This window comes from Oncorhynchus mykiss, chromosome 6, assembly GCF_057628025.1.
Source record: "Oncorhynchus mykiss isolate SJ-2025 chromosome 6, ASM5762802v1, whole genome shotgun sequence".
Taxonomy (NCBI): Eukaryota; Metazoa; Chordata; class Actinopteri; order Salmoniformes; family Salmonidae; genus Oncorhynchus; species Oncorhynchus mykiss.
In genome coordinates, this window is record NC_143027.1 from 81,932,004 (window position 1) to 82,068,132 (window position 136,129).

At 44.2% G+C, this 136,129-nt stretch overlaps 4 protein-coding genes and 1 long non-coding RNA gene across 12 annotated transcripts; 3 read left to right on the forward strand and 2 right to left on the reverse strand.

The window, feature by feature from the left end:
* Nucleotides 1-6,071: 6,071 nt before the first annotated feature.
* LOC110526975 (ADAMTS-like protein 5) lies at nucleotides 6,072-71,681 on the forward strand. 6 transcript variants are annotated; one of them, XM_090239080.1, is made up of 13 exons: nucleotides 6,072-7,463; nucleotides 35,803-35,878; nucleotides 41,915-42,075; nucleotides 42,930-42,990; nucleotides 44,253-44,372; nucleotides 44,829-44,956; nucleotides 50,563-50,683; nucleotides 59,570-59,656; nucleotides 61,142-61,305; nucleotides 63,214-63,415; nucleotides 67,024-67,164; nucleotides 68,734-68,805; nucleotides 69,167-71,681. In XM_090239080.1, the coding sequence occupies exons 3-13, from the start codon at nucleotides 41,992-41,994 to the stop codon at nucleotides 69,508-69,510; spliced, it is 1,524 nt and encodes a 507-aa protein (XP_090095206.1). In that variant the 5' UTR covers nucleotides 6,072-7,463; nucleotides 35,803-35,878; nucleotides 41,915-41,991; the 3' UTR covers nucleotides 69,511-71,681. The 6 variants fall into 6 exon arrangements, with proteins under 6 accessions (XP_090095206.1, XP_090095207.1, XP_090095205.1 ...); XM_090239081.1 differs by having other exon boundaries at nucleotides 44,253-44,362; XM_090239079.1 differs by having other exon boundaries at nucleotides 44,253-44,358.
* An 898-nt stretch (nucleotides 71,682-72,579) lies between these two features.
* On the reverse strand, nucleotides 72,580-121,527 carry LOC110506162 (serine incorporator 4-like). Of its 3 annotated transcripts, none has more exons than XM_090239087.1 (12): nucleotides 121,212-121,527; nucleotides 107,277-107,444; nucleotides 104,491-104,669; nucleotides 101,747-101,826; nucleotides 99,642-99,735; nucleotides 91,399-91,610; nucleotides 90,717-90,812; nucleotides 77,636-77,762; nucleotides 77,110-77,182; nucleotides 76,670-76,709; nucleotides 75,946-76,096; nucleotides 72,580-75,010 (listed from the first exon to the last, which is right to left on the reverse strand). In XM_090239087.1, the coding sequence occupies exons 1-12, from the start codon at nucleotides 121,236-121,238 to the stop codon at nucleotides 74,797-74,799; spliced, it is 1,461 nt and encodes a 486-aa protein (XP_090095213.1). In that variant the 5' UTR covers nucleotides 121,239-121,527; the 3' UTR covers nucleotides 72,580-74,796. The 3 variants fall into 3 exon arrangements, with proteins under 3 accessions (XP_090095213.1, XP_090095212.1, XP_090095214.1); XM_090239086.1 differs by lacking the exon at nucleotides 121,212-121,527 and adding an exon at nucleotides 113,744-114,299; XM_090239088.1 differs by lacking the exon at nucleotides 121,212-121,527 and adding an exon at nucleotides 113,744-114,299 and having other exon boundaries at nucleotides 74,946-75,010; nucleotides 76,053-76,096.
* Nucleotides 74,803-78,642, forward strand: LOC149983126 (uncharacterized). The gene is made up of 3 exons (XR_016496900.1): nucleotides 74,803-75,114; nucleotides 76,685-76,764; nucleotides 77,621-78,642. It is a non-coding gene; the product is annotated as an uncharacterized LOC149983126 (long non-coding RNA).
* A 1,409-nt stretch (nucleotides 121,528-122,936) lies between the features above and the next one.
* LOC110526669 (huntingtin-interacting protein K) lies at nucleotides 122,937-124,436 on the forward strand. Its single transcript, XM_021607808.3, has 4 exons — nucleotides 122,937-123,279; nucleotides 123,670-123,725; nucleotides 123,815-123,866; nucleotides 124,117-124,436. The coding sequence occupies exons 1-4, from the start codon at nucleotides 123,118-123,120 to the stop codon at nucleotides 124,210-124,212; spliced, it is 366 nt and encodes a 121-aa protein (XP_021463483.1). The 5' UTR covers nucleotides 122,937-123,117; the 3' UTR covers nucleotides 124,213-124,436.
* Nucleotides 124,437-124,440: 4 nt separating this feature from the next.
* LOC110526668 (microfibrillar-associated protein 1) lies at nucleotides 124,441-128,753 on the reverse strand. Its single transcript, XM_021607807.3, has 8 exons — nucleotides 128,493-128,753; nucleotides 127,921-128,137; nucleotides 127,479-127,623; nucleotides 127,092-127,285; nucleotides 126,461-126,730; nucleotides 125,743-125,902; nucleotides 125,316-125,405; nucleotides 124,441-124,940 (listed from the first exon to the last, which is right to left on the reverse strand). The coding sequence occupies exons 1-8, from the start codon at nucleotides 128,572-128,574 to the stop codon at nucleotides 124,761-124,763; spliced, it is 1,338 nt and encodes a 445-aa protein (XP_021463482.2). The 5' UTR covers nucleotides 128,575-128,753; the 3' UTR covers nucleotides 124,441-124,760.
* Between the last annotated feature and the right edge of the window lie 7,376 nt (nucleotides 128,754-136,129).

The following is a 136,129-nucleotide window of genomic DNA, read 5'->3' on the forward strand; positions in this document are numbered from 1 at the left end:
CCAGGGCTCTTAGGGCCCTGGTCAAAATAGGGTGCCATTTGGGACGCAGACAGAGACTTGGATCACACTGAAGTCCCAGCTATGTTGTTGACTGCTGTAGTGCGCCTGAGACAGAAATAGCCTTATATCCTAACCACCACACTAGGATAAGCAGTTAAAGGAGAAGTTCACTTGTAATTACCAAATCAAACTCAAATCAACCCATTTTTTGGTTTGGCATTACTTAAAGGTAATTTGCATGCACCTACCAATCCCATAGATGTTTCACTAGCAGTGGATTAAGGTATCTGAAGGTTGCAGTGGTTGCGTAAAGAGAACCGAACAATGGTTTACAGTATTTCCTGGCCCATAGACTACAGTTAGGTTGAGGAATCATCTTACATTAAGTTGTAAGATAGTGAACTTCCCCTTTAACTACTCCATTGTATTCCCTGAAATGAAGAACTATCAAACCTCTCATGTTCTAAATCGGTTTTGATCCTTGATATTGTGTGAACCAGTTGTTGTGTTTCTCAAGACCGGTGTGGTGTTCTGGTTTTCTGTTTCATGCTATTATTTGGTGCCAAGGGGCTGGGGAATTCTTCCTCTGGTTCTACAGCAGTCACATCTGCTGGTATGACCAGAACGAACAGCTAATGTCCTTGTTTATCAAAGTGATTTTCCAATGCTTTTGATTGAATCAATGTTGAGTTGTTAAGTACGGGGTGGCAGGTAGCCTAGCGGTTAGAGCGTTGGGCCAGAAACCAAAACTTTGCTGGTTGAAATACCCGAGTCAACAAGGTGAAAAATCTGTCGGTGCCCTTGAGCAAGGGGACGCCGTACTACTATGGCTAACCCTGTAAAACAGCACGTCACCTATCCGGTCGATGTGACAATAAAACATATTTATATACTGTTTATAGACCTGCTTACAGACAGTCTCCTGTGAAGGCATGTCCACTGCTGTAATTGCATATACTGTAGAAACGTGTATATATACACTGTACATTGAGAACAGCTGCTCTTTCCATGACATAGACTGACCAGGTGAATCCAGGTGAAAGCTATGATCCCTTATTGATGTCACTTGTTAAATCCACTTCAGTCAGTGTAGATGAAGGGGAGGAGACAGGTTAAAGAAGGATTTTTAAGCCTTGAGACATGGATTGTTCATCTGTGCCATTCAGAGGGTGAATGGACAAGACAAAATATTTAAGTGCCTTTGAATGGGGTATGATAGTAGGTGCCAGGTGCACCGGTTTGAGTCAAGAACTGCACTGCTGCTGGGTTTTTCACACTCAACAGTTTCCTGTGTGTATCAATGGTCCACCACCCAAAGAACATCCAGCCAACTTGACACAACTGTAGGAAGCATTGGAGTCAACATGGGTCACCAGGCCTCCCGGGTGGCGCAGTGGTCTAAGGTGCCACCAGAGACTCTGGATTCGAGCCCAGGCTCTGTCACAGCCGGTCGCGACCGGGAGGCCTATAGGGTGGCGCACAATTGGCCCAGCGTTGTCCGGGTTAGGGAGGGTTTGGCCGGGAGGATATCCTTGTCTCATCGCGCACTAGCGCCTCCTGTGGCGGGCCGGGCGCAGTGCATGCTGACCAGGTCGCCAGGTGAACGGTGTTTCCTCCGACACATTGGTGCGGCTGTTTTCCGGGTTGGATGTGCATTGTGTCAAGAAGCAGCGCGGCTTGTTTGGGTTGTGTTTCGGAGGACGCATGGCTCTCAACCTTCGCCTCTCCAGAGTCCATACGGGAGTTGTAGCGATGAGACAAGACTGTATCTACCAATTGGATTCCACGAAATTGGGGAGAAAAAAGGTGTCACCATTCCTGTGGAACATTTTTGACAACTTGTAGTGTCCATGCCCCAACGAATTGAGGTTGCGCTGACGGCAAGTGGGGGGGTGCAACTCAATATTAGGAAGGTGTTCTTAATGTTTTGTCCGCTGTACGCACGCACGCACGCACACACGCACTGTTAGCCAGGTCATGTGTCGAAGCCTTTTCTCATACTCACTCACTCACTCACCGTGGCTCACCCCACTGGGCACAGATGGCAACTCAATGTCTAAATTCATTGAAATGACATGGAAACAACATTGATTCAACCAGTGTGTGCCCAGTGGGATGCTATGCTTGGAACATAGCAAGTGTCATCCACATGTCTCTATGCGGTACTAAATCAGTTTAGTGCTGCCCTTAGAAGCTGTCCGCCGATTGGTGCTTCAGACACACAGGTACACGCACACACTCTTATGTAACGATGTGCACCCAAACTAATGATTACTGTCCACACTTGGCTGTCAGTAGAATGATAATCAGACAGTGCTATCCATCTCTCTGGTCAATGTTAATATCGCAGACTATCCTAAACAAGGACATGAATATGGGGAACGTATGGGACTGCCATGGAAAATCTCCCTGCGAGACAGGACACGTCCATAGATGCCAGGGAGACGACTCAGCTAATTATTATTATTCAGCAGAATCCCTCCATGCTGTTGGAGCTGCAAGACCAACGTTGTGTCATTAGGCACCGAACTTAAGAAAATGTACTGAAACGGGGAGGGACTACCTGGCCTTGTCTAGTAAGAAATGCTGGCTGTTGCTGTGTTCTTTTATGGTTGTCCTAAATTGTTATTGTAATCATCTGTTTCATAACGGCTACCATGGGTATAAAGTCGACATTCTGTACATGGAGAGGCTGCACAGCTAATCTCACCTTTGGTACACATTTGTAGTGAATGTCATGTCTATAGATTTTCCCCTCTTTGTTGTGATCTCCCATAGCTATTCTCTACAGTGCCTGATTTACCCTGTCCCTCAGTGTCCTAGTAGATACAGGTTATGTCTAGCAAGGCCATGCTAAACAACATAACAGTGGGATAGTTGACATTTCTAACCAGGGGTGCTTGGTTTCACTTGACTATAAAAGGAAATGGAAAACAGAATGGAAGCATGCAGGTGAATGGTGTAGGTTAGGGTAAGGTTAAGATTAGGCACGCTAGTGAGTGTAACACACACTAAGAGGATGTTGGCTCCACAGTCACACTCCTGTAGACTACTACACGGTCTACTGATCCAAGTTGTCTGTGTGATTCAAGACTGAGTTAGCCTGCTGAGCTAAAGTCTAAGAAGCATTGGGAGCTGAATCTTCAGGTCTCTGCATGGTTACTCATCGCAGGAGCCTATTTTAGCTTCAAGAACCACCTCTGTCACACTTGTAATTGGGTCTGCAGAATCTTACTGGATTCCATTGATGACATGACAGCAATTAACTAGAGGTGCATTCATGAATTAACTCTGGCTGTCTACTCTGATGTCAGAGCACTCTCGCTTAAGTGTGCCAGAGCACAGAATAATAACTGATGAATTTATGAACGAGCAACACCCATTGAATATGACCGGTGTCAGCAAACATCGGCAAAACAACTGAATTAAATTGTTGCCAGCAGCACAGTTAGTCACCAACGCTCTAGATAAAATGAACACTGCCTAACCAGCTCTGCTAGGGCGAGTAAAACGGTCAGTGGGGCGTTCTCTCATTTGTGTCTGGAAGTAGCTAGCAAGCTAGCCAACTTTAGCCAGTTAGCTTGGGTGCTGACAAAACACTGATTTTACGAACTCCCAGAGCGCACTCGAACACACCCTATGTAATTGCAAAATGTATTTAAAGAATTGCATTGACAGTCAAGATCACACAGCTAGGCCTGAGACTGCATTCCATTGGGATCATCTTTTGGCGTGGTTAGACTGTTTTGCTCTGTTATGGCTGCATAGCTACCGATGGTAGCTCAAGGTCACTGTCTAAAGGTTGTGTTCATTAGACACCAAACGGATGAAAACAGATTTAAACAGGGAGGCATTACCTGTTCTGTTTCAGTTGAAAAATGTGTTAGAACGCTTCCCGTTGTGTGCCCTAATGAACACACCCTTAGTTTTTCCGCTTTAGTAATAGATTAGAGCGTTGTGTGGTTCGTGCAGATAGCTCTCTGTAGGTTTGGGTCAGGGTGAGGCCGTGTTGTTTCTTGATGATATCTTTGTCATGGAGATTGTTCAAACTTCAGTCCTGGGAAGGACATGCAGGGGTGAAAGTGCTGTAGGAAATTACAGATTATCATCCCTGCTTTGTCCTGACTTGTCAAATGTCACTGTGACATTGTGCACATTTTCAAATCCTATGAGTGATTGGCCGATTTCACAAAATGTTTTACTTTCGAAAGTACACATAGCAGCAGGAGATGCCTTAGGCGTAAATTACACCCAGGCCAGAAATAGGAGAGAAGCCCAGATGATTTCCCAGAGAGAGAGAGACATGAAATGAATGAGCTATAGGTGTCTTGACTTGCAGATTAAGATAATGTTCAAGTCCCGGAGGTGTCAGACAGGCAGCACTGAGCTGCTGAGAGGAGAGCAGAGCAGAGGACTGAGGAGGAGGAAAGGGTTGAAGAGGGGAGACACTGGACACTGGGTGTGTGATGAGACCTATGGGAAGGAGGTGTGTGATGAGGCCTATGGGGAGGACGTGTATGATGAGGCCTATGGGGAGGAGGTGTGTGATGAGGCCTATGGGGAGGAGGTGTGTGATGAGGCCTATGGGAAGGAGGTGTGTGATGAGACCTATGGGGAGGAGGTGTGTGATGAGGCCTATGTGGAGGAGGTGTGTGATGTGGCCTATGGGGAGGAGGTGTGTGATGAGGCCTATGGGGAGGAGGTGTGTGATGAGGCCTATGGGGAGGAGGTGTGTGATGAGGCCTATGGGGAGGAGGTGTGTGATGAGGCCTATGGGGAGAGACAGGCAGTCTGGGATTCATTGTCAGAGAGACGGATCACACGTGTTCCCCATGTTCTTTTCTCCTATCACTTTTTTACTGGACATTGGTACAACCGCATGGCAAAAATAGGATACTTTCACTAATAGCCAAAGAGATCATTTAAGTGTCATAGGCCTTTATGCAATATAGGTTCAAAGAGCAAAACGTTTGAAAGGCAGCTTGTAGCCATGTAACCTACAGGTCAAGAAGAATGCAGAGCAGAACTTTTGTGTCTGACAGCTACAGTAGCCTGCCACAGACAATATACACAGTAGGCTTGCTACAGGTAACTGTCAGAATAAAGGAAACACCAACATAAAGTGTCTTCATAGGCTGAGCTCACAGGACAGCTTCAAAGAGGGGTCTCAAATGAGTATATGGGGTTTAAAGGGTGGGTGTGTGTCTCAGTCACCAGATCTCAACCCAATTGAACACTTAAGGGAGATTCTGGATCAGTGCCTGAGACAGCGTTTTACATCACCATCAACAAAAGGAAGGAATTTAGAAATTTTGGAAGAATGATGTCACATCCCTCCAATAGAGTTCCAGACACTTGTATGATCAATTTGGCATCATTCTTCCACAAGAAATTCCTTCATTTTGTTGTTTTGTTGATGGTGATGTAAAACGCTGTCTCAGGCACTGATCCAGAATCTCCCATAAGTGTTTAATTGGGTTGAGATCTGGTGACTGAGACACACACACACACACACACACTTTAAAGCCCCTATACTCCTTTGAGACCCCTCTTTCAAAGTCACTGAGATCTCTTCTTCTAAGCGCTTAGAAAAAAGGTTATCTACAACCTAGAAGGGTTGTCCCCATTGAGGAACCCTTTGAAGAAACCCTTTGGGCTCCAGGTAGGACCCCTTTGGGCTCCAGGTAGGACCCCTTTGGGCTCCAGGTAGGACCCTTTGGGCTCCAGGTAGAACCCCTTTGGGCTCCAGGTAGGACCCCTTTGGGCTCCAGGTAGGACCCTTTCCACAGGAGGTTCTACATGGAAGCCAAAGGGGATATCCTATGGCGACAGCCGAAGAACCCTTTTGGAAATCTTTTTCTAAGAGTGCAGCCATGGTAGGCACAACAATGGGCAACTGGGCATTTTTATACATGACCCTAAGCATGTTGTTAATTGCTTAATTAACTCATGAACCACATCTGTGTGAAAGCATCTGCTTTCAATATACTTTGCATCCCTCATTTACTCAAGTGTTTCCTTTATTTTGACAGTTATGTGTACATAACGCAGTCCCCAACTCTAATCATTTCAGACACAGAGACTAAAATAGCAGATCCTTCGATTCCTGTTTTTTTTGTTTTTTTTTGCGGGGCTACTGAGCGACAGCACTCTCGATTGGACGCGCTGAGTGAAAGGGGGAGTGTTTACTACATTTTCAATGGAATGCAGCATAGGGGAGCGGGCCTCAGGTGTAGGCAGCGTGCTGAAGCGATAACTGGATACGCTCAGATATGAGAGAAGCTTTTTTTTCCGGCGAGTTTCTTTTTTGACAAGCTGATCCCTATTGGTGAACTATAACTAAAGGGTGGTTGTCGCTTGCGGGGTTATTATTATGTATTAATTGACAGCGTTCTATTCTATCTGAAAAGGCTTGCGTGTGTAAGATATTCACAAAAGGACTGGGCCCTAAACAACTTGTTTCAATTGAGAGAGAGAGGGACAGGGCTACCTACCTGTCCTGTTGGTTGCTGGTAGCGGCGTATCAGAAGGATATTATTTTCCGGCTGCAAGTGGAACAGACGTTGACTCATGAAGAATACAGAGGAGTAACCTAGTCATACATTTTCTTAGCATATCTATTTGTTCGTAATGCTCCACCAACATGTAAGAGCTCGTTCAAAAAAAAGATGCTTAAATGGGAAAAAAACACAATTATCCTTGTATTTTTCACAATATTGATTTTGTGCGCATGTGAAAATAGACAACGGCAGGCTAAATCGAACGTTCATGCCATTTTAAGAGCATATGCCTACTGTTCTTATATTAGCCTACCGTTGCTAAATTGCCTGAATTGTAAACCAAATTTGTCAGATTGCAATCATATTCTTGCCAGTAGTTTAGCCTATGCTTTCTGTACACTAATCTAGCAATCGGGTGTGCGATCACCTGCGCTATTGGCACCATTCCAATGATAAACCATTGCGTTTTCCAATGTTATCCGCAGAAAAGTTATCGCTGAGATAAGGACATAATACAAATGTCATTTAATCCTGCACGGCCAGGCGCAGAGCGCAGTGTGTGTCCTGTGACATTGCACCTGAATGTCTACTTGGCGAGAGAGATGAGTTTTGCCTCGTCTTCCAAAAGAGATTCGTCACGCCTTTCGCAGGAAGAACATGGAATAGAACTGGATATATTTGGAACTCGTTGGATAGCCAAACGTTCTAAGCTTGAATGAAAGAGACCACAAGTTAATTAATTATCTGGTTATGGTATTTCAACAAATTATGAATTTCAACTAAATTTGAGCTTAAATTCGTGAACGTTCCCTTGGACTCCACTGACTCCGGATGCCCAACAAACCAATTGACTGAGCTGAAACTGCTTGGATCAGGATGCAAGCGTAAAATTGCACCTGACATCGAATGCAACACAGCTGATCACATTTGACAAGGACCTACTATGTCAACATTACCAACCAGGTAAGATGCAGGTGTATGGTTATAAACGCAGGTGTATGGTTATAAACGCAGGTGTATGGTTATAAACACAGTTTAACATTTGATATAGCCTACAAGTTTACGTACAAGTGCAGCGTATATGCTGAAGTAGCCTATGTTTATGCTGAAGTATATGTTTATGACGTTGTACATTTTAAAAATATGACGTTGTACATACCTCTGATAAAGTTACCATTAATCCACACAGCCTAATTGTTATAGTGAAAGAAAGGGGAGTATTTAGTGGCCCATATCAAGTGATTTTAAGTTGATTTAGGAACTTGGCAAACTCACACCTAGTCGATTATTGCTGTAATCCGAGAGGTGTGTGTGTGTGTGTGTGTGTGTGTGTGTGTGTGTGTGTGTGCGCGCGCTACACCAGTTGTTCCCAAACTTTTTATAGTCCCATACCCCTTCAAACATTCAACCTCCAGCTTTGTACCCCCTCTAGCACCAGGGTCTTTGTTCTCTCAAATGTTGTTTTTTGCCATCATTGTAAGCCTGCCACACACACTATATGATACATTTATTAACTTCTTATGGCTGCATGGGCAGTATTGAGTAGCTTGGATGCCCAGAGGTGCCCAGAGTAAACGGCCTGCTCCTCAGTCCTAGTTGCTAATATATGCATATTATTATTAGCATTGGAGAGAAAACACACTGAAGTTTATAAAACTGTTTGAATGATGTCTGTGAGTAGAACAGAACTCACATGGCAGGCAAAAAACCTGAGAAGAAATCCAAACAGGAAGTGGGAAATCTGAGGTTGGTTGATTTTCAACCCAGCCCCTATTGAATACACAGTGGGATATTGGTTATGTTGCACTTCCTAAGGCTTCCACTAGATGTCAAGCGTCTTTAGAAACTTGAATGATGCTTCTACTGTGATGTGGAGCCGGATGGGAGCTGTTTGAGTCAGTGGTCTGGCAGAGAGCCAGATCCTGGTCACATGCATTTCACATGATAGCGACTTGCGTTCCATGGCTTTTCTACAGACATAGGAATTCTCCGGTTGGAACGTTATTGAAGATTTATGATAACAACATCCTAAAGATTGATTCTATACTAAGTTTGACAAGTTTCTTCGACCTGTAATATAACTTTTTGAAGTTTTCGTTCGGCTGGACCTGCACGAGCGTTTGGATTTGTGTACTAAACGTGCTAACAAAAGTAGCTACTTGGACATAAATAATGGACATTATCGAACAAAACAAACATTTATTGTGGAACTAGGATTCCTGGGAGTGCATTCTGATGAAAATCATCAAAGGTAAGGGAATATTTATTATGTTATTTCTGATTTCTGTTGACTCCAACATGGCGGATATTTTTTTTTTTTTTCTGAGCGCCGTCTCAGATTATTGCATGGTTTGCTTTTTCCGTAAAGTTAAAAAAAAAATCTGACACAGCGGTTGCATTAACTTCTTGACGCACCCATCCCGTTAGCGAGATCATTTTAGTCAACATCCGCTGAATTGCAGAGCGCCAAATTAAAATTAAATAACTAAAAATATTTAATTTTCATGAAATCACAAGTGCAATATAGCAAAACACAGCTTAGCTTGTTGTTAATCCACCTGGCATGTCAGATTTCAAAAAAGCTTTTCGGTGAAAGCATACCAAGCATTTATGTAAGGACATCTCTCTCAGCAGACAAAACATTACAAACAGCTAGCAGCAAAGTAGATTGGTCACGAAAGTCAGAAAAGCAATAAAATGAATGGCTTACCTTTGATGATCTTCGGATGTTTGCACTCACGAGACTCCCAGTTACACCATAAATGTTCCTTTTGTTCCATAAAGATTATTTTATATCCAAAATACCTCCATTTGGTTGGCGCATTATGTTCAGAAATCCACAGGCTCGAGCGGTCACGACGGGGCAGACGAAAATTCCAAATAGTATGCGTAAAGTTCGTAGAAACGTCAAACGTTTTTTAGAATCAATCCTCAGGTTGTTTTTACAATATATAATCGATAATTTTTCAACCAGACAGTAGCTTCTTCAATATGAGAGAGAGAGAGAAAATGTCTGTCCACTCTGTTGGCGCATGCAAAGCGCTGCTGGCACCCAGCCATCCACTGACGCGATCTGATCTTTCTTGCTCATTTTTCAGAATAAAAGCCTGAAACTATGTCTAAAGACTATTCACACCATGTGGAAGCCATAGAAAAAGGAATGTGGTTCATATCCCTTTAAATGGAGGGAAGGCATGCAATGGAACAGGGAGTTTTCAAAATAGAAGCCACTTCCTGGTTGGATTTTCCTCAGTTTTTCTCCTGCAATATCAGTTCTGTTAAACTCACAGACAATATTTTGACAGTTTTGGAAACTTTAGTGTGTTTTCTATCCTAATCTGACAATTACATGCATATTCTGGGCCTGAGAAATAGGCAGTTTCATTTGGGTACGTTTTTCATCCAAACATCAAAATACTGCACCCTTCCATACTTCCATGTCTAACAATTGTATTTATCAACATCTTAAAATGAGTATTTCTGTAAAATGACGTGGCTCTCTGCAATATCACCGGGTGTTTTTGGAACTAGTGAACAATGTACACTGATATTTTTTTAAATATAAATATGAACTTTATCAAACAAAACATACATGTATTGTGTTACATGAAGTCCTATGAGTGTCATCTGATGAAGATCATCAAAGGTTAGTGATTAATTTGATCTCTATTTGTGCTTTTTGTGACTCCTCTCTTTGGCTGGAAAATGGCTGAATTTTTCGGTGAGTTGGTGGTGACCTAACATAATCGTTTGTGGTGCTTTCGCTGTAAAGCCTATTTGAAATCGGACACTGTGGTGGGATTAACAACAAGATTACCTTTAAAACGGTATAAAATACATGTATGTTTGAGGAATTGTAATTTTAATTATTATTAGGAATTTTAATTTCTGTTGTTTTGAATTTGGGGCCACTCCACTTTCACTGGCTGTTGTCATATCGATCCCGTTAACGGGATTGCAGCCCTAAGAAGTTTTAAATATAAGAATGAGTGTGAGTTTGTCACAACCCGGCTTGTGGGAAGTGACGACGAGCTCTCAGGGCACAAATAATCAATAATTGTGCTCTTTATTTAGCCATCTTACATATAAAACCTTATTTGTTCATCTGTGAATAACTCACCACAGGTTAATGAGAAGGGTGTGCTTGAAAGGATGCACATAACTCTGCAATGTTAGGTTGTATTGGAGAGAGTCTGTCTTAAATAATTTTCCATACAGTCTGTGTCTGTATTTAGCTTTCATGCTAGTGAGGGCCGAGAATCCACTCTCACATAGATACGTGGTTGCAAAGGGCATCAGTGTCTTAACAGCTCGATTTGCCAAGGCAGGATACTCTGAGTGCAGCCCAATCCAGAAATCTGACGTTGGTTCTGATTTAAATAAAATTTTCACAGAACCGCTAGTTGCAGTTTTGATGACGCTCTCTTGTTCAGATATCGGTAAGTGGACTGGAGGCAGGGCAGGAAAGGGGTAACGAATCCAGATTTTTGTCATTCGTGTCGGGAAAGTACCTGCGTAATTGCGCACCCAACTCACTCAGCTGCTTCGCTATATCACATTTGACATTGTCCGTAAGCTTGAGTTCATTTGCACACAAAAAATTATACAATGATGGAAAGACCTGTGTGTTGTCCTTGTTAATGCAGACAGAGAAGAGATCCAACTTCTTAATCAGCCTCAATTTTGTCCCGCACATTGAATATAGTTGCGGAGAGTCCCTGTAATCCTAGATTCAGATCATTCAGGTGAGAAAAAACATCACCCAGACAGGCCAGTCGTGTGAGAAACTCGTCATCATGCAACAAGTCAGACAAGTGAAAATTATGGTCAGTAAAAACTTTAAGCTTGTTTCTCAATTGTAAAAAACGTGTCAATACTTTGCCCCTTGATAACCAGCGCACTTCTGTATGTTGTAAAAGCGTTACATGTTCGCTGCCCCACCATTTTCACTGTAGTGTCCAAAATGTCTTTCAAGCTGTCAGGCATTCCCTTGGCAGCAAGAGCCTCCCGGTGGATGCTGCAGTGTACCTAATTGGCGTCGGGAGTAACTGCTTGCACGGGCATTACCACTCCACTATGTCTCCCTGTCATGGATTTTGCGCCATCAGTACAGACACCAACATAAGCAGCAGCTGCGTTTGGCTACATATGGACCGTTATTGGAATTCCCACGAGAGAGTAACGGTTAATGTGATTGGATGTTAATTATTTGACTAGGCTACCTGTATTTTACATTTATTTTTGGCAGTGAAACGAGGCTACTCAGGTAAGAAAAAAACCTCACCCAAATGTATAGACCCATTGGAAAATATAAATGGACTGTTGGAAAATGTGAATAACATTTTTATTTGGCGTACCCCTGAAGGCATTGCGCGTACCACAGTTTGGGAATACCTGGTCTACACCAAGGGATGGTCGGTGATAAATTCCAGTGGCAGTTTGTCTCCTGTGTGACTGTGTAGCCTACTATAAAAATATATAATGGCGTTAGTGTATTAAAGCATCCATGTCTGATTTATCAAATTTAACTATGAAGGTGCTGTGTGATTTGTATATGAGTATATTAAGATTATTTAGAGAACACATGATCTTTTCAACAATAAACAACTGTAAGATTACCTGTGATGTACATGGTATGTCCTTGAATGGAGGTTGGCTAACACTTAAAAAATGCTATTATTAGGTCTAGTGACTACACATTATGATAAACAAGTGAAAGTTTGGTCTTGAACGCCCTGACAAACATACAGCGTGTGTGTGTACGTGCTTTTGTTTGCTGTGTGTGTGTGTAACAGTCCCTGTCAGAGTATGATGCAGATACAGTCAGGCATACTCATCAAGAGTGGAGTGAAGTAGCTTTACTAGTCTGAGGTAATCCCCATTCATATACTGAGAGACTGCAGCAGCATGGCTTGTATAGAAGCCCCTGGCTGTGCATTCCTCTCATCCGGCTCCATTACCTTTATCTCCAAATGTCAGAGGCTATAAATATCCCATCATGGCAGTTCTACAGAACCGCCCCACTAGAATAAGGGGAGTCTCATGGCAGTTCTACAGAACCGCCCCACTAGAATAAGGGGAGTCTTATCATGGCTGTTCTACAGAACCGCCCCACTAGAATAAGGGGAGTCTTATCATGGCTGTTCTACAGAACCGCCCCACTAGAATAAGGGGAGTCTTATCATGGCTGTTCTACAGAACCGCCCCACTAGAATAAGGGGAGTCTCATCATGGCTGTTCTACAGAACCGCCCCACTAGAATAAGGGGAGTCTTATCATGGCTGTTCTACAGAACCGCCCCACTAGAATAAGGGGAGTCTCATGGCTGTTCTACAGAACCGCCCCACTAGAATATTTAATATTTTATTTTCCTGAAGAGTTGAAGTATCATCTATTGTTCCTAGATATTGTATGTTATTCATGGAAGAAGATATTCCTGGGGGGAAATGAGAATCAGAACATCTGGGTGTGCTTTGGGATTTTAGACCTAATGAAGCACTTTTTGACTAAACAAGTGCAGTTTTTATATTAAAAGCACACATAAAATAGCGACTCTTCTCGACTTAATGGACGACATGAGCTTCCTCAGGATCAACCTATGATGTTTCCTTTACAGGTCTGTAGTCTGTCAAATTGGCTAATGTGAGATCAGGTTGAATACTCGGGACATGAGAGGGATATGTCTTTCTCCCAGATCCGTCTCTTAAGGAATGTTTGTTTGGGAGCGAGACAGCTCAATGTACTATGGCACGCTGCTCAAATCCCTCCGGAATGAGTTTCCTAATTAAAGCGACAGTTTCAGAATGTCGATGTCGTCACTCGAGATCTCTTCCCCCGGGGGTGGAATTTCTATCGCTTGGCGATGGGCATGTATGTTTATGCATGAAGCAGCGTGTAATTGATACTTTAATGAAGGTCATGGATAAGCAGGTCTCATCCTTGATGGTGTAAAGTAGGTTCGGATCAATGTTCGCGTGTTTGAAACCTGAAGACGTGTGTCTGCTCCAAGCTCAGGGGCTCCGTGCGCAGGAGACCCGGATACACGGAAGCCAAACCGGCTGCGCGCGTGCGCCATCGTGCATACATTTATTTTGTCCCCCTACACCAAACGCGATCACAACACGCAGGTTACAATATCAAAACAAACTCTGAACCAGTTACAGTAATTTGGGGACAGGTCGAAAAGCATTAAACATGTATGGTAATTTGTCCTATTTAGCTAACATGCTGTTGCTAGCTAATTTGTCCTGGGATATAAACATTGAGTTGTTATTTTACCTGAAATGCACAAGGTCCTATAGTCCGACAATTAATCCACACATAGTTTCTAGTCATCTCTCCTCCTTCCATGCTTTTTCATAATTGATATTATATGGTGATGGCATCTATACTTTCATAGTATTACCACGACAACTGGCTAAACAGTTTGTCTTTCAATCACCTGCTTCTATAAACCAATGAGGAGATGGGAGAGGCAGGACTTGCAGCGCGATCTGCGTCAGAAATAGAAAGAAGTTCTATTTTATCCCTTGGCATCGCAGACAATTGTTGGCGCGCGCGGGCAGTGTGGGTGCAATAATTGAATAACATGGATTTCTAAATACATTTTGCATGTAAGGCCATCGGCATACTGGGATTGTGTCAGAATTTCAGATGAATCAAATGTTCTTTCAATGGGAGTTGCCGGATAAATGAAAATGGATGATTGTCTGACAAAAAAACGCACAAACTATGTCTTTTGACTGATTAAACTCTTGATTTGTGTTGTACTTTTGACAGTTTCATAGTTGTTCAGGAGTCTGTGTGGCAGTAGCCTTAGTACTCTGGTCGGTCACACTGTGATATAGCCCCTTCTGTTTTAAACTTTTGACACTATTAAGCAGAGCCATGCCGAGCTGTACTGTGCTGGCCTGGTTATGTACCCACCATAGTTGCTGGAAGTGAAACCTCGCTGGAAATAACAACAATGTGAAAAGAACATACAGTATCTGAGCCGGCACAGTGGACTGTCGCTTTGGGTAAGCACAACTATACCTTGTATTTGTGTGCGGTTGGGATATACTAATGATTCAAATAATGTGGATGGATCCTCATTGAGTGACAGTGGAGTGTCGCAGAGTACACTGTCAGATAAGACTTTACAGGTCAATAGTCACGTCAGGAATGCTATGACTATGATAGTTCAGTTGTTTGTCTATATTAATGTCACCTTGCACTTTCTCCCCCAATCACATGTTTGTGTGTTTGCTGGTATTCCATTGTACTCTGGTCCCAGATCTGTTTGTGCTGTCTCTCAACTTCTATCATCATATGATTTGGCATGAATGATGACCACACAGATGTAGGATCTTAATTTTAACAATCTGTCGCAGGAGAACTGTAGAACTTGTTGTGTATTTGAGGCTTAATAGACAACAGATGTTTCTAATTCCCTCTATGAAATGTCAGACTTTATTTTTCATTACGAAAAATGTATCAGCCCCTACAAAAATGGCCATGAATTATCATTCACATTTCCTGTTGCTACAGGATTATTTTCCTGCTGTAGGATACTGGTTAAAATTAAGAGCCTACAACATTAGGAGTTAGCTACAGTGGGGAGAACAAGTATTTGACACACTGCCGATTTTGCAGGTTTTCCCTACTTACAAAGCATGTAGAGGTCTAATTTTTATCATAGGTACACTTCAACTATGAGAAACGGAATCTAAAACAAAAATCCAGAAAATCACATTGTATGATTTTTAAGTAATTCATTTGCATTTTATTGCATGACATAAGTATTTGATACATCAGAAAAGCAGAACTTAATATTTGGTACATAAACCTTTGTTTGGAATTAGAGATCATACGTTTCCTGTAGTTCTTGACCAGGTTTGCACACACTGCAGCAGGGATTTTGGCCCACTCCTCCATACAGACCTTCTCCAGATCCTTCAGGTTTCGGTGCTGTCGCTGGGCAATACAGACTTTCAGCTCCCGCCAAAGATTTTCTATTGGGTTCAGGTCTGGAGACTAGCTAGGCCACTCCAGGACCTTGAGATGCTTCTTACGGAGCCACTCCTTAGTTGCCCTGGCTGTGTGTTTCGGGTCGTTGTCTTGCTGGAAGACCCAGCTCTTACTGGGGGAAGGAGGTTGTTGGCCAAGATCTCGCGATACATGGCCCCATCAATCCTCCCCTCAATACGGTGAAGTCGTCCTGTCCCCTTTGCAGAAAAGCATCCCCAAAGAATGATGTTTCCACCGCCATGCTTCACGGTTGGGATGGTGTTCTTGGGGTTGTACTCATCCTTCTTCTTCCTCCAAACACGGCGAGTGGAGTTTAGACCAAAAAGCTCTATTTTTGTCTCATCAGACCACATGACCTTCTCCCATTCCTCCTCTGGATCATTCAGATGGTCATTGGCAAACTTCAGACGGGCCTGGACATGCGCCGGCTTGAGCAGGGGGACCTTGCGTGCGCTGCAGGATTTTAATCCATGACGGCGTAGTGTGTTACTAATGGTTTTCTTTGAGACTGTAGTCCCAGCTCTCTTCAGGTCATTGACCAGGTCCTGCCGTGTAGTTCTGGGCTGATCCCTCACCTTCCTCATGATCATTGATGCCCCACGAGGTGAGATCTTGCATGGAGCCCCAGACCGAGGGTGATTGACCGTCATCTTGAACTTCTTCCATTTTCTAATAATTGCGCCAACAGTTGTTGCCTTCTCACCAACCTGCTTGCCTATTGTCCTGTAGCCCATCCCAGCCTTGTGCATGTCTACAATTTTATCCCCGATGTCCTTACACAGCTCTCTGGTCTTGGCCATTGTGGAGAGGTTGGAGACTGTTTGATTGAGTGTGTGGACAGGTGTCTTTTATACAGGTAACAAGTTCAAACAGGTGCAGATAATACAGGTAATGAGTGGAGAACAAAGAAAAACTAACAGGTCTGTGAGAGCTGGAATTCTTACTGGTTGGTAGGTGATCAAATACTTATGTCATCCAATAAAATGCAAATGAATTACTTAAAAATGATACAATATGATTTTCTGGATTTTTGTTTTAGATTCCGTCTCTCACAGTTGAAGTGTACCTATGATAAAACATTACAGACCTCTACATGCTTTGTAAGTAGGAAAACCTGCAATATCGGCAGTGTATCAAATACTTGTTCTCCCCACTGTATACAGCACAAACAGACCTGGGACACTCCAAAATCTCTAGCCACTTTAATAATAAAAAAATGGATGTAATAAATGTATCACTAGTCACTTTAAACAATGCCACTTTATATAATGTTTACATACCCTACATTACTCGTCTCATATGTATGTACTGTACTCTACTATCTACTCCATCTTGCTTATGCCGCATGGCCATCACTCATCCATATATTTATATATACATATTCTTATTCATTCCTTTACACTTGTGTGTATAAGGTAGTTGTTGTGAAATTGTTAGATTACTTGTTAGATATTACTGAACGGTTGGAACTAGAAGCACAAGCATTTCCCTACACTCGCATTAACATCTGCTAACCATGTGCATGTGACCAATACAATTGGATTTGATTTGACCAGACTAATTCCACAGTGAAAACCAAGTGTATAAATTGGTGTATTTTCAATTCTCAGTGGAGGAAGTGTTGGTGGAAAAATTGTGTTCTAATGTGTTTGTCAGTGACCTAAAAGGAGATCAGGTCATATTCATTAGGCACCAAACGAAAGAAAACAGACCGAAACAGGCAGGGGCTACCTGAACTTGACAAAGAAACGCACATTTTCGTTTGGCATTGCAAAACATTTTAGAAAATGTTCAGTTGCTTTCCCTACTGAACACGACCCTGGTGTTATTCACCATGTCAGCAGATCCAAATGTTGGAGCTGGCTGAGGAAGAGCATGACCATAGATGGCCAGCCAGACTGGATCAGACGGACGGTCGGTCTCAGTAAAATGTGAAAAGATAAGCTCATAATCCAAGAGGTATGACAATGTCAAGAGATTTCGTCTGTTTGTCCTGAGAAGGAGAACGATGGTGCAGCCAGTCAGGCAGTAGAGGAACAGAGGAGTATCTTTGAGTTCTAGGAGCAATGGTCAGAGACCCCAAGACACAACTAAGGTGTGGGATTAGTTTAAACAGCAACCTCTGTCTTTAGAATAGCATCACATTAAACATAATGCATTTGGTCAATACTCAGCACTGCTTTTCAAAGTAAATGTCTTAAACTCCTTATGTTGCTTAAAGGGGCATTACACAAAGTTAAAGTTAGTCAAAAGACTTGTACCACACCATCAGTTGTGTTGATCCAATTTCCTGCCTCAACTGAAACAAATTCATTATATGGTGCTAATTTTTGTCATTCATTTTGGATTAATGTATACCCATGGATCGACCCTTTAAGTGCTTCATGACTCGTGCAATGATGAATTGTTGCCTCATTGATTGGGCTAATCCCTGACCAGGATCATTGCCTGACCGTGAGTGTCTCATTGTTCCCGCCCATTAATAGTCTGTTCAGATTTAGGGTTCAAAGGTCATGTTTTTTTAGTCTATTCAACTCTATTTACTGAAGTACCTAGTCTATATGCGTCCACCAGGCCTTGAAGGCAAGCTCTGGAACACTGACCACTAGTAAGTATTGTTTTAATCCTCCCAGACTGCGCTGGATGTGTCGATGTGTTCATACATGCAGAATTGTCTTAACTCAATTAGCTGCGAAACCCCTAGTTTGAAAGTGACTGTTTACTAAAAGCTGTGGCACTATTTACCCTACATTTTCCCCCACGTGGGCCAGCCTCCTAGCAATTCAAGTTCCAGCCAATGAGCTTTCGCCCATTGCCATTTGAGCGACAGCGAGCAAGATGCACACATAGCAAAGCAAGAGAGAGCGCAATGATGTGGTGCACATATCTGTACATATGTGACTTAGTACGCAATTTTCAGGGACCACTTCTGTCTCGTGAGTGCTACTTTCAGAACTACTAGCTGAGAACTATGCAAAAAGTACCAGAGAATCTCTTTTTAAACCAGTGTTCACCAACTAGTGGGTCACTGCTAAGTCCCTGTGGGTCATGGAGGAGGGGGACTGGCTAGAGACACTGTCTTTTGTTCACTTGGTGGATCATTCAGAAGCTACAGATGACGCCGACGTAGTCCGTTAACTCCATGGTGCTCTTTTGTAAAAATAAATAAATACAAATGTAAAAGCTAACGCAAAATGAACTGAATATATCATTATTGCAGTCATAGGGTGTAGCTGTCATTTTTATTGTTTTCTTTACCCAGTTTTATTGTTATGTTTACCCAGAAAAGCACCCCGTTCCCATAGAAACCTTTTGGTAGCTCTGGCACAGCTGCATACATTCAAGAGTATAGTTGGGTCATAGCACAAAACAGTTTAGGCCAGGATTCAATCTGATTGCCACGTTGCCTACAAGCACAATGTTAACGTGTTGCGGAGATTAAATTCAAGGTAAACACAGCAGATGTCAGCTCAATTGGAAATTCCCTTTAAATGTCAAGTGTCATAGGGAGGTTTCACATTTAATCCCGGCCTTAGGAACCACCAGGCCTGACCAGTGTTTTACAGAAATCCGTTGGTTTAGGAACCCATGCCCTGCGCATTTTAGTTCTAGACCAGCAATAACACATCTGATTCAACTAGTGAATCTAATCACCAAGCCCTTGCCTTGATTAGTTGAATCAGGTGTGTTCGTTCTGGGCTGGAACCAAAATGTCCAGTCTTGGGGTCCCTGAAGATGTGTTGGGAAACGATGGCCTACACCAGGGATCATCAACTACACTGAACAGAAATATAAACGCAACATGTAAAGTGTTGGTCCCATGTTTCATGCACTGAAATAAAAAATCCCAGAAATGTTCCATACGCACAAAATGCTTATTTCTCTAAAAAATGTTTGGTGATTTGAACAGGATGATCATTACACAGGTGCACGTTGTGCTGGGGTGGCCACTTTAAAATGAGCAGTTCTGTCTCACAACACAATGCTACAGATGTCTCAAGTTTTGAGGGAGTGTGCAATTGGCATGTTGACTGCAGGAATGTCCACCAGAGCTGTTGCTCTAGAATTGAAATTTAATTTCTCTACCATAAACTGCCTCCAACATATTTTTTGATAATTTGGCAATACCTCCAACCGGCTTCACAACTGCAGAACACGTGTAACCACGGTGCTGAGGAGTATTTCTGTCTGTAATAATTATATTTTGTGGGGGAAAAAACTCATTTTGATTGGCTGTGTCTGGCTCCCCATTGGGTGGGCCTATCCCCTTCCAAGTTGTGTGAAATCCATAGATTAGGGCCTAATGAATTTATTTAAATTGACTGATTTCCTTATATGAACTGTAACTCAGTAAAATCTTTGAAATTGTTGCATGTTATGTTTAATATTTTTGTTAAGTATAGATTCCGCTGCCGGACTATTGTTTCTTCTTCAGCCGATGGTCGGAACATACAGGAATTGCAAATAATTTGCCCAAACAGATATAATATTTGATTAAAACATAATAATTTCAAACCTGGCTTACATTTGTATACGATCACGCGTCTTTATATTATGCGTGGGAATGCTTTGAGTTGATTTCCTGGTGTTTTTAATCTTTCAAATCAAATCAAACTTTATTTGTCACATGCGCCAAATACAACAGGCATTTACTGGACCTTACTGTGAAACGGTTACTTACAAGCCCTTAACCAACAGTGCAGTTCAAGAAGAGTTAAGAAAATATTTAGCAAATAAACTCAAGTAAAAAATAATACAAAGTAACACAATAACGAGGCTATATACAGGGGTACCGGTACCAAATCAAATCAAATTGTATTTGTCACATACACATGGTTAGCAGATGTTAATGCGAGTGCAGCGAAATGCTTGTGCTTCTAGTTCCGACAATGCAGTAATAACCAACGAGTAATCAAGCTAACAATTTCAAAACTACTACCTTATACACACAAGTGTAAAGGGATAAAGAATATGTACATAAAGATATATGAATGAGTGATGGTACAGAGCGGCATAGGCAAGATGCAGTAGATGGTATCGAGTACAGTATATACATATGAGATGAGTATGTAAACAAAGTGGAATAGTTTAAAGTGGCTAGTGATACATGTATTACATAAAGATGCAGTAGATGATATAGAGTACAGTATATACGTATACATATGAGATAAATAATGTAGGGTATGTAAACATTATATTAAGTAGCATTGTTTAAAGTAGCTAGTGATATATTTTACATCAATTCCCATCAATTCCCATTAATAAAGTGGCTGGAGTTGAGTCAGTGTGTTGGCAGCAGCCACTCAATGTTAGTGGTGGCTGTTTAACAGTCTGATGGCCTTGAGATATAAGCTGCTTTTCAGTCTCTCGGTCCCAGCTTTGATGCACCTGTACTGACCTCGCCTTCTGGATGATAGCGGGGTGAACAGGCAGTGGCTCTGGTGGTTGTTGTCCTTGATGATCTTTATGGCCTTCCTGTGACATCGGGTGGTGTAGGTGTCCTGGAGGGCAGGTAGTTTGCCCCCGGTGATGCGTTGTGCAGACCTCACTACCCTCTGGAGAGCCTTACGGTTGTGGGCGGAGCAGTTGCCGTACCAGGCGGTGATACAGCCATCTGTAGAAGTTTGTGAGTGCTTTTGGTGACAAGCCAAATTTCTTCAGCCTCCTGAGGTTGAAGAGGCGCTGCTGCGCCTTCTTCACGATGCTGTCTGTGTGGGTGGACCAATTCAGTTTGTCTGTGATGTGTACGCCGAGGAACTTAAAACTTACTACCCTCTCCACTACTGTTCCATCGATGTGGATAGGGGGGTGTTCCCTTTGCTGTTTCCTGAAGTCCACAATCATCTCCTTAGTTTTGTTGACGTTGAGTGTGAGGTTATTTTCCGAGGGCCCTCACCTCCTCCCTGTAGGCCGTCTCGTCGTTGTTGGTAATCAAGCCTACCACTGTTGTGTCGTCCGCAACCTTTTTTTTATTTTTTTTTATTTTTACCCCTTTTTCTCCCCAATTTCGTGGTATCCAATTGTTGTAGTAGCTACTATCTTGTCTCATCACTACAACTCCCGTACGGGCTCGGGAGAGACGAAGGTTGAATGTCATGCGTCCTCCGATACACAACCCAACCAGCCGCACTGCTTCTTAACACAGCGCGCATCCAACCCGGAAGCCAGCCGCACCAATGTGTCGGAGGAAACACCGTGCACCTGGCAACCTTGGTTAGCGCGCACTGCGCCCGGCCCGCCACAGGAGTCTCTGGTGCGCGATGAGACAAGGACATCCCTACCGACCAAGCCCTCCCTAACCCGGACGACGCTAGGCCAATTGTGCGTCGCCCCACGGACCTCCCGGTCACGGCCGGTTACGACAGAGCCTGTGCGCGAACCCAGGGACTCTGATGGCACAGCTGGTGCTGCAGTACAGCGCCCTTAACCACTGCGCCACCCGGGAGGCCGTCGTCCGCAAACTTGATGATTGAGTTGGAGGCGTGCGTGGCCACGCAGTCGAGGGTGAACAGGGAGTACAGGAGAGGGCTCAGAACGCACTCTTGTGGGACCCCAGTGTTGAGGATCAGTGGGGTGGAGATGTTGTTACCTACCTTCACCACTTGGGGGCGGCCCGTCAGGAAGTCCAGTACCCAGTTGCACAGGGCGGGGTCGAGACCCAGGGTCTCGAGCTTGATGACGAGTTTGGAGGGTACTATGGTGTTAAATGCTGAGCTGTAGTCGATGAACAGCATTCTCACATAGGTTTTCCTCTTGTCCAGATGGGTTAGGGCAGTGTGCAGTGTGGTTGAGATTGCATCGTCTGTGGACCTATTTGGGCGTTAAGCAAATTGGAGTGGGTCTAGGGTGTCAGGTAGGGTGGAGGTGATATGGTCCTTGACTAGTCTCTCAAAGCACTTCATGATGACGGAAGTGAGTGCTACGGGGCGGTAGTCGTTTAGCTCAGTTACCTTAGCTTTCTTGGGAACAGGAACAATGGTGGCCCTCTTGAAGCATGTGGGAACAGCAGACTGGGATAGGGATCGATTGAATATGTCCGTAAACACACCAGCCAGCTGGTCTGCGCATGCTCTGAGGGCGCGGCTGGGGATGCTGTCTGGGCCTGCAGCCTTGCGAGGGTTAACACGTTTAAATGTTTCACTCACCTCGGCTGCAGTGAAGGAGAGTCCGCATGTTTTGGTTGCGGGCCGTGTCAGTGGCACTTTATTGTCCTCAAATCTTTGTCCCTATGACATGGTGCCCACTGCGTTAGAGGGCCAAAGGGCACATTCTAACCTGCAATACACTCTAGTAATCAGTGCACAGTTATGGCAGTAATCTCCGAGATAACAGCATAAAAATGACGAGAGAGCGAGAGCTGTGTTTTCTGGAGTGAATTAAAACAAGGGTGTGTGAGGTCAACCATATTACAGCTGAACCAAAATATGGGGAGAAATGTAGGGTGGTGGGTGGGGATGACGTTTTTTTGTCATTTTTTAATGAGGGTTCTGAACTCTCTTCTCTCTCTTGTATTCGTGCCAGACAGGTGGGTGGAACAGTTTCAGCCTGTGTGTGATATTAGCAAATGTATTTAAATAATGGCAATGGTGGTCTGGCTGGACTAGTGGCAATGCCACAGCCTCACAGATCTACGGTGTCAGGATGGGTTGGATACCGGCCTACTGCCCTTTCATACAACCTACTGTCATCCTCCCTCTCTCTCTTCAGTAAAATCTGAAAAATACCTTTAAAAATATATACATATACTGTATAAGAAAGAATGGTAATGTTGTGACGGGTTACATCCATTATATGTAGATACTTGGTGAAAAGGTCTGCTTAAATAAACCCAAATGCCTGCACACTAACACTACAGACGCAGTGATCCACTGCTTCCGCATCACCTCCAGTATTCATGAATCGCTAACATCATAAAGTACTACTGTCCTATAGCAAATAAATAACCTTGGTTAAAAACAACATTTATAGGCCATTTAGTGTATTAAACTGAATAATGCAATATCTATTTCATGAAAAGAGACACATAGATGCAGCCTGAATAGTTGGATTCTTGGCTATGGTTTCATATGAGTCACAGGTTTAATGGAGATTGTGTGGAATACCCATCACCATGAAGGCAGCACCAACTGCTTTCTCACACTGTCTTTGGCACTGACTTTGTGTGTGTGTGTGTGTGTGTGTGTGTGTGTGTGTGTGTGTGTGTGTGTGTGTGTGTGTGTGTACACCCATGTGGATGGGTAATGGGTATGTTTTCCCAATGCCATAGAAAGACTAATTCAGTCAAAATAAACAACTTGTCTCGTAATGATTAAAGCCATTTCCCCCTGCCTTCCCCTGAGCCCTGCTCTAATGTGCTACCATTGGCTTAATGAGACACAGGAGGAGCTGTTGTTGACCTCCAGTAGGGCCTCTGTGATTAGGGGGCAAACAGTGGCCAGACAGGCTCCCTGCCACCTGGGGAAAATGGAGGAGGCATAAAAGGTCCAGCATGTAGTTTTGGGTACGGCTCAATATGTTCTGAATGATTTGCGGTACATTTTATCTTGTATCCGGCCTACTGCTACACTTCCCCTCCATAAGTTTGGTTTTTGCTTCTTTTTCCTCTTTCCCCAGCCCAGCTACCCCCAGTCTCTCCTAGACCCAGTCTCTCCTAGACCCAGTCTCTCCTAGCTCCAGCCCAGCTACCCCCAGTCTCTCCTAGACCCAGTCTGCCCTAGCCCCAGCCCAGCTACCCCCAGTCTCTCCTAGACCCAGTCTCTCCTAGACCCAGTCTGCCCTAGCCCCAGCCCAGCTAACCCCAGTCTCTCCTAGACCCAGTCTCTCCTAGCTCCAGCCCAGTTACCCCCAGTCTCTCCTAGACCCAGTCTCTCCTAGCCCCAGCCCAGCTACCCCCAGTCTCTCCTAGACCCAGTCTCTCCTAGACCCAGTCTGCCCTAGCCCCAGCCCAGCTAACCCCAGTCTCTCCTAGACCCAGTCTCTCCTAGCCCCAGCCCAGCTACCCCCAGTCTCTCCTAGACCCAGTCTCTCCTAGACCCAGTCTGCCCTAGCCCCAGCCCAGCTAACCCCAGTCTCTCCTAGACCCAGTCTCTCCTAGCCCCAGCCCAGCTACCCCCAGTCTCTCCTAGACCCAGTCTCTCCTAGACCCAGTCTGCCCTAGCCCCAGCCCAGCTAACCCCAGTCTCTCCTAGACCCAGTCTCTCCTAGCTCCAGCCCAGTTACCCCCAGTCTCTCCTAGACCCAGTCTCTCCTAGACCCAGTCTGCCCTAGCCCCAGCCCAGCTAACCCCAGTCTCTCCTAGACCCAGTCTCTCCTAGCTCCAGCCCAGTTACCCCCAGTCTCTCCTAGACCCAGTCTCTCCTAGCTCCAGCCCAGCTACCCCCAGTCTCTCCTAGACCCAGTCTGCCCTAGCCCCAGCCCAGCTAACCCCAGTCTCTCCTAGACCCAGTCTCTCCTAGCTCCAGCCCAGCTAACCCCAGTCTCTCCTAGACCCAGTCTGCCCTAGCCCCAGCCCAGCTACCCCCAGTCTCTCCTAGACCCAGTCTGCCCTAGCCCCAGCCCAGCTACCCCCAGTCTCTCCTAGACCCAGTCTCTCCTAGCTCCAGCCCAGCTACCCCCAGTCTCTCCTAGACCCAGTCTGCCCTAGCCCCAGCCCAGCTACCCCCAGTCTCTCCTAGACCCAGTCTGCCCTAGCCCCAGCCCAGCTACCCCCAGTCTCTCCTAGACCCAGTCTGCCCTAGCCCCAGCCCAGCTAACCCCAGTCTCTCCTAGACCCAGTCTCTCCTAGCTCCAGCCCAGCTACCCCCAGTCTCTCCTAGACCCAGTCTCTCCTAGCTCCAGCCCAGCTACCCCCAGTCTCTCCTAGACCCAATCTGCCCTAGCCCCAGCCCAGCTACCCCCAGTCTCTCCTAGACCCAGTCTCTCCTAGCTCCAGCCCAGTTACCCCCAGTCTCTCCTAGCGCCAGCCCAGCTAACCCCAGTCTCTCCTTCCCCTAGTCCCAGCCCAGCTATCCCCAGCCCAGCCTAGCCTAGTTTTTCCTTAGCCCTAGTTTAGTTTTCCCCCAACCTTCACCAGCCCTAACTCCCCAAGTCTTCCCCCGGTCTATCCTATCCCCAGCCCAGCATGCTGCAACCTCCCTAAGTCTCAACCCAGACTCCCCCACATTTCCCAGCCTTCCCCAGCCTTTCCCAGCATTGTACCAACTCAGTGTCCCCAAGCCCAGATTCCCCCAACTCCATCCCATGTTCCCTCAGCCTTCCTTAGCTCCAGGCCAGCACCAGCTTCCCCAGGCTGCACTAGCTGCTCCAGGCCAGCACCAGCAAACCCAGACTTCCCCAGGCTTCCCTAGTAGAAGGGCTGCTCAGTGGAATGTGAGGGAGATGTGTATCGTTTAATTGGACAGGGCGACTACTGACCTGGAACTCTGCCAAACAGAGCTTTTGGCCTAGATGTGTGTTTACAAACTTGTTACAGATAAGAAAGAGGGAGCGGGAGAAGACAGGGAGAACAAACAGAACGCGTAAAGGGAAAGGGACGTGTGTGTGGCTCAGTTGGTAGTGCATGGCACTTGCAATGCCAGGATTGTGGGTTTGATTCCCGCTGTGTTCTTTCTACCCATACAAAATATATCAATGCACTACTTTTAGTTGCTTTTGATAAAAGTGTCTGCTAAATGACATATCATTACATGGGAAGAACCAAATACACTGAAGGGAGACCCAGGAAAAAACATGGTTCCTCGTCTGGTGCATTGGCATAGCCAGAAATTCATTGGTGGGTGGGCTTGCAGACATGTATGTGGATTATGAGCTGTCTTGTTTGCCAAATAAACAAATTAGGCACTGGTATGATGCATATACTGTATCCATAAAAGCACAGTAACATTCAGTGCATTCGAAAAGTATTCAGACTCCTTGACTTTTTCCACATTTTGTTACCTTGCAGCCTTGTTCTAAAATGGAGGAAATTATTATTTTTCCTCATCAATCTACACACAACACCCCATGAACAGGTTTTTAGAAATGTTCTCAAATGTATATTAAAAAAATCCTTATTTACATAAGTATTCAGACCCTTTGCTATGAGACTTGAAATTGAGCTCAGGTGCATCCTGTTGATCCATTGATCATCTTTGAGTTGTTTCTTCAACTTGATTGGAGTCCACCTGTGGTAAATTGGACATGATTTGGAAAGATACACACCAGTCAATATAAGATCCCACATTTGACAGTGCATGTCAGAGCAAAAACCAAGCCATAAGGTCGAAGGAATTGTCCCTAGAGCTCTTAGACAGGATTGTGTTGAGGCACAGATCTGGGGAAGGGTACCAAAAAATGTCAGCTGCATTGAAGGTCCCAAAGAATACAGTAGCCTCCATCATTATTAAATGGGAGAAGTTTGGAACCACCAAGACTCTTCCTAGAGCTGGCCAAACTGAGCAATCGTGGTAGAAGGGCCTTGGTCAGGGAGGTGACTTAGAACCCGATGGTCACTCTGACAGAGCTCCAGAGTTCCTCTGTGGAGATGGTTGTTCTTCTGGAAAGTTCTCCCATCTCTGCAGCACTCCACCAAATCAGGCCTTTATGGTAGAGTGGCCAGACGGAAGCCACACCTCAGTAAAAGGCACATGACAGTCTGCTTTGAGTTTGGCAAAAGGCACCTAAAGACTCTCTCAGACCATGAGAAACAAAATTATCCAGTCTGATGAAACCAAATTGAACTCTTTGGCCTGAATGCCAAGCGTCACGTCTGGCGGAAACCTGGCACCATCCCTACGGTGAAACATGGTGGTGGCAGCATCATGCTGTGGGGAGGGTTTTTAGTGGCAGGGACTGGGAGACTTGTCAGGATCAAGGGAAAGATGAATGGAACAAAGTACAGAGAGCTCCTTGATGAAAACCTTCTCCAGAATGCTCAGGACCTCAGACTGGGGCAAAGGTTCAGCTTCCAACAGGACATTGACCCTAAGCACAGAGCCAAGACAATGCAGGAATGACTTCAGGACAAGTCTCTGAATGCTCTTGAGTGGTCCAGCCAGTGCCCGGTTGAACATCTCTGGAGAGACCTGAAAATTGCTCTACAACGACGCTCCCCATCCAACCTGACGGAGCTTGAGAGGATCTGCAGAGAAGAATGGGAATGTCATATCCAAGAAGACTCGAGTCTGTAATAACTGCCAAAGGTGCTTCAAGAAAGTACTGAGTAAAGGGTCTGAATATTTATGTAAATATACATTTCAGTTTAAATAGATTTTTTTTATTATTAGCAAAACTTTTTTAAACAGTTTTTGCTTCATCATTATAGGCTATTGTGTGTAGATTGAGGGGGAAAAAAACATTTAAATACATTTTTGAATAAGGCTGTGGAATGTGGAAAAAGTTCAAGGGTCTGAATACTTTCCGAATGCACTGTATGCCTCAATGCAGTCATATTCGTGGTTTATTGGGGGTGTGGCTTTCAGTTAGTTATTTTTGGCAACCCGTCCTGTGAGAATGAATGTCACCCCAGGTCATGAGTTCTGCTATATTTAATCAAATCTGACTAACAAAGTGCACTGCATGCTGTCAAATCTATCTGATGGTGTTTGCATGTTTAGATAAAAAGACAAATAATGTCCTGTTTGGAACACTGGAAATTAAAGGGCATATTCATTTGTTGCTCAATCTGAGTGGGTGGGACTGGATGAGCTTGTTTTGGTGCTCGAGATCTAACATTAACGTACCCTAGTGGTCTCTAATACTGAGACTTGGACAAATGGTATGAGTGTCGCCCAAATGGGACCCTATTCTATTTATTGGGCCCATAGTGCACCATTTCTTACCAGAGCCATATGTAGGAAATAAAGTACCATAAGGGACGTACTCATGTGCTATTTCTCAAATGACAAATCAGACCCACTTGACTTGTGCAACTCTCCTTACAGATGGACTAACAGTAGGTAGTTAGCACTAAACAAATCAGTACCAGGAAGCCTTTATAGAGGGGGGGTTTCCAACCATTTCTGAGGAGGCATTTCTGAGAAAACACACTAAAGCCTTTGATGAGTCAGAGTGACTGTGTGTGTCAGCCAGGGAGAGGATGAAGTACAGATATCCTGTGTATGTGCTTGTTTGTGTGCGCATAACCAGTGTGCATGTGGGTGTAACGACTCAAATTAAGTGTGTGTGTGTGGTCTCGGGTTATCGTCGGAGCATCCTTGAGGTGAATGTAGACGGGTTAATAAGGACAGACAGGGAGTAGACTGGCTGGCAGTGGCTGCTCAAGACATACAGTTGTGCTAACAGTCATACACATTGAAAAGAGAGTATCTCCACACATATCCAGATGGAGCACGGCAGTCATTCAAATAAATAAACATGACTAAAGAACGAAGGGAACTGTACAGCAGAGGAGGCTGGTGGGAGGAGCTTTAGGAGGACGGCTCATTGTAATGGCAGGAATAGAGGGGTACCAAACACATGTTTACAATATGTTTGGCTCCATTCTATTGATTATAGGAGGAACGTTTTGACAGACAAGGTCCTTTATCATCAGTATCATGTGTTTGATAAGCAGTCATAGGCTGAATGGTATATAAAAAGGCTATGGAACCTAAGGCCCTGTACTGCTTTCATCTCTGCCACTGCAGACAGGTCTTCATTGTAAATACGAATTTGTTCTTAATTGACCTACATGTATAAATCTAAGGTTAAATAAGGTAGGTAGCTGGCACACACACACACACGTTGTTTATTTTGACTGAATTAGCGTTTCTAGGGCATTGGGAAAACATATCCACTACACATCCGCATGGGTACACACACATGTACAAATACACTCAGTTCTTACATTTGAGAATAGTTGTGTGTTACAGTCATGGGTGGTGGGAGGTGGCTGAACCCTGGTGGTGCTGTGGGAGAGAGAGTTAATGATGATGGTGGGAGGTGGCTGAACCCTGGTGCTGCTGTGGGAGAGAGAGTTAATGATGGTGGGAGGTGGCTGAACCCTGGTGCTGCTGTGGGAGAGAGAGTTAATGATGATGGTGGGAGGTGGCTGGACCCTGGTGGTGCTGTGGGAGAGAGAGTTAATGATGATGGTGGGAGGTGGCTGAACCCTGGTGGTGGTGTGGGAGAGAGAGTTAATGATGATGGTGGGAGGTGGCTGGACCCTGGTGGTGCTGTGGCATAGAGAGTTAATGATGATGGTGGGAGGTGGCTGAACCCTGGTGCTGCTGTGGGAGAGAGAGTTAATGATGATGGTGAGAGGTGGCTGAACCCTGGTGCTGCTGTGGGAGAGAGAGTTAATGATGATGGTGGGAGGTGGCTGAACCCTGGTGGTGCTGTGGGAGAGGGAGTTAATGATGATGGTGGGAGGTGGCTGAACCCTGGTGCTGCTGTGGGAGAGAGAGTTAATGATGGTGGGAGGTGGCTGAACCCTGGTGGTGCTGTGGGAGAGAGAGTTAATGATGATGGTGGGAGGTGGCTGAACCCTGGTGGTGCTGTGGGAGAGGGAGTTAATGATGGTGGGAGGTGACTGAACCCTGGTGGTGGTGTGGGAGAGAGAGTTAATGATGATGGTGGGAGGTGGCTGAACCCTGGTGCTGCTGTGGGAGAGAGAGTTAATGAGGATGGTGGGAGGTGGCTGGACCCTGGTGGTGCTGTGGGAGAGATAATTAATGATAGTAAGAGGTGGCTGAACCCTGGTGGTGCTGTGGGAGAGGGAGTTAATGAGGATGGTTGGAGGTGGCTGGACCCTGGTGGTGCTGTGGGAGAGATAATTAATGATAGTAAGAGGTGGCTGAACCCTGGTGGTGCTGTGGGAGAGGGAGTTAATGATGGTGGGAGGTGACTGAACCCTGGTGGTGCTGTGGGAGAGAGAGTTAATGATGATGGTGGGAAGTGGCTGGACCCTGGTGTTGCTGTGGGAGAGAGAGTTAATGATGATGGTGAGAGGTGGCTGAACCCTGGTGCTGCTGTGGGAGAGATAGTTAATGATGATGGTGGGAGGTGGCTGAACCCTGGTGGTGCTGTGGGAGAGAGAGTTAATGATAGTGAGAGGTGGCTGGACCCTGGTGGTGCTGTGGGAGAGAGAGTTAATGATAATGAGAGGTGGCTGAACCCTGGTGGTGCTGTGGGAGAGGGAGTTAATGATGGTGGGAGGTGACTGAACCCTGGTGGTGCTGTGGGAGAGAGAGTTAATGATGATGATGGTGGGAGGTGGCTGAACCCTGGTGGTGCTGTGGGAGAGAGAGTTAATGATGATGGTGGGAGGTGGCTGGACCCTGGTGGTGCTGTGGGAGAGAGAGTTAATGATAATGAGAGGTGGCTGAACCCTGGTGGTGCTGTGGGAGAGGGAGTTAATGATGGTGGGAGGTGACTGAACCCTGGTGGTGCTGTGGGAGAGAGAGTTAATGATGGTGAGAGGTGGCTGAACCCTGGTGGTGCTGTGGGAGAGAGAGTTAATGATAATGAGAGGTGGCTGAACCCTGGTGGTGCTGTGGGAGAGGGAGTTAATGATGGTGGGAGGTGACTGAACCCTGGTGGTGCTGTGGGAGAGAGAGTTAATGATAGTGAGAGGTGGCTGAACCCTGGTGGTGCTGTGGGAGAGGGAGTTAATGATGGTGAGAGGTGGCTGGACCCTGGTGGTGCTGTGGGAGAGAGAGTTAATGATGGTGGGAGGTGGCTGGACCCTGGTGGTGCTGTGGGAGAGAGAGTTAATGATAATGAGAGGTGGCTGAACCCTGGTGGTGCTGTGGGAGAGGGAGTTAATGATGGTGGGAGGTGACTGAACCCTGGTGGTGCTGTGGGAGAGAGAGTTAATGATAGTGAGAGGTGGCTGAACCCTGGTGGTGCTGTGGGAGAGAGAGTTAATGATGGTGAGAGGTGGCTGAACCCTGGTGGTGCTGTGGGAGAGAGAGTTAATGATGATGGTGGGAGGTGACTGAACCCTGGTGCTGCTGTGGGAGAGAGAGTTAATGATGATGGTGGGAGGTGGCTGAACCCTGGTGGTGCTGTGGGAGAGAGAGTTAATGATGATGGTGGGAGGTGGCTGAACCCTGGTGCTGCTGTGGGAGAGAGAGTTAATGATAGTGAGAGGTGGCTGAACCCTGGTGGTGCTGTGGGAGAGAGAGTTAATGATGATGGTGGGAGGTGGCTGAACCCTGGTGCTGCTGTGGGAGAGAGAGTTAATGATGATGGTAGGAGGTGGCTGGACCCTGGTGGTGCTGTGGGAGAGAGAGTTAATGATGATGGTGGGAGGTGGCTGAACCCTGGTGCTGCTGTGGGAGAGAGAGTTAATGATGATGGTGGGAGGTGGCTGAACCCTGGTGCTGCTGTGGGAGAGAGAGTTAATGATGATGGTGGGAGGTGGCTGAACCCTGGTGGTGGTGTGGGAGAGAGAGTTAATGATGGTGGGAGGTGACTGAACCCTGGTGGTGCTGTGGGAGAGGGAGTTAATGATGATGGTGGGAGGTGGCTGAACCCTGGTGGTGGTGTGGGAGAGAGAGTTAATGATGGTGGGAGGTGGCTGAACCCTGGTGGTGGTGTGGGAGAGAGAGTTAATGATGGTGGGAGGTGACTGAACCCTGGTGGTGCTGTGGGAGAGGGAGTTAATGATGATGGTGGGAGGTGGCTGAACCCTGGTGGTGCTGTGGGAGAGAGAGTTAATGATGGTGGGAGGTGACTGAACCCTGGTGGTGCTGTGGGAGAGGGAGTTAATGATGATGGTGGGAGGTGGCTGAACCCTGGTGCTGCTGTGGGAGAGAGAGTTAATGATGATGGTGGGAGGTGGCTGAACCCTGGTGGTGCTGTGGGAGAGAGAGTTAATGATGATGGTGGGAGGTGGCTGAACCCTGGTGGTGGTGTGGGAGAGAGAGTTAATGATAGTGAGAGGTGGCTGAACCCTGGTGCTGCTGTGGGAGAGAGAGTTAATGATGATGGTGGGAGGTGGCTGAACCCTGGTGGTGGTGTGGGAGAGAGAGTTAATGATAGTGAGAGGTGGCTGAACCCTGGTGGTGGTGTGGGAGAGAGAGTTAATGATGGTGGTGGGAGGTGGCTGAACCCTGGTGCTGCTGTGGGAGAGAGAGTTAATGATGATGGAGGGTGGTTGTGTGGGTGCGTTCTTGACTTTGGCTCCTGCCCTGCCCCCAGGGGCCCCAGTGGCATGGAAGCTTGTTTGTTGTTATCAGTGACCCATAGAGCCGGGGCTCCTGTGTTAAGCGAGGCCTGAATTGGTCATCTCTCTGTAGGTGATGGCTTTGTTATGGAAGGTTTGGGAATCGCTTCCTTTTAGGTGGTTGTAGAATTGAATGGCTCTTTTCTGGATTTTTATAATTAGCGGGTATCGGCCTAATTCTGCTCTGCATGAATTATTTGATGTTTTAAGTTTTACGTTGTCTCAATTTGGTGTGTGTCCCATTTTGTGAATTATTGGTTGGTGAGCGGACCCCAGACCTCACAACCATAAAGGGCAATGGGTTCTATAACTGATATTTTAAGTATTTTTAGCCAGATCCTAATTGGTATGTCAAATGTTATCTTCCTTTTGATGGAATAGAATGCCCTTCTTGCCATGTCTCTCAGATCGTTCAGAGCTTTGTGAAAGTTACCTGTGGTGCTGATGTTTAGGCCAAGGTATGTATAGTTTGTGTGCTCTAGGGCAACGGTGTCTAGATGGAATTTGTATTTGTGGTCCTGGCGACTGGACCTTTTTTGGAACACCATTATTTTGGTCTTAGAGATTTACTGTCAGGGCCCTGGTCTGTCAGAATCTGTGCAGAAAATCTAAGTGCTGCTGTAGGCCCTTCTTGGTTGGTGACAGAAGCACCAGATCATCAGCAAACAGACATTTGACTTCAGATTCTAGTAGGGTGAGGCAGGGTAGTGCAGACTTTTATTCTAGTGCACTCGCCAATTCGTTGATAAAAATGTTGAAGAGGGTGTGGCTTGAGCTGCATCCCTGTCTCACCCCACGGCCCTGTGGGAAGATGTGTGTTTTTTGCCTATTTTAACCGCACACTTGTTGTTTGTGTACATGGATTTTATAATGTTGTATGTTTTCTTCCCAATCACCACGTGCCTCCATCAATTTGTATAGCAGACCTTCATGCCAAAATGAGTCGAAGTCTTTTTTTAAATCAACGTGAGAAGACTTTGCCTTTGTTTTGGTTTGTTTGTCAATTAGGATGTGCAGCGTGAATACGTGGTCTGTCGTTTGTTAATTTGGTAAAAAGCCAATTTGACATTTGCTCAGTACATTGTTTTCACTGGGGAAATGTATGAGTCGGCTGTTAATGATAATGCAGAGGCTTTTCCCAAGGTTGCTGTTGACGCATGTCCCACGGTAGTAATTGGGGTCAGATTTGTCTCCACTTTTGTGGATTGGGGTTATCAATCCTTGGTTGCGAATATTGGGGAAGATTCCAGAGCTAAGGATGATGTTAACAATTTAAGTATAACCAATTGAAATTTGTTGTCTGTATATTTGATCATTTCATCGAGGATACCATCAACACCACATGCCTTTTTGGGTTGGAGGGTTTTTATTTTGTCCTGTAGCTCATTCAAGGTAATTGGAGAATCCAGTGGGTTTAATAGTTAATTTTAAGATTTCTATTTGATCATGTATATGTTTTTGCTCTTTGTTATAGAGCCAAAAATAATGGAGAAGTGGTTTACCCATACATCTCCATTTGGATAGATAATTATTCGTGTTGTTTAGTGTTTTCTAATTTTCCCAGAAGTGGTTAGTCTATGGATTCTTCAATTACATTGAGCTGATTTCTGACCTGCTGTTCCTCCTTTTTCCATAGTGTAATTCTGTATTGTTTTAGTGATTCACCATAGTGAATGCGTAGACTCAGGTTTTCTGGGTCTCTATGTTTTTGGTTGGACAGATTTCTCAATTTCTTTCTTAGATTTTTACATTCTTCATCAAACCATTTGTCATTGTTGTTCATTTTCTTCAGTTTTCTGTTTAGATTTTTTGGGGATTAGATAGGGAAGCTGAGAGGTCAAATATAATGTTAACATTTTCTACTGACAAATTTACACCTTCACTATAACCTTCACTATGTCCAGGAAGTTGCCTAGAAGGTATTGAATTTGTTGTTGCCTAATTGTTTTTTGGTAGGTGTCCACAGTACATTCCTTCCATCTATAGCATTTCTTAATATTACTGAGTTCCTTTGGCTTTGATGCCTCATGATTGAGTATTGCTCTGTTCATTTGCTATGATCTGATAGGGGTGTCAATGGGATGAACGCTCTGAGAGACTCTGGGTTGAGGTCAGTGATAAAGTAGTCTACAGTACTACTGCCAAGAGATGAGCTGTAGGTGTAACAACCATAGGAGTCCCAGCGTGTGACAGATCTGCAGTAGTTGTGACCAGTTTTTGTTGGTTATGTTGTCATAGGGGCATATGGGGGAGGGAATGCTGTCACTTCTAGGCAGGTGTTTGTTCCGCTGTGTGCTGAGGGTGTCAGGTTCTTGTTCGGTTCTGGCATTTAGGTCGCCACAGACTCTGACCTTCATCTGCCTGCTGGTCTCAGCCGTCTGACTGTCTCTCTCTCGATGGGTCTCTCATTGTCTCTCTCTCTCTGGGTTTCTCTATCTCGCTTCTCTCTCTCTCTCTCTCTCTCTCTCTCTCTCTCTCTCTCTCTCTCTCATTGTCTCCCGATTGGGCTCTCGCTCTCTCTCTGTCCCACTTTCTGTTTGTGTCTGTCTTTCTCTCTCTCTCGCTTTTGCTTGCTATTTCCATCTGGCCTGTCATGTCTGCCCACAGGATGGATATCTCCACTACAAATGTACCACTCTACCTCTCCAAGGGTGCACTTGGGCGAGTGCCATTCACATTTACACAACATCAGGAATCTTGCTTAGATATTACAACATATAGCTTGAATTTAATAATTTACCTGATTTCTTTGTCCTTCTGTCTCTGTATCTCTGCCTTTCTCTCTGTGTCTCTGTCTTGAACTCAGTGAAGATGTCTCTTTCTGTGTCTGTCTTTGTCTCTGTCTCTCTGTCTCTGTGTGTTTAACTACTGTGAGGATGTCTCTGTTTTTTTTAACTTCTGTAAGTGAGGATTTGTCAATAAAGACCATCAAAAGTCTCTCTTCTCTCTCTCCCTCCTCCCCACTCTCTCTTTGTCTTTCGCTTTCCCTCTCTCTCACCTCCCTCTCTCTGGCTGTCCCCTCTCATTTCTCTCTCTCTCTCTCTCTGATTTAATCGGGGTTGTTTATCGATGTGAGGGTGTGATTGGTATGGAGAAAAGCTGGGTGTGTAACTGACTGAGGTTGTTTATTGTCTCTGTCTCCAGGAGGTTGTCTCTCTGCCAGGCTCTGACCTTCATCTGCCTGCTGGTCTCTGCCGTCTACCTGTCCTCCCAGCCCAGCGTAAGTTAGTTCTTCACTACCTTCTCCAGCACACCTCATTAATCAATCATTATTTTTCCCCCATTTTTTTATTCTTTGGGAGGGGGGGGGGGGGGGGGTGTTAGAATACCATTTTGGTATTTTGTATATAGTTATTTGTTTCAAAATGTATACCTTCACCAATTTGGCCACATGGGTACATTTGGGCTACTTGTGTGGGACACCTGGGTGACTTCATGATAAATGTCATGTAGCACACTCATTTTGGAAGTTATCATTCTGAAACTTTGCACAAGTACTGTTGCCCCCTTATATTTTTCACTGAAATTGTCCCCATCATCCTATCTGAATGTTTGTTTTATCTTGTTCATTTTAAAGATGATACAAAAATAAAAATAGAAAACGTATGGTTTCCTTCATTGTTTTATCTAAACCAGATCTATTGTGTTATATTCTCCTACATTCAATTCACATGTACACAAACTTCAGAGTGTTTTCTGTCAAATGGTACCAAGAATATGCATATCCTTGGTTCTGTGCCTGAGCTACAGGCTGTTAGATTTGGGTATGTCTTCAGGCGGAAATTGCACAAAGTAGGGGGGGAGCTGTAAGAGGTTTTAACACTGATAGACATGTCCACAGCGCCTGCTGAGGGCTGGGTTTCACGTCGCTAAAGCAGTTTCTTATTTCTCTCCACAGCCCTGCTGCACAGCCGCGAGAGAGTAACAATTATACAGTATACGTGAGAACGAACAGAATTTGTCAAATTAAGCACTTAACTGTTCTGCGAGCGTGTGATTTCATGTTGTCAAGATAACACTACTAAATAATGAAAATTAACACTTTCGCTAGGAAAGCTTTTGGAAACCTCAGACAAGAATGTTTGGATTCTTACTGAATCTGACTGGATGCCCACGGTTTTGAGTCAACTCATGAAACAATGCTACATTAATGGGACATTTCCAATCATTCCAATCAAATGGCTGACGTGAAATGGAATTGAACCCATCCTGGCTGGACGCTTTATAAACTCACAGACCTCATTCAGTAGCCTGCTCCCAGATCTGTTTGTGCATTCTTGCCAACTCCTATTGGCTTGACAATGACCATAGGAGTTGGCAAGACAGCAGAAACAGGTCTGAGAACAGGGCCTGATTAGTCTGATGCTCTAATCTGTGCAAAGAAAGTTTGTGTACCAAATGGCACCCTATTCCCTATATAGTGCACTATTAACCCTAACCCTATGGGCCCTGGTCAAAAGTAGTGGCCTATATAAGGAATAGGGTGCCATTTGGGACACAAATCCCTGTTCTCCAGTGTTTCCCTGAGGAAAATCCAGGTCATTTAGATAATATAGAAATCAAAGTGCTCCAACTAGTATCAGATGTGATGAGGGGTCCAGCTGGCACGGCGATTGAGGTTCTGGAAGAAAGGAGCTGATTGGAATGTTTGTGTAGCGTTTAGCCTGCTAATGGAGGCGGGGATGGCGGCATGTTCCTATAGGGCTGGTAGTTGCTCTCCATCTCTCTCCCATCTGGGCACTCTCTAATTGCTGCGTTGCCCCTTGCTTCTCCTTCAAGCGGAGCGGCCATCTTTCATCACTGTTTGTCTGGTTGTCAGGGAGAGCCTGAGGGCAAAGGAGGCTTTCCTGACACACGTACACACACCCCTCACACTCCCCCACACAGACCTCCTCCTGACATTGACGCACTGATAGACCGTTTTAAAATGTGGCAGCAAAACTGAACTTGAGGTTGAATTTACAGCCTTGTTAACACCATCTCTTGGTCCTGGACTCTTTCTTTCGTTCTTTCACTCTTTCACTCTCTCTCTCTCTCACTCACTCACTAACTCGCACACACACAAAAACCCTCCGGTGGCTGAGACAGTCAACCATTGCCCAGCCATGTCCGTTAACCCTCAGCCAATCATCCGTGTCATTCCTCTGACTGGGTTATAGTGAAAAGGGGAGTGATCAAATGGAGCACTTTACAGGTGTTTGTCTGACTAAGGTAGGCATGTGCCAAACTCTTGAAGTCAACTAAGGTGAAATCATGTCATGGGCGGGATCTGAACCCGGCTCACCCACGGTAGAGACCAAAGTCTCAAATCAAAAGTGTATTGGTTGCATATTTTATAGAGGTTGCAGCAAAATGCTTAAGTTACTAGCTCCTAACAATGCAGTATCATGTCAAACAAGTACACAAATAATAAACAAGATATAACAAATACATTCAAAACACAACAGGAAATCAAGATTATAGAGTATTTTGTTTAGATCATTTAAGAAAAAAATTATTACTAAATACATTTAATCCCACTTTTTAACACAACAAAATGTGTAAAAATCAAGGGGTATGAATAGTTTCTGAAGCCCCTGTAGATGTATGTGAATGATGTGTGTAGACAATATGGACAGTATGTGAATAGAAAGGTGTGTATAGCAGTAGTTATATAGGATGAGCCATGACTAGAATACACTATATACATGTTAATTAGGTAAAACAGTATGTAAACATTATTAAAGTGACCAGTGTTCAATGACTCTATGCACATAGGGCAGTGATCTCTAAGGTGTGGGGTAGATAACCCGGTTGTAGCCGGCTAGTGACCGTGTCTTAGGTACAGGGCAGGGTACTGGGCTGAGGCCGGCTAGTAGTGACTGTGCCTCTCGATCCCAGATTTGATGGTCCCAGTCTCTTGATGCACCTGTACTGTCTCCTCCTTCTAGACGGTAGCAGGATGAACAGGCCATGTCTCGGGGGGCTGGGGTCCTTGATCTTCTTGGCCTTCCTGTGACACCGGGTGCTGTAGATGTCCTGGAGAGCAGGCAATGTGCCCCTGATGAAGCATTGGGCTGACTACACCACCCTCTGGAGAGCCCTGCAGTTGCTGGCGATGTGATTGCCGTACCAGGCGCTGATACAGCCCGACAGGATGCTCTCAGTGGTGCAAGTTTGTGAGGGTCTTAGGGGCCAAGCCAAATTTCTTCAGCCTCCTTATGTTGAAGAGGTGCTGTTGCGCCTTCTTCACCACACTGTCTGTCTGTGTGAAGGGACCATTTCAGGTCACCAGTGATGTGCACGCCGAGGAACATGAAACATTTTACCCTCTCCGTCGATGTGGATGGGGGTGTGCTCTCTGCTGTCTCCTGTAGTCTACGATCAGCTCCTTCATTTTGTTGACGTTGAGGGAGAGGTTATTTTCCTGGCACCACTCCACCAGGTCTCTCACCTCCTCCCTGTTGGCCGTCTCGTCATTGTTGGTAATCAGGCCTACTACTGTTGTGTCGTCAGCAAACTTGATGATTGAGTTGGAGACCTGCTTGGCCACACACTCATGGGTGAACAGGGAGTACAATGTTAGAAACTTGACATTGATTTTGAAGTCGCAGGCAGGGCCACCTCATCACGAGACCATGGACCTGCGGCGCGTTGCTACACAGGTGCTGGGCAATAATGCACGATGTATAAAGAAAGGCCAGCACACTGTATCATGCTGCTCCCCTGTGCTTTATCCATCCACTATGTTACACAAACAACAATTCAACTTTGTGGAAGTATTTATTCTCTTACCTTAACTCTTACCAGAGTCTTACCTGAGTCATTCAGATGCATCAAAATGATACACTTGAAAAACAACAATCTACCTTGATAACTACCATGGTTACCAATAATATGATTTAGTCTTCATAAAGGTGTGAATAGAAATGGTGTGAACGACGTTTTGTATCTGCTTCATATTCTGTATGAGTAGGACTGTTGATCCACGATGTCCTGTCCATGTACGAATATTCTATCTACAAGGCAAAACTGATCCTAGATCAGCACAGTTCTGTTCTCCTGAATCTTCTCTGGGATTAGTTTATGTGCATGTTCCTACAGCCACAAATCCACAATCTAGTCTAACATCTAAGTAAACCTAGTGCTAATTTAGGACCCGTCTTCCCGTTTTGAATCCCAATGAATAAGATCACATAGACGGGGGACCTGATCTTAGATCAGCACTCCTACCCTGAGATGTCCATCCATTCTGGTAGCCAGGTCAACCTGATTACCTATAAGCCACTCTGAGAGCGTTCAATTCAGAGGTCTTGTGGTAAGACTATCTGCCATTATTATTATTATTATTATTATTATTTATTTTATATTTAACTAGGCAAGTCAGTTAAGAACAAATTCTTATTTACAATTGACGGCCTACCCCAGCCAAACCCAGACGACGCTGGGCCAATTGTGTGCCGCCCTATGGGACTCCCAATCACGGACAGATGTGACAGCCTGGATTCGAAACCAGTGACTATTGCACTGAGATGCAGTGCCTTAGACCGCTGAACTACTTGGGAGTTCAAGAAGAGATTGTAAGGTTGTGGGTTTGTTTCCAGGTCGAGTCGTAGCAAAGACTCTAGAAACGAGGGCTCTCTGCTTGGCACACAGCAGTAGGGAGATAGTTTGGGGGTCAGGCCCTGCGACAGACTAGCATGTCCAAGGGGTGGTCACCAAGCTGCCTCACACTATAGAAATAGATGGGCTCCTGTCCTATGGGCTGTTTTGGCTCAGACAAATATGACTTATTTACTCTGTAGAAATGAAGGGGATTCCTGATTCGCTCTACCTTACCTTCAATCACCTCTCCCGGAATATATTGAGGGATAAGGGGGTAATAAAGGGGATTGGGGGGTGTTTGGAAAGGTCAGAGGTTGTTTTCATTAGTCTAGTATGCTGGGCCTTCCTATCGCCAACTTTATCGATGCTAATTTAACTGGCGGTGGTTGTAACCCCAGGTCACCCTGCCATGGACAATATGATTGTGTGTGTAATGTAGTCCTCTAGTCTAGTCACTCCTGAACCTTAACGGAGGGAAATCTGACTCTGTCAGTTATAAAGAGTCAGATTTTGGGGCCGATTTCCAATCCACTCACTTGGCCTTTAGTGACTCCCCGTCATTGACCTGAAAATACCTGATTAGTATACAAATAATATGGCCTAAACTCCACCCAGGGCTAGGGCTCTCAGAGAGATAGGTGGGGATATAACCATATTGCTTACAGCTATGCACAACAAGGGAACTGATTGATCTGAAACTGGGCCAATAGTAGCCAACAAGGAAGTTAGACAGGGTGAACACACACCTTCGGCACAGGTGTCAACCACGTACGTGCACAGCAATGCTTTCAGTAGAAGTGGATATGTTTGTCAGTGAGGGATACATAATAATGTGTACTGTAAGTGAAAGGTTTTGAAGCCCATGCTCTGCTCCCCTATGAAAGATAAGAGGGATCACTGACAGTTTAAATCCCCCTCCAGAGAAACCTTGGAATGCTTTTGAAAATGAACCGTTTAGTTCTCTCATCATTTTGTTGTTTGGCTGTGTTTACAGTTGTCACATAGGGGTGCAGGTACACACACACACTCTTGAAATAGATTTATGTGATGGAGATGAAGCTTTTATATACAGCACTAAACAACTGGCTTCCCCTAGGTCATCTTGTTGACAGGTAGCAGGTTGTGTACAAACACACACACACACACACACACACACACACACACACACAATGTGATATGTTAAATACTTATCCAGGCATTGTAAGATCTGGTATGCGTCTGCAATGTAGTCGGGTATGAACTCAAACTTTATGAACATGGGCCCAGAGCTCCACAATGGGGAGAGAGTTGTTGTATTTATTCTGGCAATACATGTTCATGCTCAATCATTTGGAATGAAGGTACTGCTTTAATCATAATGTGAGTGGTAATAACGGAAACTGATTTGACTGTTGACTAAGTGTATTGTTGAATGACCAAATCAATCAGTCAATCGTTCAATCCAAAGTGATGTATCTTCTAAGGAATCATAATTGGGGCCCTAGAGAATCCATTCTCCAACCAATAAGCTAATGGCCTTGGCCCTTTGGGATCAATTCTGTAGGAATCAATGAATAATCAGTTGATGCAGAGTGCTGTTTGTAATGTATGTGAGCCATTAGAAATATATCAATATAGTCTAGTTTACTTTACGTCAATAAATTATGTTGACCTCTGACCTTCTGTGTCTCAGTCTTCCAAGGTGTCTGCGTGGGGTCCTTCAGAGGGTCGTTCAGCGCGTGCCCGACGACAGCTGCACTACAGGAACGAATGGGCCTCGTGGAATGGCTGGTCCGTGTGCTCGCGCTCATGTGGGGGAGGGGCCTCTGTGCGTACACGCACCTGCATCACCAGGTAAGAACCAGGGATGGTCCAATCACAATAGAGACTTGTTTCAAACAAGTTAATCCTCAAAAAATGTCAGTGAATGTCTTTGTATGCTGCTTTCTCTGTATTTGCTGTGGTCTATCTAGTAATAAAACATGAGAACACAATGACTACCATTCAAGACAGATTTCTGTAATGGGATGACCAGTGGCCTTATTTAGTGTGCCCATAAGTGTACAGTCTTACACTAAAAGTGCATTATCATCATTTTCACAATTTCACAGTATTATTCCAACCTTATTTTGAGGAAATATAAAACATAGGAAAATCAAGTTTTTAACTGGACAGGGCCTTTAACGTTTTGACCACAATGGCCCCAGTCAGATTGACTACTTCTCAAATGAAAACATTTGGCTGGAGGCTCATCCCTGTGTTCAGTAGGCTTACAGTAATCTCTGTTAAAGCAGAAGTAAAATCTCACATAGTTTGGTCAGCTGCGTGTTCATATGTATTAGAAATGTAAATTTCCAGCAAATGCCAAGTCTCCCCCCGTTGCAAAAGGAAACTCTCAGGCAAAGCCCCCCGCCCCCCCCTTCTGATCCGTGTGGGCACAGGTGCGATGCACTCGAGGCGAATCAGTTTAAGCATCGCCTTTTCCCAATCCTGATTCATCCAAATAACCAGTGACAAAAAAAATGAACTAATGCTGCTCGGATCTCCCACATCCCACTCAGTCCTGGCAGATTCTCTCAGTCTACATGCAGAATCTGCCCGCGGGACATCAGGCTCACCGTAATAGCCTTTATTTGATTGTTACACCATAGAACCCTCCTTATTTCTAAGTCATTGTCATTTTCATAAATGACTGAACTCTGTCCCAGGAACCCAGTTGGCGGACCATGTTCAGGAGACCCCAGACAATACAAGATCTGCAACACCAAGGTATGTGTCAACACGATGACATCACCACACAGGGAAAGCAGTATGCTGTGTTTGCACATGTCTATCATGCCAAGACCTACTGGCCCAATACAACATCCACAATATCATGCAGCCAAGTGAGTGTCAAGCTTGTGTACGGAACGCAATGGAAAACGGTTTAAAACATTTTGGAAAGGAACATTTAAAGGAGCATTTTGTTTTGGATGAGTCCAGGAAGTCCCTTTAGTCTAATTAACACACCCCTGGTCTCATCTGTTGAAGTGCCAACTCCTCTGACTCCTACCATAGGCCTACATGACACGCTGGCAAGACAATGGATAAACACAACAGAACGAGGAGTTGGCTAAATCACAAACAGATCTGTAACCCTGCGTCAGCCTTGTGTGTATGACAGGAATTTGTAACCTATCAATTTGTCACTTGTTGCTTTTTTTTGGAGTTTGAGATTCCACTGTGTTACAATCTCATTGTAACTGTGACTTGTTGTCATGTGCTGTCTACTGCAGACCCCCATTCACTCTTTGCCCCGAGACAAAAGGGTTCGATTCCTGGTCCGCCCTAAAGTCAATCACTTTCAACCCTGCATCATCCCTTTCTGCTTTCTCCCTTTCTTCACTGTCTAAGAATAACCAAACCCAAGGGAAAATACATCTGTTCTCCTTCAACAACAAAAAAGGTGTCATCAGAATCACAACTTTCTAATGATTGATTTCCATACAGAATGGTCGATGCAGACCTTCGTATTGTTGTCAAACATTTTGAAACGATAAGCTAAGTGTGCTTCAGGGCTGATAACAAAGTTGGTTCAGTGAATGTGAACTGTGCTGTTACTATATTTAACTAAGCAGGTATGCTGTCTGGGCGTGATCGGTTTCACTGACACATGAACCTGTCACTCCATTGTACTGTACACAAGTTGAGCTCCTGATACTATATGAACAGTACATATACTTCTATCTGAGTCCCAGAAATAGATAGATACAACAGAGTTTTCATCTACACCCTCAGTGAATAGTATATTTTCATGGTATATATTCTTGAAGATATACCGTCCAAGACGTTGGTTTACCTGGAAGGTATACGGTGAGGATCCTCTGTCAGAAGTATGGGTGTGTACATGTGTGTTTAGACAGTGAGTCAGTATTGGTTACAGTATATTAAACATATTAACATAAGGTGGTGAGGTGTGTTGAGGCATGCATGTGTGAGTGCATAGCACTGGGTAACCAGGTCTCTCTATTGTATGTATCTGTCTGCTGCAGGGGTGTGCTGGGCGCTCAGAGGACTTCAGGGAGATGCAGTGTTCTGCCTACAACGACAGACCGCTGGTGGCTGGAAACAGTTACAGATGGACCACCTTCCATGGAGGTCGGTGAGGCATGGTGTGTGTGTGTGTGTGTGTGTGTGTGTGCGCGCTAAATGTGGCATATGTCCATTGGGAAATCTGCTTGTCATTTGGCCACATCTGTATTATGAATTCAGTCCATACTCTCCACTGACCTGTTTCACCCTTTCCCCTCTGCACCCTACCCCCACCACTACTTCCCCCCCATTTCCTACCTCCATCCCCGCTCTCCTACCTCATTCCATTCCCATCTGTCCTCCACCTGCTACTAGTTACCTCCTTCCATCAATTAAAATGTCCAGTTCTTTTAAACCCTGTCCTGCAGTACTACGGCTAGGAGATAATAGACTAGAATAGCCAGTAGTAACGTGACTAACCCAACTTTCTAGTAACTGTACTGTTTAGTCGTATGTGAGAGGTAATGTCTGTCCGTGAGGAGGTTGTTTATATATGTATGTTTGCCTTGTCTTGTGATACCACCTCCTAACCTAAGGTTCTAACCCGTGTGAGCTGAGCTGTCTGGCCCAGGGTCACAACTTCTACTACAACTTTGGTCGTGTCCTGGACGGCACTGCCTGCAGTAAAGAGCCTGGAGATGTGTGTGTCAACGGAAAATGCTTGGTGAGTCTACTACGCAGAGAGGTGGTCTCACTATGTGTGTGTGTGTCAGGCAGTACTGGAATCGAAAGCACACACTCTCCCTCTTGCATCCCCTTTCTCTCTGTCTGGGCAGTATTGGGACTGTCTCTGTCTGGGCAGTATTGGGACTGTCTCTGTCTGGGCAGTATTGGGACTGTCTCTGTCTGGGCAGTATTGGGACTGTCTCTGTCTGGGCAGTATTGGGAATGTCTCTGTCTGGGCAGTATTGGGACTGTCTCTGTCTGGGCAGTATTGGGACTGTCTCTGTCTGGGCAGTATTGGGACTGTCTCTGTCTGGGCAGTATTGGGACTATCTCTGTCTGGACAGTATTGGGACTGTCTCTGTCTGGACAGTATTGGGACTGTCTCTGTCTGGATAGTATTGGGACTGTCTCTGTCTGGACAGTATTGGGACTGTCTCTGTCTGGACAGTATTGGGACTGTCTCTGTCTGGACAGTATTGGGACTGTCTCTGTCTGGACAGTATTGGGACTGTCTCTGTCTGGACAGTATTGGGACTGTCTCTGTCTGGACAGTATTGGGACTGTCTCTGTCTGGACAGTATTGGGACTGTCTCTGTCTGGACAGTATTGGGACTGTCTCTGTCTGGACAGTATTGGGACTGTCTGTCTGGACAGTATTGGGAATGTCTCTGTCTGGACAGTATTGGGACTGTCTCTGTCTGGACAGTATTGGGACTGTCTCTGTCTGGACAGTATTGGGACTGTCTCTGTCTGGACAGTATTGGGACTGTCTCTGTCTGGACAGTATTGGGACTGTCTGTCTGGACAGTATTGGGACTGTGTTGACCATTTCCTCTGGTTTCCTTAGGAGTAGTTTACTCATCCTGTGCGTTAGGACCAGAGTGCACTTGTCAGAGCACACCCACACCCCCCCCCCCCCCACACACACACACACCCACACCCACACGCCCACGCCCACACACACACACACACACACACGCTCGCACACAAACACAGCCTCTAAAGGATAGACGGAGCAAAATCAATGTCAAGGGCTGACATTCTTTACGGCTTTTTCTTTTAGAACTAATTTATGTTTAGTCAAATCTGGATTCATGAAGTTTCGATGAGGGAACACTAATGGTACTTGCTGCACTCTAAGAAACAGAATGTACAAACAGAGCATTAACAGAATGTTACTCTAGGCCCATAAATGCACTGTGTGTGTATGTGTGTGTGTTCTGAGGGTCAAAGCAGAGGCCCCCAAACTATAAGCTCTGGCCCTCCGCCACTAAATTCTCAACCTAAGTGATTCCTGCAGGACAGTGACCGAGTGTTCAAGCAGCAGAGAAAGACACACACGGACACACACACACACGGACACACAGACACACGGACACACACACACACACACACACAGACACAATCATGTTGTTGCTCTGTGTATGTGGAACAATGCAACAAGGGATGCACAATGGGCCCTTTCAGGGACACACACTCACACACACACACACACCTCAGTAATAAGGTTCTCCCATCCCACACACACACCTCAGTAATAGGGTTCTCCCATCCCACACACACACCTCAGTAAAAGGGTTCTCCCATCCCACACACACACCTCAGTAATAGGGTTCTCCCATCCCCCACACACACCTCAGTAATAGGGTTCTCCCATCCCCCACACACACCTCAGTAATAGGGTTCTCCCATCCCATACACACACACCTCAGTAATAGGGTTCTCCCATCCCCCACACACTCCAGCAGATGGAGATGATTGGAAAATCAATTCTCCCCAGAGGTTGAGGCTTTGGTCATTAGTACATTATGGTCCTCCATCAAATCCCAAAATCAAAATGTATGTGTGTGTGTGTGCAGAGAAATGTAGGATTGTGAACATTTTGGTCTTTATGTTTGTGTGTGTGTGCTTGAATGTCTTTGTGTGAGTTGATGTGTATGAGGGGATTTATGGGGCGTGAGGTCAGCAGTGGCCCTAAACTGTCTGAGGTCCCAGGGGGCATGGTCTAGGACAGGAAGCAGATGCAGAGTCCAGCTGGTCTGGAAGGCGGCGTGACACAGATTGAGTTCAGGCCCACACTACACATAGCTGCCTGGACTAAGTGTGTGTGTGTGTGTGTGTGTGTGTGTGTGTGTGTGTGGGGGGGGGGGTGTATTCATGTATACAGTAAAGAGTGCCTCATGCACTCAGGTAGCTTGTTGTGTTGATTCATATACTGTTGCGTACACAGATTCACTGTGTGTGTGTGAGGGGTAGATAATTATATGTTTCCTAGATTGCTGGTCTCTACTCTAGAACCTCCCACTTGATTGGTTTTCTCTGCAGTGCAGGAGGAACATACAGATTGTAATCTGACTGGTGTGTAGCAAGCAATTGACCCCTGACCCCACGCACACACACACACAGACGGAGACGCACGCACACACACAGATGGAGACGCACGCACACACACACACACACACACACACACAAACATACACAGACGCCCACTTGAATCTGGGGCAGCAGCTAGCCGAGTGGTTAGAGTGTTGGGTCAGTAACCGTTGTTGGATCGAATCCCCAAACTGACAAGGTAAAAATATGTCGCTCTGCCCCTGAACTAGGCAGTTAACCTACTGTTCCCCGGTAGGCAGTCATTGTAAATAAGAATTTGTTCTTAACTGACTAGCCTGGTTAAATAAAGGTTACATTTAAAATGTAAAAAAGCTTCTCTCTTGAGTGTTTTAATGTATATGATGGTATGATGCTTTTCACCAGGCTTCAAAGTGCTTTGTGGGGTTGGTATTTCTCCTCTCCTCATCTCTCTTCTCATCGTCTCTCCTCGTCTCTCTTCTCATCGTCTCTCCTCTCATCGTCTCTCCTCTCACCGTCTCTCCTCTCCTCGTCTCTCATCGTCTCTCTTCTCATCGTCTCTCCTCTCATCGTCTCTCCTCTCATCATCTCTCCACTTCTCTCCTTGTCTATTTTTTTATTCTCTCCTCTCATCGTCTTTCCACCTCTCTCCTATTCTCTCCTCTCCTTATCTCTCCTCTCATCGTCTCTCCTCGTCTCTCCTCTCCTCGTTTCTCCTCTCCTCGTTTCTCCTCGTCTCTCCTCGTCTCTCCTCTCCTCGTCTCTCCTCTCATCGTCTCTCCTATTCTCTCCTCTCATCGTCTCTCCTATTCTCTCCTCTCATCGTCTCTCCACATCTCTCCTCTCATCGTCTCTCCACGTCTCTCCTCATCGTCTCTCCACCTCTCCTTGTCTCTCCTCGTCTCTCCACGTCTCTCCTCTCCTCGTCTCTCCACTCATCGTCTCTCCACGTCTCTCCTCTCATCATCTCTCCTCTCATCGTCTCTCCACGTCTCTCCTCTCATCATCTCTCCTCTCATCGTCTTTCCACCTCTCTCCTATTCTCTCCTCTCTACGTCTCTCCTCTCATCGTCTCTCCTTATCTCTCCTCTCATCGTCTCTCCTCGTCTCTCCTCTCCTCGTCTCTCCTCTAATCTTCTCTCCTCGTCTCTCCTCTCCTCGTCTCTCCTCTCCTCGTCTCTCCTCTCCTCGTCTCTCCTATTCTCTCCTCTCATCGTCTCTCCTATTCTCTCCTCTCATCGTCTCTCCACGTCTCTCCTCATCGTCTCTCCACCTCTCCTTGTCTCTCCACGTCTCTCCTCTCCTCGTCTCTCCACGTCTCTCCTCTCATCGTCTCTCCACGTCTCTCCTCTCATCATCTCTCCTCTCATCGTCTCTCCACGTCTCTCCTCTCCTCGTCTCTCCACGTCTCTCCTCTCATCGTCTCTCCTATTCTCTCCTCTCATCGTCTCTCATCGTCTCTCCACGTCTCTCCTCATCGTCTCTCCACCTCTCCTTGTCTCTCCACGTCTCTCCTCTCCTCGTCTCTCCACGTCTCTCCTCTCCTCGTCTCTCCACTCATCGTCTCTCCACGTCTCTCCTCTCATCTCTCCTCTTATCGTCTCTCCACGTCTCTCCTCTCATCGTCTTTCCACCTCTCTCCTATTCTCTCCTCTCCACGTCTCTCCTCTCATCGTCTCTCCTTATCTCTCCTCTCATCGTCTCTCCTCGTTTCTCCTCTCCTCGTCTCTCCTCTAATCTTCTCTCCTCGTCTCTCCTCTCCTCGTCTCTCCTCTCCTCGTCTCTCCTCTCCTCTTCTCTCCTATTCTCTCCTCTCATCGTCTCTCCTATTCTCTCCTCTCATCGTCTCTCCTATTCTCTCCTCTCATCGTCTCTCCACGTCTCTCCTCATCGTCTCTCCACCTCTCCTTGTCTCTCCACGTCTCTCCTCTCCTCGTCTCTCCACGTCTCTCCACTCATCGTCTCTCCACGTCTCTCCTCTCATCATCTCTCCTCTCATCGTCTCTCCACGTCTCTCCTCTCATCGTCTCTCCACGTCTCTCCTCTCCTCGTCTCTCCACTCATCGTCTCTCCACGTCTCTCCTCTCATCATCTCTCATCTCATCGTCTCTCCACGTCTCTCCTCTCCTCGTCTCTCCACGTCTCTCCTCTCCACGTCTCTCCAGAGTGGAACATGCTTCAACAGAGACAGTGGGGATGTTCACCATAAAGCAACATCTGACTACATGGACATAGTTAATTAGTGCTGTGCCCCTTGTCCTTTTATGTAGTGGAAAAAGACATCCACATCTTCAACTTACCTCCATCGCTAGGTCACCATCTTCTAAGAAATGTTGGTGTGGTATTATCTACATGCCCTACTTCCTGTTCAGAATTATTCTGAAGCCTTCTGAGTTCTGTGGTATTGTAGAAAACCTGCACCCCTCAACTAGAACTGCTTTACGATTACTGCAATTCTGCCATAGGGGGAAGGGCTCTCTGTTTACATGGCACACCCCTGACTTCTTATGGGACCTTTGACCCGCCAATCATCACCCCTGAACTTTACGCCTGGACTGATATATTGGGGTCAGCATGCCCAAGCCGGGGGTCAGAGGTCAGTCCCACTTTTACAGAGAAAGGAGAAAACAACTAGACTTTTCCATAGGCTCTTTTCTGCCAAAGGGTTACCAACTCTGAACTCCCGGACGTGGTGTGAATGTGTCATGATGAAAAAGTAGTCATAAAGCTGTGTGTCTGAGGCATAGTAAAGGAGCCTGTCCAGTCTAATCCCGTACCCGGAGTGATCGTCCCTTAAAGGTAGACCCAGCGATATGACATAAACACAGAAAGTAAACAGCAGCGTGGGTCAATTTCCGCAACAACTAAGAGCGTTGAAGCGCGAGGCAGAAATCCTCAGCCATTTTGGTTCCGTGGGTCCCACGTTGTAACAACGTGAAACGAACCCGTGCACATGTGCAGATGCTGTGTGTGACTGTGTGGGAGTGAAGTCTTGCATCTCACTCATCTCAATATCTGCAGTGCTGCTTGTGGCATTTCACTGGGTCTACGTTTAACAAGGCCATCAGCAGTTACTGGTGCTCTTTTTCAGGGGGTATCTTGGGGTATTTGGTTTTCAACCTTGATTTGTTTTTGCTTTGTCTGTTGTGTGTCTGGTTTTATGTTAATTGTCTGTGTGTTGTCTTTTTCTGTGTTGTCTGAACGTTGCCTGTGTTGCCTGTGCGTTGTCTGAACGTTGCCTGTCTTGTGTAGACACCGGGCTGTGACCTGATCCTGGGCTCGGACCAGCAGGAGGATGCCTGTATGGTGTGTGGAGGACAGAACTCCACCTGTCTACACCACAGGAGTGTGTACCAGAATGCACAGGGAGCAGGTACACATAAGCACACACACACACACACACACACAAACTCGAAGCATAGACAGAGCAAACAAAATGTCAAAGGCTGACACACTGAATGTACAAAACATTACACATTTCCTAATATTTGGTTGCACCCCCCTTTGCCCTCAGAACAGCCTCAATCTGTCAGCCATGGACTCTACAAGGTGTTGAAAGCGTTAAACAGGGATGCTGGCCCATGTTGACTCTACAAGGTGTTGAAAGTGTTCCACAGGGATGCTGGCCCATGTTGACTCTACAAGGTGTTGAAAGCGTTCCACAGGGATGCTGGCCCATGTTGACTCTACAAGGTGTTGAAAGCGTTCCACAGGGATGCTGGCCCATGTTGACTCTACAAGGTGTTGAAAGCGTTCCACAGGGATGCTGGCCCATGTTGACTCTACAAGGTGTTGAAAGCGTTCCACAGGGATGCTGGCCCATGTTGACTCTACAAGGTGTTGAAAGCGTTCCACAGGGATGCTGGCCCATGTTGACTCTACAAGGTGTTGAAAGCGTTCCACAGGGATGCTGGCCCATGTTGACTCTACAAGGTGTTGAAAGCGTTCCACAGGGATGCTGGCCCATGTTGACTCTACAAGGTGTTGAAAGCGTTCCACAGGGATGCTGGCCCATGTTGACTCTACAAGGTGTTGAAAGCGTTCCACAGGGATGCTGGCCCATGTTGACTCTACAAGGTGTTGAAAGCGTTCCACAGGGATGCTGGTCCATGTTGACTCCAATGCTTCCCATGGTTGTGTCAAGTTGACTGGATGTTCTTTGGGTGGTGGCCCATTGATTCACACAGGAAGAAACTGTTGAGCGCGGAGAAACCCAGTAGCGGTGCAGTTCTTGACTAAAACTGGTGCGCCTGGCACCTACTATCATACCCCGTTCAAAGACACTTCAATCTTTTGTCTTGCCCATTCACCCTCTGAATGGCACACATATACAATCCATGTCTGAATTGTCTCAAGGCTTAAAACCCCTCCCTCATGTACCCTGATTGAAGTGGCTTTAACAGGTGACATCAATAAGGGATCATAGAATTCACTTGGTCAGTGTATGTCATGGAAAGAGCAGGTGTTCCTAATGTTTTGTACACTCTGTGTTTATGTTTAGTCAAAGCTGGATTCATGAAGTTTCGATAAGGGAACACTAATGGTACTTGCTGCACTCTAAGAAACAGAATGTACAAACAGAACGTCAACAGAATGTTACTCTAGGCCCATAAATGCACTGTGTGTGTGTGTGTGTGTGTGTGTGTGTGTGTGTGTGTGTGTGTGTGTGTGTGTGTGTGTGTGTGTTTTCTGAGGGTCAAAGCAGAGGCCCCCAAACTATAAGCTCTGGCCCTCTGCCATGGAATTCTCAACCTAAGTGATTCCTGCAGGACAGTGACCGAGTGTTCAAGCAGCAGAGAAAGACACACACGGACACACACACACACACGGACACACACTTGCACTCTGTGCAAGGCAGACACAGGTACCCAAACAAGAATACACAATAATAAATCCCCCCTCCCCTCGACACATACACACACACAGACACACACACAGACCCACACAGACATACACACACAGAGCGGCCAACACCTCTGGCGTGCGATTTGGCACTGCGCTCCATTCTGAAACAGAATCCTCTGTTGAGCTGGCGCCGCGTGTGGGCACAGTGACTGAAGAGAGGCTGTACTGCTTCATGATGGTTCAGCTTGAGTTCTGAAACAGAATCCTCTGTTGAACTGGCGCCGCGTGTGGGCACAGTGACTGAAGAGAGACTGTACTGCTTCATGATGGTTCAGCTTGAGTGAGGAGACAACATGGAGATAAAGGAGGCTTTGTTTGAGTGCCTGGGCAGCCTAGGAGGGCTTCCCGGGTTTTCTCTCCTCCTGCAGCTGTGTGTCCCAATGAGGCATAACAGATTTGATGCCGCTGGGCGTAATCATTGCTTCCCACAGGGTCAAAAGCCAAGGGCCCAGAGAACTCATCACGGTCAAGCTATACATACATTTATCTTTGAGTCATTTAGCAGACGCTCTTATCCAGAGTGACTTACAGTAGTGAGTTCATACATTTGTCTTACCTTTTCTAACTCTAAGATCTTCTTAAGGTCAGGCACGTCTGGTGTGCAGGTGTTTGTTCCAGCCCGGTACTAACTCACCAGATTCAAATAATCATCACGGTCAGGCTATAACACTCTAATGTTAACCGGAGGCGGAACAGAACCCTAACTCAAGGTTGATAACTCAAACCCTACAGCTGAACTCTACAGGATAGGCACTTTTGTGGCCAAATTGTGTGAAGATCTTTGTTCCAGCCTAGCACTAATACAAAAATACATCTAGATAAGCTTCATAACTCAACATCCCTGTGCAGATCTATCACATACATCTAGATCAGTTTCATAAGTCAACAGCCCTGTGCAGATCTACCAAATACGTCTAGATCAGTTTCATAAGTAAACAGCCCTGTGCAGATCTACCAAATACGTCTAGATCAGTTTCATAAGTAAACAGCCCTGTGCAGATCTATCACATACGTCTAGATCAGTTTCATAAGTCAACAGCCCTGTGCAGATCTACCAAATACGTCTAGATCAGTTTCATAAGTCAACAGCCCTGTGCAGATCTATCACATACATATAGATCAGTTTCATAAGTCAACAGCCCTGTGCAGATCTATCACATACATCTAGATCAGTTTCATAAGTCAACAGCCCTGTGCAGATCTATCACATACATCTAGATCAGTTTCATAAGTCAACAGCCCTGTGCAGATCTATCACATACAACTAGATCAGTTTCATAAGTCAACAGCCCTGTGCAAATCTATCACATACAACTAGATCAGTTTCATAAGTCAACAGCCCTGTGCAGATCTATCACATACATCTAGATCAGTTTCATAAGTCAACAGCCCTGTGCAGATCTATCACATACATCTAAATCAGTTTCATAAGTCAACAGCCCTGTGCAGATCTATCACATACATCTAGATCAGTTTCATAAGTCAACAGCCCTGTGCAGATCTATCACATACAACTAGATCAGTTTCATAAGTCAACAGCCCTGTGCAGATCTATCACATACAACTAGATCAGTTTCATAAGTCAACAGCCCTGTGCAGATCTATCACATACATCTAGATCAGTTTCATAAGTCAACAGCCCTGTGCAGATCTATCACATACAACTAGATCAGTTTCATAAGTCAACAGCCCTGTGCAGATCTATCACATACAACTAGATCAGTTTCATAAGTCAACAGCCCTGTGCAGATCTATCACATACAACTAGATCAGTTTCATAAGTCAACAGCCCTGTGCAGATCTATCACATACATCTAGATCAGTTTCATAAGTAAACAGCCCTGTGCAGATCTATCACATACATCTAAATCAGTTTCATAAGTCAACAGCCCTGTGCAGATCTATCACATACAACTAGATCAGTTTCATAAGTCAACAGCCCTGTGCAGATCTATCACATACATCTAGATAAGCTTCATAACTCAACATCCCTGTGCAGATCTATCACATACATCTAGATCAGTTTCATAAGTCAACAGCCCTGTGCAGATCTATCACATACAACTAGATCAGTTTCATAAGTCAACAGCCCTGTGCAAATCTATCACATACAACTAGATCAGTTTCATAAGTCAACAGCCCTGTGCAGATCTATCACATACATCTAGATCAGTTTCATAAGTCAACAGCCCTGTGCAGATCTATCACATACATCTAGATCAGTTTCATAAGTCAACAGCCCTGTGCAGATCTATCACATACAACTAGATCAGTTTCATAAGTCAACAGCCCTGTGCAGATCTATCACATACAACTAGATCAGTTTCATAAGTCAACAGCCCTGTGCAGATCTATCACATACATCTAGATCAGTTTCATAAGTAAACAGCCCTGTGCAGATCTATCACATACATCTAAATCAGTTTCATAAGTCAACAGCCCTGTGCAGATCTATCACATACAACTAGATCAGTTTCATAAGTCAACAGCCCTGTGCAGATCTATCACATACATCTAGATAAGCTTCATAACTCAACATCCCTGTGCAGATCTATCACATACATCTAGATCAGTTTCATAAGTCAACAGCCCTGTGCAGATCTATCACATACAACTAGATCAGTTTCATAAGTCAACAGCCCTGTGCAGATCTATCACATACATCTAGATCAGTTTCATAAGTCAACAGCCCTGTGCAGATCTATCACATACAACTAGATCAGTTTCATAAGTCAACAGCCCTGTGCAGATCTATCACATACAACTAGATCAGTTTCATAAGTCAACAGCCCTGTGCAGATCTATCACATACAACTAGATCAGTTTCATAAGTCAACAGCCCTGTGCAGATCTATCACATACATCTAGATCAGTTTCATAAGTAAACAGCCCTGTGCAGATCCATCACATACATCTAAATCAGTTTCATAAGTCAACAGCCCTGTGCAGATCTATCACATACAACTAGATCAGTTTCATAAGTCAACAGCCCTGTGCAGATCTATCACATACATCTAGATAAGCTTCATAACTCAACATCCCTGTGCAGATCTATCACATACATCTAGATCAGTTTCATAAGTCAACAGCCCTGTGCAGATCTATCACATACAACTAGATCAGTTTCATAAGTCAACAGCCCTGTGCAAATCTATCACATACAACTAGATCAGTTTCATAAGTCAACAGCCCTGTGCAGATCTATCACATACATCTAGATCAGTTTCATAAGTCAACAGCCCTGTGCAGATCTATCACATACATCTAGATCAGTTTCATAAGTCAACAGCCCTGTGCAGATCTATCACATACAACTAGATCAGTTTCATAAGTCAACAGCCCTGTGCAGATCTATCACATACAACTAGATCAGTTTCATAAGTCAACAGCCCTGTGCAGATCTATCACATACATCTAGATCAGTTTCATAAGTAAACAGCCCTGTGCAGATCTATCACATACATCTAAATCAGTTTCATAAGTCAACAGCCCTGTGCAGATCTATCACATACAACTAGATCAGTTTCATAAGTCAACAGCCCTGTGCAGATCTATCACATACATCTAGATAAGCTTCATAACTCAACATCCCTGTGCAGATCTATCACATACATCTAGATCAGTTTCATAAGTCAACAGCCCTGTGCAGATCTATCACATACAACTAGATCAGTTTCATAAGTCAACAGCCCTGTGCAAATCTATCACATACAACTAGATCAGTTTCATAAGTCAACAGCCCTGTGCAGATCTATCACATACATCTAGATCAGTTTCATAAGTCAACAGCCCTGTGCAGATCTATCACATACATCTAGATCAGTTTCATAAGTCAACAGCCCTGTGCAGATCTATCACATACATATAGATCAGTTTTATAAGTCAACAGCCCTGTGCAGATCTATCACATACATCTAGATCAGTTTTATAAGTCAACAGCCCTGTGCAGATCTATCACATACATCTAGATCAGTTTTATAAGTCAACAGCCCTGTGCAGATCTATCACATACATCTAGATCAGTTTCATAAGTCAACAGCCCTGTGCAGATCTATCACATACATCTAGATCAGTTTCATAAGTCAACAGCCCTGTGCAGATCTATCACATACATCTAGATCAGTTTCATAAGTCAACAGCCCTGTGCAGATCTATCACATACATATAGATCAGTTTCATAAGTCAACAGCCCTGTGGTGTAGAGCTGACGTAAGGAGAGACGAGACAAAACTAGTTTAATAATTTTGTGTTGTAGAACAGCTGACTTACTCCAGCTCTTCACACAACATGGCAAAATCTTTGCGAGTCATTAATTTAATGGAGACAGTCTGAACCATAGAGATAGATAGAGGACTCTGGATGGTTTAATTGCATGAGTTGGATTTGTCCTACTTTTGCTTTGCTTTTGGCCATGCTACAACCACCCCGAAATTTGAATCAAAAGCTATTTCATGGCATTTTTAATAGTACAGTACCTACTAACTCGAAACAGGTACAGCCACACAGTGATGTTAGCTTGCATAGAAAATGTTTTTGGTTTTTAGATGTTGCTAGATGTTTGTTTGAACGAGGAAGTCCTGAACACAGCTGAACTTATTAAGGGTAGGCCCCTCCGGGATCTGCAGGATTCATACAAGATTCATTCAAAAACTCAAACTCGGGTTCATAACTAAGTCTATTGCTGAACCATAGAGACAGATAGAGGACTCTAGATGGATATAACCCGTTTTAGCATGGACATTGCAATTGAGGGCTTCCACCGTTTTAAACTAGCAAATGATTAGAGCATTGTCTTCAAATTGAGTTGCGTATGGTTAGGAAATGTCTTTAAAGCGGCAATCTACAGTAGAAACAATAACAAAGCGTTCTTCCTGCCCCTGGTTCAGTAAACAGCTGAGGGATGGGGCTGCAGAAATAAACCACTCTCAAGTTCATAGACAAAGCTATGGATGCAAGGACTGACCATGATATCAACATTATAGTTTTAACCATGTTTTGAGGCCATATAGTGTTTGTTAACATTTTCTTTGTTTACAAACGGAGTAAAACAAGCTTATATTTTGTGTTGTGATGAGGTAGGACAGATGAAGTAAGTTTATGAGGCATTTATAAGTTCAGAGGGAACATATAATTAATTTATCCCCATAAAATGGATGTAGCAACTGCTGATTGCCACTTTAAGCTATATCACCTCAATCTAGTGACCAAAAGAAATGAATTTCACACAATATTTGGTTCAGGACTGTGTAACAGGTGGCGGTAAATCACTATATTAGCTTAACGCTTTCTTCAAATGGACCCGTTTAAAATGGCACTATAACTCTTAATTCACACATAGCTTTCATCTCAGAGACCTACAATTGTCAAAACAAGAGCAACGGTTTCTCAGTCCCATAGAAAAACCACGATGAATAGGGTAGTCTTGCTGCTCGCTTTTCACACACCAGCAGCAGGGGAACCACAGAGATGTTGACTGCTTTTCACTAGTGAAATATCACTCTCTAAATGAATGGTTCATGCTTTTGGCTCGATGGTGAAATATCCCGCTTTGGTTTAACCATTATTAAACTGTCTGTAAATCATTATGTAATCCTAATTTACTTATCATTAATGAGTAAATTAATATGTATTAACAATTTGCTATGAGAATATATCTCAGAAAAAAGCTATATGTATATACGTATATAAACTCCACAAAAAAAGAAACGTCCCTTTTTCAGGACCCTGTCTTTCAAAGATAATTTGTATAAATCCAAATAACTTCACAGATCTTCATTGTAAAGGGTTTAAACGCTGTTTACCATGCTTGTTCAATGAACCATAAACAATTAATGAACATGGAGCTGTGGAACGGTCGTTAAGACACTAACAGCTTACAGATGGTATGCAATTAAGGTCACAGTTATGAAAAGTTAGGACATGAAAGAGACCTTTCTACTGACTGAAAAACACCAAAATAAAGATGCCCAGGGTCCCTGCTCATCTGCGTGAACGTGCCTTAGGCATGCTGCAAGGAGGCATGAGGACTACAGATGTGGCCAGGGCAATAAATTGCAATGTCCGTACTGTGAGACGTCTAAGACAGCGCTACAGGGAGACAGGACGGACAGCTGATCGTCATCGCAGTATCAGACCACGTGTAAAAACCCATGCACAGGATCGGTACATCCGAACATCACACCTGCAGACAGGTACAGGATGGCAACAACAGCTGCCCGAGTTACACCAGGAACGCACAATCCCTCCATCAGTGCTCAGACTGAGGGCTTGTAGGCCTGTTGTAAGGCAGGTCCTCACCAGACATCACCAACAACAACGTCGACTATGGGCATAAACCCACCGTCGCTGGACCAGACAGGACTGGCAAAAAGTGCTTTTCACTGACGACTCACGGTTTTGTCTCAGCAGGAGTGATGGTCGGATTCGTGTTTATCGTCAAAGGAATGAGCGTTACACCGAGGCCTGTACTCTGGAGCGGGATCGATTTGGAGGTAGAGGGTCCGTCATGGTGGTGGTGTGTCACAGCATCATCGGACTGAGCTTGTTGTCATTGCAAGCAATCTCAATGCTGTGCATTACAGGGAAGACATCCTCCTCCCTCATGTGGTACCCTTCCTGCAGGCTCATCCTGACATGACCCTCCAGCATGACAATGCCACCAGCCATACTGCTCGTTCTGTGCGTGATTTCCTTCAAGACAGGAATGTCAGTGTTCTGCATGGCCAGCGAAGAGCCCTGATCTCAATCCCATTGAGCACGTCTGGGACCTGTTGGATCGGAGGGCGAGGGCTAGGGTCCGGGAACTTGCAGGTGCCTTGGTGGAAGAGTGGGGTAACATCTCACAGCAAGAACTGGCAAATCTGGGGCAGACTATGAGTAGGAGATGCACTGCAGTACTTAATGCAGCTGGTGGCCACACCAGATACTGACTGTTATTTTATTTTGACCCCCCCTTTGTTCAGGGACACATCATTCAATTTCTATTAGTCACATGTCTGTGGAACTTGTTCAGTTTATGTCTCAGTTGTTGAATCTTGTTATGTTCATACAGATATTTACACATGTTAAGTTTGCTGAAAACAAAAGCAGTTGACAGTGAGAGGACATTTTTTCTGAGTTTATGTATATGTATTTACTTTAATAAAGTTTTATATGTGTTACACATAAGCATATACCATATATATTCACAAATATAAATATATATTTATATATATATTGCATATAACACATACTGCACCACATATTGTGTTTATCTACATCATTGTTACCCAGTCTCTAAATTAATGGTTTATACTTGTTTCCCACTGGTGTAATATCTGTCTTAATGAATGTCTCTGTACTCTGTTGGCTATAGCGGGTCCGTTTGGGTACAATGAAGTGACCATGATCCCAGCTGGAGCTACTCACATCCGTGTCACCGATAACAGCAGGAACTATCTGGGTAAGAGATGGCTCAGCTTGACAGACGCACGCGCGCACACACACGCACACACACTGGGAATGAGCTGTCACACAAGGACAGCATCAATGTCCTGTATATCATTAACTATATACAGTACATATACAGACAGCCTCTCAGAAGTGCTGGTTTGACAGAGACCTTTTTATCATCTTCTGTATGTCTGCTATGAGTTTCAACCCACCCAGCCATGGCTAGAGAACTCTACCTGACACTTTCAGTAGCCATAATGCTGCTCTCCTCTCATTCCTGTTAGCTTACTGTTATTTCCTGGCACCGATACAGAGACCGATACAGCTCTCTGGTTGAGACCCAGCTGCACTCTGGCTGGGCTCTCCAGTCAACACAACACCCAAGGCTATCCATCTAATCTCACCCACATTTACAAGACCGTAATAACGTGACTCCTGAAATGGAAAATGCAGGGATCCTGAAATGGAACACTCGTAAAGGTGTAATTTGGCCATGGGGCAGGGTGGGGGAACTGGGTGCGGGAAAAGGGTGGGGGGAACTGGGGATCTGGCCTTCTGGCAGGCAAGTGGATGTACTTGGTTAGTTCTGATTTGGTTGGAAGATTCCCCCCCCAAAGAAAATGTACTTCCAAGAGATGGTTTCCCTATTTGTCTGTTCCTGCAACTTGTCACGGTTAGGCCAAACAAGGCAATGATGTAGTAATGCCACTCTGTTTGGCAAGGCAACTTTGTTACTTTGCTGAATTAAGAAATGTTACATTGTAGGGTTGAGGTTTATTCCATTTCAATTTAGTAAAGTGGTCCCATGGTCCCGTGTAGCTCAGTTAGTAGAGCATGGCTCTTGCAACGCCAGGGTTGTTGGTTTGATTCCCACGCAGGACCAGTACAAAATAAATGTATGCACTCACTACCCTGTCACTTTGGATAAAAGAGTCTGCTAACTGACATAAGTAGAAATTCCAACTCAGGGCCTCCTGAGTGGCGCAGCGGTCGAAGGCGTCACTTCAGACCCGGGTTCAATCCCAGACTGTGTCACAACCGGCCGTGACCGGGAGTCCCATAGGGCGGCACACAATTGGCCCAGCTTTGCCCGGGTTAGGGGAGGGTTTGGCCGGGGGGGCTTTACTTGGCTCATCTAGCGACTCCTTGTGGTGGGCCGGGCACCTGCAGGCTGACTCGGTCGTCAGTTGAACGGTGTTTCCTCCGACACATTGGTGCGGCTGCTCTACCTAGCCTGTTGGAGAGTTGCAGCGATGAGACAAGATCGTAATTGGATATGACGAAATTGGGGAGGAAAAATCCACCTCAAATTTCCCTCATACCTCAATTGCGATTTGTGAATTGACTGAATAGGAATTGACCCCAACCGTAGCATAATTCAATCAAACACATACATATTATCATCACAAAGCCAATTTCAGTCACACTTCACCAATCAGCATTGAAAACTAAACACATTCCCTACCTTCATTCAAGCCTTCTCTTCTCCCTCCAGCACTCCAGAACGGGCGTTCCCAGTTTGTCATTAATGGGAACTGGAAGATCAGTGTTCCTGGGGAGTACAGCGTAGCGGGAACCAAGCTCCTGTACAAGCGCTCTGTGGACACCTGGGAAAGCTTTGAGGTCCCTGGACCCACTATGGAGGACCTGCACGTCATGGTCAGTCTGGTCAAAGTTATGATTGACAGGAGCCGCAATGCAATAACTATACTGAACAAAAATATCATCGTAACATGCAACAATTTCATTTATTTTTACTGAGTAACAGTTCATATGAGGAAGTCAATTTAAATAGATTCATTAGGCCCTAATCTCTGGATTTCACATGACGGGAAGGAAAGAAAGAAATGGTTCTCACAATAGGCCTTAGGATCTCGTTACGGTATTTTTATGCATTCAAATTGCCATTGATAAAATGCTATTGTGTTCAATGTCCGTAGCTTATGCCTGTCCATACCTTAACCCCACTGCCACCATGGGGCAGTCTGTTCACATCAGCCAACCGCTCACCCACACAACGACGTGATCTGTGGTTGGGTGGCCGGTTGGACGTATTACCAAATTCTCTAAAACAATGTTGGAGGCTGCTTATGTTAGAGAAATTAACATTCAATTCTCTGGCAACAGCTCTGGTGGGCTTTCGTGCAGTCAACATGCCAATTGCACTCGCCTTCAAAACTTGAGACATTTGTGGCATTGTGTTGTGTGACAGAACTGCACATTTTAGTGGCCTTTTATTGTCCCCAGCACAAGGTGCACTTGTGTAATGATCATGCTGTTTAATCAGCTTCTTGATATGCCACACCTGTCTGGTGGATGGATTATCTTGACAAAGGAAAAATGCTCACTAACAGGGATGTCAACAAATTTGTGCACAACGTTTTAGAGAAAAAAGTATTTTTGTGTGTATGGAACATTTCTGAGATTTTTTATTTCAGCTCATGTAACGTGGGACCAACACTTTACATGTTATGTTTACTGTATATTTTTGTTCAGTGTATATAGAGACTGCAAACTAACCTCATTAATTAAGGTACACAATGATAGCTTTGTTAGTATACTTGTTCAAACCCTAGTGTGGTCAGGTGCCACAAAGAGGGACTTATGAAAAGTACAATTGGCTCATAAGGCAGCACGTCTGGCCCTTAAGGGGAGCTGACGTTAATGATATGCATGTCAATCTCTCATGGCTCAAAGTGGAAGAGAGATTGACTTCATCACTACTTGTTTTTGTAAGAAGTGTTTACAAGCTGAATGTACCGAGCCGTTTGTTTAAACTCCAAGCACACAGCTCGGACACCCATGCATACCCCACAAGACATACCACCAGAGGTCTCTTCACAGTCCCCAAGTCCAGAACAGACTATGGGAGGCTCACAGTACTACATAGAGCCATGACTACATGACTATTCCACATCAGGTAAATACACCTTATGAAACAATGGAGACTGTGAAGAGACACCCACACAGGTACAGACACATGCATACGCACACACGCTAGCAGACTCTCTCGACACACACGTACATTGTAATATTGTGGTATTATACATTTTGTATTGTAGATATTTAGTGGTGTAATACTGTTATATGATAAACTGTTTTATGTGTAATGTAAGTGCCTTAATGTGTTTGACCCACAGGAAGAGTAGCTGCTACCTTGGCAGCAGCTAATGGGGATCCCTAATAATGACAAATACAAAATGCCAATTTATCAGAACCAGTCAGTCTCCTCTCCTATATGTAACGGACATATATTTTCTTAACGTGTTGTCTTCCATATGTTATATTTTTTCAGTATATTGTTGGTATTGACAGTTCTAAAGTGGGTGGTTTGAGCCCTGAATACTGATTGGCTGACAGACGTGTTATATTAGACCGTATACCACGGGTATGACAAAACATTTATTTTTTACTTTTCTAATTATGTTGGTAACCAGTTTATAATAGCAATAAGGCATCTCTGGGGTTTGTGTTATATGTCCAATATTGCTTAAAATATACCGGGTATTATAAAACAATATATATTAAAATATACATCCGTTGTACACTGTGTGGTTGTGTCTGCAGGTGTTGGTGACAGACAGGAACCCGGGGATAGAATACGAGTATTGGCTCCCTCCAGACCGCTACGCTCTGTTCCATGGCAGGAGGAGTCAGCTACGCCAGCCTCACCACACTGCTAGCTACATCCCCTGGGATCACCCCACAACTACTACTACCACTACTACTACTACTAGACCTCCCCCTGTCACCACAAGACCCTACTGGGGTAAGACCGCTGACCATTGTTAAAGGGATAGTTCAACCAAATTAAAATAACATTTTGTTTCCTTACCTTGTAAGAAGTCTAAGGACAAAATGCAATCCAGGTTGTGGGTTTGTTTACCTAGGCACTGTCACCAACCGCTAGCTAGCATTTTCTAAGCAAAAGCCAATGGACGTCAATGTACCCATTATTAACATGTGTTAAATTTCATGTCCAAAATGTCCATTTAATGTGATGTGTGCATTTACATGGGAAAACCTGCCCCTGGTTTCACTCATCCTCTGTTTGTGTGACTGAAGTTTAATACATGATGGATACGGAAGATGGATGGATGAATACGGAAGATGGATGGATGAATACGGAAGATGGATGGATGGATACGGATGATGGATGGATGGATACGGATGATGGATGGATGGATGAATACGGATGATGGAAGGATGAATATGGAAGATGGATGGATGGATGGATGGATGGATGGATGATACTGAAGATGGATGGATGGATGGATAGAAATGGAAGATGGATGGATGGATGAATACGGAAGATGGATGGATATGGATGATGGATGGATACGGATGATGGATGGATGGATACGGATGATGGATGGATGGATACGGAAGATGGATGGATGGATACGGAAGATAGATGGACACGAAAGATGGATAGATAGATGGATCTTAACATTACTGCAAGGGGTATAAAAACATCTGCACATTACGACAAGCTCTACAAGTAAAATGAATAAACAAATGTTTATGTGTTTTTAATATTTTCAGATCTGACTGCCTCCGGTACAGCAGAGGTACTGCCAGATCTCAAAATAGTTTTTTTTTTTTACATTTCATTTGGTTTTAATGAATATCACTAACAACAAAGGTAACACATTTTGGCCAAGGGATCTGTGATATAAGTTTAGAAGGTGTAATAGAACACTATGTAATATTATTCATCTACAAAGTATGTTCATAACCCTGGGCAACATGTGCCTGGGAGGCTGACAGGGACCCCAGTTTGAAAACCCCTGGCCTACAAACTGACCGTGCCTTGCTAATGTGCAGCACATGTCTTCTGGAATGTTTTATGACATCCGTTTATATAAGAGGGGAATTATTAACTGCAAACTCAATCATAGGTTTATAATCAGTGTTGTATTTCTATTAAATTGGCCCTGGTTGGAATGTAACCAACATTCAATGGTAATCATTATATTTGTCCTATATAACTGCAACAGTGGACTTTGATCCAAAACTGAATACACTGTTCTGACCTGCTATACTTTGATCTGTACCTGGTTGACAATAACTGATAAAGCCAAGGCATGAAGTTTCTGGAGTGGAATGTCCCCCTCTTATCTTAGAAGTGTTTAGTGATAACGCTCCTAATCCCAAAACCCACCGCATATTCCATGCTGAGATAGTGGTGCTTGGTACAAAACCATAGTTTTGACTAATTTCTGTGTACTGCTCAACAAAGCAATTATCTAAGACGTTAGCATCCTTTAGAATTTAGTAAACAGGTTTGATAATTTAGTAATTTATCAAGTAATTTGGTGCAGGACATAATGGGAGTAGCCTAGCCCCTAGCATAGTGTTTTCTAACTGGTGGGTTGAGAAGTAGCCTAGCCCCTAGCATAGTGTTTTCTAACTGGTAGGTTGAGAAGTAGTCTAGCCCCTAGCATAGTGTTTTCTAACTGGTGGGTTGAGAAGTAGCCTAGCCCCTAGCATAGTGTTTTCTAACTGGTGGGTTGAGAAGTAGTCTAGCCCCTAGCATAGTGTGTTCTAACTGGTGGGTTGAGAAGTAGTCTAGCCCCTAGCATAGTGTGTTCTAACTGGTGGGTTGAGAAGTAGTCTAGCCCCTAGCATAGTGTGTTCTAACTGGTGGGTTGAGAAGTAGTCTAGCCCCTAGCATAGTGTTTTCTAACTGGTGGGTTGAGAAGTAGTCTAGCCCCTAGCATAGTGTGTTCTAACTGGTGGGTTGAGAAGTAGCCTAGCCCCTAGCATAGTGTTTTCTAACTGGTGGGATGAGAAGTAGTCTAGCCCCTAGCATAGTGTTTTCTAACTGGTGGGTTGAGAAGTAGTCTAGCCCCTAGCATAGTGTTTTCTAACTGGTGGGTTGAGAAGTAGTCTAGCCCCTAGCATAGTGTTTTCTAACTGGTGGGTTGAGAAGTAGTCTAGCCCCTAGCATAGTGTGTTCTAACTGGTGGGTTGAGAAGTAGTCTAGCCCCTAGCATAGTGTGTTCTAACTGGTGGGTTGAGAAGTAGTCTAGCCCCTAGCATAGTGTTTTCTAACTGGTGGGTTGAGAAGTAGTCTAGCCCCTAGCATAGTGTTTTCTAACTGGTGGGTTGAGAAGTAGTCTAGCCCCTAGCATAGTGTTTTCTAACTGGTGGGTTGAGAAGTAGTCTAGCCCCTAGCATAGTGTTTTCTAACTGGTGGGTTGAGAAGTAGTCTAGCCCCTAGCATAGTGTGTTCTAACTGGTGGGTTGAGAAGTAGTCTAGCCCCTAGCATAGTGTGTTCTAACTGGTGGGTTGAGAAGTAGTCTAGCCCCTAGCATAGTGTTTTCTAACTGGTGGGTTGAGAAGTAGTCTAGCCCCTAGCATAGTGTTTTCTAACTGGTGGGTTGAGAAGTAGTCTAGCCCCTAGCATAGTGTGTTCTAACTGGTGGGTTGAGAAGTAGTCTAGCCCCTAGCATAGTGTTTTCTAACTGGTGGGTTGAGAAGTAGTCTAGCCCCTAGCATAGTGTGTTCTAACTGGTGGGTTGAGAAGTAGTCTAGCCCCTAGCATAGTGTTTTCTAACTGGTGGGTTGAGAAGTAGTCTAGCCCCTAGCATAGTGTTTTCTAACTGGTGGGTTGAGAAGTAGTCTAGCCCCTAGCATAGTGTGTTCTAACTGGTGGGTTGAGAAGTAGTCTAGCCCCTAGCATAGTGTTTTCTAACTGGTGGGTTGAGAAGTAGTCTAGCCCCTAGCATAGTGTTTTCTAACTGGTGGGTTGAGAAGTAGTCTAGCCCCTAGCATAGTGTGTTCTAACTGGTGGGATGAGAAGTAGTCTAGCCCCTAGCATAGTGTTTTCTAACTGGTGGGTTGAGAAGTAGTCTAGCCCCTAGCATAGTGTGTTCTAACTGGTGGGTTTAGATCCACTAAAGGGTCACGCAGTCAGTTCCTTTTGAGTCGTGGCTAAAGACTGGGTTAGGTCTAGAAACATGGTCTTATTTACCTTGTGGGTCACAGGATATTTTTCCCTCATCTCTTAAATGGATTGTGGTCCTCAATGAATTGTTTTTTAATGATTAAAAATTATTTGGGCATGAAATGTAAAACATGCTTAACTGGGGAGATTTACTGACATGGTGCTTTGGTAAAAAAAAATGCTCATGTTAACATTTTGTTGTCAGTGGCTAGTTTAACAAAAACAAAGTGTGGATTGCAGTCACTCCTTGTCCGTAGACTGCTTTTAAGGTAAGAAAACAAACATCAAATAAATAAGTAAACTATCCCTTAAAGTTCCATTTGAGGTCCTTTTCTTGGTCAGGTCATGAAAACTCCTGGCCCTAACTCCAAAGGCATGTTGATACTCAATAATGTAACTCACCTTTTCCCACACTGTCCCTCAGCTCCTCCAGGTGGCTGGCCCATCAAGTCCCCTCGCCACCCAGCTCGACAACCCCCTCACCAGCCCCATCGCCCACCTGTCCTTCCCCGCCTGGAGAGGGATGAGACCAGGAGGAACCGACTACCCCAACCACCCCGAGGAGGTTTGCTCCACCTCACCTCAATCTCTCCCTCACCTAAATCTTTAACCCCTATCTCACCCCCACTCCCCTAAACCTCAACTCTCGCCTTGCTAAAATGCTACAATCCTCTCTCCTCTGCCTCCCCCCTCTACCCTACTCTTTCCTTTAATCTATCCTACTCTACTTTTCCTTTAATCTGTCCTACTCTACTCTTCCTTTAATCTATCCTACTCTACTCTTCCTCTAATCTGTCCTACTCTCTAATCTACTCTTCCTTTAATGTCCTACTCTCTACTCTACTCTTCCTTTCATCTAGCCTACATTCTACTCTTCCTTTAGTCTGTCCTACTCTCTTCCTTTCATCTATCCTACTCTCTACTCTACTCTTCCTTTAATCTGTGCTACTCTCTACTTTTCCTTTCATCTAGCCTACATTCTACTCTTCTTTTAATCTGTCCTACTCTCTTCATTTCATCTGTCCTAATCTCTACTCTACTCTTCCTTTTATCTGTCCTAATCTCTACTCTACTCTTCCTTTCATCTGTCCTAACCTCTACTTTACTCTTCCTTTCATCTGTCCTAATCTCTACTCTACTCTTCCTTTCATCTGTCCTAACCTCTACTTTACTCTTCCTTTCATCTGTCCTAATCTCTACTCTACTCTTCCTTTCATCTGTCCTAACCTCTACTTTACTCTTCCTTTCATCTGTCCTAATCTCTACTCTACTCTTCCTTTCATCTGTCCTAACCTCTACTTTACTCTTCCTTTCATCTGTCTTAATCTCTACTCTACTCTTTAATCTGTTCTCTACTCTACTCTTTCCTTTAATCTGTCCTGCTCTCTACTCTACTCTTTCCTTTAATCTATCCCGTTCTCTACTCTTCCTTTTAATCTGTCCTATGCTCTTCTCTTTCCTTTAATCTGTCCTGCTCTCTACTCTTCCTTTTAATCTGTCCTAATCTCTTCTCTTTCCTTTAATCTATCCTACTCTCTACTCTTCCTTTTAATCTGTCCTAATCTCTTCTCTTTCCTTTAATCTATCCTACTCTCTACTCTTCCTTTTAATCTGTCCTAATCTCTTATCTTTCCTTTAATCTATCCTACTCTCTACTCTTCCTTTTAATCTGTCCTAATCTCTTCTCTTTCCTTTAATCTATCCTACTCTCTACTCTTCCTTTTAATCTGTCCTAATCTCTTATCTTTCCTTTAATCTATCCTACTCTCTACTCTTCCTTTTAATCTGTCCTAATCTCTTCTCTTTCCTTTAATCGATCCTACTCTCTACTCTTCCTTTTAATCTGTCCTAATCTCTTCTCTTTCCTTTAATCTATCCTACTCTCTACTCTTCCTTTTAATCTGTCCTAATCTCTTCTCTTTCCTTTAATCTATCCTACTCTCTACTCTTCCTTTTAATCTGTCCTAATCTCTTCTCTTTCCTTTAATCTATCCTACTCTCTACCCTACTATCCTTAAGTCCCCTACTCACTCTCAGAAACTCATCTGTGCCATCCTAACCATTGTGCAATACCCTGATATAAAAAACCATCTGTGCTCAAATCAACTCACCGCTTCTCTTTCTACTCCCGTAGGGCATTGTGGGAAATGTAGGCGGGCCCGCGGTCGAGGGGAGCGCCAGAGGCAGTACTGCCAGAAAGACTTCGGTAAGTCTGAACTTCTTGAATACCTAAAGTTAGTGGTTCAAACACCCTTGTGTGCTTTAAATTCACATGACCCAGTTTACAGCTGGGTTTGAGTTTACAACATCAGGTGATAGTGGTGCAAGTTGACATCTCACTTGAATCGTTTTTTAAAGTAAGGAACGAATGTAATTCGGTGAAACCTAAACAGACATTTTAAGTCAGTTGAAAAATCGCAGCATGGAAAAACAAGCATGGCACAACAAACCTTATTATAAGACATTGTAAGGGCGCATACATGCTTGTAAGTTATAACAAGTTTTAATGCATTATACCTGTTGGCTTTATGTAAAGTGTTAGCATAATGTCTTTCATTGGTTGTCAGTGTTCCGTGCCAAAGTCATGAGCAAGCTGTACCGGGGCGAGGAGACGCGCTACGATGTCCAGATCATCCACACCTACCACAATCGCTTCCGCCTGGAGCACCGCGAGTTCCTGTGGGTGCCCAACGTGTGTGACTGCCCCCCTCTGGAGGAAGGGCGCCAGTATGTACTGATGGTGCGTCGCCACATTAACAACGAGCAGACGTTGAACCGGATACTGATGGAGGAGGACAGCTACGCAATACCCTATAAACCTAGAGAGGACGCTCTGTTGCGCCCCCTGGAGGATCTGTGTAGTAACAGAGGGCCCCGGCCACCTGCGGAACTGAGAGGCCGCTATGCCTAGACATAGAGATGTACAGTATACACGTGCACACCTAGATGCACACATACTTTGACTGTCATGACTCCTTAACACTCCCCAAGACTGAGCACTTCTGATGGTGAATCCGACAAACAATGGGGCTGCATGTGTGGGTCTGTGTGTGACATTAAAATCCCATACACCCCTACGCAACAACTTCCTGCCTCTGGCCCTTCAAAAGACACACAGAGAGCAATAGAACCACTAGAATTCCAAAATGGGGGAACTGAAAATGGCGGAGGCAAATACTAGTTGAACCCTGGGAAGAGACTATACTCAGGGTGACCCAGTAGATATGTCAGTCACTGTGATAAGAAGGCAAAGCCCTCAAAGAGCAATGCAAAAGCTGACCAGCTCACAAAGTATAGCACTTTAGGTGGACGTTATCACCCACCTTTAAACTTACCAAAGAGAAGAATATATCCACTTCAATGGCCAAGCGTTGTGTTTTGTTTTGTTCTCTTTGCTAACTAGATAACTGACTATAACTATCTGTCTGGGTTACTAACAGGCAGTGTTGGGGAAGCTACTCTGAAAACATAGTTTATAGCTTGTATCAATTACTTCACACTGGAAGAGGTTAAGCTACACTTCGGCCTAGATTCAATCAGATCAAGCGTTAACCGGCGATAGCAGACACCTGCATAGCTGATGTTTTGACGGTGCCGGAGATGTAACTGTGTTGGAGCTGTCAAATTGGTGAAGAGCTACTCTTCATCATTGTCACTCAAGTTAGATATTCAGAATGACAAAGTGTAGGCTATATAGAAATAATGACTCTCAAATTGAATATCATTAGCCTAAAGAAAATAATGAGGATTTCTATCAGCTGAATCGAGGTGTAGATCACATCTCACATTCCGTGTTTCGAACTTGTAAATAAGGCTCGCATGAGATTTCTCTTAATGCGACTCCGTGCAGCCAATAGCAATGTCCCCTTCAGGTATAATGCCAGGATCTGCTCTAACGCAGTTCCACCTCCGACACTGCCTGAACAACTGCTATGCGGATGTCGGCTAAAGCGGATCTGATTGAATACGCTACCCTAAAGAAAAATATAGTTGACTTTAATAGTTACTTTAACAAAGTAGTTCACTACATACAAACTACTTTGTAAAAAACTATCATATCTAAATCTGAAATGTCATCGACTACACAGTTAAGAAAAATTAGTGCAAGAACACATCACTGTGGAGTCAGATGTTAACAGTGTAGTGAGATCTGTGTGACAGTCAGAGTGAGTGCTTTGGCTTAGCCCAGTGGCCAGGGAGAGATAAATAAATAGGGGGGAGTTGAATGAATGTAGTGGGCAGTTCCAGTAGATAGCTACATGGCTAAAACAAGTAATTAACTACCAAAGACACTTCAAAGATTTGAATGTAGTTACTACAAAATCTAGGTAAATGACTAACTGAATTAAATGTAGTGGAACTACTCCCCAGGACTGCTAACAGTTCAGTCACTCTATGTCAAAATAAATGTGACACTTTACTTTCTTCTCATACCTAAGATGTATAAAACGACATATTGTTCCATATTGTATTTATGTGGCAAAATAATATCTAGATCATAACATTTATATTTGTGTTTTGCAACTAAAATATAGTATTTTTTTTTAAATCTATCAATGTATTTCTATCTATTGATGTATGTGTTTTGGGTAACAATTTACATTAATTTGCTCTTATACCTGTGAAGTAACCGTGTCATTAATTACACTAGTAGCATTGTAGTTACATGTTATAGCACAGTACTTCATGAATTGCATTGTAATTGCGTAGTGATGGGGTTGAGTTTATTTCACTTGTATAGTAACAGAAACCGCTCAACTCTACTACTATTACTATGCATTTAAATCTACACTGACATAAGAGCAAGTTCATGTAAGGTGTTACTGTGTTTTGAATATTAAATCAATCAGGTTCCCTTAGTCTGTTTTGTTAGGTCTTCTATTGTCTAATTCACATGAATATTTACTTTTGTGAGAAACAAAAATATGGATTATTCAGTATTTTATATTGGTGTGGCACTGAGTAGCTACAAATACAAGAAACATATTTAATTTGAATGACTGGTGAATTATGTGCAATCTATTCCTATACATTAACTATGCTGTAACAAGTAATTTTTTATTATAATGTTTTAAAAATGTGCCAACACATTGCTTTCTTTAACACCACTGACACCACATTTTACACGGCCTTTTACAAGGTCTGTACTCATATGCATTTTTGTGTAGTTTGTATAGGTAGATTACCCTAGAAACATCATTCAAACTTTAAGACCTGCTGAGTGCTTGCATACAACTTTTTGATAGTTTAAAGTCTTTTTTTTAAATGAAACTATTTTATTTCCCATCTTCATTCAATTCCATTGGATTTCTAAAGATCCCATTGTGACAATATCAACTTCCAGACTTCTAACATTCCATTCACTGCAACTTTTGACACAAATCAGCTGACCAGTTTCTCAACAAGTTAGACACGTTGGGCATTTGATATCTTCCTCTACTTCTCTGCTATTCAAATCTGGAATCAGAACAGAAGTATCTGCTGTTTGAGATGAGTGGAGAAAATTAGCTGGCTAACTTCAGCTAACAGCTCTCTCATGTCTCTTCATTAAGTCGTTGCTATGGATACTCACACTCTCAGGGAAAGTAAAGCAGAGGGTGAAAAGGGTGGATGAAGAATTGTGAACAACAAGAAAGCAGCTACTACTCCAGAGGTGGCCAAGGCAACAGCGTGTCGTCCTCCTCAGCACGGTGCTGTACATACCTCAACTGGCTAGTTGCCTGTCTGTAAAGAGAAGGGAGGGCTGTATGTTGATCCTGCTGTTCTGATTGGATAGAGTGAAGCTGTCTCCGTTCACTTGCTTCATATTTCACTTGATCACTTCTCATCGCATGTTTCGATCTGATCATTTAGACTGCTGCTGCCTCCTGTTAGCCTGTTGCTATGATACAGTACATCAACAGGAGAGGTTTGCTAGCGAACTATCAATGTGCTTAATATCTAACAAGCGAAGCGAGAGTAGGGAAAGATGAAACGCTGATGCACATTGACTTTTTATTTTTTGTATGTGAAACCTTTTCACACGCAACAACTGTAGTTTAGATATTTGAATTTGAATGAGCGTGTGTAGCCTATTCGGTTCAGTCAGAATGTGATTCGTATTATCCAGCAACTTTCTGAGTTGGAAAAGGAGTGTGTGTGTGTGTGTGCATATGTCTACACTTTGTGTAGCCATTAGCAATGATGGTAATGATAAACGTCTTCTGGTAGAGATAGAAAGGCTTTTCCCAAAACCTTCTCAATTAAATGTTAACTACAAAGTAGCCTATGCCTACCTGGCCGAATCATATGATTATTTGCATCAATCCAGTGGCCATTTGTTTAGCAAATTCTGCAATCATATGAGCACCACATAAACATCACTAACCAAACAGTCTCTTGCTGGTGCACAGTTGCATTAAAGGGTAATTTAAATCTAAATTGTTTTCTATTTTTCACAGACCTCAAAAGTGGTGCCCTGATGTGGTTCAAGCATTGTTGTGGACTTGGATCATCCATTTTTGTTGTTATGTGTAAAAAAAATAATTTAAAAAGGCGTGATTTCTGAGAGCGAAAACCTGAAAAATACAAAAGGGAGAAAATGGAATTTGGGAAACTAATTGGAATCCAATGTGATTTTAGGGGTTGTTCGCTTACAAAAATATCACACTTTAATCAACAGAAGCTGTGTTTCATTATAAAATGTATTTACAAAAATAACTTCACACACCTGCTATCATAGTAACATGAAATGAGCTAAAAAAGGACCTAAATGCAGTATCGTACACAAAGGTTTTACAGAGTCAAATTATTGGTCATTAACTGTGTAGAAGTCTTCACAGAAACTTGGCTCTCGATCCTCAATGGTTCTTCTAAAACACGGGTGCATTCATTAGTGCACTCCGTAGCGAAGCATTTTCAAATGTGAATACCAAACAAGCGTTTCTTCCCGTTTCGGCACATTTGTTTCCATTCTGTTCCTAGCAAATACACCCCAGATCACAGAGAGCCCCTTTAAACCAGACATGTCAGGGTCTTGTAGCTGGGGTTTCTTGTAAAACTTAACTTCCAAAACAATTTTACCACATTTTCCTTTCAAAAACCAATTTAGAAATGGATACACCACTCCCACGATGTTAAAAAGGCATTGCGAAATAAATAATTGGTATAAGAGTATTTGGTAACATTTTACTTAAAGCCGACAGATATAATGCATTGAAAGACTTGTCATGAACATATATGAACCCCTTATAATGTGTTGTAATCAACTCATAATGATCCTGACTATATAAGCCATTAGGTCCGTTGGAAATTTGCTCGGCCAACATAAAACAGTATAGGCCTTATTGTAAGGCATTATAAAGGCTCATACATGCTTATAATAAGTAATATAGCATTATACCTGTTGGCGAAAGTGTTAAGTAATATTTTATTTTATCATTCACATTAGCTCAACACCAGAGCGAACATATTCAAACAGTATGAACACACAAATGTGCAAAATGTTCATGTAAACCTTTGAAATGGTGTGAAATGTTCAGGTAAACCTTGAGTTGTTGAAACCACTGAGAAAAATAATGATCCTACTGACAAATGTACCCCCGGTTGTAATTTAAAAAAATGGTACACAGTCCTTACTATAAGAAATAAAATATTCAAAAAGAGTAAAAAGTCAGCCAACATTTCCCTACAGCTCCCGTCGTAAGCCAGTCAAGAGCTCATCCTTTTTGTTCCCTTTTGGCAGTCTCAGCATAGTAGTCCATAGTGGTTCTAGCCTGGTTAAACCAGACAGAATACTTCACTTACCGAGTGAAACAATAGTGAAATGTTGTGAAATCAGTTTGGATGGCAGGATGTAGTGATTCTGTATAGGGTCTTTGTTCCTGTTTCAGAGCACAGTCTGGTTAGTCCCTTGGTCTATGTTTGGAGGTTCAGGTGGTCTGTGTGAGGAACATCAGATTCATTCATTAATCCTCTGGTTAGTCTGTTAGTCTGTCCTTCTAGCTGGAGTGAGTCTCAATGACCCATGACCTCTCATCTCTGTCCCCTGACATCCGACTTCAATATGGGAGACTGGTGGAGGGTTCAAGGGGATATCATCAAAACCATCCTCCACCTTCCGGGTACCACAGCGGGGGAAATTGTCCATCTTCTCCTGCTAGCTGTCCTATCCTGTTCTCCACCCCCAGAAGCCAGGCTCTGACTCAAAGGTCACAGGTCAGACGCTGACACTGACGTGACTGGAGGAGTTGGCTGAGCGGCGTTTAATGCGGGAACGTCGCGGGCGGTGCGAGTCGGAGCCACAGTGGCAGAGTGGGCTCAGCAGCAGCCAGAGGTAGAGTACCACGCATGCCCAACACGATGACATTTTCACCCAGAACGTGGACCAGCTGCCGTGGGTGAACGTGGTCTCCAGCACCGCTGACTCATAGCTGGAGGGGGCGGAAGGAAAGGTGGGAGAGGCATTTTGATTAGCACGGCAATGGAGGTACAATGGCACAATATAGCTGCTGTGTACAACCAGGTAACGAATGAGGTGAGTCAACAAGAATCTTACCCACAATTAAGGGAACTAAAATGTGTTTTTTTTACACTGTACTGCGGTACATGTTTTTGTGGCAAACTATCACTACATGATGCTATAAGGTAGTGTTGCAACTTAAGTGCCCACAACTGTATTTTAATGACTGTATGAAGTTTGGTTCTGCGTCGACATGGCAATTTCCCCCAAAAGAAGAGAGACGCTCCGCTTTGAACGGCTGAGCTGTTGATGCGCTCCGCCGAGTCAGTGCACATTTTTGTTGCTAGGTGGCCCCAACCAAATGTTCTGTTTCCCTTTCTAGCTGGAGACTAGCTAGCTATATCACAAATCTCAGTTAAAACCCCCAACGATGTAATGAACATTCACCAGCAATGATTCAACATCAGCAGCAAGTGAACTAGTTAGATGCAGTCCTCTAGCTACCTAGTTAGCAATGATAGCTAATGTTAGCATACATCGCTAACTAGCGATGCCAAAAATGTTTAACTCATCCCAGCTACTAGTTAGTTGTAGACATTTACTGACAAACTGATGTTGTTACCCTCAGGTGTTTGGGATGCGGTGTGAAACGCTTCAATTTGGAAAAGCAGTGTGACAAATGCGAGCACAATATAGAGGAAAAATGCGCTTACGCGTTGAAGGCTATCATGACTGTTTATGATATCTGTTATATTATGACAGGGTTATATTATGACATGGTTATGTAGCCCTTATGATTGAGCCATCAAGTGTCTTCATTTTCATGTAACGTCAACATTGAGACAACGTTGTGTTGTGGTTGTGTGTTTGCTGGGGTGTCCAATGCCCAGTGAGTGAGATATTGACCTGAACCAGTTGGTTAGGGTCATCATGACGTAGAGCGAGGCCAGGAAGAAGACGAAGTGGAAGAAAAAGTAGCTGTAAGCCACTCTCTGGTTCTCGTTGTGAATCACCTTCTGGCAGCCCTTGATATCTTCGTCAATCACAAACTCCACCTCTGGAAACACCACAGACCGAACATATAAAGTCAATCACCTGAGGGTGATAAAGAATCGTGCTGCTCTCGACAATACCATAGCAGCATATAGAAAACATGCAATTTATCTTTCACAGTCATTTTATTTTCCCAGAAGGTGTAAGAATAGTGCTAAATCATATTGATTTTATTTGAATGTCATAACACCAGACTCAGTATAGGCTAGCCGCTAGTCTGTACATAAATTATTTAGACATATTTTCTATTCTGCAGCCTTAATACTGGCATCTTTATAATATGGAGAAGAATCCGTATTAAGATAACTACGTAACTATATATTTTATGGGTACCTACATAAGGACATAAGGACTTCATTACATAAACATTCATAAGCACTACATTAACATTCATAAGCACTACATTAACATTCATGCTTATGTCAACAACCGCAACTTTAAAGGAAGTTTTTCGCCAACATAAATGTACTGCTTATTTTTGTTTTATGTATGTTTCATGAATGTGTTACGAAGTCTTTATTCAGGTACCCTTCAAATAAAATGTTGCTGAGAATGTATTGACATGTAGGCTACCAACCTTCCTCTTTGTCAGGGCAGCAGAAGCAGCATGTGGCTTTCTAGGAAAACGGAGAGAGAGAGAGAGATTCCAGGAGTTGTATCAAACTGCTAGAGGTAAGCAGAGCTCAGGATACCCATACATTCTCCACACGTATGGAGCGTGGAAACATGCCGCTCACACATCACAAATTAATACCAAGATCAGTGAAGGCTGCTGAGGGGGGACAGCTCATAATAATGTCCGGAACGGAGCGAATGGAATGGCATCGTATTTGATACCATTCCATCTATTCCACTCCAACTATTACTACGAGCCCATCCTCCCCAATTAAAGTGCCACGAACCCACTGAGAACATGATGTATGCAGAGCCACAGGAACACAGAGTTGATCCTCCATTATCCATGTTGGCAGTGAATGATCCTTGATAGTAATATTTTTATATGAATTCGTACTTTACCTGGAACTCATAGCGGTAAACTTTGATCATCCAGAAAGGGCCAAAAACCTCTGCCAGGTAGGATGCTTCGTTACTGAAAATATAGCATTGTTTGGATAAGCAACTGAGGTAAACTAATATTAGGACAAGCAATGTATTTTTTTCAAAAAGAAACAAAAAATAAGCTCAAAATTGCACTCCATTTGTTACATAGAAAGTTAGTAAGTAATTAGCCTAAATAAGTCAATAAGTAAAGTACTTGGGTCTCTATTCAGTCTGTATCGATGAAGTGTTACAGATTGCGCAATATAAATGTAAAGGTATTTTCTGATTGAGCCAACACATGCAGTGTTTACCGTGAATGCAGTCTCCACTAACGCAGGACAATTGTCTTTAAATTTCAATCACGCTGTAACACTGATCTTCAGCGATTCGGATTGAATAGAGCTCTTATTGTTCGATCACTGTGTAGAGAGACTGTACATATGATTCAATGGGAAAACGTTTTGACATTCATTACACACTCCTCCAGTGACGTGCCACTCACCAGGCGAAGAGCACACAGCAGTACATGATGGCAGCTCCTATAATGGCCACCGCGTTGGTCTCCTTCTGGATGCCATCCTGACCCACACTGGGGTAACATACTGTCATATTCACCCCCTGGTACACCACTGGGAAAACAGAGAGGGAGCAGAGCAAAGAAAGTTTCATCCTCTGTTTCCAGCTTTTCTTTAGTAACAGTGAACTGTGTGGTTTTACTGAGGGAATAAAGAAAAGTGTGTTTCTCCCTGTCTGTATGACCCTATAGTAGTGTGTGGTTCTCCCTGTCTGTATGACCCTATAATAGTGTGTGGTTCTCCCTGTCTGTATGCCCCTATAATAGTGTGTGGTTCTCCCTGTCTGTATGACCCTATAGTAGTGTCTGGTTCTCCCTGTCTGTTTGACCCTATAGTAGTGTGTGGTTCTCCCTGTCTGTATGACCCTATAATAGTGTGTGGTTCTCCCTGTCTGTATGACCCTATAGTAGTGTGTGGTTCTCCCTGTCTGTATGACCCTATAGTAGTGTGTGGTTCTCCCTGTCTGTATGACCCTATAGTAGTGTGTGGTTCTCCCTGTCTGTATGCCCCTATATTAGTGTGTGGTTCTCCCTGTCTGTATGCCCCTATAATAGTGTGTGGTTCTCCCTGTCTGTATGACCCTATAATAGTGTGTGGTTCTCCCTGTCTGTATGACCCTATAGTAGTGTGTGGTTCTCCCTGTCTGTATGACCCTATAGTAGTGTGTGGTTCTCCCTGTCTGTATGACCCTATAGTAGTGTGTGGTTCTCCCTGTCTGTATGCCCCTATATTAGTGTGTGGTTCTCCCTGTCTGTATGCCCCTATAATAGTGTGTGGTTCTCCCTGTCTGTATGACCCTATAGTAGTGTCTGCTTCTCCCTGTCTGTTTGACCCTATATTAGTGTGTGGTTCTCTATCAGCGGACGCTCCTCAGAGGAGGAAGGGGAGGACCATCCTCCTCGGTGAAATTTAATTAAAATGAAACACTAAAAAAGATAGCTTTTGTCTTCTGTGTATATTGACCTCATACAAAACCTAGGAGGCACGTAGGCCTCACCCCCTTCAATAGACCTGCATGGTAATTTTGACCACTCCCAGAGGACGACCTCCAACCAATCAACAATCATAGGATTAGGATCAGATGAAACGAGTGTTGTATTGGGCTTGTGCCACAAAGCATTAGGGTGGGAATCTATGTGTTGAGGAGCTTGGTGACATTATTGGAGATTGAAAAGTCATATTTTTCAATTCAAATTTGTTTCTTCAAATTACAGGACACGGAGGAGGTAGATTGTTTTCTTGGTTTTAGAACATCATTTTTGTGTCCAGTTAGTGCAATTTATTTCAATTTTGTTAACTTTTTGATAAAGAACCCCTTTTAATTCGCTGTGGTACACGGAAAAGGTGCTAATTAAAACTGAGGGTCGACCTCTGCCTGAGATCAGTTTCACGAAGAAGGGTGAAAAGGTGAGGGTGTTCAATACCGATTGGTATCAAAAGTAGAGGTCGACCGATTAATCGGAATGGCCGATTAATTAGGGCCGATTTCAAGTTTTCATAACAATCGGAGATCAGTAATCTTGGAAGCCGATTTATTAATAAAAAAATAAATAAAAAATACACCTTTATTTAATCTTTATTTAACTAGGCAAGTCAGTTAAGAACACATTCTTATTTTCAATGACGGCCTAGAAACGGTGGGTTAACTGCCTTGTTCAGGGGCAGAACAACAGATTTTCACCTTGTCAGCTCAGGGATTCAATCTTGCAACCTTACGGTTAACTAGTCCAACGCTCTAACCACCTGACTCACGAGGAGCCCGCCTGTTACGCGAATGCAGTAAGAAGCCAAGGTAAGTTGCTAGCTAGCATTAAACTTAATCAATCATAATCACTAGTTATAACTACACATGGTTGATGGTATTACTAGTTTATTTAGCGTGTCCTGCGTTGCATATAATCGATGCAGTGCGCATTCGCTAAAAAGGACTGTCTTTGCTCCCATGTGTACCTAACCATAAACACCAATGCCATTCTTAAAATCAATACACAGAAGTATATATTTTTAAACCTGCATATTTAGCTAAAATAAATCCAGGTTAGCAGTCAATATTAACCAGGTGAAATTGTGTCACTTCTCTTGCGTTCATTGCACGCAGAGTCAGGGTATATGCAACAGTTTGGGCCGCCTGGCTCATTGCGAACTAATTTGGCAGAATTTTACGTAATTATGACATAACATTGAAGGTTGTGCAATGTAACAGGAATATTTAGACTGATGGATGCCACCCGTTAGATAAAATACGGAACGGTTCCATATTTCACTGAAAGAATAAACTTCTTGCTTTCGAGATGATAGTTTCCGGATTCTACCATATTAATGACCTAAGGCTCACATTTCTGTGTGTTATTTGGTTATAATTAAGTCTATGATTTGATAGAGAAGTCTGACTGAGCGATGGTAGGCACCAGCAGGCTCATAAGCATTCATTCAAACAGCACTTTCGTGCGTTTTGCCAGCAGCTCTGCTGTTTATGACTTCAAGCCTATGAACTCCCGAGATTAGGCTGGTGTAACGATGTGATGTGAAATGGCTAGCTAGTTAGCTGGGTGCGCACTAATAGCGTTTCAAACGTCACTTGCTCTGAGACTTGGAGCAGTTGTTCCCCTTGCTCTGCATGGGTAACGCTGCTTCGAGGGTGGCTGTTGTCGTTGTGTTCCTGGTTCGAGCCCAGGTAGGAGCGAGGACAGGGATGGAAGCTATACTGTTACACTGGCAATACTAAAGTGCCTATAAGAACATCCAATAGTCAAAGGTATATGAAATACAAATGGTATAGAGAGAAATAGTCCTATAATTCCTATAATAACTAAAACCTAAAACTTCTTACCTGGGAATATTGAAGACTCAAGTTAAAAGGAACCACCAGCTTTCATATGTTCTCATGTTCTGAGCAAGGAACTTATTAAACGTTCGCTTTCTTACATGGCACATATTGCACTTTTACTTCTCCAACACTTTCTTTTTGTCACGCCCTGACCATAGTTTACTTTGTATTTTCTATGTTTTGATTGGTCAGGGTGTGATCTGAGTGGGCATTCTATGTTACATGTCTAGTTTGTCTAGTTCTATGTTCGGCCTGATATGGTTCTCAATCAGAGGCAGGTGTTCGTCATTGTCTCTGATTGGGAACCATATTTAGGTAGCCTGGGTTTCACTGTGTGTTTGTGGGTGATTGTTCCTGTCTATGTATTTTCATCAGATAGGCTGTTTAGGTTTTCGTTACGTACATCACGTTCTTTATTTTGTAGTGTTTGTATTGATTCGTGTTTTACGTTTGTTCATTAAAACATGGATCGTAAACCACACGCTGCATTTTGGTCCGACTCTCCTTCGTATGAAGACGAAACTCATTACAGAATCACCCACCACCAACGGACCAAGCAGCGTGTCAACAGGCAGCAACAGCAGCGTAAAGAGGAATGGACATGGGAGGACGTTTTAGATGGCAAGAGCTGTTACACTTGGGAGGAGATACTGGCTGGAAGAGATCACCTCCCATGGGAACAGGTGGAGGCACTTAGGAGAGCAGAGGCAGCCGGAGAGAGGAGCCGGCGATATGAGGGAACACGGCTGGCAAGGAAGCCCGAGAGGCAGCCCCAAAAATTTCTTGGGGGGGGGCTAACAGGGAGTATGGCTACGCCAGGTAGGAGACCTGGGCAGACTCCCTGTGCTTACCGGGGGGCTAGAGAGACCGGACAGGCACCGTGTTATGCAGTGGTGCGCACGGTGTCTCCAGTGCGGGTGCATAGCCCGGTGCGGTATATTCCAGCTCCGCGTGTCGGCCGGGCTAGATTGAGCGTCGAGCCTAATGCCATGAAGCCGGCTCTACGCAGCTGGTCCCCAGTGCGTCTCCTTGGGCCGGCTTACATGGCACCAGCCTTGCGCTCGGTGTCTCCGGTTCGCCTGCATAGCCCAGTGCGGGCTATTCCACCTCGCCGCACTGGCAGGGCGACCGTGAGCATTCAACCAGGTAAGGTTGGGCAGGCTCGGTGCTCAAGACCTCCAGTGCGCCTGCACGGTCCGGTTTTTCCAGTACCACCTCCACACCCCAGCCCTCCGGTAGCAGCTCCCCGCACCAGGCTTCCTGTGCGTGTCCTCGGCCCAGTACCACCAGTGCCAGCACCACGCATCAGGCCTACAGTGCGCCTCGCCTGTCCAGCGCTGTCGGGGCCCTCCTCCTCTCCAGCGCTGTCGGAGTCTCCCGCCTGTTTAGCGCTGTTAGAGCCTTCCTTCTCTACAGCGCTGCCGGAGTCTCCCGCCTGTTCAGAACTGCCAGTTTGCAAAGAGCTGCCAGTTTGCAAAGAGCTGCCAGTTAGCATAGAGCTGCCAGTTAGCATAGAGCTGCCAGTTAGCATAGAGCTGCCAGTTAGCATAGAGCTGCCAGTTAGCATAGAGCTGCCAGTCTGCAAGGAGCTGCCAGTCTGCAAGGAGCTGCCAGTCTGCATAGAGCTGCCAGTCTGCAAGGAGCTGCCAGTCTGCAAGGAGCCGCCAGAGCTGCCTGTCTGCAGGATGCCGCCAAAGCTGCCAGTCTGCAAGGAGCCGCCAGAGCTGCCAGTCTGCAAGGAGCCGCCAGAGCTGCCAGTCTGCAAGGAGCCGCCAGAGCTGCCAGTCTGCAAGGAGCCGCCAGAGCTGCCAGTCTGCAAGGAGCCGCCAGAGCTGCCAGTCTGCAAGGAGCCGCCAGAGCTGCCAGTCTGCAAGGAGCCGCCAGAGCCGCCAGTCAGTATGGAGCAGCCAGGGCCGCCAGTCAGCATGGAGCAGCCAGGGCCGCCAGTCAGCATGGAGCAGCCAGTCAGCATGGAGCAGCCAGAGCAACCAGTCAGCATGGAGCAGCCAGAGCTGCCAGTCAGCATGGAGCAGCCAGTCAGCATGGAGCAGCCAGAGCTGCCAGTCAGCATGGAGCAGCCAGTCAGCATGGAGCAGCCAGAGCTGCCAGTCATCATGGAGCAGCCAGTCAGCATGGGGCAGCCAGAGCTGCCAGTCGTCCAGACTCTTCCAGATCTGCCAGTCGTCCAGACTCTTCCAGATCTGCCAGTCGTCCAGACTCTTCCAGATCTGCCAGTCGTCCAGACTCTTCCAGATCTGCCAGTCGTCCAGACTCTTCCAGATCTGCCAGTCGACCAGACTCTTCCAGATCTGCCAGTCGACCAGACTCTTCCAGATCTGCCAGTCGACCAGACTCTTCCAGATCTGCCAGTCGACCAGACTCTTCCAGATCTGCCAGTCGTCCAGACTCTTCCAGATCTGCCAGTCGTCCTGACTCTCCCAGATCTGTCAGTCGTCCAGATTCTCCCAGATCTGCCAGTCGACCAGATTCTCCCAGATCCGCCAGTCGACCAGATTCTCCCAGATCCGCCAGTCGACCAGATTCTCCCAGATCCGCCAGTCGACCAGATTCTCCCAGATCCGCCAGTCGACCAGATTCTTCCAGATCTGCTAGTCGACCAGGATCTGCTGAAACCGCCAGCCAGCCAGGTTCTGGTAGTTTCTACTACCTGCCTGGGCTTCTTCTCAGTGCTGAGCTTCTTCTCAGTGCTGAGCTTCCTCTCAGTGCTGAGCTACCCATCTGTCCCGAGTTACCTCTGTCCCGAGCTGTCCCTCTGTCCCATGTTATCATTGTGGTGGGTAACCTATTTAGGGACGTTTAGGAGGGGGATTAAAACTGTCATGGAGTGGGGTCCACGTCCTGTATTTAAGCCACCTGTATTTCTGGCCTTGCCTGCTTTTTGTAAAGTCTGAGCCTTGGTGGGTACCTGAATCATTAAGCATGGAGCAGCCAGTGGGTATTGATCATTAAGCTGAACGGCAAAATAAAAAGCACATCAGATTCAAGCTTCTGGGAAAAAGTCGAGAAACGAGAAACGGGGACACACTACTTTTTTTCGCCATGGCTTTTAGAGGACACGACGAGAGGGAAAGTTCCGCTAACAAGTGCAACTACAGCGGTAAGTGGAAACCCTACTTGCAGTTACGATGCTTGCTGAACTTATGGAACGTTCTACTTTTTTTCTGGGATGTTCTGAATGATTTTTTTTTTTTTTTTGAATTTTTACCCCTTTTTCTCCCCAATTTCGTAGTATCCAATTGTTGTAGTAGCTACTATCTTGTCTCATCGCTACAACTCCCGTACGGGCTCGGGAGAGATGAAGGTTGAAAGTCATGCGTCCTCCGATACACAACCAACCAAGCCGCTGCTTCTTTAACACAGCGCACATCCAACCCGGAAGCCAGCCGCACCAATGCGCCGGAGGAAACACCGTGCACCTGGCCACCTTGGCTAGCGTACACTGCGCCCAGCCCGCCACAGGAGTCGCTGGTGCGCGATGAGACAAGGACACCCCTACCGACCAAGCCCTCCCTAACCCGGGCGACGCTAGGCCAATTGTGTGTCGCCCCACGGACCTCCCGGTCGCGGCCGGTTACGACAGAGCCTGGGCGCGAACCCAGGACTCTGATGGCACAGCTGGCGCTGCAGTACAGCGCCCTTAACCACTGCGCCACCCGGGAGGCCCCATGTTCTGAATGATTTGATAGCTTCCATCGTGTCATCCATTAAAAGTTAGATGAAAGAGAGTTTGACACAGAACATTTTCGCACATGCTCAAGTAGGTTTTCCACTTTGCTCCGGTATTTATTTAGCAAAGATAACACATAATCACTCCAGACAGACACAAGCAAAAACTCATGACATAAATGTTGCAGCAGCCTAGGCTACACCTAAACATTAGAGATCTGACATGCTGTATGGGATGAAAACGAGACAATGTTGCAGTCTGATTAACTGTAGGCTACTAATAATAGGTGCTGCATACAGCCTATGCACCCTGCTCATCTGGTTTAGGTAAATAATTGGTAATGTTATGTATTCATAGTCCATTTGTGTGTCAGGAGAAAATGTGAATGTGATCAAATTTGGTTTATATTCAAAATTGGGCTGACTAGGCTGCCTATACGTTTTCAATCCAAAATTATTAACTGGAATGAATCAATCAACATAATAGTGATGACAGACGTGAGTCATAACGCAAACATGCGTAACGCAAGCTCAGCCCTGTGAGTTCTGTCTATCAGTTGTCTGGGTAGAGGAAATCCCCCTCCTAATCTAGTATAAATATAATTCATATGAACAAGTATAAGGTTGCTGCAGTTTGACATTTAAAAAAAAACATGTGACCTGATTAGAAAAAACTGGTGTCACGACTTCCGCTGAAGTTGGTCCCTTTCCTTGTTCGGGCGGCGTTCGGCGGTCGAAGTCACCGACCTTCTAGCCATCGCTGATCCACTTTTAACTTTCTATTGGTTTTGTCTTTTCTTCCATCACACCTGGTTCCAATTCCATCAATTACATGTTGTGTATTTAACCCTCTGTTCCCCCTTGTTGGTAATTGTTTCTTGTAGTGCTTTTGCACGGTATGCTGGTATTTACCGGATTTTGTTTGACCCATTTATTGTGTTCTGCTGACGGTGGTTTATGGATATTAAACGACACCGTTGTAAATCAGTTTTCGTTCTCCTGCGCCTGACTTCTCTGCCGCCAGTACACACCTCACTACAACTGGTCCCATCATAGCCCTTATAAAAACCATTTTACAGCTGAATAATCACTGTCATAACTTTATAGGATCCAGAGTTTTCCTGGTTAGGTTAAAAGATAAAGAAAAACTCTGGGTCCCAGGGGATAAATTGAATGTTTCCTTTCCAAGCACTGTGAGTACCCCTATCAATGTTCTGTCATTACTGTATGTAGAGTCAATCACACATACACACAAACACATTATTACACATCAGTGATTTTACTGCTTGCTTGGACTAACTCCTTCTTAGCTCTGTTGTCTAACTGCATTGTGTTGTTATTGTTTTTTGTCTTTCTAGTCAAATCCTGTCCTGAAGTCAAGCCTCTGAACACCTCAACTCATGCCTCATATCCTCATTCAATCACTGCTGTGATCCCTTTCCAACACTGTGTAAGTAGCCCTCTCATTTCCATTCTCCATAATATTGTACTATAAATGTCTTTATTAAATGCTTTAGGTTAACATAATTACTATTTGACCATTTTTGAAACACACTTTGACGTCTCTGCGTTCCGCACCTAAACCATGGGTCTCCCATCCTCTTCCATTTTTCAAGTCACCAGCCTCCACTGTTCTCTATAATCGCCTGGGGCTGTACTCACCTCAGAGTATGAGTGCTGATCTAGGATCAGGTCCCCCCTGTCCATATCTTTTTCATTATGATCTAAAATACAAAACTGATCGTAGATCAGCACTCCTTCTCTAAGATGATAAATGAATACGGGCTCTGATTCAGAATGTCAGATTACGGAGGCCCAGTGTTGTATAGTTGTTTTGATATTTCTGAGGATCCCCATTAGCTGAGGCAACAGCTAATCTTCCTGGGGTCCAAACAGGATTAAAACAATTACATCACAACCAAACCTAACAGCCTACACCCTTAACAACACAATACATCATTCAATATATTATTACTCTAATATTACAGATTTATAACATGTACAATACTACAATACAATAATAGCCAAGGCAGGACAAGAAAACATCCCTGGAGGTAAGTAAGTGCAATAATAACAATATACTTGACCGGACATTGTTTTCTTTGCCTCATGTCTATCCCTGGGACAATTGGAACAATAAAGGTAGAGGGGCCGCTGAGTCTCTGGCTGTGCGTAAGACTAAACAGACTGTCAAACATTGGTTCTTTGTGTGAGATGCAAACTAACACTATTACTGTGTTATGATAGGCATATCTGTGTGTGTGTCTGTGTGTGTGTGTGTTTGTCTCTCTGTGTGTGTGGTGTGTGTCTCTCGCTCTGTGTCTCTCTCTCTCTCTCGGTCTCTCTCTGTTTCTGTGTCTCCCTCCCCCAGGTGGCCATAGCTGTGGATTCCAGAGTGTTGTGACCAAGAGAACAGATGCCTTGGGTTCAGTGAAAACAATTACAGGGTTGCTTACTGTACACACACACACCAGGCCGAGCCCACTGCAGGGGAGAGGGGACCTGTCCTGCTCCCAGTGTTGTGTGTTTTCAGTCCCACTCCAGACTAATTCCTCCACATAGAAACACAGGGATGTGTGTCTGTGTGCCTGTGTGCTTGATGAGGTCACCCAGCAGACTGAGCCAGAGGGAAACTGAACAGGCAAACATGACTGAACAGGACAGGAGGGAGGACCACTCGCTTGCGTCCCAAATGACACCCTATTCCCTTTATAGTGCACTACTTCTGAACAGGGCCCACACATATACATGCATGTGTACACACACACACACACACTCTCCAGTGAAAATGACTATTTAAAACACTATCCTTACTGGGGATGTTTAGTGTGAGTGTATGTGTTGAACAGATGTTTTTATACACGGTGCTGATTTCCTCAACAAGTTGCAGCATTGCCCTGTACTGCCCCGGGACAGCACGTACCCTTGCCTCCACGCAAAACAACTAGCTGGTACAAAGAATGTACAAATCAGAATGGGTGGAACAGACATTCCTTTTCAAAACAATGTTATGTACATGTCAACTCAAAGCAATATCACGTTGCAATGTCACAACAAATCACCGTTATATGATAGAAGCATGGCTTGTGAGAAGGAGAGATGGAGAAAGATACATAGTTAAATAGAGAGAAAGGAAGAGAGAATGTTTAAAAAGAGAAAGATGAGAGGAAATAGCTGGATGTCTGAAGGGACTCATAAATCCAGAGAGAGAGGAATGAGAAAGATGACTGTTGGACTCCCTGGGGGTTGTGTTTGGAGACTCAGTCGGGGGCTGGAGGAGGTTGTGAAAGACCAGGGGGAATTAGCAGAGGCAGGTGGAAGCATAGGAGTCAGAAACAATATTTTCAAAATGTACCGTACGGCATCATGAAGCAATCTGAATTGGAATGAAAGTTTGAGGGGCCAGGCTGTTTGGAGTAGTAGGTGGCTGGGGGAGGATGGGGAAGGTTGCAAGAGATAAGGGGCAATTGGGGGAGGCAGTTTGGAATGGCAGTGAGCTGGTGGAGAGGTCAGGTAGGTAGAGTACAGTTACTGTGCTGCTCCATTACTCATCTGACGTAACGCACTGACATCCAAATCCATCCACCCGTTCACATGGAGTTATTGAACTAAGCGTGTGTAAGTAAGAGGGGAGCTTGACTGATGACGGTATCGGTGGGAGCCACAGGTCGGTTCCATCTGAATCTCATACCTTATGAATCACAGCTTGAGACTAGATTGGATACAGATTCAGAAACACTGGGTTGGTGTATTGGATGCATCACGAGAAAATGTACACGGCTTCAGAGGGGTCACAGTGCCCCTCTCACTGTGGGGAACCTCTGGCCTGGTGAAGCTGACAGGAGCTCTACGACTAAAAAAATAGACCCCCTACTTTATCATCCCAGTAATTCTTCTTTCTCTTATCTGAGCAAACCAGAAACCTTTCAATATACAGTATACATTCAAACAATACTTTAGAAGCATTTAAATATAATAAATTGGAAGGTTGTGCAGGACCATGGTAGATGAAGGAACCTATCTATCTTTTCAGACTGTTAGAGTATTTATCTGGTCAGTAAAGCAGGGTATTATGTCTGCTGTTTGTAACACTTTGTTATATGTGAAAATGTGATTGTATTATAAATTGTGGACGAAAAGAGATCCTAATCAAATCTCTCACCCTGTCTCCTGGTATTTTGTGTTGAAACTCCTTTACTTTATCACCACAGTAATGGCAGGTTGATCAAGTATTTGACATGGTGAACTTTACCCAGTTACAGTATGCACAATTAACATAACCATTAAAACACAATCAAAAATGATATTTGATTGATAGGTTGATTGATTATTTTATCCCATTTGACGTTTTGAAATGTTACCTGATCATGTCAGAGTAACTGTTCAGCAAAACCTTTTAAATGCTTTCAGAATAACGTTGGACTATTTCATACTGTAGCCACTAGTTTCCATTGAAAAAATGACTGACTGACTGAGACAGACAGATACAGACAGACGGACAGGGACTACTTGTTCACCAAGACAAGGCGTGTAAGAGTGTGTAATGATACTGTCAGGCAGCATTACTGTGTTATGTTGTCATTAGATCCATCAGGAATGCCAAAAAGCCTCTTCACCTCCCTACAGCATACTGTCTCCACTAAGAACAACATGTAGCAGCACATAGTGTGTGTGATGTACAGAGACCTTGTCTTGGAGTGAATGTGTGCTTGGGCATTGCTGTGATTCAATGTGATTGAGTTGTTTGTGGTGCAGTAGAGGTGACTGAAGTGCACATTATGTCAGAAGTGACTCAGGTGAGTGTGTGTGGTGAGGGGTCGGACAGGATATGATGTGCGCCTGTGTGTGTGTGCCTGCTCACACACGTGCATCCATGCAAGTACAGTTGAAGTCGGAAGTTTACATACACTTAGGTTGGAGTCATTAAAACTCGTTTTTCAACCACTCCACACATTTCTTGTTAACAAACTAGTTTTGGCAAGTCGGTTAGGACATCTACTTTGGCATGACACAAGTCATTTTTCCAACAATTGTTTAAAGACAGATTATTTAACTTATAATTCACTGTATTACAATTCTAGTGAGTCCGAAGTTTTCATACACAAAGTTGACTGTGCTTGGAACATTCCAGAAAATTATGGCTTTAGAAGCTTCTGATAGGCTAATTTACATAAATTGAGTCAATTGGAGGTGTACCTGTGGATGTATTTCAAGGCCTACCTTCAAACTCAGTGCCTCTTTGCTTGACATCATGGGAAAATCAAAAGAAATCAGGCAAAACCTCCCCCATTCTTTTTTTAGACCTCCACAAGCCTGGTTCTTCCTTGGGAGCAATTTACAAACGCCTGAAGGTACCATGTTCATCTGTACAAATAATAGTACGCAAGTATAAACACCATGGGATCACGGAGCCGTCATACCGCTCAGGAAGGAGACGCGTTCTGTCTCCTAGAGATTAATGTATTTTGGTGCAAAAAGTACAAATATATCCCACAACAACAGCAAAGGACCTTGTGAAGATGCTGGAGGAAACTGCTCCAAAACCCCCATAAAAAAGCCAGACCATGGTTTGCAACTGCACATGGGGACAAAGATTGTACTTTTTGGAGAAATGTCCTCTGGCCTACTGAAACAAAAATAGAACTGTTTGGCCATAATTACCATCGTTATGTTTGGAGGAAAAAGAGGGAGGCTTGCAAGCTGAAGAACACCATCCCAACCTTGAAGCACGGGGGTGGCAGCATCATGTTGCGTGGTGCTTTGCTGCAGGATGGACTGGTGCATTTCACAAAATAGATGGCATCATGAGGCAGGAAAATTATGTGGATATATTGAAGCAACATCTCAAGACATCAGTCAGGAAGTTAAAGCTTGGTCGCAAATGGGTCTTCCAAATGGACAATGACCCCAAGCATACTTCCAAAGTTGTGGCAAAATGGCTTAAGGACCACAAAGTCAAAGTATTGGAGTGGCCATCACAAAGCCCTGACCTGAATCCCATCGAAAATTTGTGGGCAGAACTGAAAAAGCTTGTGCAAGCAAGGAGGCCTACAACCTGACTCAGTTACACCAGCTCTGTCAGCAGGAATGGGCCAGAATTCACCCAACTTATTGTGGAAAGCTTGTGGAAGGCTACCCGAAACATTTGACTCAAGTTAAGCAATTTAAAGGCAATGCTACCAAATACTAATTGAGTGTATGTAAACTTCTGACCCACTGGGAATGTGATGAAAGAAATAAAAGCTGAAATAAATAATTCTCTACTATTATTCACATTTACATTATTTCACATTCTAAAAATAAAGTGGTGATCCTAACTGACCTAAGACAGGGAAATCTTACTTGGATTAAATGTCAGGAATTGTGGAAAAACTGAGTTTAAATGTATTTGGTTAAGGTGTATGTAAACTTCTGACTTCAACTGTATGTATGTGTGTGTGTTCCAGTGTTTCCAATGCCCCATTTCCCATAGGGAAGAGGCTAGTGTACCCTACTTTTCTCTGGGGGCCGGCTGGACAGGGCAGACAAGGTGAGATACATGACGTAGCAGCTGATGATGGAAGCCTGCAGGAGCCCTGAACGAGGCTGTTCTGTAGACAGAGAGCGAGAGGAGAGCTTGAGAACTAAGAACACACACACACAAATGGACAAACACACACACAAAGTGGGAGGCCAGGTCGAGAAATCGGCATGACATTCAATACATGGTAAAAACATCCTGGTAAAACCCTGGCATGTATAGACAGAGGTCCCCTAACACAGTTATGTCTGAACAATGATGGAGAGATGACAGGTTAGATTATATGGCATCATCCACACATGGATGTTGGCTCAGCCTGAGATGGAGTAAGTGTTCCCTGCTAAGTACCTGGAGGACAGACACACTGCCTGTTTCACATTGGTGGTGTTCTTCCAGGCTGCAGTCAGCTTTAAGCGCTTACTGGATGACACCATGGGTCTGTGTCTGTACTAACCCTTTACGGGGCTAAAAGACATCCTGATGAAATAATACCATGCGTGTGTTCACGTGCGTGTGTGTGCCCATTCGAGAGAAAGGGAGTGTGTGTGTATGTGTATGCCATGTGCATTAGTGTGTCCACATCTTTGTGTGTGTTTGTACACGCATATATGTGTGTGAGAGAGAGCCAGAATGTGTGTGTGCGTGCGACTGCTCACTCTGCTGTACACAGGGCGTGACGGCGATGAAGGACATGATGCCACACAGGGTCAGGTTGGTCCACAGCAGGACCTTGTTGGACTGGCAGGCGGTGGGGTGGGTGTAGTACTTATACATGAAGGTGAAGGCCATGGTGGCGATGCTGTAGAAGAACAGGGTGGCACACATCACCGCCAGGTACCAGCGCTTGTCCTCTGCCGCTCCTGTTAACCTGAGAGGAGAATCCAGAAATACACACATCACCATCAACCTGAGAGGAGAATCCAGAAATACACACATCACCATCAACCAGAGAGGAGAATCTAGATATACACACATCACCATCAACCAGAGAGGAGAATCCAGAAATACACACATCACCATCAACCAGAGAGGAGAATCTAGATATACACACATCACCATCAACCTGAGAGGAGAATCCAGAAATACACACATCACCATCAACCTGAGAGGAGAATCCAGAAATACACACATCACCATCAACCAGAGAGGAGAATCTAGATATACACACATCACCATCAACCTGAGAGGAGAATCCAGAAATACACACATCACCATCAACCTGAGAGGAGAATCCAGAAATACACACATCACCATCAACCTGAGAGGAGAATCCAGAAATACACACATTGATATGTAACTGAGTAACCTAGGGTGGTCTAGCGGTCTAAGCCGCTGCCTCCGGAACACAAATACCGCCCCAGATTTCAACGCACTAGCCAAAGCAGTGTTCTAGCCAATTGCTCAATAAAAACCATGGTCTTGGTTAAGCAAGGGTCATAGTTACGCAGGGTGACTTGAGTGCCCAATGCTTGCTCTGGTGCAGCCAACATACTATAAAACCTAATAACATCATATTAATTGTAGAGTCGTGCAGTTGACTGATGAAAGGTTTATGACACTTAAATACATAAACACATACCCACCAGCAACCATCACTACCATAATAAAGTGCTCATTCAATTGGCTCATGACAGATTGATGGATAATAAATGGATATTAAAATTGTTGTTTAAAATAACATTACGTTGGTAAATGGAAATAACATCTGGATGCCCATTGCCTAATGGGAAATTCGACAGATCCTCTCTCCTCTCTTCCCCATCCTCTCCTCTCCTCTATTCCCTCTCCTCTGTTCCCTCTCCTCTCTTCTCTCCTATATTCCCTCTCCTCTGTTCCCTCTCCTCTCTCCTCTCCTCTATTCCCTCTCTCCTCTCCTCTGTTCCCTCTCCTCTCTCCTCTCCTCTATTCCCTCTCCTCTATTCCCTCTCCTCTCTTCTACTCTCCTCTCCTCTACTCTCCTCTCCTCTATTCCATCTCCTCTGTTCCCTCTCTTCTCCTCTTCTTTCCTCTATTCCCTCTCCTCTATTCCCTCTCCTCTCTCCTATATTCCCTCTCCTCTCCTCTATTCCCTCTCCTCTATTCCCTCTCCTCTGTTCCCTCTCCTCTGTTCCCTCTCTCCTCTCCTCAATTCCCTCTCCTCTCTCCTCTCCTCTATTCCCTCTCCTCTGTTCCCTCTCGCCTCTCCTCTATTCCCTCTCCTCTGTTCCCTCTCCTCTCTCCTCTCCTCTATTCCCTCTCCTCTCCTCTATTCCCTCTCCTCTCTCCTCTCCTCTATTCCCTCCTCTATTCCCTCTCCTCTCTTCCCTCTCCTCTCTTCCCTCTCCTCTCCTCTCCTCTATTCCCTCTCTTCTCCTCTTCTTTCCTCTATTCCCTCTCCTCTATTCCCTCTCCTCTATTCCCTCTCCTCTCTCGTATATTCCCTCTCCTCTCCTCTATTCCCTCTCCTCTCTTCTCTCCTATATTCCCTCTCCTCTCCTCTCCTCTATTCCCTCTCCTCTGTTCCCTCTCTCCTCTCCTCTATTCCCTCTCCTCTGTTCCCTCTCTCCTCTCCTCTATTCCCTCTCTTCTGTTCCCTCTCTCCTCTCCTCTATTCCCTCTCTTCTGTTCCCTCTCTCCTCTCCTCTATTCCCTCTCCTCTGTTCCCTCTTCTCTCTCCTCTCCTCTATTCCCTCTCCTCTGTTCCCGCTCCTCTCTCCTCTCCTCTATTCTCTCTCCTCTGTTCCCTCTCCTCTCCTCTATTCCCTCTCCTCTGTTCCCTCTCCTCTCTCCTCTCCTCTCTATTCCCTCTCCTCTGTTCCCTCTCTCCTCTCCTCTATTCCCTCTCCCCTGTTCCCTCTCCTCTCCTCTATTCCCTCTCTTCTCTTCCCTCACTTCGACTCTCCTTTCCTCTATTCCCTCTGTTCCCTCTCCTCTCTCCTCTCCTCTATTCCCTCTCCTATGTTCCCTCTCCTCTGTTCCCTCTCCTCTCCTATTCCCTCTCCTCTGTTCCCTCTCCTCTCTATTCTCCTCTATTCACTCTCCTCTGTTCCCTCTCTGTTCTCCTCTCCTCTATTCCCTCTCTTCTCTTCCCTCACTTCGACTCTCCTTTCCTCTATTCCCTCTCCTCTGTTCCCTCTCCCCTCTCCTCTCCTCTCCTCTATTCCATCTCCTCTGTTCCCTCTCCTCTCTCCTATTCCCTCTCCTCTGTTCCCTCTCCTCTCTCTTCTCCTCTATTCCCTCTCCTCTCTCCTCTCCTCTATTCCCTCTCCTCTCTCCTCTCCTCTATTCCCTCTCCTCTCTTCCCTCTCTTCCCCTCTCCTTTCCTCTCTTCCCCTTTCTCTCCATTCCCCTTTTCTGAAACTCAATCTTTTTCCACTCAAAAACCCAGCATCCCTGAGCTGCACACCCTGAGAGAGACAGACTCAACAGACAGGGCAGCTGGTTTAGGTCATTGACAGGGCAGCTGGTTTAGGTCAGTGACAGAGCAGCTGGTTTAGGTCATTAACAGGGCAGCTGGTTTAGATCATTAACAGGGCAGCTGGTTTAGATCATTGACAGGACAGCTGGTTTAGGTCATTGACAGGACAGCTGGTTTAGGTCAGTGACAGGGCAGCTGGTTTAGGTCAGTGACAGGGCAGCTGGTTTAGGTCAGTGACAGGGCAGCTGGTTTAGGACAGTGACAGGCCAGCTGGTTTAGGTCAGTGACAGGGCAGCTGGTTTTGGTCATTAACAGGGCAGCTGGTTTAGGTCATTGACAGGGCAGCTGGTTTAGGTCAGTGACAGGACAGCTGGTTTAGGTCAGTGACAGGACAGCTGGTTTAAGTCAGTGATAGGACAGCTGGTTTAGGTCAGTGATAGGGCAGCTGGTTTAGGTCAGTGACAGGACAGCTGGTTTAGGTCAGTGACAGGACAGCTGGTTTAGGTCAGTGATAGGACAGCTGGTTTAGGTCAGTGATAGGACAGCTGGTTTAGGTCAGTGATAGGGCAGCTGGTTTAGGTCAGTGACAGGACAGCTGGTTTAGGTCAGTGACAGGACAGCTGGTTTAGGTCAGTGACAGGACAGCTGGTTTAGGTCAGTGACAGGACAGCTGGTTTAGGTCAGTGATAGGACAGCTGGTTTAGGTCAGTGATAGGACAGCTGGTTTAGGTCTGTGACAGGACAGCTGGTTTAGGTCAGTGACAGGACAGCTGGTTTAGGTCAGTGACAGGGCAGCTGGTTTAGGTCAGTGACAGGACAGCTGGTTTAGGTCATTGACAGGGCAGCTGGTTTAGGTCAGTGACAGGGCAGCTGGTTTAGGTCAGGGACAGGACTGCTGGTTTAGGTCAGTGATAGGGCAGCTGGTTTAGGTCAGTGATAGGGCAGCTGGTTTAGGTCAGTGACAAACAGGGCAGCTGGTTTAGGTCAGTGATAGGGCAGCTGGTTTAGGTCAGTGATAGGACAGCTGGTTTAGGTCAGTGACAGGACAGCTGGTTTAGGTCAGTGATAGGACAGCTGGTTTAGGTCAGTGATAGGGCAGCTGGTTTAGGTCAGTGACAGGACAGCTGGTTTAGGTCAGTGATAGGGCAGCTGGTTTAGGTCAGTGACAGGACAGCTGGTTTAGGTCAGTGACAGGACAGCTGGTTTAGGTCAGTGACAGGACAGCTGGTTTAGGTCAGTGACAGGACAGCTGGTTTAGGTCAGTGACAGGACAGCTGGTTTAGGTCAGTGACAGAGGGCTCTATTCAGTCTGTATCAGTGAGGCGGTACAGATTGCGCAATAGAAAATGTAAAGATCATTGCCGATTGAGCAGACATATGCAGCACATTTCCCTTAAATTTCAATAACGCTGTAAAGCTGAACTTCCGTCATGAGAGAGAGAGAGAGAGAGAGAGAGAGAGAGAGAGAGAGAGAAACAGAAAGGGAGAGAGGAGAGAGAAACAGAAAGGGAGAGGGGAGAGAGAAAGAGAGAGAGAAACAGAAAGGGGGCGAGAGAGAGAGAGAGAAACAGAAAGGGGGCGAGAGAGAGAGAAACAGAAAGGGAGAGGGGAGAGAGAAGGAAAGACGGAGGAGAGAGAGCGAGAGAACAAATAAGAGAAGTTGGACAGAGAGATGGGCTGGAGGGAGAGATGAAAAAGCTACAGAGAGAGAGAGAGGGTAAGCAGTAGTAGTGTTGTTTGAGGCCCTCCCTTTGAGGACAGTTTTTATTAAAACAAGTCTGTTGGATTTATACAGCGATGTTGGAGAGGGGAGGAGAGGTGGAGCAGAGGAGACAGATAGCAGGCCAGTGAGGGACTGAGCAGGGCAGTCAAAGTGATATGATACATACTCTATGCTACATGTGTAGCACAGGAGAATGGTGAGGGGAGGATGGCTTATAACTATGGCTGGAATAGAGTGAATGGAGTGGTGTCAAACACATGGAAACCATGCGTTTGATACATTGAATTCATTCCGTTCCAGCCATTACTATAAGCCCGTCCTTCCCAATTAAGGTGCCAGTAGCCACCTGGGATGTATAGGAAGTAAAGGATATGTAATTGTGCTGCACTCTTGTGCCCAGACCATGCCTTCTGAACTGCCCCTTAAAGTTGTATTGCATTGAGTTGAATCATGAGTTACAGACGACCCTGAATGGGAGAAATGGAAACCCTAGCCCACTGCAGCAGCTGCAGAGGAGAGGAGCAGCTCCTAGCTGAAACAGATCAGTACAAGGTAACGTCCAGTCAAACTGCAGCTCCTAGCTGAAACAGATCAGTACAGGGTAACGTCCAGTCAAACTGCAGCTCCTTGCTGAAACAGATCAGTACAGGGTAACGTCCAGTCAAACTGCAGCTCCTAGCTGAAACAGATCAGTACAAGGTAACGTCCAGTCAAACTGCAGCTCCTTGCTGAAACAGATCAGTACAAGGTAACGTCCAGTCAAACTGCAGCTCTTAGCTGAAACAGATCAGTACAAGGTAACGTCCAGTCAAACTGCAGCTCCTAGCTGAAACAGATCAGTACAGGGTAACGTCCAGTCAAACTGCAGCTCTTAGCTGAAACAGATCAGTACAGGGTAACGTCCAGTCAAACTGCAGCTCCTTGCTGAAACAGATCAGTACAAGGTAACGTCCAGTCAAACTGCAGCTCCTAGCTGAAACAGATCAGTACAAGGTAACGTCCAGTCAAACTGCAGCTCCTAGCTGAAACAGATCAGTACAGGGTAACGTCCAGTCAAACTGCAGCTCCTATCTGAAACAGATCAGTACAAGGTAACGTCCAGTCAAACTGCAGCTCCTAGCTGAAACAGATCAGTACAGGGTAACGTCCAGTCAAACTGCAGCTCTTAGCTGAAACAGATCAGTACAGGGTAACGTCCAGTCAAACTGCAGCTCCTTGCTGAAACAGATCAGTACAAGGTAACGTCCAGTCAAACTGCAGCTCCTAGCTGAAACAGATCAGTACAGGGTAACGTCCAGTCAAACTGCAGCTCCTTGCTGAAACAGATCAGTACAAGGTAACGTCCAGTCAAACTGCAGCTCCTAGCTGAAACAGATCAGTACAAGGTAACGTCCAGTCAAACTGCAGCTCCTAGCTGAAACTGATCAGTACAAGGTAACGTCCAGTCAAACTGCAGCTCCTAGCTGAAACAGATCAGTACAAGGTAACGTCCAGTCAAACTGCAGCTCTTAGCTGAAACAGATCAGTACAAGGTAAAGTCCAGTCAAACTGCAGCTCCTAGCTGAAACAGATCAGTACAAGGTAACGTCCAGTCAAACTGCAGCTCCTAGCTGAAACAGATCAGTACAGGGTAACGTCCAGTCAAACTGCAGCTCTTAGCTGAAACAGATCAGTACAGGGTAACGTCCAGTCAAACTGCAGCTCCTTGCTGAAACAGATCAGTACAAGGTAACGTCCAGTCAAACTGCAGCTCCTTGCTGAAACAGATCAGTACAAGGTAACGTCCAGTCAAACTGCAGCTCCTAGCTGAAACAGATCAGTACAGGGTAACGTCCAGTCAAACTGCAGCTCCTAGCTGAAACAGATCAGTACAAGGTAACGTCCAGTCGAACTGCAGCTCCTAGCTGAAACAGATCAGTACAAGGTAACGTCCAGTCAAACTGCAGCTCCTAGCTGAAACAGATCAGTACAAGGTAACGTCCAGTCAAACTGCAGCTCCTAGCTGAAACAGATCAGTACAGGGTAACGTCCAGTCAAACTGCAGCTCCTTGCTGAAACAGATCAGTACAAGGTAACGTCCAGTCAAACTGCAGCTCCTAGCTGAAACAGATCAGTACAAGGTAACGTCCAGTCAAACTGCAGCTCCTAGCTGAAACTGATCAGTACAAGGTAACGTCCAGTCAAACTGCAGCTCCTTGCTGAAACAGATCAGTACAGGGTAACGTCCAGTCAAACTGCAGCTCCTAGCTGAAACAGATCAGTACAAGGTAACGTCCAGTCAAACTGCAGCTCCTAGCTGAAACAGATCAGTACAAGGTAACGTCCAGTCAAACTGCAGCTCCTAGCTGAAACAGATCAGTACAAGGTAACGTCCAGTCAAACTGCAGCTCCTAGCTGAAACAGATCAGTACAGGGTAACGTCCAGTCAAACTGCAGCTCCTAGCTGAAACAGATCAGTACAAGGTAACGTCCAGTCAAACTGCAGCTCCTTGCTGAAACAGATCAGTACAAGGTAACGTCCAGTCAAACTGCAGCTCCTAGCTGAAACTGATCAGTACAGGGTAACGTCCAGTCAAACTGCAGCTCCTAGCTGAAACAGATCAGTACAGGGTAACGTCCAGTCAAACTGCAGCTCCTTGCTGAAACAGATCAGTACAGGGTAACGTCCAGTCAAACTGCAGCTCCTTGCTGAAACAGATCAGTACAAGGTAACGTCCAGTCAAACTGCAGCTCCTAGCTGAAACAGATCAGTACAAGGTAACGTCCAGTCAAACTGCAGCTCCTAGCTGAAACAGATCAGTACAAGGTAACGTCCAGTCAAACTGCAGCTCCTTGCTGAAACAGATCAGTACAGGGTAACGTCCAGTCAAACTGCAGCTCCTAGCTGAAACAGATCAGTACAGGGTAACGTCCAGTCAAACTGCAGCTCTTAGCTGAAACAGATCAGTACAGGGTAACGTCCAGTCAAACTGCAGCTCCTAGCTGAAACAGATCAGTACAAGGTAACGTCCAGTCAAACTGCAGCTCCTAGCTGAAACAGATCAGTACAAGGTAACGTCCAGTCAAACTGCAGCTCCTAGCTGAAACAGATCAGTACAAGGTAACGTCCAGTCAAACTGCAGCTCCTAGCTGAAACTGATCAGTACAGGGTAACGTCCAGTCGAACTGCAGCTCCTAGCTGAAACAGATCAGTACAGGGTAACGTCCAGTCAAACTGCAGCTCTTAGCTGAAACAGATCAGTACAAGGTAACGTCCAGTCAAACTGCAGCTCCTAGCTGAAACTGATCAGTACAGGGTAACGTCCAGTCGAACTGCAGCTCCTTGCTGAAACAGATCAGTACAGGGTAACGTCCAGTCGAACTGCAGCTCCTAGCTGAAACAGATCAGTACAGGGTAACGTCCAGTCGAACTGCAGCTCTTAGCTGAAACAGATCAGTACAAGGTAACGTCCAGTCGAACTGCAGCTCCTAGCTGAAACAGATCAGTACAAGGTAACGTCCAGTCAAACTGCAGCTCCTAGCTGAAACAGATCAGTACAGGGTAACGTCCAGTCAAACTGCAGCTCCTAGCTGAAACAGATCAGTACAAGGTAACGTCCAGTCGAACTGCAGCTCCTAGCTGAAACAGATCAGTACAAGGTAACGTCCAGTCAAACTTGCGCTTCTATGGTTGGAGGATGTGGCCTGTCCTTCTCCAGCACAAGGACCCCCCCCCCCCCCCCCCCCCTACACACACACACACACACACACACCTCTCCCTGCTCTCCCTCCCCTCTCACCAGTTCTTGTTCCAGGTGTGGGCAAATGCTGTGATGAGACTGAGTTGGATGAGGATGAAGGCAAATCCTCCCACCACGCCTACGTAGTGCCAGGCTGGGAGAGAGAGAGAGAAATGGAAAGAGAGAGACAGACAGAGAGAAACAAAAAGACAGACAGAAAGAAACAGGTTTGCTGTCTAACTCACTTGATGCAGGCCCATTCTGAATGTGTGTATAGTCCAAATGTACTTTTTAAATTAAATATAGGCATACGTACCAGTCAAAAGTTTGGACACAACACATTCAAGGGTTTTTCTTTAGTTTTACTATTTTATACTTTGTATAATATAGTGAAGACATTACAATTATGAAATAACACATATGGAATCATGTAGTAACACAAAATAAATGTTAAAAAAAATCTAAATATAATCTCTATTTGAGATTATTCAAAGTAGCCCCCCTTTGCCTTGATGGCAGCTTTGTACACTCTTGGCATTCTCTCAACCAGCTTCATGATGTCGTCACCTGGAGTGCATTTCAATTAACAGGTGTGCCTTGTTAAGAGTTAATTAGTGGAATTTATTACCTTCTTAATGCATTTGAGACAATCAGTTGTGTTGTGACAAGGTGTGGGGGGTATACAGAAGATAGCCCTATTTGGTAAAAGACCAAGTCCATGTTATGGCAAGAACAGCTCAAATAAGCAAAGAGAAACGACAGTCCATCCTTACTTTAAGACAAGAAGGTCAAAAAAGTTTATTCAAGTGCAGTCGCAAAATCCATCAAGCGCTATGATGAAACTGGCTCTTATGAGGACAGCCACAGGAAAGGAAGACCCAGAGTTACCTCTGCTGCAGAGGATAAGTAAATTTGAGTTACCAGCCTCAGAAATTGCAGCCCAAATAAATGCTTCACAGAGTTCAAGTAACAGACACATCTCAACATCAACTTTTCAGACGGGACTGCGTGAATCAGGCCTTCGTGGTCGAATTTCTGCAAAGAAACCACTACTAAAGGACACCAATAATAAGAAGAGACTTGCTTGAGCCAAGAAACACGAGCAACGGACATTGAAAATATGTCCTTTGGTCTGATGAGTCCAAATTTGAGATTTTTGGTTCCAATCGCTGTGTCTTTGTGAGACACAGAGTAGGTGAACAGATGATCTCTGCATGTGTGGTTCCCACCATGAAGCATGGAGGAGGAGGTGTGATTGTGTTGGGGTGTTTTGCTGGTGACACTGTCAGTGATTTATTAAGAATTCAAGGCACACTTAACCAGCATGGGTACCACAGCATTCTGCAGCGATTTGCCATCCCACCTGGTTTGCACTTAGTGGAACTATCATTTGTTTTTCAACAGGACAATCACCCAACCGCAACCCAATTGAGATGGTTTGGGATGAGTTGAACTTCAGAGTGAAGGAAAAGCAGCCAACAAGTGCTCAGCATATGTGGGAACTCCTTCAATACTGTTGTAAACCATTCTTCATGAAGCTGGTTGAGAGAATGCCAAGAGTGTGCAAAGCTATCGTCAAGGCAAAGGTTGGCGACTTTGAAGAATCTAAAATATAAAATATATTTTGATTTGTTTAACACTTTTTTTGGTTACTACATGATTCCATATGTGTTATTTCATAGTTTTGATGTCTTCACTATTGTACAATGTAGAAAATATTTTTAAAAAAGAAAGATAAACCCTTGAATGAGTAGGTGTGTCCAAACTTTTGACTGGTACTGTATATGAGAGTGTTTTCTTATGTGTGTGTTGCAAAACACAGTTCCTCATCAAGAATAACATACCGTAGTCATCTATTAAATAATGAACTTATAGCACAGAAGATTCTGAGGCAGAGGAACAGCCATAAAACATGTAGAATCTGAAATCAGTTACTGTGTCACGATGAGATTTACTGCTGCTAGCACAACACTATCCAACCACAGAGAAATTTATGGTGGCTTGACTGCAGGGTGAATCTCGTGAGATGATGAGTAGGTCTACAGTGCCCCCTATCGGTATTGAAATATAACTGCACCTATTGCTTTCAGCTAGGGCAATTCTGTGTTGAAAGTTTAGCAATGTATTCTAAGAGGGAATCTTGATTGTGTGTCCAGGCTGCTCACCATGCAGGAAGGACTCAGTAGGGATGAAGAAGGCAGCAGTACACATCCCAAGCAGGGTGATGAACTTCAGAAACCAGAACCTGCATTTGGACCAGAGAGGACCAGTTATATGGTTGTATGCCTAACATTCGCATAATAACATGTTTTTGATATGTTTGTTTGAAACCACCTAGGGACAACTACCCACCTACAATATATACTGCCCTACATACAGAGGATGTGCAGACGAAGAGCATCTTCGTTAAGAAGCTGCATGACACAAGGGAAGTGAATGGAGGAATAGTTGAGTACGCAGGTCTAAGGGAAGTGAAGCTGTAATCATCTTGTATAGTCTTGATCGATTACAGTATTTCAAACCTGTACAGGTCAAAACACTGATCTCAAGTTAGGATTCTGCCCCTAGTGCGCACTGAGAAGTGCCCAGGAGTTCCAGGGCCCTGTGGCTGACTGTCTGGCTTCTCATTAATAAGAGCCTTATGGGAGATATGCCACAGAGGGCCAGCTAGAGGCCATGCGTCTCTCAAAGGGTAACCCTCCCATCCCCAACCCCCCCTAGAGCGCATCACTGCTCTATTCAACCCACCTAGAGCCCGTCACTGCTCTATTCAACCCACCTAGAGCGCATCACTGCTCTAATTAACCCCCCTAGAGCGCATCACTGCTCTAATTAACCCCCCTAGAGCGCATCACTGCTCTATTCAACCCCCCTAGAGCGCATCACTGCTCTATTCAACCCCCCTAGAGCCCGTCACTGCTCTATTCAACCCACCTAGAGCGCATCACTGCTCTATTCAACCCACCTAGAGCGCATCACTGCTATAACTAACCCCCCTAGAGCGTGTCACTGCTCTAATCAACCTCCCTAGAACGTGTCACTGCTCTAATCAACCCCCCTAGAGCGCGTCACTGCTCTAATCAACCCCCCTAGAGCGTGTCACTGCTCTAATCAACCCCCCTAAGAGAGTGTCACTGCTCTAATCAACCCCCCTAGAGCGTGTCACTGCTCTAATCAACCCCCCTAGAGCGTGTCACTGCTCTAATCAACCCCCCTAGAGCGTGTCACTGCTCTAATCAACCCCCCTAGAGCGCGTCACTGCTCTATTTAACCCCCCTAGAGCGTGTCACTGCTCTAATCAACCCCCTAGAGCGTGTCACTGCTCTAATTAACCCCCCTAGAGCGTGTCACTGCTCTAATTAACCCCCCTAGAGCCCGTCACTGCTCTAATTAACGCCCTAGAGCGTGTCACTGCTCTAATTAACCCCCCTAGAGCGCGTCACTGCTCTAATTAACGCCCTAGAGCGTGTCACTGCTCTAATCAACCCCCCAGAGCGCGTCACTGCTCTAATTAACCCCCCTAGAGCGCGTCACTGCTCTAATTAACCCCCCTAGAGCGTGTCACTGCTCTAATTAACCCCCCTAGAGCCTGTCACTGCTCTAATTAACCCCCCTAGAGCCCGTCACTGCTCTAATTAACGCCCTAGAGCGTGTCACTGCTCTAATCAACCCCCCAGAGCGCGTCACTGCTCTAATTAACCCCCCTAGAGCGCGTCACTGCTCTAACCCCCCTAGAGCGAGTCACTAGTCTAATTAACCCCCCTAGAGCGTGTCACTGCTCTAATCAACCCCCCTAGAGCGTGTCACTGCTCTAATCAACCCCCAGAGCGTGTCACTGCTCTAATCAACCCCCTAGAGCGCGTCACTGCTCTAATTACCCCCCCTAGAGCGTGTCACTGCTCTAATTAACCCCCCCTAGAGCCTGTCACTGCTCTAATTAACCCCCCTAGAGCCCGTCACTGCTCTAATTAACGCCCTAGAGCGTGTCACTGCTCTAATCAACCCCCCAGAGCGCGTCACTGCTCTAATTAACCCCCCTAGAGCACGTCACTGCTCTAACCCCCCTAGAGCGAGTCACTAGTCTAATTAACCCCCCTAGAGCGTGTCACTGCTCTAATCAACCCCCCTAGAGCGTGTCACTGCTCTAATCAACCCCCAGAGCGTGTCACTGCTCTAATCAACCCCCTAGAGCGCGTCACTGCTCTAATTAACCCCCCTAGAGCGTGTCACTGCTCTACTCAACCCCCCAGAGCGTGTCACTGCTCTAATCAACCCCCCAGAGCGTGTCACTGCTCTAATCAACCCCCTAGAGCGCATCACTGCTCTAATCAACCCCCCAGAGCGTGTCACTGCTCTAATCAACCCCCTAGAGCGTGTCACTGCTCTAATCAACCCCCCTAGAGCGTGTCACTGCTCTAATCAACCCCCCAGAGCGTGTCACTGCTCTAATCAACCCCCTAGAGCGTGTCACTGCTCTAATCAACCCCCCTAGAGCGCGTCACTGCTCTAATTAACCCCCCTAGAGCGTGTCACTGCTCTAATCAACCCCCCTAGAGCGTGTCACTGCTCTAATCATCCCCCCTAGAGCGTGTCACTGCTCTAATCAACCCCCCTAGAGCGTGTCACTGCTCTAATCAACAGCACAGCAGTGGACAGTATCACAAGCTGGTTAAAAAAAGGACACTGGTGCATTGGTCAGGCAGGTGAGGAATAGGTCCACGTAGCCTCAAATAGACTTGTTGATATTGACGTTAGTACTGTACTAGTGGGACAGGTGTTACACAATGTATTAGCACAAAACACCTTAAAGTGGTATTACATGTAGAACGCAAACTTTCATTCACATATACGCCATGGTAGTTCTCCTGCGTCTCCCCAATATAAATTAACCTTCAGGGCTACTGCTGACCCATTGTGGATGAGCGCTCTGAAGTCCTGGCTGGACTTGACATCGATGAGGAACAACGCCATCATCAGGTAGAAGCAGGCAGTGCCGAAGCAGACCCTGTAGACCGCTGAGTAGCCAACCAGCATCTCACAGTGCCCTCCGCCATGGGCCTGGTCACACACCATGTTGAAGAAAGGCACCTGAAACACACAAACACACTCTTTTATGGTGTGTGTGTGTGTGTGTGTGTGTGCCCGTTTGTGAGCGTGTGTGTGTGCGTATCTCTCTTTTTAAGTGTGTGTGTGTGTGTGTGTGTGCCCGTTTGTGAGCGTGTGTGTGTGCGTGTATCTCTCTTTTTAAGTGTGTGTGTGTGTGTGTGTGTACATGCATGTACAGTATATGTGTGTATAACCTAGAGGTTAGGTAGTGGAAGCCTCCAGGCCTTTCTCTGTCTGTCTTTGGGAGGAAAATAGTGTACTGAAATTATCCTGCAGCCTACTGCATGTATCCTTGGCATAGCGATTAACCAGACACTTATTGAATGTGACATGACACAACAAACAGAACTAGTATTCTCATTGGCACACATTATGAGTGGATTTACACCACAAAAAGTGACAGGGAGAGAGTAGGTATGCATCCCAAATGGCACTAGTAATGTATGGCACTCTATCGTAATTTATACTTGAATAACTTTTACAAAATGTATTCATATATAGTTTTTTTATACATCTGTGTCCATATTGTTCATGAGTTTCTAGTGGATAGAACATACGGTTCAAGAGAAAATAGCCTAAATGAATGGGAAAAGCATCTAACCAACAATGGCATTATTTGTAATTAACTCTGCAACTCTTCCAACTGTTTACTTTTTTCACAACTGTCACCAGTTTGATGCCAAAACACTGACAACAAATAAATACATACTGACATAGTCAAATAAATACATACTGACATAGTCAAATAAATAGAAGTGTGTAAAAACAAATATAAAGGATATTTCATGCTGAAACCCTCATGTTAAACACTAATGGTATTCACTAAGTTGATGGTTTATATTTAGGATCATGTTTTACAGCTTTGTTGTTCTATTTCTTATTTGAAAATCATCTTATTTAATTCATTCATAACTGTTACGCGATAAGGCCACAGAGGGCCAGAGATAATTACAGACACCTGTAGTACCCAAAAGGCCCACTTACAGATTTTATCAAATCCTTGAAAGATACCAAAATTCTGGTAGTTCACTAATAAACTCTGAAAGTTTCCAGTGACATACCCTCCCTTTGCAACCTTACTTCTTACTGACTCTTTTTGTGTGTGGATGGGACCAACACTACCTATTGAAACGTACTTAACCGACTACATACTACACTTGCCTGATATCCAAACGGGAATCCATGTTCTGTTTCTCTCCTAAATGTTTCGCTGCTACACATTCAAGAAATCAGTCTGGCCCTTGGATGGCACACGTGAGGGTTTGGATGGCACACGTGAGGGTTTGGATGGCACACGTGAGGGTTTGGATGTCACACGTGAGGGTTTGGATGGCACACGTGAGGGTTTGGATGTCACACGTGAGGGTTTGGATGTCACACGTGAGGGTTTGGATGGCACACGTGAGGGTTTGGATGGCACACGTGAGGGTTTGGATGGCACACGTGAGGGTTTGGATGGCACACGTGAGGGTTTGGATGGGATGCGTGAGGGTTTGGATGGCACACGTGAGGGTTTGGATGGGATGCGTGAGGGTTTGGATGGCACACGTGAGGGTTTGGATGGCACACGTGAGGGTTTGGATGGCACACGTGAGGGTTTGGATGGCACACGTGAGGGTTTGGATGGCACACGTGAGGGTTTGGATGACACACGTGAGGGTTTGGATGACACACGTGAGGGTTTGGATGGCACACATGAGGGTTTGGATGGCACATGTGAGGGTTTGGATGGCACACGTGAGGGTTTGGATGGGATGCATGAGGGTTTGGATGGCACACGTGAGGGTTTGGATGGGATGCGTGAGGGTTTGGATGGCACACGTGAGGGTTTGGATGGGATGCGTGAGGGTTTGGATGGGATGCGTGAGACGTGGGATGGCACACATAAGACGTGGGATGGCACACGTGAGGGTTTGGATGGGACGCGTGAGATGTGGGATGGCACACATGAGGCCATTGGAGAGGGACTTGGTATAGTGAAGTGTGGGGATATGTTTTCCCAAATGCAATAGATAGTGTAAGGACCCTTCCCTTTCTATGTCATCCTATTGGTTGTGTGGTGATTAGCAAGTTTGCCTGTGGGCTGGAAAGACCAGGGTTGGAGACCTACAAGGTGCTGCTGTTCTAATGCACTAATTCAGAGCTCTCCAATCCTGTTCCTGGAGAGATACCCTCCTATAGGTTTTTCCTCCAACCCCAGTTGTAACTAACCTGATTCAGTTTATCAACCAGCTAATTAAATAGAATCAGGTGCGCTAGATTAGGATTGGTAGAAAAAAATCTACAGGACGGTAGCTCTCCAGGAACAGGGTTGGAGAGCCCTGCACTAATTTACACAACAAGACATTTAATTTAGTTACTCTCAAGGTGCAAGTTTGCCGGCCTTCGCTAAAGTAGTAATGTACTAACCTTGGTTAACCCAGAACTCAAATCTTGCATATTAAGTAGTCTGACCACAATAGATTACTAATGTACTAATGTAATTGAATCAGGACAGGAACACTTTATAGCACCTCAGAGCAAACAAAGTGCTCAGACATGATGGAACTTTGTTGATCCCCAAAGGAGGACATGACATCAGACACTCACATTGTCCCGGACAGCCTCGGAGACAGTGCGTGAGAGCATGAGACAGGAGACGGCGCAGGCCATGATGTGGAAGAGTGTGTACATGATCCTCGTGCTGGACGATGACTTCACCGGGGGGCAGAAGGAGCAGCACAGTGAACACGGGGCCGGGCCACAGCAGCAACATATCTGTGGAGAGGAGAGAGATATGTTCACATGTATGTCTGAGAGGAGAGAGGAGAGGAGAGGAGAGGAAGAGAGAGGAGAGAAGATGAGAGAGGGGAGGGGAGGGGGAGAGGAGAGGAGGGTACCTACCTGAAGAGAGGAAGAAACCTATCTGGGGAGCAGAACAAGTGAGGAGTCAGCTCAACAATATAGTGACAATGCTCAATATATTCTAGGAGATGAGGAGAGAGATGCTCAATATATCTGCGGGAGGCGGAGAGAGGGATTTAATATAAATGATATATGAGAGCTGTAACTGGGAGGAGGTGAAGAGAGATGCTCACTATCTGTGAGGAGATGTGTAAATTCAACAATAAAGGGATTATACTGCATTTAACCAATTGGATCAAATCCTTGGTCATCATCAACCACTCCAACATTCCAACGTCAACATACAGTGCCTTGCGAAAGTATTCGGCCCCCTTGAACTTTGCGACCTTTTGCCACATTTCAGGCTTCAAACATAAATATATAAAACTGTATTTTTTGTGAAGAATCAACAACAAGTGGGACACAATCATGAAGTGGAACGACATTTATTGGATATTTCAAACTTTTTTAACAAATCAAAAACTGAAAAATTGGGCGTGCAAAATTATTCAGCCCCCTTAAATTAATACTTTGTAGCGCCACCTTTTGCTGCGATTACAGCTGTAAGTCGCTTGGGGTATGTCTCTATCAGTTTTGCACATCGAGAGACTGACATTTTTTCCCATTCCTCCTTGCAAAACAGCTCGAGCTCAGTGAGGTTGGATGGAGAGCATTTGTGAACAGCAGTTTTCAGTTCTTTCCACAGTTCTCGATTGGATTCAGGTCTGGACTTTGACTTGGCCATTCTAACACCTGGATATGTTTATTTTTGAACCATTCCATTGTAGATTTTGCTTTATGTTTTGGATCATTGTCTTGTTGGAAGACAAATCTCCGTCCCAGTCTCAGGTCTTTTGCAGACTCCATCAGGTTTTCTTCCAGAATGGTCCTGTATTTGGCTCCATCCATCTTCCCATCAATTTTAACCATCTTCCCTGTCCCTGCTGAAGAAAAGCAGTCCCAAACCATGATGCTGCCACCACCATGTTTGACAGTGGGGATGGTGTGTTCAGCTGTGTTGCTTTTACGCCAAAAATAATGTTTTGCATCGTTGCCAAAAAGTTCAATTTTGGTTTCATCTGACCAGAGCACCTTCTTCCACATGTTTGGTGTGTCTCCCAGGTGGCTTGTGGCAAACTTTAAACAACACTTTTTATGGATATCTTTAAGAAATGGCTTTCTTCTTGCCACTCTTCCATAAAGGCCAGATTTGTGCAATATACGACTGATTGTTGTCCTATGGACAGAGTCTCCCACCTCAGCTGTAGATCTCTACAGTTCATCCAGAGTGATCATGGGCCTCTTGGCTGCATCTCTGATCAGTCTTCTCCTTGTATGAGCTGAAAGTTTAGAGGGACGGCCAGGTCTTGGTAGATTTGCAGTGGTCTGATACTCCTTCCATTTCAATATTATCGCTTGCACAGTGCTCCTTGGGATGTTTAAAGCTTGGGAAATATTTTTGTATCCAAATCCACCTTTAAACTTCTTCACAACAGTATCTCGGACCTGCCTGGTGTGTTCCTTGTTCTTCATGATGCTCTCTGCGCTTTTAACGGACCTCTGAGACTATCACAGTGCAGGTGCATTTATACGGAGACTTGATTACACACAGGTGGATTGTATTTATCATCATTAGTCATTTAGGTCAACATTGGATCATTCAGAGGTCCTCACTGAACTTCTGGAGTGAGTTTGCTGCACTGAAAGTAAAGGGGCTGAATAATTTTGCACGCCCAATTTTTCAGTTTTTGATTTGTTAAAAAAGTTTGAAATATCCAATAAATGTCGTTCCACTTCATGATTGTGTCCCACTTGTTGTTGATTCTTCACAAAAAAATACAGTTTTATATCTTTATGTTTGAAGCCTGAAATGTGGCAAAAGGTCGCAAAGTTCAAGGGGGCCGAATACTTTCGCAAGGCACTGTATTTGAATGATGGAAAGGAGAGGGGTGTTTAGCATATTTTAGGATGGAGTGGAGTCAACATGTCTGTGAATCAGAAGTCAACTGAACATAGCCTTAGTGCTAGACAGAAAGCTACATAACTGAAGGAAGAGAGAGGTGACGAGTGAGTGAGTGAGTGAGTGAGTGAGTGAGTGAGTGAGTGAGTGAGTGAGTGAGTGAGTGAGTGAGTGAATAAATGAATGAATGACATTGATTATCCCTCAAGAGGAAATTATTTCCATAACTCACCGAAGGTGCACATCACTGCTTACAAATTCACCAACATCTAGTTCACTGTAGTACCACAGAGAAAACATGACGCTCTCAATAACCAATATTTGTTTATATGAGGGGACACCTTTTACACAGTGAATTAACTCAGTGATCTATTCTCAGAGGAGCTTCACCTTGATATGAGGGTTTTGGGCAGGAGGTTGTTGTGTGTTACATGTGGTTGTTGTGTGTTACAGGTGGTCGTTGCGTGTTACAGGTGGTCGTTGCGTGTTACAGGTGGTTGTTGTGTGTTACAGGTGGTTGTTGTGTGTTACAGGTGGTTGTTGTGTGTTACAGGTGGTTGTTGCGTGATACAGGTGGTTGTTGCATATTACAGGTTGTTGTTGCATGTTATAGGTGGTTGAATTTAGTCCAAACACACAGAATATCTGATCCGCCTGGAGTCAAACCAATTCATAGACTAACAGCATTGTATTGTAATACACTGTGTTGAACTGCTTGTCCTGTTTTAAGTCGTTGTTATCTGGGATTTTACTGGGGGTGGGGGGGATACTGGATGAGGGAGGAGAGTATAAACACAAGCATAGACTGTTTCTTTGATAAACATCCAGAACTGTAGATGAAAGCTATCCTATCTATCGATCGATCTATCTGTATCTCTCTAATTGCTCTAATCTCTCTAATCTACAACAGAAAGCTGGTTCACTAGGTGAGTGTAAACTGTAGAGTGGCTAGGTCATGTTGGATTTGTGGGACAATGACTCACGTCTTTCCAATATGAGATTAACCTGCATTGTTGTATCAAATGTATATCTCGCCAATAACACTTCAGGGTCCAATAGACCTAATATTAATACAGGACACAGTCTCAGGTCTCAAGCGTAGGGGGTGGAGAATGGGGCAAAATAAAACGAGACACAGTATAGACTACTGTACAACGGGTGTATTGATCTCTATCCAACATAGAACACCTGCTGCATTGTAACAGATACTGACATCTGCTAGTTCTGGATCTGATACGTATTAACAACAGGCCAGTTAGGTACAAAACAATAGTCATGAGAAAGTGAAGATGTGTTTTATCACATCAACTATTATGTGTTAAAGTTATGTTTTAACACAACAACTACATTACTATGTTTTAACACAACAACTACATTACTATGTTTTAACACAACAACTACATTACTATGTTATAACACAACAACTACATTACTATGTTAACACAACAACTACATTACTATGTTATAACACAACAACGACATTACTATGTTTTAACACAACAACTAATATAGTTGTTTTAACACAACAACTACATTACTATGTTTTAACACAACAACTACATTACTATGTTTAAACACAACAACTACATTACTATGTTTAAACACAACAACTACATTACTATGTTATAACACAACAACTACATTACTATGTTTTAACACAACTGCATTACTATGTTATAACACAACAATTAATATAACTATGTTATAACACAACAACTACATTACTATGTTATAACACAACAACTACATTACTATGTTTTAACACAACAACTACATTACTATGTTTTAACACAACAACTACATTACTATGTTAACACAACAACTACATTACTATGTTATAACACAACAACGACATTACTATGTTTTAACACAACAACTAATATAGTTGTTTTAACACAACAACTACATTACTATGTTATAACACAACAACTACATTACTATGTTATAACACAACAACTAATATAACTATGTTATAACACAACAACTACATTACTATGTTTTAACACAACAACTAATATAATTATGTTTAAACACAACAACTAATATAGTTATGTTTTAACACAACAACTACATTACTATGTTATAACACAACAACTAATATAACTATGTTATAACACAACAACTACATTACTATGTTATAACACAACAACTACATTACTATGTTTTAACACAACAACTACATTACTATGTTATAACACAACAACTACATTACTATGTTATAACACAACAACTAATATAACTATGTTATAACACAACAACTACATTACTATGTTATAACACAACAACTACATTACTATGTTTTAACACAACAACTACATTACTATGTTTTAACACAACAACTACATTACTATGTTTTAACACAACAACTACATTACTATGTTATAACACAACAGCTACATTATTATGTTTTAACACAACAACTACATTACTATGTTATAACACAACAACTAATATAACTATGTTATAACACAACAACTACATTACTATGTTTTAACACAACAACTAATATAACTATGTTTAAACACAACAACTACATTACTATGTTTTAACACAACAACTAATATAACTATGTTATAACACAACAACTACATTACTATGTTATAACACAACAACTACATTACTGTTTTAACACAACAACTACATTACTATGTTATAACACAACAACTAATATAACTATGTTATAACACAACAACTACATTACTATGTTTTAACACAACAACTAATATAACTATGTTATAACACAACAGCTAATATAACTATGTTATAACACAACAGCTACATTATTGTTTTAACACAACAACTACATTACTATGTTATAACACAACAACTACATTACTATGTTTTAACACAACTACATTACTATGTTTTAACACAACAACTACATTACTATGTTTAAACACAACAACTACATTACTATGTTTAAACACAACAACTACATTACTATGTTTTAACACAACTACATTACTATGTTATAACACAACAATTAATATAACTATGTTATAACACAACAACTACATTACTATGTTATAACACAACAACTAATATAACTATGTTATAACACAACAATTAATATAACTATGTTATAACACAACAACTACATTACTATGTTATAACACAACAACTAATATAACTGTTATAACACAACAACTACATTACTATGTTATAACACAACAACTACATTACTATGTTATAACACAACAACTACATTACTATGTTTTAACACAACAACTACATTACTATGTTATAACACAACAACTAATATAACTGTTATAACACAACAACTACATTACTATGTTATAACACAACAACTACATTACTATGTTATAACACAACAACTACATTACTATGTTATAACACAACAACTAATATAACTATGTTATAACACAACAACTAATATAGCTATGTATTAACACAACAACTACATTACTATGTTTTAACACAACAACTACATTACTATGTTATAACACAACAACTAATATAACTATGTTTTAACACAACAACTAATATAACTATGTTATAACACAACAACTACATTGCTATGTTATAACACAACAACTAATATAACTATGTTATAACACAACAACTAATATAGCTATGTATTAACACAACAACTACATTACTATGTTTTAACACAACAACTAATATAGCTATGTATTAACACAACAACTACATTACTATGTTTTAACACAACAACTATATTACTATGTATTAAAACAACAACTAATATAACTATGTTATAACACAACAACTAATATAGCTATGTTTTAACACAACAACTACATTACTATGTATTAAAACAACAACTAATATAACTATGATTTAAACACAACAACTAATATAGCTATGTTTTAACACAACAACTACATTACTATGTATTAAAACAACAACTAATATAACTATGATTTAAACACAACAACTAATATAGCTATGTTTTAACACAACAACTACATTACTATGTATTAAAACAACAACTAATATAACTATGATTTAAACACAACAACTAATATAACTATGTCTTAAACAGAACAACTAATATAACTTTGTTTTAACACAACTACTAGCAAACGTATCATGAAAATATGGGACTCAATGTCTTACTAAACAGACAGCAATCCAAACCCATTCTCATTCATGTGTAACGTCTCCATAATTCCTCTTATATGTTCTCTCTTTCCCTCCCGCCAACTCTCTGTCATTCAGGACTCTGTCTCACCTGGTAGGCAAACATGTTGAGGAAGTAGCTGTAGATGCCACTCTGGTGCATCTCCTGGGCTGTCATCCGTTCAGAACCCTCCAAAACTGACAGCTTTGGGTGTTAGATCACAGACCCTGTGAGGATGACGTCCTAAAAGTCCCCAGAAAACGATCCTCTAACATCTAAAACAGTACAAATTGTTTTCCCAAAATAAGTAGCGGCGATACAAAACAAAAGCGCTACTTGTTGTTGTGCCCAACTTCCAACGGGTCAACAGGGTAGTTCTTCCTGAGTTCTTCTCTGCTATATCCTGGATCACATGTAACACAAAGACACATCCAACCAACCTTGCTAAATCTCGGCCTCAACCTCAATCCAACTTCAGGGGGATAGAAAGTGTCCGGGTACTTATTTTACTCATATCCTGTGTGCTCTCTTTTTTCTTCTGTGTCGGGCGCTGTCAGAAGAGTTGGAGAGAGAGGTGGTGATGATGAATGCCCTCAACCCCTCCTCCCCCTGCTCCGCTTTACCCTGGCAGATTAGGCAGAGCCAGGGAGAGAGGGAGGCGGGGCATGTGTTAGTCCCATCTGTCCCTCCCTTCCCCCAGGGCCCTTGCTCCACTGCTCCAGAGACAGCCTCCAGGCCACACACACACACACACACACACACACACACACACACACACACACACACACACACACACACACACACACACACACACACACAGGACATAGCAGCCCCATGGTCACAATAGGCTTGGGCCACGCTGTTCATTGGGTTACATACCCATCAGAATGGAATTACCCGCAAATTACTGTCATGTTCTTTTTACATTTAAGGATGTTATCTGATACCTTCTGCTTTCCTACACAGCACCGCCCCATGGCACCTCCTTGCTAAACTCTGATCCTCCCTGCTTGTCCATAATGGAAAGAGGCCACATCCATAATCCTATCATCATTTTGCTGACCGGCCCAGAAACACAGTACAAGAGGAGTGGGCACAGGCTAGGTCTCTCTCCAGGCAAAAACCTGACGGAACGCAAAATCCATATGTCCATATTTGGTTGATTTTTAGTTGAGTTCTCAACAAACGTGAATTCTATTGTAGTTGAAATGAACCAACCTTTGAAATCCTGTTGTTGATTTGTTGTTGAATTCTGGTTAAAATTAGTGTACTTTGACAACTTTTTGTATTTTCAACACAAAATTACATTGATGTTCAAGGTCAGTATGTTGACAGATTACATTGATATACTGTTGACGTTTTCCCGGTGGGTTGTGTCTGAGTCAGGTGAAAGAGGACACATGTAGGGTTGTGTCTGAGTCAGGTGAAAGAGGACACATGTAGCGTTGTGTCTGAGTCAGGAGAAAGAGGACACATGTAGGGTTGTGTCTGAGTCAGGAGAAAGAGGACACATGTAGGGTTGTGTCTGAGTCAGGAGAAAGAGGACACATGTAGGGTTGTGTCTGAGTCAGGTGAAAGAGGACACATGTAGGGTTGTGTCTGAGTCAGGAGAAAGAGGACACATGTAGGGTTGTGTCTGAGTCAGGTGAAAGAGGACACGTGTAGGGTTGTGTCTGAGTCAGGAGAAAGAGGACACATGTAGGGTTGTGTCTGAGTCAGGAGAAAGAGGACACATGTAGGGTTGTGTCTGAGTCAGGAGAAAGAGGACACATGTAGGGTTGTGTCTGAGTCAGGAGAAAGAGGACACATGTAGGGTTGTGTCTGAGTCAGGTGAAAGAGGACACATGTAGGGTTGTGTCTGAGTCAGGAGAAAGAGGATGTAGGCCTCTAGTCAATCCAGCGGGCAAAATATATAAAGTGAAATCTTGAAGAAGTCATTTTCTAGTTAAAAGTTGTTTTATTTCCAAACACAAAATAAGTAAATTGACTACTTTGAAATAGAGATTCTGTCATAGACACCATATTGGCACAGATACAAAGTCAAGATCTCTGTCTATCTCTATGTTATCCATTGATATACAGTAATCTCTGTTCAACCCTTCTCCACAAGACAGACTCTCACTTAATCTCCTCAGTTCTGTTTTAAACTGGCTTTGACTGGGGCTGAGTGGCAGGGCGTGGGCCCTACCATGGCAGAAGAGTACAGTAGACTATAAAAAATGCTGGTGATCTGTATGTTTGTAATCCATGTTTACAAAGGTGGACTTGATCGATGGCTTGTGGCCTTTATCAAGACAAGAGAAGGACTGCGCCCACAATCTTATCTGAAGTGCAGTAGCCCACACGGGTTGTTTACACAGGGAGGGAGTACACAGAGAGAGTGAGTCAGAATAGATTTGGGTCAGTGTGCAGGGCACTGTGCCAGGATAATCCAGGGAAGTTGTACAGTCCCCTCAGTCTCAGTTAGCGTGACCTTCATCAGTCCCTCTCGCTCTCCCCAACCCTGCCGTAGACTAACTCCATAACCCAGACTGGGTTATCATCGTTCGGCTGCAGAACAGTTCTTACTGGGGCTACTACTCTACGACAGCATAGGCCTAACTCATCAGTGGTTCCCAAACCTGTTGGGGTTGTGTGACCCAACTAGGGCCTGTCAAATGTTCTTGTTACAGACCAAGTAAACATAACAAATTCTACCAGAACACAGTTTTTACCACCTGTAGCCTATAAAGAACTGTCAGCAACTCAAAACATTCAGAAAGTTTTCAGACTCCTTGACTTTTTCTGCATTTTGTTACATTACAGACTTGTTCTAAAATTCCCCCCCTCATCAATCTACACACAATACCCAATAATGATAAAGCAAAAACAGGTTTTTAGACATTTTAGCCAAAAATATTTAAGAAATAATGAATTGTAACATTTCCATAAGTATTCAGACCCTTTACTAAGTACATTGTTGAGGCACATTTGACAGTGATTACAGCCTTGAGTCTTCTTGGGAATGACGCTACAAGCTTGACAGACCTGTACTTGGGGATTTTCTCCCATTTTTCTCTGCAGATCCTCTCAAGCCCTGTCAGGTTGGATGGGGAGTGTCGCTGCACAGGTATTTTCAGGTCTCTCCAGAGATGTTTGATTGGGTTCAAATCTGGGCTCTGGCTGGTCCACTCAAAGACATTCAGAGACTTGTCACAAAGCCACTCCTGCATTGTGTTGGCTGTGTGCTTAGGGTCGTTGTCCTGTTGGAAGGTGAAGCTTCGCCCCAGGCTGAAGTCCTGAGCGCTCTTAAGCAAGTTTTCATCAAAGGTCTCTCTCTGTATTTTGCTCCGTTCATCGTTCCCTCAAACCTGACTAGTCTCCCAGTCCCTGCCACTGAAAAACATCCCCACAGCATGAGATGCTGCCACCACCAGCAGACACGAGCCTACCAGACGAGCTAAATGACTTCTATGCTCGCTTCGAGGCAAGCAACACTGAGGCATGCATGAGAGCATCAGCTGTTCCGGACGACTGTTTGATCACGCTCTCCGTAGCCGACGTGAGTAAGACCTTTAAACAGGTCAACATTCACTAGGCCGCTGGGCCTGACAGATTAGGAGGTGTCTTAACTAACATTTTCAACATGTCTCTGATTGAATCTCTATTACCAACATGTTTCAAGCAGACCACCATAGTCCCTGTGCCCAAAAGCACGTAGGTGTAACGGATGTGAAATGGCTAGCTAGTTAGCGGTGTTTACGCTAAATAGCGTTTCAATCGGTGACATCACTTGCTCTGAGACCTTGAAGTAGTAGTTCCCCTTGCTCTGCAAGGGCCGCGGCTTTTGTGGAGCGATGGGTAACGATGCTGCGTGGGTGACTGTTGTTGATGTGCACATCAACACCATTATCCCAGAAACCCTAGACCCACTCCAATTTGCATACCGCCCAAACAGATCCACAGATGATGCAATCTCTATTGCACTCCACACTGCCCTTTCCCACCAGGATAAAAGGAACACCTATGTGAGAATGCTATTCATTGACTACAGCTCAGCGTTCAACACCGTAGTGCCCTCAAAGCTCATCACTAAGCTAAGGATCCTAGGACTAAACACCTCCCTCTGCAACTGAATCCTGGACTTCTTGACGGGCCGCCCCCAGGTGGTGAGGGTAGGTAGCAACACATCTGCCACGCTTATCCTCAACACTGGAGCCCCTCAGGGGTACGTGCTCAGTCCCCTCCTGTACTACCTGTTCACCCACGACTACATGGCCAGGCACAACTCCAACACCATCATTAAGTTTGCAGACAACACAACAGTGGTAGGCCTGATCAACGACAATGATGAGACAGCCTATAGGGAGGAGGTCAGAGACCTGGCCGGGTGGTGCCAGAATAACAACCTATCCCTCAACGTAACCAGGACTAAGGATATGATTGTGGACTACAGGAAAAGGAGGACTGAGCATCGATGCGGCTGTAGTGGAGCAGATTGAGAGCTTCAAGTTCCTTGGTGTTCACATCAAGGAATTCGGCGCACGTGACAAATAAACTTTGATTTGATTTGACCATGTTTCACCTTAGGGATGGTGCCAGGTTTCCTCCAGACGTGACGCTTGGCATTCAGGCCAAAGAGTTCGATCTTGGGTTCTTCAGACCAGAGAATCTTGTTTCTCGTGGTCTGGGAGTCTTTAGGTGCCTTTTGGCAAACTCCAAGCGGGCTGTCATGTGCCTTTTACTGAGGAGTGGCTTCCGTCTGGCCACTCTACCATGAAGGCCTGATTGGTGGAGTGCTGCAGAGATGGTTGTCCTTCTGGGAGGTTCTCCCATCTCCACAGAGGAACTCTAGAGCTTTGTCAGAGTGACCATCGGGTTCTTGGTCACCTCACTGACCAAGGCCTTCCCCCCGATTGCTCAGTTTGGATGGGTGGCCAGCACTAAGAAGAGTCTTGGTGGTTCCAAACTTCCACCATTTACGAATGACGGAGGCCACTGTGTCCTTGGGAACCTTTAGTGCTGCAGAATTTTTTTGGTACCCTTCCCCAGATCTGTGCCTCGACACCATCCTGTCTCGGAGCGCTACAGACAATTCCTTTGACCTCATGGCTTGGTTCTCTTTATATAGACAGGTGTATGCCTTTCCAAATCAAGTCCAATCAATTGGATTTACCACGGGAAGACTCCAATCAAGTTGTAGAAACATCTCAAGGATGATCAGTGGAAACAGGATGCACCTGAGCTCAATTTTGAGTCTCATGGCAAAGGGTCTGAATACTTATGTAAATAAGGTATTTCAGGTTTTTATATATATACAATTTTGCAAACATTTCCAAAAAACCTGTTTTCACTTTGTCATTATGGGGTATTGTGTATAGATTTCTTACAAAAAAAATTAAATTAATTTTAGAATAAGGATATAACGTAACAAAATATAGAATATGTCAAGGGGTCTGAATACTTTGATGGGGTATATACACTTATATGTGGAATCTTCCAACCAGAAGTTAATGGAATTTTGCAACCCTAGTCTAGGGTCTAGGGATTGCTTTAAGAATGGCCTATGTTATCTAACTGCACACTCTCTGATACACTGATTCTCCCTGCATGCACTGTAAAGCTTTGTTGATGATCAATGACAAAACTCTTTTCAGACAAAGTGGAAAGTTCACATTGTGTCAATATTTACTATCTGTTCTAAGCTACAAATGGAAATATGTTGATCAATATGCTACATGTGACACGGTGAGGACTGTTTTTCTTCTTCAAATGTGACAGTGGTACTATTTGTTTTCCTTCATCCCAGCTGGTTGTCACGCAATCATAGCTCCTGTCTGAGATCACAAAACCATCAACACTCACAATCATTGCCCTAAAAAACACAATAGTGACTACCAATTAATTCCTTACAGTGACAATGAACAAATACTATTCTCCAAGAATCAACATTAACTGATGTAATCGCAGCAGAGTAGAATCACTAAGAACTTTAATCTGGTTTGAAGATCTTTAATCTGCTGTTGGCTAAATTACTCCACCGTGAACTTCCATGAACCAATTAGTCCCTTCAGATAAACAGGCTTGTATTCATTAGCGCATACTGTAGCAAAACGTTTTTTTTTTAAATATACAACGGAAAAAACAGTTGTCGCTCCCTGTTTCAATTCGTTTTTTTTCCGTTTGGTGCATAAGAGGGTGAATAAGACCCGGGTTTTACTCTCGAGAGTCGGTCAGGGCGGCCCACCATCGTCGCCCTCGGTACTACACAGCATTCCTGGGGGCCCTTTCACTGACAGATAATTGCTTTTGCCTCGTGGGAGAGGAGACACTGCCAAAGCGAGCAGACAAAAGCAAATTAAAGAAGCCAAACGACGCTTGAGTGGAAGCATTCGATCTATGGTTTCAATAGGCCTTTTGGAAGAACGGTTGGATCGAGTCCAAACACATGTTTTCCAAAAAACACAGTTGACTGTAGTTTTTTTTGTGTGTAAAAAATGTAAAATCTTATGATTCTTTAGAGCCCAGTTATTTAGAGATATGTTTGAAGTGTAAGAATGTATAAACATTGTAGTCTTACTGTTCATTGAGAGTGAAGAGACACAGAACTAAGACGATGACCCAGAGAGAGGCAAGCCTCACATGTCAGTCAGAGGATTCCCATGCCAACACAATTTATCCATTCATCAACAGTGACATAACTGATTGAGTGTACATAACAGTCCATTTTCCAGTTTACGCTTTCTGGATTACACAGAAACTGCAGATTATGACAAACTTCCTACACATAATCTACACCACAATCCCAAACATTTTTGAAAAGATGAAACATAATATTTCTGCTTTGCAGGTTAGGAGATTATAAACAGTATTTGACTGCCTTTTCTATGTGGCTCAGCAACCCATGAGTGCAAAGTTCAAACTAATATCTTAATGAATTCAATGAGACTTTATATCAAAAATAATATACAGTATAGGCCTATGTGACATGAATTGTATAACAGTAAAATGGGCCATTTCACTCTAAAGATTCATAACAATATGATCACAGTGGCCTGCCTGCCTGCCTATAGTGTACTGTAACTGTATATGTCTAGGTCAACAGTAACTATTACAGATCAAGAAGTGGATCATAGTGTGGTGTTGATGAACTACTGAACATGGCCAGGAGCTGAATTGGGTGAGAAGGAAGGCAGTCAGTGGGACAAATTCCACCAGGCAGGGGAAGGGAAGGGGGGGCGGGGGGGGTGACACAATAAGACATTCTATTCATTCCATTGTGTTTACCAGGATGGTAATGTCTGAAACAGCATTCACTGTTTCTCAGGCTGGGAATGCGATCCATAAAAACTATAGAATTTGATAGAATTCATAAAGTATTATTTGTTATTGAATTAAAGGTAGATAGTCTAATCTCATCCATTTTGAAGGCAGTCCCACCAGTTAGATTCAATTCCATTTAAATGAAATAAATTCAGGAAATAAACTTAAACTACATTGACTGAATTGAAATGGAATTGACCCCAACACCAGTCCCACCACTTGCAAAAGCCCAAGCTCACTCCCTGAATGTTTCGTTCTGAGTTCATCAGTTTCTCACCTGAGTACAGAGACAGCGACACAACATTACTTCCCAGACTGGTGCAGCAGGCACTGAGGGGGGCGACGAAGCTCCAGGTCCACTGGCTCTCAACGGTCAATCATAAATCAGGATGAAAGGGGTACTGGGACAGCAGTACAGAGTTAACAAGCCCGGAAACACTCAAGTTTAGTATATGCATATCACCCTCCTGTTTTTCATTAATAAGCCCCAGCACCACCATTTCTCTGGGCCCCATCGATCATCCCACACATCTCCCCCAACAGACAGGCATGGATGATGTACAAGGCAAACACCTTGAGAGGGAGAGCCAGTCAAAGAGATTTTGGCTTCAGATGTGATCAAGGAAGGTTTCTCTACTTTTTAGGATTAAGCCGATTAAAATAAATTGGATTGATTGGTAAGTGTAGTGTAGTGTACATGAGGCGGGAAAACTATTGTGGGGGGATCAAGAGAGAAACGTAGGAGGTTGGCCAGGTTGTTGGGACTCCGAGTATTAAAGTACTGTAAACCTCTTATGCAAGACAGAAATAGGCCTAGGTGTGCGGAGTACCCTTTAATCCAACCTCATGCAGTCTATACATCAACCCATCCAGTCAGAATATAATTTGGCATTTGGCCCATCTGGCCAAGTGACACTTGGAAGTTGGATATCACATTTTTTTAAAGAGATTGAACTGGATCTTAAAGTAACTGTCCTGAGAAAATCTCACTTTTGAAAGTTAATGCTCTGTTAACTCATACCCAAATAATGTTTTGACTCATTTTATACTTGTATTTGTGGCCAAAGCATAAATTGGAGGAAAAAAAAACACTTAAAAAAATCCAATCTCAAACTTGTATCTCAAACAGACCAATTAAAAAATGCTTGCTATTTCCTCATAGAGTGGGGCAGCAGGTAGCCAGCCTAGTGGTTAGAGTGTTGGACTAGTAACCGAAAGGTTGCAAGATTGAATGCCTGAGCTGACAGGGTAAAAATATCTGTTGTTCTGCCCCTGAACAAAGCAGTTAATCCCACTGTTCCTAGGCTGTCATTGAAAATAAGAATTTGTTCTTAACAGACTTGCCTAGTAAAATAAAGACTATAATGTCATCCAGCTGGCCAATCAGTGGTCTACGCTCATGAATATCTATAATGACCGGTATACACCCATACCATTACCTTGTTGTGGTACGCCCACACCATTCCAACACAGAAAAGCTGATTTTTAACATACTTAATTACAATTTTTGAGCAGGAAAACTATTTCATTCGTATTGTAATTAATTATATGTCATATATCATAGAAATCTGGAAACACTGGACAGTTACTTTAAGCACTTACAAATCCGTAATTGCATGACATTTCTTCTTTTCCAGGATGTAACATATCACCTTGCACACTTTTCAGAGACCAGTTTTGGCTGGTGATGAGCACTACTTTCAAAACTGCTGGCTGTATCACTTTAAGGATATCAAGAAATGTATCTTGCATGGTAAATTAAATATTTGCCTGGCATGCTAGAATATGCATAATTTGTAGTAATATGAGCATAACTACTATAACATAAATTAGGCTGAAGATTTAGTTAATGTAATTGTATATGAAGTTAACAAAATACAAATTAAAACTGAATATCAATGTAAAATATTTAAATTTTTGCTTACAAATTGCTGATAATGGATTGCGTTTTTTTCTATATTCGCTATCTGGGATCCTTGGGACGACCCTACCCTATAACCCCAACTCTTACATAACCCTAACCTTAACCTTTTTGTAACCTGCAATGAGGGTATGAACGTCCGAAGGACTCGGTTAGCACTCACACTGGAAACCATGTGACATCGGTGCTTCTTAATTTGCTTTCCGATAGTTTTGTAAACGGATACCCACTCTCTTTTCGTTCCGGCTCTACAGGAGCAAACATGGCGGCAGAGGGAGATGTGGATTTGGACCTGGAAGCTGAGGAGAACTGCACTGGAAAACCAGCAGAAAAGCCTCGGAAACATGATAGTGGGGCTGCCGATTTGGAGAGAGTCACCGATTATGCCGAGGAGAAGGAAATATCGAGCTCCGATCTTGAAACGGTGAGGCTGGGCCAAGCACGCGGGGCGACGATGGGTGCCCACGTTAGCATGAAGGCTAGCTAGCGTATGCTAACAACAGGCCTAACCGGCGTACAGTGAAGAATGGAAACATATTTGCACAAACCATGTGTTGTGAAAATGTTACCGTAATCAACATACAAACGCGTCATTTCACGTTGGCACGTGCTGTTTAACCAAGTCAGCCCTGAACAGAACAGGGTAGAGCTTCTGTCTATTCAGCAAGCGTTAGCCTATGGCTGCTTGTATGTTTTTCTGCCTTGCGTAATTTACTCTTCCAACCTGTTTTGGGAGTTCTAGTTACTGACTCGTCAGTGCTGTCATACCAATATGATCCCTTTGACTATCTGATGTCTGCATGTCCTGTTTCAGGCTATGTCAGTGATTGGAGACAGGAGATCAAGAGAACAGAAAGCTAAACAAGATAGGTGAGTCACTTTGTCAGATTTTCATTCAACAATCATTGATCTGGAAATGAATGAGTACACTAATGACTTGTCTGGGGTTATGATTTCAGGGAAAAGGAACTGGCTAAAGTCACTATCAAGAAAGAGGATGTAGAACTCATTGTAAGTATCCCCCCAGACATGTTTCTTGTTTAAGTGTCACAACTCTCATCTAAAGTTAGTCTTTTGCATCACAAAAGCATTAAATCAAATTAGTCCTCTGGAACTCTAGTCATCCATATTCTACTAGGCGGTGTTATTAGAAACTATGCTTCAGAGATACATTCATAGACCGGGACCGTCTGAAGTGTTCTATCAAAACAACTACCCATTCTGATTATTCTAATGTCCTGCCTCAACTGTCTTTCCACAGATGGGTGAGATGGAGATCTCCCGGGGAGTGGCAGAGCGCAGTCTGAGAGAACACATGGGCAATGTGGTAGAGGCTCTGATTGACCTGTCAAACTGACCAGGAGAAACTAACCCTAGAGCAGCTTTATGCAGCAGCATTGGACACTGGACTGCTTCCTAGCCTGATCGTATTCATTGACTCCATTCCATAGCTCAAATCAGATATTTTGTCAACTGAAATAAAACATTGCATTTCTCTATGTATATTCAACAATACTTCAAAATTGATTACTTTTGCAAGCACCTGTTTTTGATTTATAATAAATGTGGAATGAAATAAAACCAATGGATGAAAATGTTATGTTTTAATCACGTACGCTTTATATCCAAGTTAGAAGAAATTAACAGATGTCAGATCAATGGCGATAAAACAAAATAGCTACACAACTTTGAAAATGTACAAAATTACATCAATATGCCTCTATGAAGCATCAGGGCATAGCCCTAAACCCAGGGCCTTGCTCAAAGGGTTGGTGCATTCAAGATATTGCAGGTAAATGTATGGCCATAGAATATACTTCAGTGAAGTGTAGTTAATTTCCATCTGCAACATTTCATCCCAATGAACACACCCCAAGTGTGTCTCTCTTCCCCCTCAACTTAGATTCAGGTCTTCCTCTTTTGCACTGTTGGTCGGTCAAACACATCTCTCACTCCTGCAGCCTTCTGCTTAAAGAACTTGCTGTTCTGAGCGCTCTCCTGAGCCCAGGCTGAGTCAAACGATGTGGTGTCCTGATCCACCAGGTGGGTGTACTTAGTGCGTCCGGAGCGACCAAAGTTCTTGACCTGGAATTAAATGAGGGGGTTGTTAAAGATTAACTATCTGTGGATGTTTATTTGCCAATTGTTGACATCACATTTTGGATTGATTGTTGGCTGTATGGCTCATATAATTGTATAATTTATTGTTATGAAACCACACACATCCTTATTTTGAGGTAATGTCTGGATAATATCTGTCCATTTAGGAGAACATTGTCTCAAGAGCAGCTCCAGAACAAAACATTCTGTATAGCCACTATAAATGAAAGACATTAATATACACTGGGTTCAAAAACCGTATGAATTTTCTGTTTACATCGATAGTGTACATTTATAATAAATAAACAGGGGGAATACATGTGCTACAAAAGTATGATGTTTGAAAGAAGTCCAGCTGACCTGCATGACTTTGGGGAGGATGGTTTTGTTGAAGTGGTCCTCCAGAGTGGGGGCACTGAAGTCTCTCTTGAACACATTCTCCTCTTCGTCCTGGAAACAGATCACATTCAGCCAACATCAAAGACAAGACGAGCTAGTCGGACAAAATACGTTTACCAAGTTTCAATTATATGAATGAAGGATCATACATATTTTATATACCTGAATCACATCTCTGAATATTCTACAACAGTGCACACACTGCTTTTAAGAATCACTCATACAACAATCTAACACATGTAGTGGCTAACAAACATGGGATAGTTCACTCCTATACTTACACTTTCTCCTACAATTCTAACAATCAATCATCAGCAACATCTGGTGGTGTGTTTCTTATAAGAATGCACTGTACAGAGTTCTCTGAACCCCCGTGTCTACAACTCACCATGAAGAAGGCTCCTCTGTGGTAGTACTTCTGGAGGAACTTATATTTGCCCTTAGAGGCCTTGTTTGTGATCTGTTTGCCATTATTCCGCAGCTCAGCCCTGCGCTCCTCCTCGGTGAGGCTGTGGAACCTCTCAATCTCAGACTTCTCTTTCTCCATTCTGGAAAATCCGACAAGGCAAGTGGGTTACATGGACAGCAAAGACCTGTGTCAACATAATTAACTCTGGACCAGTAATTATTAACATGGGTATAAACACTTCAAGTGTACAGATCATTCATACAGATAATCATACAGATAATCATACAGATAATCATACAGATAATCATACAGATAATCATACAGATAATCATACAGATAATCAAATAATATAAAAACAAAGACGTTAGCCTTTTTTACTTTGAGAGGGAACAACACCAGCTTTCAATGGTTAAGTGAATCAACGCCCTATGTGAAGTATTTCTGATGTCTACTTCCATTGTCATTCAAGACTGTCTTAATATGTTCCTCTCTTATGCATTTGCCTGTAAATGGTTTTGAATGGTTTAAAGTGCTGCACAATTAAATGTACCACCGTGGAGCACTTTAGGGCACACTGTAGCAAAATGTTTCAAAGATGAAAACGAGTGTTTCAAGATAGTACTTGACCGTTTCAGATCTATATTCATTTTGTGCCTAGTGAACACCATGGTTCATGTTTAAGTCTGACTGTACTCACGCTTCACGGGCCTCCCGGTCCCTCTTGATGCGCTTGAGCTCCCGGACCTTCCACGCCTCGTACTCCTCCTCCTCATTCTCCCCGTCCGTGTCCAGGGAGTCGAGAGCAGCCAGAGTGCGGCGGTTCTCCTCAAACTCCTTCTTGGCCTCCTCCTCCACGATCTTCAGGGTGTAGCGCCGCCGCTCCTCCACCTGCTTCTTGGCCTCCGCCTCCAGCTCCCGCTGTTTGAGCTCATCCGCCTCGCGCTCCGCCACTGTTACTCGGTCCTTCCTGAGGAGATACACATCAAAATCTCATTTTCTCACTCGGGACACAAACGCTGCAACACAATCCATTTGTTGTGAACATACTCTGTTCATATGATAACAGGACAGCAGGTATACACAAACTGATGCATGCAGTAGAAAACAGCACAGCTGGTAACAGTTTTGTACTGGCTTTTAAATTAAAATTGTTTCTCGTATAAGCCTAATGTATTTTCATCAGTCAATTTGGCCATTTTGAATTGTCTAATCCCAAGCCCACGATCAAAGTTTCCCTTAGAAAAATAAAGTTATTACATTCTATGAAATAAATTATATTAAGCCATGATAATGGTTCAGGAGTGATCTTGGATGGCAGGACTCCTTACTTGCGGATGAAGACTGGTTTTAGCCGCGGCTCGGCCTCATCTTCACTGTCCGTGTACTCCTCGTACTCTGACTCCGACTCCTCCTTCTCCGCTCCCGAATTCCCTTCTTCCTCCACCTCCATGATCTCCGGCATGTCCTCGTTCTTCCGCTCCTGCGCTCGCTGGCGCATCATCGCTCGCCGCCTCTCGATTTCCTACACACAAAACAAAGTCAACGTGTTACGTAAAGGGTATCTTGTATACCATTCCATATCACACACCTGGGACCGTATTCACAAAACATCTCAGAGTAGGAGTGCTGTTCTAAGATCTGTTTTGTCTTTAAAATCTTAATGAATAAAAGGGGTGCCTGATCCAGCTTTCCAAGAAGATCCTTGTGCCACTCACCTCATCGTCCACTTCTTCCTCTTCCTCCTCCTCTTCGTCACTGCTCTCTTCGGGTGCTCTCTCCGGGTGCCAGGTTCCCTCGTCGGAGTCTTCACTGCTCTCTGCAACCACCTCCGGCTCTGCGATCTGTCTGTGTCTTGCCAACCTGAGAGAGAGAGAAAGAAACATTTACAATCATCACAGCACTCAACATCCAATAGGGCTAATAGTTAGGCCTAAATGGTTTAGAGATCAAAGCCCAATAAAAATCAGTCAGTCATTCATAGTATTCAAATTCCTGATAACCCACAATATGTGCAGAAAGGTTTTAACAACCCCTCACCCAACTATGGGTGTCTACTGACAAATACAGTTCAGCTCAATGAAGATGGGACTGGGAGTCATCACAACCAACACAGGATCCCACTGGTTTACAAGATGGATCAATGAGAATTATCTTCACCTCTCCTCCGCATCCTCAGAGACGCGGTTTAGCAGACGCTTGAGACGGGGGTCAGACACCACCTCTTCCTCCATTTCCATCTCAGGCTCGGCATCCTTAGCCTTTTTTATGAACTGGAAGTCCTCATCCTCCTCGTCAGAGGAGTCCATGGGAGCATAGTCGGGACGTTTACCCGACACATAGCGCTTCACCTTCACCTTCTCCATCGAAATCTCACCTGGGGACGAAAGTAGGCGACCACACTTGGTTACCATGAACGGTCCATTATCATAGATGGCTCTACTTACTCTGTTACATTTAGTGAGGTTAAGTTGTATATACTGTCGTTTTGGTTTTGTGATGGATTGAAACATGAGTAAGGGCATGAATTGTGATTTTTTATATCTACTGTAGACGCAGACAAAAAGTTTGTCCGTACAATTAAGAAAATGCAGCATGCAATTATATCGTGATATTAACTACAAAGTTGTATACTTGGATGGCTAGATAGCTATCTATTGCTACCATGAAATCGGCTACCACCTAGTCCAGGATAGCTTGCCTTAGCTAACGTTAGCTACAGGGAAACTCACCTTTCTCATTTCGAATCGGCACAGCACCAGCCGTGGACTGGATCGGCGGTTGCTTCATGTTGAGGGCGTCCCGTCCAGACATGATTGCCCGATCAACAATATCAATATATTAACAAAAATTAAATCGACTTCTAGGTAGCAAAACAAACCCGTCGTTTATTTTCTCGACCACCACAGGAAATACTCTAACATTACCGGAAATCATTCTTCTTCGTTGGGATTGGGTTGGCGGACCGGATCGCATCCTTTTAAGGAGCATACACTGCCACCTACATTACTGGAGTGTGAGGCCAGTCACGGCCTACCTATATTATATTAAATTATATTCATTATTCATGTTCCTCTAAGAAAGTGAAATAGAGCCCTAGACACCACTTTCCTCCGTCCACTACAGCAACCCAGCCAGCCTCTAACCCTTTCACACAATCTCTCCCTATCTACGTCATACAGTCCACAAAATATCAACACCTGCACCACCGTTTCCTCCACTAAACACTCATCACACATACCTGTTTCTTGTCTCTCTATCATCCACAACGTGGCATTAAAACTCCAACTGTAGTCTACTCCACACAACTTCCTCTGTCCTACATCCCATACTCCCCACATCTTCCTTTCCTGACCGGTGCATGCTGTAATTGCCTCCCCTTACTACTAGCATCACACTCCCTTTGCCAAAGATCAAGCCATTTTGCCCAGATCAAGGACTTGACTTCCCTGCAGCCCAGCGGGACCTGAATATCTACCCCCTCTCTCCTCACAGCACTATTAGCCACCACATCTGCCTTCTCATTACCCCTCCACACCCACATGGGTAGGAACCCAGCAAAAGCTTACCACCATTCCCATCCTCTCCAATTCAATAACAGCACCATCATCGCCACAAACAAGCCTCCCCTATCTGACCTGCCCATCTTCACACTACTCAAACTGCAGGCAAGTCAGAGCAGATCACCACGGAGTGGTTTCACCTCCTCCACCGATCTTAAACCTATAATCATGGCCATCAACTCGGCCGCATACACTGACACATAATCAGTTAACCGCTAACATACTCTAACATTGAAATCTGGGATATACACCACTGCCCCCACCCTACCACTGACTGGATCATTTTAACCATCTGTATATATCCTTAAAAGCAAATAAAACCGATTATCTATATACAGTGCATTGCGAAAGTATTCGGCCCCCTTGAACTTTGCGACCGTTTGATTTGTTAAAAAAGTTTGAAATATCCAATAAATGTCGTTCCACTTCATGATTGTGTCCCACTTGTTGATTCTTCACAAAAAAATACAGTTTTATATCTTTATGTTTGAAGCCTGAAATGTGGCAAAAGGTCGCAAAGTTCAAGGGGGCCGAATACTTTCGCAATGCACTGTATCTTTCCACACACCGTCTCACATCCTCACCTCATTCTCTCCTGCCCTTAATTATGTCCACATCTACTCTTGGTTTCGGAAAAAGCCACGGAGGAACGTTACCCGATGCAATTGCTAGCCCCCAGTCCATATTCTACCACCTTCTGCCCGATTGTCCACCTGTATGCCCTCTACTTACCCAATCCTTGCTCCCAGCATTCCCCAGTTGTCGTGACCACAGGATGTCCTTTCAACCTTGTCCAGTACACAAGTTTGTCCCACCTTATCAGGGTGGCAGGTGGCCTAGTGGTTAGAGTGTTGGGCCAGTAACTGAAAGGTTGCTGGCTCGAATCCCCGAGCTGACAAGGTAAAAATCTGTCATTCTGCCCCTGAACAAGACAGTTAACCCACTGTTCCCCGGTAGGCTGTCATTGTAAAATATGAATTTGTTCTGAACTGACTTGCCTAGTTAAATAACGGTTACATTAAAAAAATCCTCAGTGGCAGTTCCACACTATCCACCTGCAATACCTCAACAGGTCCTGAAGGCACCCCACACAATCTCAGGGCTTTTGACTGTATCCTATCCAGGCGTTGTAGTGCCGATTTGGCTGCCGATCCATATACAAGGCACCCATAATCCAAAAATGACTTGATCAATGCCTGGTATATATACAACATGTGCAGTATGTATACATTGTCTATCTGACCCCCAATCATATCCTGCCACTTCCCTCATGAGGATCAGCACCTTCCTTCACTTAATTTCAACATGTCTCTTCCACGAAAGCCTCTCATCAAACCACATACCTAATTACTTAAACTCAGACACCCTACCTATACCCTGACTATAAAGCAGGACTTGGCCACAGACATCCTAAACCCCCATGTTAGAGACCAATCTTCCAAAACTCCCACAGCTTCTTGCATCTTCCTCATCACATATTTCACATTCCCACCTCCTTAAATATGTAATCTATCATCAGGATGACTGGAAATACTTTTCTACCTATGGAATATTTATGGTTACAATGGTTCCTTCTTCTTCTATGATATATTGACTTTGGCACAATTTAGTGTACATCTCACCACCTACTGTGTGGGATGGAAACAGGATTCCCAAAAAACAAAACAAACAACCAAACTACACCAAAAACATTATATATACAGTACCAGTCAAAAGTTCGAACACACCTACTCATTCAAGGGTTTTTCTTTATTTTTTCTATTTTCTACATTGAAGAATATTGGTGAAGAAATCAAAACTATGAAATAACACATATGGAATCATCTAGTAACCAAAAAGGTGTTAAACAAATCAATATATAGGTTAGATTTTAGATTCTTCAAAGTAGCCACCCTTTGCCTTGATGACAGCTTTGCACACTCTTGGCATTCTCTCAATGTCTTCACTATTATTCTACAATACAGAAAATAGTCAAAATAAAGAAAAACCCTTGAATGAGTAGGTGTGTCCAAACTTTAGTATATATAGTACCAGTCAAAACTAAATCAAACAACTTTTCTGTAAAAAAACAACACAGATCGGAGCCCCTCATAGGCTCAAGATGAGCCTGGAAGGGCGGGCCGTCTTCTGGCGCCAGTACGGCCTTGCAAGTATTCAGATGTAGAATCCTTAAATCACAAACACTTTTCTTCCGCTGCCACAATAATGTCCAGTTTCTTTGACTTCTTTGAGACTTCAGCCATACAGTTTATAACTGTGGCAATGAATTCCACAAAATCCACGTTTTTAACATACAGTTTGACTGACAAGAAACATTTCCTACAGGCTGTGGTGCGCCCACTACCATCTCTTCAACTCTTTTAATCTCCTCCACATAGGAGATTTGATTGACCGCTCTAACTTTTGCCACCTCAATCTCCTTCACCCTTACATGGTACTCCAGGAACTCGGGATCATGATCCCCACCAGAATTCCCCACCGTCGTCCTTCTACACACCGTTCTTCAGTATACTCCGTGCATCTGTACACACATGAAACATGAAGGAGTTTGGGGATGAAAGCTCTTACAGAATATCTGACATAAACAAGCTTCACATGCGTAGGTACTGTAGGTTATTCAGAAATACAATGAATCAAAATAAGACCACTCCTGGTCACTCTGATAGACTCCACTTTTCCCAGAGCATACTTCACCATTTTCAACACGTCAAACAGGTCTCCCACATCTTCATCCTTACTCAACATACGCGTCCCAAACAGAAACTATTAATTATCGCTCATACATGTATCCTCCACTCCAATTGTAAAAATGCAGCAAGCGGGAGCCCGTCTGAGCGGTCGGCTGTGAATGCCCTTACCCACTAGAACTTAATGCTGATAAAATTGGTTCTGATTCGCTACAAGCTGTCTGGCAAAAACAGCATGGATGCTTCTCAGTCCAGGAGGTTTATTCATCTTCATTACTACCACATACAGTTGAAGTCGGAAGTTTATATACACTTATGTTGGAGTCATTAAAACTCGTTTTTCAACCACTGCACAACAGCATCATGTTGTGGGGGTGCTTTGCTGCAGGAGGGACTGGTGTACTTCACAAAATAGATGAAATCATGAGGATGGAAAATTATGTGGATATACTGAAGCAACATCTCAAGACATCAGTCAGGAAGTTAAAGCTTGGTCGCAAATGGGTCTTCCAAATGGACAATGACCCCAAGCACACTTCCAAAGTTGTGGCAAAATGGCTTAAGGACAACAAAGTCAAGGTAATGGAGTGGCCATCACAAAGCCCTGACATCAATCCTATCCTTATTGTGGGAAGCTTGTGGAAGGCTATCCGAAACATTTGACCCAAATTAAACTATTTAAAGGCAATGCTACCAAACACTAATTGAGTGTATGTAAACTTCTGACCCACTGAGAATGTGATGAAAGAAATAAAAGCTGAAATAAATCATTCTCTCCACTATTATTCTGACATTTCACATTCTTAAAATAAAGTGGTGATCCTAACTGACCTAAGTCAGGGAATTTTTACTAGGATTAAATGTCAGGAATTGTGAAAAACTGAGTTTAAATGTGTTTGGCTAAGGTGTATATAAACCTCCGACTTCAACTGTATACTTTTAACACACACACTCTTCAGTTACTTAGGAATCTACTGATGTTTTCCTTTGTTGCACTCACAATGTTCTTAAGAGTAAACTGTAAACTTAGTCACCATCCAAAATTGTCTTCTTCTTGTCTTCTTCTTGCGAAGTCGACCAAACCCTAAGCTAGAATGGGCAGGTGCAGTGTCCACATGTGTGTCCAAGCCAACTGATTGGCCAAAAACCAAAGGGCTGTGATTGACAGCTGAGATATCCACCCTTTTTGTTCTACTTTTCGACACTACTGTTGTCCATTCAGGACATTCATCTTCATCAACTTGGCTCAAGGCGCCGTTTGATTCAAGCATCCACTTTCGCCATCTCTCAATGGCCCACAATGGTTTTTACAGCCATTTTTGTAGTTCTTAAGTGCCTAGTCCTGTATAGAAGGACAGTTAGGGCAAAGGGGCAGAGCAGTGAAGGGAAGCTTATTACTACTGTCACTTTAGAGGACCATGAGGGCCTGTAGGGTGCCGACAAGGGGATTATGGGCCGCCCAATAAAGAAGGTGCATGGAGACGCAGGGACAGTCCTGGGCCACCCCATGGAATAACACCGGTGTGGCGGAGGATCCTCTGACTCAGCTGTTGCAGGGCAGCTGGGGCCCATCTTTGAACACTGAGTATGGTCTACTGCGGCGGAGGAATGTTGCACATCGGCCACAACTGTCGAGGATCATCAGGGATCTGGATGTAGGGGCCGGCTGGGCCCCAGAGATGAGGTCAGGTGGTCTCCCACATCGGCAGGGCTTTGAGTTGGCCAAGGCAGGAGGCGAGCGGCCCCACAGAATTAGAGACAGCAATCCCCCCGGGTCAGGGAACAGTGGGTCCCCCAAGTCATGGGGCTGAACCTATCAGTGCAGGAAACTCAGTGTCTGACAGGGCAGGGGACTTTTAACCTACCCCTAAGACTGACAACTGCAAGTCAGTTATGGTGGGAGGCTGCAGAACTAGCTGAGCAGGAAACTTATAACCTAGTGCTAGTTTAGGTGAACCTATCGCCTGGCGGAGCAGTGGACTGAGGTCCGACTAGAGCTGGAGACAGCAAAACTAGAATGGCTGAAGGCTGGGAGCGCAGTGCTGATTACTTTGCACCTGAAAGGGAGAACGACTCTGAACCTGAGGGAGAAAAAGTCTGGACCGGACAGGGAAACTGATTCTGGACCAGCCAGGGAAACTGACTCTGGACCTGCCATGGAAACTGACTCTGGAACTGAGAGGGAAAATGAAACTACTGAAGGCTAGGAGAGCAGTAGGGCTCAGGGCCTACTGGAAAGATTGGTACCTTTGAGCCTGGCGGGGAAGGAGCCTGATGTCCCACCTGGGCTAGGGACTGAGGTCCGACCAATGCTGGAGACAGCAGACCTAGTGCAGCTGGAGACTGAGGACCTAGTGCTAGGGACTGAGGGCAGACAAGGGCTGAGAACCCAGCACAGATCACTTGTGGCTTAGTAGGGCAGGAGGCTCTAAGCCTGGTGGGCCAGGGTACGGCAGACTGAATATGTCTGGAGACAGCAAGCTAGTGCAGCAAACTCTGTGCCTAGTAGGCACTAAACCAGGCAGGCTAGGCTACTGTCTAACAGCTAAGGCAGGGGGCTGTGATCTGTGCAGGGCAGAAGACTGCAGACCTGCAGATAGGCCAGCGACTGTGGGGCCTAGCTGGGTAGGATACCTAGGGCCTGGCAGAACAACAAACTTAGGGGCGACCAGTACAGGGAACTGTGGACCTAGAACAACAGAGGACTGGGGGACGAGCAGTATGATAGGAGTCTGGGAACCTAAGTCAGAACAGTGTGAACCTGCAACCAGGGCCAGAGACTGAAGGCCAGGTACAGATAGAAACTGAGAGCCTACCAAGGAGGCAGGATAGACTGTTGTTAATACTGTTATGTTTTATTTTTTGTTTGTGTTTTATTATCATTGTCCATCTATAAGTAATTTCCAAGTTTATGTAATGTTGAACAGTATGGAGTTGCATGTTCAAAATGGGGGACTGATGGATTCTGGGTTCTAACTCCTAAACTTGAAACAGGGTTAATTATCAGGTATCCTATTGAAATATTGAGTGCTATGTTTTAGAGGGTTTACACCAGAAGCGAATGGTTATCTGTAGGAGGAAGGTAGCAATTAAGCTTGGAATGTACTGAGTGTAGGGAAAACAATCATATGTGGCAGGCATTGATAAGGGAAGAGTCATGGATTAGTGATGAAGGGGGTGGAGGTCAGGTCAGGTCACGCTATGGGAGAAGCAAAAGCTTATTGCCTGTATCACTTTGTATATTTATTGCTAGGCAGGAAACTATGTTTAGCGAGGAGGAGACTCCACCCAAAGTGGGGTACATTTACCACCACTATTGTAACCATGTCTTTGTTGATTCAGCTGTTCAATCCTTTGAGAAGAATAAACTTGGTTCATGCTTTCATAGTGTCCGTTGAGTTCTTACTCTGATAATTAGAATCTAACAGAAAAGGTAATATACAGTAGCCTGAAACATTCAGATGAAGGATAGGCCTACCTAGCTACAGATTGTACACCAGATAATGTAATTTAACCAAAGATTTTTGATATCCATTACTGGGCATTACAGGTTTGCCTATACAAAACGTTGCCCTCGACTTTTCAACTAACTTGGTATTGGAGATATGATCTTTGTTCTCAATTCGGAAGAAATGTGTATCTTATCAAATGTTCCCTCGCCATTTTACAGTGCCTTGCGAAAGTATTCGGCCCCCTTGAACTTTGCGACCTTTTGCCACATTTCAGGCTTCAAACATAAAGATATAAAACTGTATTTTTTTGTGAAGAATCAACAACAAGTGGGACACAATCATGAAGTGGAACGACATTTATTGGATTTTTCTAACTTTTTTAACAAATCAAAAACTGAAAAATTGGGCGTGCAAAATTATTCTTACTTACTTATTATTCTTACTTATTCTTATTCTTAAAATTATTATTACTCTTAATGTTTTGGGGCTGTTGCTGGGCAACACGGACTTTCAACTCCCTCCAAAGATTTTCTATGGGGTTGAGATCTGGAGACTGGCTAGGCCACTCCAGGACCTTGAAATGCTTCTTACAAAGCCACTCCTTCGTTGCCCGGGCGGTGTGTTTGGGATCATTGTCATGCTGAAAGACCCAGCCACGTTTCATCTT

Bases quoted from the DNA above. Each gene is read 5' to 3' on its own strand.
- LOC110526975 (XM_090239079.1), top strand. From the start codon at position 7,444: ATGTCAACATTACCAACCAG. The intron at 44,359-44,828 runs GTCGGTGAGGCA...TCCTAACCTAAG, and splicing joins ATGGACCACCTTCCATGGAG to GTTCTAACCCGTGTGAGCTG. The intron at 59,657-61,141 runs GTAAGAGATGGC...TTCTCCCTCCAG, and splicing joins TAACAGCAGGAACTATCTGG to CACTCCAGAACGGGCGTTCC.
- LOC110506162 (XM_090239086.1), bottom strand. From the start codon at position 113,809: ATGACAGCCCAGGAGATGCACCAGAGTGGCATCTACAGCTACTTCCTC. The intron at 99,736-101,746 runs GTGAGCAGCCTG...TCTCTCTCCCAG, and splicing joins TACTGAGTCCTTCCTGCATG to CCTGGCACTACGTAGGCGTG. The intron at 77,183-77,635 runs GTGAGTGGCACG...CTATATTTTCAG, and splicing joins TGCTGTGTGCTCTTCGCCTG to TAACGAAGCATCCTACCTGG.
- LOC110526669 (XM_021607808.3), top strand. From the start codon at position 123,118: ATGGCGGCAGAGGGAGATGTGGATTTGGACCTGGAAGCTGAGGAGAAC. The intron at 123,280-123,669 runs GTGAGGCTGGGC...GTCCTGTTTCAG, and splicing joins CGAGCTCCGATCTTGAAACG to GCTATGTCAGTGATTGGAGA. The intron at 123,867-124,116 runs GTAAGTATCCCC...GTCTTTCCACAG, and splicing joins AAGAGGATGTAGAACTCATT to ATGGGTGAGATGGAGATCTC.
- LOC110526668 (XM_021607807.3), bottom strand. From the start codon at position 128,574: ATGTCTGGACGGGACGCCCTCAACATGAAGCAACCGCCGATCCAGTCC. The intron at 127,624-127,920 runs GTGAAGATAATT...TCTCTCTCTCAG, and splicing joins TCTGAGGATGCGGAGGAGAG to GTTGGCAAGACACAGACAGA. The intron at 125,903-126,460 runs GTGAGTACAGTC...CGGATTTTCCAG, and splicing joins GACCGGGAGGCCCGTGAAGC to AATGGAGAAAGAGAAGTCTG.